Below are 124810 nucleotides of genomic sequence, written 5' to 3'. Positions count from 1 at the left end.
AAATATAAACAAAAATAAATTTAGAGACAATATTTGATTTGTTTTTTTTTTTTAAATTCTAATCTAATATTATTCAATGGGATAAATGTTTTGTGGACCAGCGATTGAAGAATAGTGCGTTATATAACGAGGGGTAATCAAATGATCACACTAAAGATTCTCTTCAGGTTTATTTAAATCTTCTCAGACAAGACTTTATATTCTGCTATATTTCTTGTCATAAAAATTTAACTTTGAAACATAAAAACAACGAAATAGAAATTTCTGAAGGTTGATAATAATGCTTTAAAACTATGGTGTAAACTTGCCATTAGATAGCATTGCTCAAAAAAACTGAGCAAAGCGGAAATTTGCAGCTAATAATTTTTCAGCTCATCGTAACCAAGAACCCTGCAACTTTTTTGAAATGAATCATAGATGGCAGCACTATTATTATTTGAACTGCATCATAAGGTTATGAGATTGTAAAACTGAGAAAGGAGGACACCCGCGCGCGCACCGGTAGAGACGTCACTTATCTGAATTTCTACAATAGATGGCGCCACTATTCCACCCAATACATAAATCCTGCCAAAACAATAATTTTTCCCAACTCTAAAACAGAACCGCTAAAAAAAAAGCAGAAACAAAAAAAATTCTGGAAATTTGGATGACTGTTTGTGAAGGCGCGTGGGAAAAAAACACAAAAACACACTCATATCAATAGAGAAATATATGTTTCAAACTGAGGGAAAAAATGTTTCCGCAGGAAAAAAAGAAAAATGATTCCGGAAACTTGAAAAAAGGGTGAATTTTCCGAAACGCAAAAGGAGGATGCTTGAAATGACGTCAAAAAGGAGGACGGTTGGTAACGATATTTTGATCGCATTTCGAACTTAGATCACCATTCCCAACATTATTTTTCTTTCAAAATTTGAAATTTTTCCTCCGCGATTGTTCCTAATTTCGTCGGCAAGAAACTCTTAAAGCAAACAGAAGAATTTCAAATCATTCCGTTGATTTTTTTAAAACTATGTTTAACTCAAATTACCGAGCGCTCACTTTGACAGAAGTTGGAACTTTGGATACTTAACTAGGGTTCCTAGACGTCCTCATTTATGAGAGTCGTCATTTTTTTAATGTGGTTTTAAGTGTCCTCATACGTTTTTTATTTATTTATTTTTTCAGAAGTTTTTCCTTTTGTCCTCATTTTCGGGGTTCCGGAATTTTTCTTCTCTGCAGAAAAATTTGCAACAAATTTGCTTAGCAGAACAAAAAATCTCTTCATGAGTGTGTATTTATTTGGTTTGTTTTCACACATATTTACTTTCTTAGAGGAAACCCGGGTTGCCAGCTTTATTCCCCAAAAAATACAATATGCACACATCAAATGGGGTTTTTTTTTTTGAAAAACAATTATTGCTATCTGTTAGCACAGAGGCACATCTGTTGTGAAAATATGCGCGTATAAAGTGACATTGTAGGGAGTGCGCATGTGCCCTCATTTGGAATCTGTTAAATTTTGTTCAAAAATTCCTAAAAAAATAGTAATAGTAGTTTTCTGGTTACACTACAGTATTATTATTTTTAAGTACAGTGGAACTTTTCGGTTAACGAGATTAATTCATTCCGCGAACGTGATCGTTAATCCAATCAAACACTTCCATAGGAATAATAATGCAAACACGGATATAATTCGTTCCGCTATAATTCATTCAAATAAAAATGACTAATAAGAACGGCATTTAATCTATAATACAATAAAATACATATATTGGACGAGCCAATGAATTTTCAGAGATATTGACCTTGGCCCGCGCCTATCCTGGGCTAGAAATCAGTGAAATTCCCTCTTGCGGGGAGGGCGTCTCAACATCATGAGTCCCCAGGAAAAGTGCAGGGTCGTCTTAAGAGCCCTGTCGTCTTCTTCCTCCCCCCCCCCAGGATACAGTAATTTTTCTAAGGGCCCGTACTTGGACAGAAATGCTTGTCAAGTATACTATTCACATATTGAAGCTCTCGAAAATTTTGACCAATTATCGTTATCATGAGCACCCCTTTCAAACTTGAGGCCCCCGGGCCGTTCCAAGGTTATCTAACGTATTAAGACGGCACTGGCAAAGTGTTCTGGGGTCACCCGTACTTGGCTGGAGAGAAAAGAAATACAAGATATACGGAAGACTGGATGTTGTGAAGAAAAATTAACATCTCAAATAATAAATATCTTCACAACATCCAGTCTTCCGTATATCTTGTATTAACAAGTGGAGAGCGACATTCATGTCATATAGAAAAGAAATAGCTTACATATTAATTACATCCAGAAATTTTGCAGAACCAGATCTCATCATGTGCCCCCCTATAGATATGAGGGCCCGGGCCCTGTCCATATGAGCCCGCGGATTTAGATGGTCCTGGTTCCATGCTGTGCTGGATTCAGAAAGTATTGATATTTTTTCCCACCATAATTCACTTGAAATCTATCATCTCTCTCTCTGAGGGCCCTCTTCAGCACTTGTCACCCCCCCCCCCCCCAGAATATTCCAGAGATGCTAGACGGCCATATGGCACCATGTTAAGAACCACTGCAATCTAACATGTTAACATAAATCATTGTGTGTGTGATCTGAAATATCTGCTGCCACCTACCGAATGTTGGCGCAGCTTGACCTAGATGGTCCTTGCACCAAAAAATCAAAAAAATGTTACTTACTATACTACTTAATGTTAAACTGCTTCCTCTCGATATAACGATAATTCCCCCTACAGCGATATTTTTTCTTGGTCCGCAGAGTGTCGTTATATCGAGGTTATACTGTACTTATGTTGCTTTTCAATGTATTGTATTTTGTTATTATATGTACGTTAAATGTGCAATTTCAGAGAAAACCGTGCCAATCCAGCTTTTTTATAGTTAAATTCGTGTTCAGTATACCGAATTACGTAAGAAATGACTATATATATTTTGTTTCGTACGCAAAAACTTTGTCAAAATTTGCTGTTCAATGTAATTCGCGAACTTAGTCCATATTCATGAACTGATTTTTATTATAATACAGTCAACATCTTTTATTAGTCGTAGATAATGGTATCATTCGGTTATTGTTATCACTTTTACAAAGAACGGAACGGACGAATATCATAAGGGGGAGAAAAATTCATTTATATAGTTATCGGGACTTCGGATATAACGTTATCATTTCTTTTCTTTCGGAATTTTTTTTCGCGCATTCTGAAGCCAAGTCTTAACCAAACAAATTTTCCTCCTGTTATTATCGTAATCAGCCTACAAGATCATGTTGGGGGCTAGAAAGTATTGTCTCCTCCCACCCGTATTGACAAACTTTTCTGTACTCAACTTCGCAACCGCTCCGTAGTATCCGTACCCATGTACGTGTAAAGCTGCTTTTGCAATGGCCTTCTTATAGTGAAAGCAAATGTATGACCAACAAAACCCTTTCCTTCGGATCTTGATCAGTTTCTTTTAGTGTGACCAGATTAAAATTCTTTTTCCGGGAGACTTTTTCTCATGGGATTTGTGAAACACATTAGAAAAAAGTATCGTAATTTTATGACACACATTGGAAAGTTCCATGCTAACTTTCCTTGCAATCACTGAATCAGAATATGAATTATTCTAGTTTAAAGAGGAAAAAAAGCAGTAACGTTTTGGAATTAAAAACAAAGGATATATATATATATATTGAACATTATGTAACCAATCGTTAGTTAGATTTAGTTATTATTCGACTATTTTTATCAAAAACCCCGAGTCCCGATGTGACCACATTAAGCGGCATGGACCGTAAATATATTTCTTTCTTACTAATACTGATGTACAGTGGAACTTCGGTTAACGAGCAATTCGCATAGCGAGAAAAAATTTGAAACAAATTTTGCCTTGGTTAACGAGCGATGATTCGCATTACGAGCAAAAAATATGCGCTTTGTTACTTATTTTGACGTTATCACAACTGCACTGATAGTGTTTTTTGCTTTTTTTCGCCCACAAACGTGTTATGGAATTTCGGGAAATATTCTCCCCTACAGTCTCCGGTAAGCATGCCTCACTCGGGAAATTAACACATGTGCGAGTGTGAATATTTACGATACGAAACTAGGTATAGCAGCATTGCAGCCATGTGTATGTGCGCTTGAAGTTTTTTTTTCCCTTCAAATTATGCTTGTGAGAAAACTGTGGGCTGATTTGCATTATTGAATGTGACTTTGAAGGGCTATCTCATGAATAGGAGCCACTACTTGTCGAAGAGATTGTGTGCTTGGTGGAATACCATGGACTGGAGGATGACATTCAAGAACTAGTGGTGAAAAGTGTCTAGGAGTAGACGGTAGATGAACTGATGGATCTCTTTCGCACACACCAGCAAGAGTTTATGGACGGTATATCATCTGAGGAAGGGAGAAGTCCCTCACATAAAATGAGATTAGAGAGATGAGTAGAATGTGGGAATCTGTGCGCGCGCGCGAGCGAGACTCTGTAGAAAAGAACCATCCAAATAAAGCTGTAGCAGTGTGCGAGCAATGAATCTGTCCTACGAACACTTCAATTTACCATTTCCCAGAAATCCTGAAAACGAGGCAAAAGCAAGTGTCATTGGCTAATGCTCTGTTTTGAAAGTCACGCAAAAAGAATAATTTTACAGCAAGTATGTAAATCGACCTTAAAAAACGATAGCCCTCCCCCTCTCGTCGTTTAGAGTAAGTTAATTTGCAAATGTTATCGTATCGTATGTTTAGTTATGGCTATTATGTTAATTTATTTTTAGATCATGGCTATTTTATTGTATTATGTATTATTATTATGTTTAGTTATTGATTGAATATCGTTTTTATTAATCATTTTTATGAATGAATGACTGTGGAACGAAATATCCAGGTTACCATTATTTTCTATGGGGAATTTTGATTCGAATAATGAGTACGATTGCGGAACGAATTAAGCTCGTTAACCGAAGTTCCACTGTACATGTTCTAATCGTACGCCATGCAATATGTCACAACTGACAAGAAAAAGGATTGGAATAATTCAAGGTAATAAAATTAAAAAGTTTTTTTTGGTACTAAGCCAAACACACACACAGTTTCACCTCCAATATAAATTATTTATTTAAACAATTACAATTTCCGGCCACATTACATTGGGTATTATTCAACCAATTCCCTCTTTTTCCAGTGAATGTGACCCCCGTAGAAAATTATCCGCATTTTCTTCTTGGGGAAACGGACAGTGGAGAATATTGATGACGGGAGTGCAGCAAAGCACGCAGAATCTTTGATATATTGCATCCAGTAGGAAAGTTACGCAAACGATGTAGGCTTTTTTATCCTGTGCCCTACCCGCGTATCCACAACTACACTTGCCACTCTCCTTCTTTTTATATATATGTATACTTCTGCATGATTTCCGCTCCGGAAAATACAATTAACTGGCCAACATCCCGTTAAATATCGACAAATCCCATGACTGCGGGATTCCTCACCCTTCTCACTTAATACCGAGTCAGCGGGGCAGCACTCCTAAACTCAGTGGGGCGGATGTCTTATGATCTGTTGAGAGCCCCCGACATAAAATTCGGGTATATATTCGTACGTACCTCCCCCCCTCCGTCATACCGAATACTTTTTTTTTCCGCATTTTTTTTTTTTTCACGAATGCCACCTCATGAATACATATGACGATGTTTTCGCGTAGCTCACGCCAAGTATTTTCTATTGCCGACACAGGGGTTGTGTTACGAATACTACTGAGGACCGTTCAAGTTATCATCAGTAGGCGTGCTACACACTCGGTAAGCTAGACTAAGGGAGGTAAAATATAAAGGCAGTGTACTTGCTGGCGTTAGTTCGAAATATGGCTTGTGGATGGGAGGGAATGCGTATATTTAGGCACCGGAACGGATCGATGACGTCACAATGAGGAACACGTGCACGTTGCACGTGCCCGGTACTTTGAGCTGCAGTATGATTTTCGCATTTTATGTGTCAGTTCGGTTACCGGGGGATATCGCTGGAAATTAATTTCAGGTCGATTAACGCTTCTCCTCTTTCACTACTTACTCCCCCCCGGTCTTGTCTTCTTTGGCAATGGATTATCTGTTAATCCAATCTTCTCGATAAGAAGTGTGTATAGGCTACGTGTTTTGAGCTACAGTAATCAATTTGGAATCGTTTTCAATTAATAAATTTTGAGTCAGTCAGAACAGCCGTTCCTCGAAGTTTATCAAGAAATTTAAAGAAATAATATTAAAAATTTAAATTCACATGTGGATTCGCGTCAAGAAATTTCATAAGAAATCAAAATTAGAGTTACTTGAGGAAAAACAAAAGTTTTTTGTCTCACGGCCGTATTCACCAACACAGTTTAAACTGCAATCGTAGGTGAAAGGATTGAAGATAGAAACGATTCGGTTAAATTGAGGATTTTAGCCAATCCTTGTCGATCGCTAATCTGCGATTGTAGTTTAAGCTGTGTTGGTGAATACGGCCGTTAGTCGTTCGACTTTTTAACGGGAAGATCGGCTCACATTCACACCTTGAAATTGGAAATCACAGAAAACCAACTAGTTCTGAACTTTTTACATTTTGAAAATTAATTTAATTGGTGCCTAATGGTTTACACGAAGCTCTGCGTGAAAAGGTGACCTATGTCAGAGAAATTCTTTTGGATATGATACGTCTTACAAATCAGCTATTTGACGGAGCCTCTGCATTTCAGAAAAGTTGGTGTAATGGAATAATGAAACGCTCGTAGTTGAAGAGGTATACGTGGCATAAGAGTTTACGGTGTCTATATACGGATAAATCTCGTTGAGAAAAATCTGATGATGCTCCTCTAAAGTGTTAATACATCATTCAGTCTGGGTACCAGACCTATTAATCCCGCAGTATAGTGCTGTCACGCTTTAGTACTCCTCCTTACACTATCGTGGATGAAAATTCCACCCCACACAACTTTTTTTTTAATCCATTTAATCATTGAAATGAATTTAACTTGAATCATATATTTATTCAGATGATATTTCTATACATGTTCGAATTAGAAATAAAGGATATAGATATTATGTCTCTAAATATTGCCATATGGTAAATCAAACATACATAGAAAAAGGGTGTTTTCATTCAAATAAAAATTTGCAATTATTATAAAACATGAAAACTGAAGACGAAAAATGTTTTTTATTGAAGATATCTCTAGTTAAAATTGCAGTACAGAATTTTTTCATGATCACCGCCCACAAATTCACCTCATTCAATACTTTTGACACAACTTTCTGTTATATATTTTTTTGACGTGGGAGTACGTCTTTTAAATCATCGGATGATACCGGATGCATTTGCAAAAAGTTGCGTAACGAAATAATTCAAAAACGCTCGTATCTCAAGAAATATTCGGAATATATCAGTGTTTTTTTATGTCTGCGAGTAGACTTCGTTAAGGCAAATCCAATGATGCTACTCTGGTTTTCATGCCTCTTTCAGTCTGGGGGCACTAGACTCGCAGCCCGATTTCGCAACGAAATTGTTTACGCTACATCTCGGGAGGTAAAGATTTACGTAATCTCTCAAAAAACTTTCATAACTTCTAACGAACTGGTCCATGTTGGAATGTGCGTGTCTGTATTGTGAACCTACCGTAAAGTTTGTTTCTGTGCAATGCTTGTTATGTGTAGTGCTGCCATCTGCCATCAACTTTTTTAATCATGAGTGAAGTGCAATGATTGAAGATTTCATCGTTGTAGGCCTGTTGCTCTCTGTGGCGAGACCTTTTAACGGCTCGCATTAGCGTCTCAAAGTTGATCTCTAATGATACACTGTACTCTTGCAGGTTTTGTGGGGTGAAATTGCATCCGTTACCCATGATACAAGCATAGTATTGCTGGGTTAAAACAAAAAGCATCTTAACACACAAAAAAGTGATGTACAGTACAGCATCGATTATCCGAAACAATTGGGGACTGGGGCTGTTCGGAAAACGGATTTTTCAGATAACCGATCATTCACGGAAAAAAATTGTACCAGTGTCATAGCAGCAATATGAAACAAAGAAACAGTGATATTCAACACAAAACTGTATACATTTTGTGTCACATGGCTTACAAATAACACAGAGAACTGACTAGCCTAGTTTGACAAGTTCAAAAATGGTCATTAAATTAGGCCTACAGTTTGGGAAAAGAAGACTCGTTTTTTCGCCACTAAACATCGCAAACAATATTACAAACGTTTTAAAGCCAGCAATTGCACATCATCACATTCTTTTTGTTTCAAACACTTCATAGCCGTCTCAAGGCAGTGAATTTGCCGCCTACTAGAACGCTTTCGGTTGATCGGTATTCGGATAATCGATGTCAACTGTATTATGAAGCGAAAACGTGATGATGTGATGATGTATCTGTGAAACATAAATACGCCAAGTTTCGAGATGAGTTTTGTACCTGTCCAAAAATGTTTTCTTATTGTAGTGAAATACGTACCCAAGTAAAATGTCGGGCTCTCCGAAAAAAAAATTTAGAGTTATCGTAAACATGTCCATCCTGAACCTCGATTTCCCGTCCCCAGTGGGTTCAGCTACCACCACCAAAGTGCACCTGCAGAGCTATTGCGTATCATGGTAAAAGAACATGGAGCTTAAGGCGTAAAAAAAGAATATACGAGATCATATGTAATCTGGGCGATTTCGCGGTTAATTGATCAGAGGAAAACGGGGGCGATTTCCCATTCAAAATTGCCCTACGCCATACGCTTTTTTATTTGCCCCCTTGCTATGAATATCGAAGCTTCCCCCTTCTCGCGATTCAGCTCATGATACAATAGAGCCTCCCCCAGGTCTCAACAACCCTCGAAACTTGGGCTTTCATCCGTTTAATTTTGAACTTTGCTTCCCTTTTCACCCTTCGACGTTTGAACGTCCTCCGAAATGATGCATTGCTCTACGTTATTTCACGAATACGCATTCTCCCCCCCCCCCCCATTTTTTTGATTTTTCATCCCTTAAAAATTAGGGCCTACGCCCGGATTTGACTCTTTTCGAAGGAATTATGGTTCTAATCTCGTTTACTGATGAAGATCTCGGAACTTAATCGAAAGAGGATTATTTTTTAAACCCGGAATTTAAGAGATTATTTTATTTTATAAAGGCTTGATTCTCTGTATTAGAACATATCAATGTTATAATCTCTCTCATAAAAAAGTGTGATTTCCGTGCTCCCTTAAATCGCGAATATTAATACTTAAATACTTCGTTCTTACGTAAGAATAAATCACAAAAATTAGATTTTTCTTTTGGTTTGTCCAGTAAAATCCCTCTTAACGGACACCCCTCACATGCGGTCACCTCGCTTTTACGGAAAAATAATATTTCAGTTTTGTATGATAAAATATGCATTTCAAATCCCTGATCAATGTCGCCCCTCTCTTATGGACAAATTTATTTGTCCCACCGGCGCGTCAGCAAAGGAGATGTTTACTGTATTTGGTAGTAGCTAAAGGGATAGAGATACAGTTGTGTATATCTATAGCAGTGGTTCATAATGTTTTTCCCGTGCATGGTCATCTTTTGAATTCAAAGTGTAGTATCTTATCAGTCATCTTATGAACAATCTTCTTCTTGTGGGCCTCCCGCATCTCTATTGGGCCCCATCTTTATTCTAAAGCATCCATACATGCATACATCCATAGCATTAATCCATACATGCATACATCCATAGCATTAATCCATACATGCGTACATCCATAGCATTAATCCATACATGCATACATCCATAGCATTAATCCATACATGCATACATCCATAGCATTAATCCATACATGCTCAACCCTTGGGCCGGGGCCAAATGTGGCTGGCCCGTTTGTGATCTCAAATTTTGAATAACTATAAAAATAATTTCTTTGAATAAAAAATTGGAAAAAAGAAATAATTTCATAATCATTTCTTTGAATAAATTCTTCAAATTATTTCTTTCTAATATTATGAAATCACTTTTTTTATTAATTCTGAAATAATTTCTTTCACGAATTCTGAATTTCTTCTTTTCAGAATTCTTAAATTGTCTTTCACGAATTCAAAAATTATTTTTTCTGAAATTATTTTTTTCACGAATTCGAAAATTATTTTTTGCTTTCACTAGTTCTAGAAATTATTTCTCTCAAGAATTCTCAAAATTATTTTTCTCATGAATTTTTGAAATTATTTCTGAAACTAATTTTTTGAAATGACTTCATTCATTCTGCAATTATTTCTTTCATTCTAAAATAATTTTCGACCCGAAATTCTTCAAATTGTTTCTCTCACTCTGAAATTATTTTCGAAATGAAATTTTTGAAATGGTTTCTTTCATTACTGTGTTTTTCAGCAGTAATTACGTTCCTATTTCACGGATGCTGACTTTCCCCCTAAAACAATATACTTTATATTGAATCAGTGTTTGGAACCTGGATTCCTGAACTCGTTAAGGGTTCAGTTATTCCTGGTTACAGTAAAATAAGCATTAATATCAGTAATTCTACAGAACGTACAGGGGGCCTGTCTAGACATTTTTTGTAGGGTCCTCTTTTTGTGAAAAATTTACTTATTTTTGTGAAAATAGCCATTGATTTTGTGTAAAATAAGTTATTTTATTTGAAGCGAAATAATCTAGATAACTAATCTATCACAAAAAAAATGGAATGCCAAATTTATGTGGTGTAGAAAACGGACCCAATTTCAGCTATACAGACCCCCTGACGTATCTCACAGTTCTGGAGGCCTTATCGAGGTCTTCAACCCTCGGGCTATTCATTGAAAGCCCCTGTGCAACAGGTCTCTTAAATTTCTTTTTCTTGGATGATCGCGATTTCGTGATCAGGAAATCATGTTTTAAGAAACTGAGATGTCCTGGAAGGTAAATCAAATTATAATTACATTTTTATAATTTAACTCGTGTCATAAAAATATTATTGTGTGACACTTAGACGAGATAAATCCATCCGATACCAAAAAAGTCTGAGCAGCCTTTTGTCTGTCTCGTCCTTCTCAGAGGGATTCCCGCAAGAAGAACATGAAATAACATACTAAAAGACATTTTTCTGCATGAAATTTGTTTCTACAGTGAAAAAAAAAAATCCGAGAAACAAAGGAGCCATGACCCCCTGCCTGCTAGGTGGGGGGCGTGCTCACGTTAAAAACTTGAAGATATCGTTCTTGACAAGATTTACAGTCTTCGCGTTATTATACTCAAGGGTGGATAGGCCAAAGAAGCGATGATCGTGGTCCCGACCCAGTTGACGGCAAAAAGGGCAAACAAGGGAGATTTGACATTTCAGCTGTTGGGCTCCAAATCTTCCTGTGGTTCCCTCCTCTCTCTCTGCCGGTGCCCGTTTACGGGTGCAAACACGATCAAATTTATGGCCCTGCTTAGCGCGAGATTAGCAATAACTCGACTTTCTAGTCTAACAGCCTAGTATAGCGTTTTCCAGACAGGACGGACGGACGGTAAAAAGAAAAAAAAAATAATAATAAAGTGTTGCCGCTGTACCACCAGAACACACACCCTCCAGTCGGTTGTGGGTCGCTCGAGTGACGTTCTGACGGCAATACCGATTATCATACCTTAACCCAATTTATTCTGATAAGTCGGGTCGTTGAAAGCTTGCTGGGATGGACCTAGAACAACATTTTATACTACGAACGCTCGTGTCCTAAAATCCAGAAGAATAACAGCCTTAGTAAAAACTTCCAAAAGCCCCGGGGACACAGTCCTTCACATTCTGATGTCTCAGTAGCCCTATCGACGTAATTTATGTTTCACTGCTCACCTTAAAGCGACGTCTCCACACATTTTTTTTCTAACAACACACAAGGGCTCCCAAATCTATACACATTTTAACATTAAAAATACAGTAAATATGCGCTTATAACCAGTACTGGTAAAAACTAGAATCTAGCTATAACGAGTAATTGTCAAATAGTTAACGTTGAAGATAATATTAGATAAGAAATATTAGATTTCTAACGAGTTGTAAATTATAAAGCTTTTTCAACAACAAAATTCTCCAAAAAGTTCAGTTTTTTTACTTTTCCTAACTTAAAGGATGGGCTACTGTTACTTTTATCACCGGAGATACTCCTCGTAAACATTGCTCCGAGCCGGGATGGTAGCCAGAAATTTATTTCGGAGGGGATGGGGAGGGGGACCAAAGTAACAAAACTTAAGCATGTTATTCCCCCTATATACGAGTCATTTCCAACATTTCGAGGGGGCGGGGGGGTTGCACCGCCTCTTTTTCCCAGCATGACTTCTTAGCCGCTCATACCTCTTTTGGAGCCAGAGTGGGAGTCATGTTCTGGTTTGGTGGTAGGCGCATTCCCCGGTCCCCCTTCTCGCTATGGTCTTGCTCCGAAATATTTATAACAAAGAATGGCCCTGCAAAAGTCACATTCGTTACCCCCTCTCCCCCCTCCCTATATTTCTAGACTCGGGGTTGTGAATTCTAACGCATCGACACGTTTAAAAAGAAGTCCATAAACGTAGCGGGATAAATCGAGAAGCTATACATACTTAGATAACGTAACCATAATCTTTTTTATGGGCAGTGTATTAATTATTATTATTATTATTTAGTGATATATGCTTATTTATTGTGTTGCGCTGTATTTTGGTTATATTTGACATCATATTTTTTATTGGCATCTTTTTTTTTAGTCACCTGGTTGAGCTTTGCCTGTTGTGACCTTTGTGTTTGTATTTGTATATGTGACGATTTTATATTGGCCTTTAATTTCTCCGAGTGACTAAGAAATCGTACTAAAAAAACTTTCCGATTATCAGAAAAACGTAAACGTGTCGGTATAGCCGAATTGAGAAGTGATATAATTTTTTACACTTTGGGTGTATTTTCCCATGGTCCATGTAAGTGCATTCATGACTTCTAGTATTGTATGTAAATATATAATTATAATTTCAATAATAATTTCAATTCTTCGTTCAGCCAACCAAATCGCTTCGAGAACACGCAATTCTATGCAAAAATATCTTGGGGAATCAACTGCTTTGAGATCAAAATTTAGTTTCCCGACTGGAATCGTATTCATTCGCTAATATAAGAATAAAATTATCTAAAACAGCAATTTCCAATTTGGGGTGCTTGGACCAGGGGAGGGGAGGGGGAGTCCACGACCCAATTGTAGGCTTATAAAAAATTAATCCTGAGTTGAAAAAAAAGAATAGTATATATAAATCACTTTAAAAGAAAAAGTTTTAATTAAATTAACGCTCAAAAGCACGTCTGCAACGTTGGTAGACTGCAGTAGTAATATTGTTATGATTTGACAAAAATTTTGCCATCTCTAGATAGGAGTATTTAACTTTGTTTTACTTGTTTTGCTGTCCAGTATGTTGGCATTGCTATCGCATCACATTTGCTGGTGCTGGATAGAGTGTCGTTGATTGGTCGAGAACATTCTCGCTGATACATGGCTGTAGTTTCTTGCTTTTCGTTTTTTGGTTTGTAGTTTCTACTGCGTAGTTTCTACTGAGTAGATACCAAGATTTCCGGGGGGAAGGAGAGCAAAAGTATTTGGGAACCACTGATGTAAAAGAATATTAAAATGCAGTAGTAAAGCCCTGATACATCTACAATCGTCCACGTAGAATTCCATCCATATTCATTTCGATGGTAATGAGATAGAAAGCCATCTTTTGGGAATAAAAGCTCTCGTCTCTGTAAAGTTCTCGGGCAATAGGTAAAATTTATGTCTAAGCACATAAAGAAGATCTGCATCTTCAAAATAAGCTTCAAACTGTGCCGGCAATCGAACTTAGAAATGGCAAACCAAAAAATACAGTAAAATTCGGTAGATAGATGAATTAAGAGTTATTCCAATTTATTCTAAAGACATTGTCAAACACAAGCATTAAACAAATGGTAGTCTCCCGTACATCATTCTAAAAAAAGAAGAGGCAATTAGCGAAACGTTTTATGTTTGCCAACGTGGTCTTAATTAATTAATTTCTTGTACATGGCAACCTCTCAGGCAGCTATGATCGCTATCATCTCGAAATATACATCTCTGGCGTGTTCGGGGAGTGGTATCTATTTTCAGTAACACGTATCCGAAGTTCACATTCGGAAATCTGTGACGAAAGCTTTCTGATTGGAATTCAAGATAAGTCCTCATGAGGTGGCAGAGAAATTCAAAGCTGAATGAAATAAAAAGGAACAAGAGGAAAAAAAAAACACATTTCTTTCGCCTTTTTTAAAATAATTTGATCCAAAAAGTAAGAAAAATTTCTTCTTTCCTTCTCACTTCTTTTTTCAGAAGTTTGGTTTTGCATTTTGATTTCGAGTTTCTTGCATTTCGTTCAGGAATCTAGACGAATGTTTTTTTTCCCCTTTAGGACACAAAATTACAGTGTAAGTTGGAACCACGTCGTGGAACGTGCCTCTTTGAGGATACGACACGACAGTTCTATTTTTCTGACACGAATTTATTCATGGTCAAGATCAGAATTTAAATGCCCTGACATAAAAAAAAAAACCAAGAATTATGCTCTTCTCTGTAAAAAATAAAAAAAACCACAGAAAAATACTTATTCATAAAATAACGGTATTTTATTCACTTTTTTCTAAAACATTAAATACGCGGAAACGATTAAAAAAATTGTTTTCTCATGCACTGAAAACGACAACTACTGCGATCAACAAGCAAAATTTTCTGTTAAATATCACTTTATCCTTCGCTGTAATTTGCATAGCAAATAATAATAAACACTCTCTTGGCGAAAAAATCGGTCCTTTCGGTAACGAATTTTAAACCAGAGCCACATCTTAGAAAAGATATATTACTTTATTATATTATTGACACGAGTGTGGCCCTCTTCCTCGGGCCACACTCGTGTCAAGGCTAACCCAATAGTCATTTGCAAACATTTGCTTCTAATATTTACCTTTTCCTGATGGAAAGAAGCAGCAGCGGCATAGGCTGGCTCCACACTAGCCTAGTTTGGCCTAATATTCCTTGGTGAATATTTTTGCCAAGAACAATCGGTTTTTCTAGAACACTCTTCATGTTGTGGCTGTTGGCGTTCTCCGACCAATGTGTGGTCAGACGGATTGGAAGATCGGAAGGGAAGGCGGTCCCTTTGACTTGAGTTGGAAGCTGGAAAGTAAACGACCAGCCTTTCAATACCTTTCAGTTTCCAACATCTGACGACCATTGCCAATGGTGGAGTGGCCACACTACTTGTCCATGGAACGTATTGGGTCATGGCCTTATGCGAATCGGTTGATGATGATTGGTGAAACATATGCGTGTATCAAGATATTTCCATCGTGAAAATTTTGGAAAAATACGAGACAGCGGCAATTGCCACCAAAAGAGTTGCCAAACGTGGAGAAAAAATCTGCCAATTATGGCTGAAATTACTGAAAAATTGCCAATGGGTGGGGATAAAGAACTTGCAATCACACTCAGTGAATTAAAATTAATTTTACTGAAAAAAAATTGAAAACATGATAAATATGTAAGCTGAATATTAGTATTTTATAGGATAACATCCTGCAGTAATGTATAAGTAATGAAAATTATCTTCTCATGAGATTTTCTCTCTCTCAGGGCCGTCATTTCAATTTTTTCCGGGGGGGGGGCAAAGAGCATGTACTAAAGGTATGCATATATATATATATATATATTTGTATACATATATGTACCATTTGTAGTGTATTTTCAAAAGCCAGGGGGGGGGACAACGCACCCCCCTGCCCCCCCTAAATGACGGGCCTGGTAACTTTAGTCAAGATTACGAATTCAAGTTTGTTTTGTTTAAAATATGAGAAAAATTGCGGTATTTTCCCATCAAAACGTAAAGGAAATTTTACGGAAAACTACTAGAATACCCCGTAAAATACGGGTCATATGACCACCCTTGTGCATTCTATGGAGCTATATTCTTGTTTCAAGGAAGTTAGTATTTCAGAGTATTCAATAGAAGTCTGCACAAAGCTGTGCCATTTGCATATGACAAAAAAAAAGAAGAATGATTGATCTTGGACATTTAGATTATACAGCGTATATGAAAAACCAATGAACTGAAATTTAATTAATTTTCTGGTGTGTTATATACAGCACTGTAGACAAACGCATTCGTCATCAAAAAGACATGAAAAATTGCGATCTAAAAACAATCCTATCAAACAGAGATCGTCGTTTAATATTGCGTGGTGTGAAAAATCGATCACTTCAGAATCCACCAATAATCACTGCAAATTGCCAATAAAGGACCCCATTCATCAATTTCAGATCCAACATTACGAGAGGAGCATTCAAAGAGCTATTTAGCACCCATTAGGTTTTGCACAGGGTTCTAGTTTTTTTGTTCTCGTGGTAAGTTTATTTGAATTTAATGCAATCAAAATATTGTTCGTAGAATTTTCGGTTCCAACGTTATTTTAATGGAAGTTGTTATGAAGATAAGTTATGATTCTTCCGTTAGATATAATTAATATCTTGATTGTCAGTACGTATATAAAATAGCGCAAGTAAATATTATGATCTGTGTGAGATGATAAATGGAAAGATATTTATTATAAGGATACCACATTCGGAATTCCCATTTGAATCTTTCTCTTTGTAGACGACACCATGAAATTTATGGTCTTGGCTGCACGCACTGGTTATTAAAGGAATCGTCACCGGTCTCACATTTCTGAAATCTCGCGAATCGTTTGTCGATGATTTGGTCCCTGGTACGCGTGCCCCGCTTGAAAGCACCCACCGAAAGTAAACATCGCAGACACCCGATCACATGCCGTAAATACTAACGTATGTGTTCATAAATATGAAAAATGGTTTTCGGAGAAATTCTGTTATTATATGAGTTGAGGATTTGGAAGAAGCCAGTGATCCCCGTTCTACGAATATAACGTGTCAGGAACCTTTCTCTATATTTTCCTCCTACTGATTTTCTGAAAACTGCATTTGGGATTTTATACTCTACAAGGTGATTATAATTAAAGTTCCCGTATCTGAGTAATTTTTCCTCAAAAACTGCCAATCCGAATAGAGCCAGTTTTTTAGGATATCTTAATGAGACCATGGGAGAGAGACATGAAAAAAAAGTTCAATTTTTGACCAGTAGGTAAAAAGTGGCGCTTTTTATTTCACTTTACATTTTCCCATGGTCCATGTAGCGTATATACCAAGTTTCAATGGAATACGTCTACCAGAACGGCTCTACATATTTTTGAGTAGTTTCTGTATACTGACACTACTCAGACCTATGTAGAGCCCGTTCTGTAGGACGTACAGTGTTCCATAAACTTGGTATATACTTTATATAGTCCAGGGGAAAAATGAAATTAAATAAAAAAAGAGCCACTTTTTCACCTTGTGATAAAAAATTGAACAATTTTTTTTATATTTCATAAATCTCTCTCCCATAGTCTCATTTAGATATCCTAAAAATTCGGCTGTATTCGGATAAGCAGTTTTTGAGAAAAACTACTCAGACCATGGGAACTTTAATTACAATCGCCCTCTATTATTGTCATTTATTTTTAATTCTCTTTTTTTTCGGTATCCTCACATTAATCGATTGTTCGTTCCTTTAAAGCAATCAATACCCTCAGAAAACTATAAATGTGATGGGGCTTTCGTTTTGTTAAACGTTACGAGCTGATAAAACGTTTCTTTGAAATGTTTTTTTTTTGCAAGATATACGGTACTTCTCATTGTTTACAGTTTCTCACATTCCACACACTTCCGTATACCCATTTTATGATCTGTCATTATATTAGTTGACTTTAAAGTTATTTGTGTGTGTGTATATAGTTTACCAAATTAAATTCTGAGGAACATAAATTTGTTTCTCTCCATTTTATACCGGGGTTTTTTTTCTAACCCAGGTTCTTGGAGAGATTTCAGTGGGTCTTTGAACTTGAATGAGAAAACAAACTCATGTTCTTCGTAGTCCTTAAAAATTCTTGAAAATCCTTGAGGGTGAAAATGTTCATTTCCATATCTTTGAAAATCTGAAAAATCATTGCGGTCTATGAAAAAAATAATAATCATTCCCAAATGCTAATAAGTGCTTGAATATATTTTTTTTTTCTTGTGAATTTCTTCCATAAATTTTTTAACTGTAAAAGCAAAACAGAGCACACTCTGCGATCATTGGTAGATTAGCTTTTGAAAAATCTTGGTGTTCCACTAAAAACAAATCTTCTAATCCAGTATCAAGTTGGAAGAAGTGAAATATTTTCGGCAAATATCGCCGAAAAAATTCTCTTATTCAGATTCAGGCTATCAAGTTATGACACCTCCTGGGGAAACGATGTGAAAAATTAACTCATATTGACATCTTTTTTGTCCAGAGAATTTCTCTTCTTAATCAGCCCATTGTTTTTACATCGCTAATATACTGAATATTATTTTGTAAAGGTGGGGGGTCCGTGGAATACAGCTTATTGGCACAAAGAGTCCAAGGAATACGAAAGGTCAAGAACCTCTGCGTTTTACAGTATAATAAAGACTGTATGATGTGTTTTTCAAGTTCTTATATCTTACTATTATAAATTCTGACTCTTCGGAAGTTTTTTTTCTTTCAGATTCCCTCTGTGTACGACAATTTAAATATATTTACGTAAAAAAAAAACAATTCAATTATTAGATGAATTCTTTTTTGTTGGAGATACTTTTTCAGTTTTCATTTAACCGTAATTAACTATTTTTCGAATAACTATCAATTACTTGATATTAAATTTTCTAATTCAATTCATACAGTTAGGTATTAATTATGGATCGAGAATTGCCAACCGCATTAACCCTTTCAGACTTTGATTCCACAAATGTGTGTGGGTTGCTTTTCTTACTGTAGTTTTTTCTTTTGATCTCAGGAAGTTAAGCCCTGACTTATAGCAATGTGCATGTTTTGAGTTAGAAATATGGTGAATATGAACTTTGGGGGCTTCCATCAGAGGGATCTACTTAAAATTGAACTTTCGGTTTGGGGGGGGGTGTTAAGATTTCTATCAGGAAAAAGTACCTCCGGGAAAAGTGTGATTTATTACATAAAATCTAGTAATAAAATTCTGAAAAAAAAAATCTGTGCGAAGATGAATATATACTCTGAATGAACTTGGCTTGAAAAATTTCATCGAAGCGAATTATTTCTTCATAAAAAAGAAATGAAAATTTGAAAAAAAAATTGAAAAAAATAAAGATTTTCTGGCATTTATGCTTTTATTTCATTTTTTGAGTATTAAATATGCAAAAACATTTTGAAAATTCCAAAAAAAAAATGACTGCTCGTTTCTGAAAGGGTTAAACTCGAAATAAGAACCGTGATAATCACGTCTCAATCACATGTGTCATTATGACATATTTGAGGAAGAGCTGGTAAAACAACGTTTGCTCATTTAACAAAATTTATATCTGACATGAATGTCGCTCTCACTTGTTAATACAAGATATACGGAAGACTGGATGTTGTGAAGATATTTATTATTTGAGATGTTAATTTTTTAAGGAAGGAAAAAACTAATCTCTGCCTCTACCGGGAGTCGAACCCGGGTCCCTGAATTGCCGGACGAGCGCTGTGACCACTAAGCTACAGAGGAGATAGAGATTATCCTTCGCTAGAGCGTATATGTGCCGAACGGAACCGTGCAATGGACGGTGAACCGATCAGCTAATAGCTCATGGACGACGAGCCACCAGATGGCTATATATATGACATGAATGTCGCTCTCATACGCTCTAGCGAAGGAAAATCTCTATCTCCTCTGTAGCTTAGTGGTCAGAGCACTCGTCCGGCAATCGAGGGACCCGGGTTCGACTCCCGGTAGAGGCAGAGATGAGTTTTTTCCTTCCTTAAAAAATTAACATCTCAAATAATAAATATCTTCACAACATCCAGTCTTCCGTATATCTTGTAAAATTTATATCATTTTCATTTCATTGCAATATCTTCCTTATTCAAATCCCAAACAGAAACTACGAAAAACATTTCCATTCAAATCCATGCATCACCAGTAGGCTAAATTGTCTCATCCCGAAATATTAACAGAAAAAAAATTAATTTCAAATAAAAATGCAGAAGAAAGATTTCAAAATGTATAAAATATTTCGTTATCTACAATTTAGGAGAGAAATCGGAAAAAGATCTCGAAAAGAAGAAATCGGAAGCCAAGCTCGGATGCTGATGATGACTAAGGGTGAAGGGAGAAAAAAAAGAAGAAAATGAAGAATAAAGAAAGAAAAAGGATAATGTTTTATCACAGTGTCACATCTTAATTTCTTTAACACACTGCATACTTGGAGTAGTTCTTTTGCTCTTATATACTTCCCGACTACTTCAGAAGCTTCCCTTCTTAAGATTTTGTGTGTAACAGTGCTTAAAGAAAAGTCGAAGAGATAACAGTAGCCTCTAAAAAGGAAAAAGAATTTGTCTTTTTACCTTCTTGTATGCGTGTATGTTATATATATATATTTTTTCTTTTATCTCCATCACAAGTTATCCTTATACAAGGAGATCAGTTTTTAACATCCCTTGTTCACCGATGTTAGTAGAAATACCAACTTTTTTTTTTTTTTTCTCGGTCTCATTTTCACCGTTTTTTTTGGCATTCCACGCAAGTTTAACATCTGCGTTTTCAACATCCGTTTTCCTTTTTGACGCTATTACCGTGTATACGATATCCAAATATCTCTCTCTGTCAGCGATTACCGGGGAAAACTGATGGCTTATCAGTTAGATTTGAGATTATCGTACCAGGAGAGCAAAATAACACGCAAACCGTAACGTTATGCAAAAGAAGGGATGAAGTCAATGAATGATTATCATTATACGATACAGTATCTTCTTCCGTTAAGTCATTTCGCTTATGTTTATTTCCCGAAATTCCGGAAGTTATTTTTCATTCTTGATGGATCTTCGAATGTTTTTGGGATAATGTTTACTGATCGTTATTTTGATGGGTGAATTCACGAACCTGTAAAGTTGAATAGATCTCTTTTTACTTGATTCTCTTCAGTAAGTTACTGATACTCTCACATTCCTCAGTTTCTAAAATTTGAAAAGAAATCACAAAAGTGTGTCTTATGTTAGACATTTAAATTACAGGGTGCCCCATAAATTCGTAACTAATTAAAAAATTCATAACTGCAATCGAATGTACCTAGTTTTATGAGGTTTTAAATTATTTACAAATTTATGGGACACCCCTTATTTTTTCTAATTGCGTGAAGGTAAAAATTTTTTTATACCGTATATTATTAAAATTTATTTTTTCTTTTTTGTTGTGGTATCAAATGACCTGAGCAACGTAGCTTCCGCCGAGAGCACTCCTATGTAAACCAACTGCACAGAGTGACAGAATTCTTAATTGGCTCATTTAACTACAAAGATTACGACTGTGCAACATGTCTTGACATAAGTAAGGCATTCGACAAGACTAAACATGATACACTACTGGTCAAACTTATTGACATGGGCTTCCAGGAGCGTTTTATATTATTCTTCCACAGTTATCTTTCAGGAAGAACTTTCAGAGTCAAAAGTGGAAAAACATTATCAAACGTGTACCCAGTGAGAGCCTCAGTTCCGCAAAGATCCTGTTTAGGCCCTCAACTCTTCTAACTTTATATTCGTACCGCTCCCCCCCCCCCCCCAAGAAGATCAAAAATCACTTTTTTATGCACATTTTTTAAAAGTAATTAAAATATTAAAAATCAAATTTGGGAAATAAATACCTTTATATGTTCGTATAATCAATTTCAATGCTATTAGAAGGCTAAAGACCCGAAATTTCTTTTTTAAGAAATTCATTGCGACCCCAAAAAGTAAAAACAAAAGTTCCCCAAACTTTTTGTTCCACCACCCCCTCCTTCAGAAAATTTCTTCTCTCATCGCCCCCAACTCAAGTAAACCCATAGGATCCTATGTTAAATCCATAGCTTTTATCGGCCCGTTGGACCATTCCATCGCCCACAAGGGTGATATTGCCCACTTTGGGACACACTGCTCCAAGCAATATATGTGGCCCTCGGGGTTATCTGATGTAAACCACCACCTCAAACCTAATTTTGTAAGAATGACCTAAGTGGCACATTTACAGATCTCTCAAGTGACCCGTGGCACAATTCCAGAGCATTTAAGCTGCATTTTTCCTAATTCTCTGATTTGGCCCTTAATAGCTTCTGCAAGGGTCGAACAGGCGCTCAAGGAATTGATGCAAACATCGGTAGACTTCGAGAGGTATTTTATTAGTGGGATGAAAAGATTGTCAAAATCCCATCTCGTGTATCGCAATAAATTCTTCTCGAATATATATAGTCGATGTAAGTCTCGACGTGTCATTATGAGTTAGCATCCACTGCAAAAAAATTTCGTCACAGTGGGCAAGTACATAGAATACCAAATACGCATTCAGATACAAATACAGAGGCCACAACTTTCGCAACGAGAAAATTTTTTTCATGAAAATGTTCATAAGCAATTTCTGCAAATTATTTTCTTCCTTGAAATAATGAATGTCAAGTCTGTCTAGGAAGTCTGCTGTTGGAACCAAAAAAAATCTCAAATAATAATCACAAATTCAATTTAAATCCCAGAATTTTTACCTTGTCGGGGACATCACAAAATCAACTCGCGGGGCCCGGCTGTTGGTCACCCTCGGTATAAGGAAATAAGGATGATGACAATTTAAGAGGTCATCGCATATCATGAAGATGACAAAATTTTTAGAAAAGAAAATGTGGCTCTGGAAATATATTTTAGCCACAGGAGTTGAAAGAAACTGCTCATACAAACGTTACATCATACAATATTGTAGTTAAGGGAGAGAGGCTGCAATGTCTCCACAATCCACGCTTTACGGTAATTGTGCATTATAATATTATAAGCCTTGTATAATACTATGAAAGGGAGGGAGGGAAGGTGGTGCCTCTGGTGTATTGGTTACCGCATTTACCCGGTATGCAGGAGGATCTGGGTTCGATTCCCGCAGGAGACAAACATCTTTTCTTTCTAAAGATCTGTTTCGGCATACATTCTAGAAAAATTATATTCCTTATATTATATTGTCGAAAAACAATATTTCTCTATCTCAATATCTCTATATGTGTATCATACAGTATGAGATGGCATACATTTTCTCATTAGTGTAAAATTTTATCAGTGCGAAGAAAATCCCGATTAAACATGCGTTCGTGTATATATTTTTCCCCCGTCTTCATATCCATCATGACACAGAAATGTCATCGCTCAATGACATTTCTTTTATTACTCACAAAAACACACCACCACAGGGTATTTTTTCGAAATACGAAAAAAAAAATGATTTTCTTCTCATTAACGAGCAAGTTATAAGAGCGTGGGAATCGTATCGAAAAGGATCCATTCCAACCCCTAACTGGTAGGTTGGTTGCCTTGCCATTCTGACCCACGTGCCTAAACATGTGGATCCCAGACTAAGCAAGAAAGAAAGAGAGGAAATAGAACCAAGTCTCTTCACACCCTGTATTTGCGGTGCACTTGAAGAACTTCTCCCCATTTCACTGTTAAAAATCTTCCAAAACTCTCTTGTGGTCCCCTTTTCTCACCACTCCATTGCCTGTATGGGACCGAACCAAAAAAAGCCTATTCTGGAGGAGAAAACTTCTTATATAATAACTTATACTGTACTATAAGTATCACAGTACAGATCTTTTCTCTTAATGATGATATGACACCCTACCCCCCCCCCCCCCGAGAGAAACCTCGGCCTCGGATCCACGACAAGTTTTTATTCAGGGGGGGGGGGGGAAAACAAAAATAAAAAACAGAGGACATCTTTAAGCTTGGTTAATGGGGTAAAGCGGTCGGTATCTCTTTTTCGACGTTTCCTTTTCTGTTTTTCAATGCGCTTCTCGTGGTCAGATTTCGATCTTGATACTTATATCCCTGTTATTTCAGCTTCTTTTTTTCTTCTTCGTCTTACGTTTGAAAAATTCAGAATAAAGATTTTGCTGTCAATATGCATGACAAGCGGTACATGTTATTCAGCATATCAAATTCCTTTTGAAGATATCTTCTCTTTCTCTTGTCTAAATGCAACGACGTTATTGTTCGTCATTCTTCTGATTGTAGGCGTATATTAATCATCATTGCTGGAGTATTTAACAAGTCACTTCTATAGTTATTTTTATTTGAACTTATATAATGACCCATATTTTTTTTTAAGGACTTTAATTACAGCAAGACCTCGATTAAGTAGCCTACTATTTTGCTTTGGTGCACAAGTCTCGTGGAATTTCGGGAATTCAGTGTTGAATATCTGAGGGGGAAAAACGAAACGTATTTGTCAGCGTCTCGTCTCTTTGATGTACGCATTTCAAACGAGAATTCCGGAATGAAAATTATCATTAGTATGATATCAAATACCTTTATTTTTCTATATATTAGCCATATTTTAGTCATTTTGTTTTTATTAAAACGGTTGGATTCACGAAAATATCAACAGAAGTAAAATAAACTGGTTTTTAGGTCACATTATAAATTCATTTAAAAGTTGAAAATCTTTTTGATTGAGTTTCTTATCGAAATGAAAATAAATAATTGTTTTAAGCTTGATTATAATGGCACTTTGGATACATTGCCCAATAAGCGGCGGTCCCAGTTGATTTCCATGGAGAGTAATGTTATTGAATTTCGCTTTCATCGTCTACGAATTGCAATGACCTCGGATGCAACGATACGATCTTCAGCATTTTCTATTGGTGTTTCCCCAAGATATTTTTAGAATTTGAGCTTGATGTACCGATGAAATGTTTATCTGATTTTTCCGTTACTAATTATTTCTATAAAAAACAGGATTCGTTTCATGATTATCAATGAATGATCCTTTTCCCTTCATTGTACACAGAAGAAATGGCAAAATTCCTAGATTCCGTGGATATTCATTTATTTTGCCTGTTATAGTTTCAAATTCAGTTCCGGTAATCAGTTTTTTCGTTCAGTTTGCGGTCGCCAAATGTACCACCCCCCCACCCTTCGGCGACCACGGGAAAACTTTTAAAACCACTTATAAGGTACACGTTGTTTTGAATAAGTGAAGCAAATACTTGAGCATTTACAGAAATTGAAATGTTCACCTAGATTTCATTAGCAGAAGGGTTAGCGAGAAAAGGGTTGTACATAGAATCTTTGGCACGATTCCTGTTGAACGATTTCTTTGGAAGGATCATCTGCTTATGCAACATAAGGAACCAGCTGAATTTTGAAAAAAATTAAATATTCGTATATTTAGATCCATACGTCATCCCATCATAAAATAGAGCAGGGAAAATAGGTCAGATTTTCAATTACTGATTGTTATGGTAAAATATAAGTATTTTTATGTTAGTCACAAATACAGAAATGAATGATATAAAAAAATAGAGTAAGTAATTTTATAATACATAAAAACATGAACAATTTTGCGTTCCAAGTTGGGGAATCTGTTAAGACAAGAAAGAAGAAAAGCACAAAGTGCATAGACGTACGTAAGAAATGACCAAGACTGCGGAAGGTGGCAAGAATAAATAAATCGAGTCACTGATACATCGACGAATTTTTATTTGAAATGTTGCGGAGTAATTTTCTTTTAAAGAAAATTAGTTTTTTTAGTACAGTAATGAGAAAGTTTTTGTTGATGACAGTAAAAACAAGATTATCTGCGAGACTGTGAATCATTGTTCAGTTTTTATCTATTGCACCCGAAACGTTAACACTCACCTAAAGTACCAAAGAATGTTTAGAGGTGTCGCGCGTTCGATACCTGGTTGCCCTTGTGCGAAACTTTCTTTTCACAGGAGTACGAGAGAAACGGTGACATGACCACAGGAAAAAATTGCTACAGCAGAGAGTCCCACGCCGAGCGCCGAGGGGTTAGCGCAGCAACCTCTCTGTGAGTATAAAAAAGGCATCTGTTCGGAATCAACAATAAATTGTAGGTCCCATTCTATATAGATCCTCCCCCCCCCACCCCCACCCCCACAAAAACTCCTACTTGTCGTTTTTATCATCAGTTTAGATTTCAAAGATGTACTATATTCTGCATCTCTTCATAACAAGACCTCATCTGAGAAATCGTTCAAGTTTCGTTTATTTCTGCATTACTTATATTAGGGTAAAATAACTATCTCTCATCATAGCGTGTAATAATGCATTTCAAACCAGTATCTTTACTTTGGTTATAACGACTCAATTTTGTATTTTCTTGAATGCCGTTCTGAGTTTAACTGCAATTTATTTCAGTATAGCACAGCTTGATAAACTCGCAAATCTTTTCCTGATGTGGTACCGAATGCCACCCACATTCACCCAGAGGAAATGCGTGAAAATGAAAGAGTAAAATCTCGGTTCATAACTTCACAGCCAGTCGTACAATTCGAAAAGCCTTATATTTGTTTAATTGCTCGAAAAATGTCACGAAACGTTTATTTTGCCACACACTCGGTCACAGATAGACCAAACTAAAGGTCTGGTTCTTTAAAGATACACGCATATAGTTACACACAGCGGAAGAAAGGATGGAAAGAAAAGGTTCCTGTGCACCGTTTGTTTTAATGCTTCGCTTGTGAAAGTAACGTTTACTCTATAAATTGAGTATAAAGGCTGTAAAAAGAAAGATATACATGTATAGAGAGAGAGAACAAGGCGATTTGTTATCCTGAAGTAACAGCGCGAAGAGTTATGTGCTATAAGCGCAATAACCCTCTTCTCCAGGTTGGTTCCGCCGAGCTAACAGACACATACAGACATTCTGTATAAGCACATACACACACACACAGCTCGGTGAGTCCGAATGAAAGATGCCCCAAGATTCAACTTCCCAAGCGTGGAAGAGCGTGAAAAAGAGAAGACCATCATCACTGAATTCTTCGAAATATCTCTCGGGATCTCGTAGAAGAAGGAGTAAAAAGGAAATATTTCTCGTTTTCGTTGGAATTCTGTTCCTTTTTTGGAATAAGAAGGGCATTAGTCGAGAATGAAAAACATTATTCCATCGAAAACTGGGAGGAGAAGAAACAACAAACTACTTATTTCAGAATATTATGTTTGGCCTGCCGAGTTTATGAATGGAGTAGAAATCTGAGCGGAACAAACAAGAGTTAAAAAGAGTATGTTATTGGGCTGGACAAATTCATTGCCCAACATGTCTGGGCCAAGTAAAAATTTCGGTTGGGCTGCGTATAAAAGTTTAAACAGTTCCGTCTTTTCATTTTTAATTTTTTTCATCGATGATGATGCAAGTGGGTTCCTACACACATGCATGAAATTCCACAGAAACTTTTTGTGGCAGCCACGATGCAAATGTGGTCAACGTATTTTGATCTATGTATTTTCATTGTTCTAAAATTTAGCAGCCAAGTGTAATCATGGGCCTTCATATACTGCAACTGGACTCTTCTTCTTTGCTAGATAATTTCAGAGCAGCGATGTTCGAACGAGAGACGCTTGTTAAAGATTACTGTTTAACATTTTCTTGGCAGAAGTATAAATTATATGATGTCCTGAACATATTGATGAATGAGTTCGAATTCTATTCGCTTTCCCGCACCTTTAGTTTTGTATGGAAGAGAAATGCACATAGATATTGCTTGAACATATATCTGCTGCTACCTACTGAATAAAAACAAAGCTATCTGTTTAAGTCTAAAAATGAAGTAGTTGTTGATTTTAAACCGGTGTGTGGCATCAAGATTAAAAACGTATAGTATAATTTTTTTTCAGCTGCATACCGGTCTAAATTTTATGGTGCCAAAATATCGGTTACTGTGCATTTATGTTTGCTGCAGGAATTAATTTTGAGGCAAACTTATTAGTATAGTAACAATATTATGGCGCATAGAATTTATTATGGTATACAGCATAAAAATAGAAAAATATATACAGGGTGGGCAAGAAATCCGTAGAAACTTTAAAAATGAATAAAAACCGCAAAAATAACCAAAATGAAAAACGGTTTCCAGGGTTAGCATCGCTAGGTCACGGGAATTTTTTAAGACAGGAAGAAAAATAACTAAAAAAAACAGCCGATAGTTACCGCTGACGTACACGTCAAAGAAAAGATAAGCAAATAACGAACAGAATGACTCCAAATCGTTTATTACAGCAGTATGTGTTCCACATGACCACCACAGGGTATAACCCATTGCAGGCGAGTCACGAATTCAGCAACGGCAAAGTGAAGCAGGTCCACATACACGGTTTACAACGGTGAACTGGTTGTGGATTAGGAGCACAAGATATTATAACCGTCTCATTTGCATATTTCCACCAAAAAGTCGCTCGTACCAGCGTCACCTATCGGCTGTTTCTTGTTACTTTTCTCGTCTCTTAAAAAATTCCCTTGACCTAGCGATGCTAACCCTGCAAACGTTTTTTTATTTCGGTTATGTTATTTTTCCCGTTTTAATTCATTTTTAAAGTTTCTACGGACGTTTTACCCACCCTGTAGTTAATACTATATGTTGTTCATTTTCATGCTACACATTGGTTTAAAATCAACAACTATTAAATTTTAAAAATTATAACATATAGTTTCGTTTTTATTCAATAGATGGAAGCAGATATTCTAACTTAACGCGGTTTCTCGTATTCATAACAGCAAATGATAATTATGTAATATAACTGGTCAGAATGTCAGAGAGAGAGAGAGAGAGAGAGAGAATATTTTTCTCCTAATATACGTATCTATATTCTCGCCGGTTTGCACATTATTTTCCCATTCATTTTTTGTCTGTCATAGGAGTAATAATACGAGGTTAAAATCTCATGACACACAGGGTGTTTTGTAAGTGCTAATGTGGCTTTTATTTCACGAACCGTTTGTCTTAGAGGTATGGTTTCAATTTAAAAAAATGCTCAAAATGTGTTCAAAAACTATCCTGTACCAACTTCGAGAGTTGCCACAAAGTAAAAAATATAAATTTTTATATGGTCCCCCTCCCCCTGTATTCTAAATTCCAATTAGAAAGTTATTGCCCTGTCTTTTCTGAGTCTAAAGAAAGAGATTCTATGTTTTTGACGGTAATATTTGCTGAGATATTCGAATTCAACTATCGGAGAAAAGTTTTTGCTGTTCTTTCATAACTTTTCTCTGTTTTTTGAACTAAATATCTCAGTTAAAAACATGGGATTTTTTTTCGTTGGGTTCAGAAAAATACAGGACAACAACTTTTTAATTGGAAGTTAGGGGGCAAGTGAAACGTATAAAAATTTAGATTTTTTGATTTTGTGAAACACTGTACTGTATTCTTGTATTCTCTCACTGATAAGTAATTTTTGAATGAATTTTGAGCATTTTTTAAATTGCAATTATACCTCTACGACGGACTTATGATGAGATAAAGGCTGCATTAGCACTTGCAGGACGCCGTGTATAATCGTCCGGTACTTTACACACTCTGGAACAATGGGAACGGAAACTTTAAACTTTAGAATTTTTTTTCCAAAAATTCCAATTTTTTTAATTCTGGTCTGCACTATAAATTTTTTTTCTGCTGCTTCCGATACTTATTAAGATCATCAAAGAACCACAAGAAATAGCCTCTAGAAGTGATATATTGCAAGTTTAGTAAATATATTTTCAATTATTTATGCTACGCCATACAAACATATATATATATATAAAATCATTTCCATATCTTTAATTCGTATTTATTTATTTTTTGTAAATTTCAAACACCAAGCAAAATCTGTGTTCAATATTACATAAAAACTTTGTGTGCATTATAAAATAACATGACATCAATGTAATTCAATAAAAACTAATTACAAATGAAGAAAACTTTATTTTAGCATATGAATCAAAATATTTAAATTTTGTTCACTCAAACTTATTTAAAAATAAGTTCTTAAAACTGAAATTCTAAAATTTCAAAAAGTCTTTCTTTATGTATTAAATATTTACGAAAATCCGTGTGAAATCTTTTGCTACATTTGATTGAATAGAATAGTTTCATTTATTTTCACTCAATTTTTATTCGCTTGCTATTTTATTATACACGTAAGGAGTTTATTTGTAATATTGAGCAATATAGTTTTGCGTAATGTTTCAAAATTTGCAAAAAAATAAAAAAATAAAAATAAATATTGAAGACACGCAAATACAGTAAACGTTCATTATAACGATATTTCACAATCACGAAAAAACTATCGCTATAACGGACGTCTCGTTATAAGAGAATATAAATTTTTTTAGCTCTTTCGGGTTATGAAATTGTAGAAAACTGCTGCTTTATCTCCATTGAAACGTCGTTCAGATAATTCCATTCTATTATTAGGAATGAGGAGAACTCTACTCATGAAATTTATTTTTGATCTTACATTTCGGATTAGCAAAGGTACAAGTATTTAGTCGGCCAACTGAACAATTAAAATCTAAAATCCTCAATTTTTATATCTCTACTGACTTCTATGGCTTCATGGACTCGTCAATATTTTTCTACTAGTTGGAAAAATTCTTTAATATGGTTTTTACAGTCACTCGGAAACGACTTCAAACTAAGTCCTGGTCCCGTCTTCTCATATTAGTCACTGGGAGAGACTGAAGTCGAATAAAATCATCACTATTCACCATATGGTGGGGAAGCCCAAAACAAAAAGGAGCGGGGTATAAAAATTTGACGTAGCTGTAACTATTCTTGTTTAAAAGTGCCTCAGAGTCAGGAGCATGTGCCATGATGAGTCATTATGCTTAAATCTTGAAGAGAGAGAGGAAAAAACTAATTTTTTTTTTTTTTGATGGCATAGAAATGCTTTTTAATTTCCAACTCGCTATATCCGAATATTTTTTGTATCTTCAACATTAGCTATTTGACAATCGCTTGAAAATTATTTGTTGTAGCGAGGTTCTCGTTATAAGCCGCACTCGTTATACAGTAAAACCTGTCTTCAACGGAATCGCATAGGATCGAGATTTTTTCTCGTTGAACACAGGTTTCGGCTTAATAGAGGTTGGATTGACAAAATGTGTAAAATTACGTAAGGATCTCGTACAAAAATTGAAATAAAATAAAAATAAATTAATTGAAAATAAAGTAAATAAATGAATTGAAAATAATGTAAATAAATGAATTGAAATATATAAAGTAAATAAATAAATTGAAATATATAAAGTAAATAAATAAATTGAAATATATAAAGTAAATAAATAAATTGAAATATATAAAGTAAATAAATTAATTGAAATATATAAAGTAAATAAATTAATTGAAATATATAAAGTAAATAAATTAATTGAAATATATAAAGTAAATAAATTAATTGAAATATATAAAGTAAATAAATTAATTGAAATATATAAAGTAAATAAATTAATTGAAATATATAAAGTAAATAAATTAATTGAAATATATAAAGTAAATAATTTAAAGCAATTATACATTTGAGAATAATGAATAAAATAATGTACATAATTTGCTCTAAAATTTTAAAATATTTATTACTTGATATGATACGCTATTTATTAAGCAAAATTACTGAAGTTTTATACAGCATCTGCATAAAACTTCACCTTACCATGTTTTTCTTCTGAAATGACTACACACACATATTTATCTGATCTCTCTCTCTTCATCCTCTTTTTTTTTACCTCTAAAATTTTCAATGAGAGTAACAATATTTGTAGTGTCAGGTTCAGTTTGTAAATTGTCTCGTCTATGTTTAAGTAATTCTCAGCACTGCGATCACAGAGAGCAGCTTTTTGCATGCGTCTTGCATCATATCTTTGCTAAATTCAACTTTTGAACCGATTTTTCCCGTAGAAAAGCCGGCTTTTCCAAAAAAATTTGTAACAGTTTCTCTATTTTCTAAAATTTGTAACACACACACACACACACACAAACAAACACAAACGAAGCGACTACATCTTTTTGGCTTATTAAAATCACCGCATTGAGTACGGAAACGGTTTTTGCCAATGTAAGGACGGATGATGCACAACTCACATTAGCAAGCACAGATTGCTTAAAAAATTTCGATCGAGCACTTCAACAATTTGTGCGATTCATTCGTTTGGGAAACACTCGTAGTGTTTGTGTGGAACTTTCCGTTGTAAGAGCGTACGATTTTCCTTTCCGTTTCCGCGTTAGACAGGTTCCGTTCGATCCAAGTTTCTTTAATATGCATTTTGGCATTGAACACACAGGACCAAGATTTTTTTCCGTTGAAGATAGGTTTCACTGTACCAGACTTTTACTATACTTGTGCTGGTATAGCATAGCGAAAATATTTGATGAGGGAGCGGGACGTATTTGGATATCCGGCATAATTAGAATTTTTATGCTTGGAAATGAAGTGGCGGAATGTGTTGTGCACTTTGAGGACTGCTACGGTTTCATTGCAAATGAGACACTATGGTTTATTATTTACTACAGTGAAAATGGATAAGTACATTTTAATACCTTTATGCATATTTACTGCATATGCATTCCAATTTTTGCATATGCATTCCAATTTTTGCATATGCAAAAGTTTTTAAATCAATTTCTATTTAATATATTTTGAAAATGTGCTAAAAATAAGAATGAACAACCTCATTGAATGAATTTTTTTAAACCATAAAATTAAAAATCTCTATACTATTATTCTGAAATCTGGGGCAGTTGCCCCCTCCCTCCCCCCTAAGCGGACCACAATTTGTCCATCATAAGCGTAGATAATCAAAAATATGTGTTAGTAGACATTTCAATGGTTAAATAATATTTTTGCTAGTATTTATTTCTACTTGAGCATAATTTCGTGGCTTTTTTTTGACACTGTTGTGTGTGTGTGTGTGAACGGCGTAAGACTTTTTTTTTACTTTGATGTTAACCAATGCACACAGTCAATTCCAATTTGATTCATTAAAGTTTCACATAGTACTAGATTTAGTACAAAATCTCTCGGACTGTGGAGCTGTTTCCGTAATTATCGAAGGAAAGATGCAATTTTTGACGTCGTTGATGGAGGTGAAGGATGGTTAATATCTAAAAAGTTTAGGTGAGGGCTTTTAGAAGTAGTTAGATGATCTCCCGGATCATCATCATCATCATCGTGTTCTGTCTCTTCTGGGTATTATTGCTCGCAAACCACGACCGTATCATCTTGCAGCAGTCGTCTCTCTCCTCCTCCTTATTCAGATCTTATACATATGAACATATTTCTGTCCCTCACCTCCCCAACCTCAACTTTCTTGATTGATGAGGACAAGTTCCTGTCATGGCGATCGGCTGTTTTTGTTCCCGTGACGTCACTTATGATGAGGAAGTTCCGGAAGCTCTTCCACAAGAGAGAGAGAGAGAGAGGACATGGCACATAGTCGGACTAATCAGTCCATATGTGCCGTCGCACTTCTTGTTGCTTGCACAGCTTCTTGAGTGCAGCAGTTACACCATTAATCATGTTGAAGGTGGCTCGGGGTTAGAAGTGGTGCTGTTGTTGCTCTGCTGCTGTTCTTCTCTCTTATAAAGCACACAAGAAAATACGAACGAGAAAAATACAACTTTTTTATTTTTTAAAGTCGAAAAAGTTTCCTCTTGGGAGCATCCAGGCTTGAAAAATGTCGTCGTTAATTAAGTCGGAGGGATTCGGTTGTTTGGTTTGGGTGTTAAGTTCGCGTGAAGATGGAAAAGTAACACATCCATTCGTTTTCACTCTCTGTCTTTCCTCCATCCTCTTTTTCTATTTTTCTTTTTCATCTTTCCTTAATTAGTTGGAACCCTACGATTAATTATTTTCGTGGGAAAACTTAAAATCCGTGAAGGAATCAAATCTCTCAGAATCTTCAAAAAAAAAAAAAAAAAAATTACTCGTAATCTGAAAATCAGAATTTTTGAGAGATTTTAGCAATTGATATATTCACCATGAATGAGATTTAACACTTTATCTGAGCCATAATATTTCGTATATGGTAGCCGACCGTTGTGAAGATATGATGGCTCTCTGTGCTGTGTTGTATTACAATAAATGATTGCATTCTAGATCCCGCGTTTTTAAATATGATTATTGTAAAGGAGTGTTTAGTTGTATGGAAGTTATACTTTTGCTGTTTATTTCGAAATTATCAACGTATTTTCAAAGTTTTGCAACGTTCACAGGACTTCGGATTAGAAGCTTGAATCTCCACCTCACCAGTAACTTTTGAGCAATCTATCGATACATAGAGGCAATTATTGAAATTTTTCAAAACCAGCTAACCAAACTGTACACTGACACCGAGTCTCGCAAACATTTCAGAAAGCCTTCCATTATTATAGAGGAAAAATTACAGGGGGACGACTTATAATAGTAAGTAAATTTCTTTTGTTTGTCTGAAAAAGCAGCAGAATACATTAATCAAAACCAATACAGTAGAGAGTAGAGCATCGATAATTCGAGGCTCGGAACTTCGAGTTGCTTAAATTTTTAAAAATTCCTTTTCAAAACACGAGTTTTGTTTCGTTTTTTCCGATTTATTTCACGAATGTGAGTAATTTCAGTTGAATTGAGGGCTTGGGGGTCTTCGGTGATTCCCAAGCTACTCTGTAGTGATTTTATAATGGAAAAAAATAATAATAATATCGAGGCCTCTCCTGGACCTGGAGGTTCCTGTCAGCCTCCTCTTTAACCAGAGTGTATGGGTTTTTGAATTTGTGTAATGAATTAAGCAGTTAAGGGAAAAATAGGTAGGAAAGCCCCCCTCCCCCCACAGGGCCGCAACTAGTTACTTTTCCAAAATAATTGAATAATTCCGTGGATGGTGGAAAGAGGATAAATGATAAATGACTGGGAGAAATAAGTTTTATAGGACTGGGAAAAAATAAATGGGAGGAATAATTTTCGGATCGATAGCAGTAAGTGGGAGAAATAATCCGAGGACCTGTAAACACACACCCACAATAAATAAATAGGAGAAATACAGTCAAATCTAGAGAAGTCGAATGTGCAGGGGCCGACAAAATATTTCCAGTTATCGTTAGTTCAACTTATCAGAAATTCCGATTTCAGAGAAGTAAAAGATAAGGATTTATTGAAATAACAGCGTTATTTACGAATATCGTATTTGTAAAACGTGACAAACTACTGGAGATGGAGAAATTCGAAAAGGTAAATTATTCATAATTTAATCATATTTAATTATTGAACGAGAATGATTTGAATTGAACTAGAGTTACATACTGTATTATGAAAATGGACGCATACACGATAATCGTATAAATGTCAAAGAAATTATCAATAAAGTGCATACAAGATTATTTATTGTCAAAAAAGCGGTGATTTTTGACTGTCTCTCTCTATATTTCGTCCTTCTTTCGTGAGGAAGTCATTCACTTTTTGCAACAAATGAATCCACTAAATGTATCTTTAAATTATATTGCTAAATTCTAGATTCTGTTGCTAAATTTTATCGTCAACTTCTATCGCTAAATTCTATTGCTAAATGCTGAATTCTGTTGCTAATAAATGCTAAATGCTATAGTATATGTTAAATTTCTTTCATTCCCGAAAACTTCGACTAAAAGGAAGAAAACTTTGAGTTAGGGAAAATTTCAACACCAAAATACGGAAAAAGTTCTTGGGCAGAGTCGAAACTTTGACTTAAACGGACATTCGAGTTATAGGGGTTTGACTTATCGCGAATTGACTGTAAGTTGGATCGAAAAAAAACCAATAAATAGGAGGAATAATTTGCGGACCAGCAAAAACATATATACAGGGTGATTCAGAAAACATGGGAAAAACTTTAAGAGGTGGTAGTACACACACACACACACACATACAAATGCTGCCTCTATGGTACTACCGTTTGCAGCTACGTATATAAAATGTATGTCTGCTTTTTCAGCATTACTAAAGTGCGCCATTATCCCGTACGTTACAACTGTTAGAACGGTTGCATGCTGGAATAACTTCACAGGGCTGGCGTCCGCGCCTTTTATTCACTGTGACGCAGATTTGCATGCTGTTTCTTCTTCTTCCCCAAGTTACATTTGCATGCATGATGTAGCGTGATAAATTTCAACAGGAATGTCGTTTTAACGTTTGCGGAGCGGCCGTTTCAAAACGCGCTAGCGCGTTTGCGTTTCATGTTAGACCATGCATTCTTTGATGTCATTTTTTTTGTATTTGTGTGTACCATCACCTCTTAAAGTTTTTCCCATCTTTTTTGAATCACCCTGTATAGGATAATAATTTTAGGACCGACGGAAAATAAATGAATAAAAATAATCTATGGACTTGTTGAGAGACGGCCAAAAAGACGAATATTATGAAGTGGCTATATGAATAGGGCGAAATGCTTTACAGACCGGCGGGAATATACCCACGGACCAGTGGTTGACGAGCACTGGCCTACAGTATATCCTAATTTCCCGCAAGATGAACACAGTGACCAAAGTCACTTTGTAATAGAAAAAACATTCACGATGCAATTAAATGTTTCGAAACTTTTATGGAAATTCAATTAAAAATAAAAAAAAACCTCTAAAAGAATAAAAAGAAACAAAATGCAAACTGTGAATTAATTTAATACAAATAATTTATTAAATTTCGGACTCGGATAAAATGACTAAATTTTTTTTTGTCATGTAAATTCAAAACTTCTTTTTTCGAGCAAAAAAAAGTCCTACACACGACAAAAGAAAAGACAAGACTCGATCAAGTTCACCGTCATGCATATGTAAATATATATATATGTATAATATATATGTAAACACTGAATGATATTTCTTCATTCAGTAATATGTACTATTTTGGCACCGCGACAGCACTGAAAACAACGCAGTAATCTCGCAATCCTTCTCTTTGGCTTCAACACTTTGAAATACCCACCACTCCAACGCAAAGCTGTTGTGTGTGTGTGTATATGTGTGAAAAATTCATCATGAGATTCAGAACCAGTACAAGTCTTTACTGTCTTGTGGTTGACTTTCAAGACCTACATTGGAAGAAAAATATAAATTTTTAAGTAAACGGATTCTCATCATCATACGCTATCAAGAACTACGTATTAATAAAAAGTGCTCGAAAATTCGAAAATAAAAATCGATGATTAGCACGCGAATGAACATCAGTAATCCAAAAGAAGTGATTGCAGTCAACCCTTGGTTTACGAACGTCATGGTTTGCATACAGTTCGGTTTACGAGAACAACAAAAATTCATTCGTTTACGACCTTGTCTTGGATTACGAACATGCAAGCCGGAAAAAAAAAAAAAGAAGACTAAATCTGAATGAACAATATAGAAATTAGGAAGTCTACGGTCACATAGTATAATATTTTTTTCTAAAATTCTATTAAAGTTCTTATCTCCAAATACAACTCTAATCAAAAAATCCAATGACGTTCGCCAAAAATATACCAAATTGAACGCCAGACAGCTTCGGGGTTACTATAGCCACTTTGTCAGTGGAAAAAATAAAATGAAATTTTAACCTAGCTATAACAGGGGTTATTTCATTTCATTTTTTTTTTCACTGACGAAGGGGCTATAGTAGCCCTGAAACAGCTGACCGGCGTGCAATTTGGTAAATTTTTAGCGAACATTGTTGGATCTTTTGCTTTCTACATCGTGCTAAAAAGTTAATTTCTTTATAAAACTTTTTTATCCAGCTCATGTATCAGCGTGTCATTTGAAACTTTGAGAAGGTTTACATTAGAGAAAGTTTTCAGAGATGTTTCGCAATAATTTCTGACACAGAATCAACATTCACTGACTTTTGGAAACATAATTTTAATGTCCTACGTTGCTCATAGTGCTTACTGATGTTCAGTAAGGGCTATGCAGCAAGTAACTTACAGAACCATCAATTCGGTTTTGAAGGCATTGTAGCCACATTGCTTTGTAGGCAGAAATTCCAAGGAACGCTGAGATTAATAGATTAATTCCTTCGTAAAACTCCAGACGGCAATTCGTAGCTGAGGTAAAACAACTTCACCAATAGTGCTTTTTCCCAAGAATAGTCAACATCACAATGAAAACTTTATAAAAGCACCAGTAACAGGAAAATTCAGAAATGAGCTGTAAATTGTATACCTTGCATTTTATCTGAATCGCACATTGCTTTAGTTTCATGCAGACACCTTATATCTACAAATTTTGAACTAGTTTCTTTTCTGTAACGAAAATGAAATCCCCCTTCGTGAGAACAGCTTTTCGCAAACGGCATTGAAATATACAAATTTCTTCAATTTTTATGAAATTCGAAATTTATTATTAAACACAAACGCATCACAGCTAACACAGATACAAAACATATTACATTCTAATGATTACGCCCAGCGGTATTTTTACACTATTTACGAACATATATGAGACACCCTGTGTATAAGGCTGTAATGATCTTTTATTTTCATTGCAAAGACCAAAATTTAGAAATGAAAGCTTTAAAAATTCCCATTAGGACAAAAAGCTAAACAAGAAATAATGTTAATTTTCCTTGTTTCTCTGAAAATCTCATTAAAGTTTGAAACTACTCAAGCTGAATCGTGAAAAAAAAAAGCGAAAAACGTAGTTGAAATGGGATCCTATTAAATTTCACTCATAGAATTTTTTGTTACCACTATCAAAAGTTTATTAAATCTCATCAAGTTTTAAACTGTTAAACGAGTCCTACCAGAGGGGGAAGAGAAAAGGTTCCAATGAAATTTGTGGCGTTAATCTGTGGGGAAAACAAGAAATAATCATTTCCCAGCCGAAGTAATAAAAGCAGCCGTAGAGACGAATTATTCCTGAGTGAAGTAGAAATAATACGGGAACTAAATTAAGCAGCGTAGGGGGAAATACAGTACATATCATAGATACGGCAGCGAACGGTCCTCGAAAAAGGCAGGGAGAGCGATCGGGGGAGACGTATACCCGGGAGAAATACGGAATTCCAGGAATGTTTTTCCTCTGTCCTGTGCCCATGCATTGAGGGCCAGGGTTCGGCGTTTGTAATAACCATTCTCCCTTACCCTATCACTTCTGAGAAATTCAATAAAAGCCGAACATGGAGGAAAAGGCATGCACTAGTATATACGAGTCTTCTATAAAACATTTCAGCGGAGAACGGGAGTCGCATAGAAAAACTACGTAGAGGGAAAAACTGTCTTTTGCTTCTACAGCTTTTTTTCTTCTCTCCCGATCCTAATCCGGTTCAAGTAAATCCAAATAAAAGAAAAGATTGTGGTGTGGAAAATTTTTTTTAGGGCCGGAATATGTGAAAGTTTTTTTGCTATTATATCTATGATTGATCCGATGAATAAAGATTATATTTTGTCTTATCAACCTTAATTGCCTGAACAACTTGCATCAAGAATAATTTATAATGGTGTTTGTGTTTTTAAAAATACCTCTGATTAATGAAATTTGGTGTTTCATGATGTCCCAAAAAACAATGTTTGACTGACTGTCCCATTTTGGACTGATGTTGTGTTTTCACGCAACGCTTCGTTAAAATTTTTTTTTTTTCAATTAACTTCCATCCAATTTTTGTATGAAATTAACATTTTTGGAAATGAAGAGGTATAATGAGAGAGAAAGAGTGCCACACACACATAGTATTTTTTTAAAATTTTTTTACCAAGAAATTTAATTTTTCATCATGAGTTCAAAAATTAAAAAAAATTTGAAATCATATCCTGATTTTTGATCTGGATTTTTTTTTCCATGACCATAAGCAGCAATAAATTTTATTTTGTCACATGACACACGAGGTCCTTCAAAATCATAATTACTTATTATTATTTCAATTGAATTGAATTAATCAATTCATATTAATTAACCCTTAGATGCATGGCCTTAATTATGTTAAAAGGTATATTCTGGGACAAAAATCACCCAGTTTATGCATCTAATGATTAAAAAGTATATGAATTGGAAATTCACATTAATTACAAAAAAGAAAAACATGCTAAAAATTAGATTGTTTTTTGAAATTTCTAAAACATGTTATTAAGGTACGCAATTATCATATATATATAAAATTTTTTTTTGCAATTTGGTAATGAATTCGAGGAGCAGCCAAAAATTGGTTAACAAATATAGTTTATGTATTTCGTTTGCTGCTATAGTCTAGATTTTCTCTGTGTGTGTGGGCTACTGGTCATTAACGTAGTCACCACAAAAAAATTATATGAAATGTATTGAGATAAGTGAAAAAAAGTTTATTAAGAAAAAGTGCAAAAGGTAAAGTTGCATTTGAGCATACCTCAGCAACCAGATAGTTCGAAAACTTTTTGAATCCAAGGACCAGTAAAATGTTTACTTGCAACGAACCACTAACTTAAAGCCTGAGTTTAGTGGCCGTATTACCCTAATTTTACGGGATACTATCCTATCTTCCTGGAACTTAAACAATTCCAACTGTTTTGTACAATTGTCCTGTTTCTTCAACGAGGCTTATTAGAATTTGTAATCCATATTAAAATCTTTATTGAAATTCTGAATGAAGATCATTTTCAAAACTTATAAATAATGGCTATGAATGTAAATATTAATCTCACATATTTTTTGTGCTTAATGTTTTTTCCGTGAACTGCATTGCAATTCACTACGATTTCCGACAGTCTTTTCATCTTCCGTTTATAATTTGTCCATTGGCAATTTTTCAGCGATCTTAGTAATACTCGATAATTTTCCCGACTCATAACAACGTTTTTTGGTGGAAAATGGTGATGTCCCGAATTTAAGAACCTGATTTCCAGCAAATTTTCTTAATGAAATATTATCATAGCCACAATGAACATTTTTTTTACGTGAAATACATTTTTGTTTTATTGCGAAGTGCAGTAGCTTTCCCACCGCTCCCGCTCTTCAGTAATTTTTGCAATACGCAGGAAATTTATCGTAAATTGTATTTTTTAGGTACAATTAGAAATATCCGATATTTCCCGATGAAATACAGTTACCCTCATAGGCGTATGCAGAATTTTCTTGAGAGGGGAGGGGGGAATTGCAGATTTTTTTCCCTTCTGAGGGGGGGTTTACTTTTTTTCCCTGCAAAATAGCACTATAATTTTGGCTGGGGGGGGGGGGATTAGAACCTCAAAACCCCCCTTTGCGTACGCCAATGGTTACCCGCAAGGATATTACTTTTCAAAATTGCAACAATTGAAAAAAAAAAATTCATCCAATTAAGAATCAAGTTATTAAGTCGGAACTTTCAAATTGTAAACGGATCAAGTTCCATCGTCTTCATATATCCATCGTCTCGATAATTTCAATGCCTAAAGCAGCTATGAAGATAATCGAGCTTAATGCATCACACTCGGATTTCCAGTGCACGGATTTCCAACTGGTGTTCCGTGGAACCCTGAGGTTCCATGACAGCTTTTCAGGGGTTTTACATGATCAAACGCTAGGGAACCTTCAAAAATACGAAAACCTGGACAGCATTTCAAAGAAGAAAACTGTCTTGTTACGGATACTCGCAACAACTGCTGTTCTTTTTTTTTTCGAATTTTAACGAGAAAATGTAGTTTAAAAAAGTCCAAACCACTTGGATGAGTAACACAGAGAATGTGCAATTACGTGGGTGACCAAAAGAATGACTCGTTGAACGAAGGACGAAAACAATAACCTGAAGATTGTGAAAGCATGTGAACGACCGGAAGAGTGACTTCGACACGGAGACACATTTACGGTGTACGGGGGGGGGGGGGGGACGAATAGGTCTTATAGTCCAGGACGGCTAATTTGGAGGAGTGAGTAGTCAACTAGAATAGTTCAAAACTAGACTAGAATAGGTGAATAGGCTATAGACGGCCTTAGGGTCGTTAAAGAATCTTCCTCTTTGATCCAGAAACAAACGAAATGGGTGAAACAACACTCAATGTCTGATAATGAATAAATACCCCCCCGCCCCCCGTTGAAAAGCACCGTTATAAAAATGTATCCACACGAAAAGCGGTTATGTTTTGGTCAAAACAATTGTTCTTCATTGTTGGTATAGTGGCACCATCTGTTGTAAACATGTGTAAGAAACATAGACAAACATGCGTGAGCATGCGTCCTCATGTCCAAGTTAGGAATCTCTGGTAACCCTACTTCAATGTTTCTCTCGCATATTGACTACGTAAATAATCAATAATATCGTTATATTGGAACCCCTGATGTCATCTGTGTGGAATATCAAAAATACTTGACATCAATCTGCTTGAAAAATCCCGCTGAACGGAATAATTTTTTTTTTCTGTGGTACCATGCATCCGTTTTGTTCCAGGTGGGGGGGGGGGGGACATGCTCTTTTATTTCACCTGCACACACAGGCCCATTGTTTCTCTGCGCACAGAATTTCGATATGTGTGAAGAATGACAAAATAACATACTACGTTATAAAGAGATGTTTTTTCCTTTTTGTGCAGCAAAAACCTCTGTGTATACGGCAGCATTCTCCATCACTCTCAGACTCTAAACGTCCATATTTTGTAAACTTATTCCCCATGAAAAAATAGTGCCTTTCTTAGTTACTTTTGTCCCTAACTAATAAACTGGTAAAAATAGAATTTTATCAGCAAAAAATATGCCATTCATAGAAAACATTGAAAATAATTATATAGTACAGTACAGTATTATATTACGCGTGAGAGAAACATCTATGTGAACTGGAACTCATTCTTCCATCTATCACATAAAACTGTTACATCTCTTCGATTGACATTATTGACCGGTTTTTGAATAATGTTCCGAATGAAAAGAAACCATGATATAATATTAGTCAATGTTTATAAAGAAAAATATTCGTTGAATTTTCAAGTTTGCTTTGAAATTCTAACAGTTATCATTTGTGTGTTGTAAAATAACGTTAGTACAACACTCGCAAAGTTTCGTTGTCCCTGGTTTTCTACGATAGTAATCAAAAGAATGAGAACAACTACGCTTTGCGAGTTATACTGATGTTATTTTACTACCTACAAATAACAACTGTTAAAATTTAAAGACAAATATGATGATTAAATTATTATTATAACTCCCAAAATATTTATTAATATCATATCATATTGGTTTTTTTCATACCGGTCTCTAATTTCAACCGAAGAATTATAACAGTTTTATTTGATAAGTGACAGCACGAGTTTCAGTTCAAAGATGTTTCTTATATGATATCATGCAATGTAATACTGTAGTGCAGTGCTTCGAAACCTTTTTTTAGCTCATGGCCCACATCGGAACATATTTTTTTCCCGTGGCCGAGCGAGAGACCCTTTCTGCTTATTGAAATTTAATTTGTAATGAACAAATATTTTATAAATAAGATCGATCTCTGGAACCTTGGGCCAGGCGTGGATCCAGAACGAGGGGGTGGGGGGGGGGGAAGGAATAGATCACCCTTTCCAAGTGCCGAATTATAAGGGAAAAACTGTGAAATAAAATACAAGACGATTCAATGAACCTACATAATACATTGCTCATCCCAACTCATCACCATGTCACCGGAAAAATATTCAAATATTTATTTGAGTTCTTCGTAGAAAAACCTCATTATCTTCAATCGCGGGAAAGCCGTATAACTATCAAGGGTTCTACGAGAAACTTTATGCTGGAAACCCCCTCCCCCCCTTCCTGTTGTGATTCGTCAAATTCACGACTTAAAAAATAATATTATAAAGTAAATTACTGGAATATTTGTGAAAGGTTTCACTCATTTCAATATCAGAAAATAGTATATATATTCTACAGTATAAAATTCTTCTGAATTTCAAGAAGTACTGAAATTGGTTGAAGACATCATCGTAATATAAATAGCTTTTCTAAGAATGAGGGGATAAAAAAGTAGATGAAGCTTGTGATGTCTGAAGCTTGGAAATTGCTAATATAAACTATTAATTAATATAAACATGTATGAATAAAGAACAAAAGATACCGATATCAAGTGAACAGATGTTTGTTCATGACTTGCGTGTGTAGAAAAATAGAGTCTTTCAGAAGTGTGTGGAGGTCACTTGAAAAATGCAGGTCTCGGTCTAACCGCAAATTGATTCTGTGATTTGTTAAGACACACAAAGTTTGGCTTTTCATTCGAGCGTGTCCCATTTTCAAAGACTTCTAACATGTTTTCAGGAGACATTAGCAGTATATTCGACTAATGGAGCTGACAGAAAAGAGTAGGACTGTGACAGGAATTTCACCAACAGCTAATCTTGAACATAGAAATATGTGATACATCTTTTCTTTTTTCTTACCTTAAAACTGAGATATTTTCAAAAGGGATATTTCAGGGCTATTAAGGACTGCCTGCTATGCCATTGCTTTGCAATTTATTGAACACATTTCTTGGAATTTACAGTCGTTTTCCTCTGATGCACCACCAGCAATTCATTCGTGCCATGTGCCCGCGGATACTTTCAAAGACACGAACAAAAACAGTGAAAAAAATGTTTTTTTTTTCTCTTATTCCACCGAACCCATTGTTTCATTTTAGTCTTTGTTTCCGTCATTCTGAGTCTTTGCTATAATTATCGTTTTAAGGCCCGCGAAGAAAGAGACGTCCGACGTAAAACTCGCCAAAAATTTCATCGTGGTGTTACCCATTCTTGAAAGAGATAAAACATCCTCTCACGTCAAAAACATTTCAACAAATTGTTCCCGAGTTCCTTTTAACAGTCACGGGGAGGTAAAGATGGAGGGAAAACAATGGCCGCCATTAAAAGTCCCCCTCCCCGACCCCCAACACATCCAAACCCCTATATCCTCACCGTGGTATGGCGGAATGGTTGACATTAACTTTGACGTTAAGAGAAGATTCTCGCGGTCCTTCGCGGCACATCGGAATTTATGTCTCACGAAACCACAGGACTACGCAACGGAGCACGTCTCGCACACTTTTCTGGAACAGAACGACTTCATCAGAACAAAAAAAAAAAAAAAAAAGACCCAGGCCAAACACTAGTCCCATTGCTATTTCTATTAATACTTGCACATCTACATATAAATAAGCACACGTTCCATACTCGTCTAATGAACTCAGGAATGCTGGGAACTGCTCATCAGAAGAAAAACAAAACAAAACAGGCCATTGACATTATTTAGACGAGAATTTATATTTGTGATGACTGGTCTGGAACTTGATGACTGGCCATAATGGTCGGCTAAGAACGCTAGTGATTTTTTGATCCAAATCATGGAATCGTACCCGCAACGCAAAAGAATTTCAACCTATGCCAAAATTTTACGCTCTGACGTGTAGATGAAATTCTGGGAATCACATTCTCTGAAAAAATTGTCTCTTTTCTCTATTTGCACTCCCCAAAAAATGAACTTATGCACTCAGAACTCCAAGGAGAGTCTCCCTTAGGATTGATATCATTCAATACGTCAATAATTGAGAATCTATAGCAACAAAATAGGAAAGTAAAGGAGATAGACACAGAGAGAAAACCCATCACCACCACCGACATTTTGTAACACCTTTTTTTTTACACATACCCTTTTATATAACCTATCCATGTCCGTCAACGATATGGTCGTGCGAATGGCTTCAGCTTGTAATAATCGTAAACGCTTGCATAACCAGTGTTATTTGAGTCTGAAAGAAATACAATTATGCACAATGTGTTTTACCGGTGCTATGTACAGTCAAAAATGGTGATAAAAAAAAAAATACATACAGTATCGTTTACATATTCGAGTTATCGATTGCGTATTGGAAAGTCTAACGTTTACTGGTTTTTATGGATTGTTATGTGTCTTTTCGATCAATGATCAAAATAGGAAAAATATTAACAGCTGTAATTTGCAATCTTCCGAAAAAAATTGGGGAATCCGTACAAGTGTGTATGTGTTCGATTGTATTTGATACGAGCTTGCGATTTTCAATAGGTTATAAAGATTATTTTGGGTGAGCGAGATCGGTAATAATTTTGGAAAGTCATTCCTGGCAACAATGGTTTCTCCTGTAATTTTTCGATTTGGGTATATTTTACCAAGATATTCTTAGCTCTCTTTCTTTAACAATTATGTTATAAATAGCAGGAAAAAAATATCAACGATATATGTTCCAAACTAAATGCTGATTGGGGAGGGGGGGGGGGGGAGGTATACGTTCAAAACAGCGGTCAGCAATATGTCGATTGGGGGCCCTTTTTCTTGAATTTCAGGCTGACCCGCTTTTTTTCTGTTGAGTTTTCTTCAAAAAAATCCTCCTAATAAAAATTTATTCAAGGCATAAATTGTAAAAATATTTCCATTCGTACGAATGGTTATATTCCTAAAAAGAAAAAAAAAATTATTTTTGGTAATGGTACATTCAAATCTCCGTTATAACGAATTCTTAGGAAAATTGAAAATTTAGTTCACTGTAACCGATCTAATGAAAAACATGCAGTCGTTTTTTTTCGTAAGGAACCAAAAATTTTCGTTCATTATATTCTGAGAATCATTACAAGTCAGGTTCACTGTAGCTGGCTTCGACCGCATATATGGTATTATAGGAAATGCTACCGAAGGATCATGATCACAAGTTCTCCATTATTAATAGCTATATTGTTAAGAGCAAATTAATATTTTTGATAATCCAAGGCAAAGAAAAGAAAGCCAAATGGCAAATAAGATTATCTACCACATTCCTCTCTAATTAGATTAATCCTTTAAGTGGTTTTTAAAATTTTCCTAATCCGGATTATATCTGCCACATTGGAAATAAAAGCGTGTTATGAACCGGAGATATTTCGAGGTGACCGAAATAAAGCAGATCAAGTTTGATGAGATGTTACGGGATTGCCGTTGTAAGGGTTAATAAGATTTAATTTTTAAAATTATTTTATTATTTCTGATATCAATTTTAGTATCAAAAGTCGATTGCATGTATGAAGATGAGATAACAGAGGGGCCAACATCATACGTCATTGATCTTTGGTAAATGCCCTCAAATAGCTCGCCTGTTGGATTTTGTTGCCGACCCAAGGAAAATTTTGGATTTTTTTTTTGAATGTTCTAAAAAAACACACCCTTAAAACTGTTATTAACTATTAAATTTAGTTAAATATTTCGTGAATTTCAGGATTTGGGCATTGGCCGTAGAGTACATGTTAGGAATTTTTTTTGAATTAGTAGACGAAAATTATTCACACACACACACGTTCATTTCCATGATATGTAATAGTCGCGATAGCCACATATGGTTCTCGAAATATTGGTATTTGAATGGTTATGAATGCATTAGGTCCCATAAGCTCCATGTGCAATGTAGTTTGGTGTTAAGTTTCGAATGTGATGCTGAATTATTGGTAAAGGTAAAATATTTCATTTTAAAAGGCGTACCGAACTGATTACGGTCTCCTGGACAGAAATACACACGGTTGTTTGAAAAAATTGGAACGTCTCAGAAATTTACGGTGGCAAAAATAAAATTGTATAAAGCAGATTGAGTGCGTTCTAAAATGTCAGATTACTTTTTCTACTTTGCTAAAAAAATTAGGAAATCTTACTTGAAATGGATTGGAGTCAGATTTCAAAAAACTCATTCGATCGAATGAGTTTTCGAAGTTTTTGCTGGTTTATGTATGAAAACATAGGATAGTTCAATCATTACGGGTAGAAAAACGGGACATTTCTGCAAACGCGAAATTACGTGTGTGTTTGCTTGGACAGTATGAGAAAACGTTTGCTGACATCGTACTAATACCTTGTACTGTGGCCATCATCGCCTTTGATCATGGGTTTTATGCATTAAAACATTGAATTCATGTCTCCGGCACAGATATGGGTTGGACTTGAATGAATCCCATTGTTGCTATTGCAGAGCCGAAAGGTAAAATTTCCATTTTCAAACAAGTCTTCAACTTCTGGAATCAAAACGTAGATAGTCAAATGTACACCTTCATCCAGCGAAGTCTTCTGAATCATTAATCTCCATCTTTTGGTTCTAGTAGACAGACAGACATGACCGCTAACCGCCAAAAGAGACCATATTGGGATGGTTTGCGCTCTTTTCCAAAAGATTCGACTGCCTCGGAGAGTCTGATGACATGAGCAGGATGGCAGGATGTCCTACCGGAGAAATCCTTTCAGTGCCTTGATGCATGAAATCTATGATCACATAGCCAAAGATGGCTATGGCTGAGTTGCATTACTGCAGAGAAAGAACACTAAGAGACAATTTACTGACCTCGTACGCTACCTGCAAACGAATCCGCAGATTGTCCATGATAAGACCAGAAACGCAGACCACGTAGAATCCACGTGACAAATGGCCAGAAGATCTACCAGGGTCAAACGACCTAGAATTCACTCTTGATCCGGCGTCCTGGCTGTTCTTGCGTGCTTCTTAGGAGTGCGCACCCATTATGCAGTGCCATATGGGTGCGCACCCATTTGTATATATTGCATAATTTTATTTTTTCTATGATTACTTGGTGCCATCGCATCATCATTGGTATGTTCTACTTGTATATGCTCGCTGTATCTGTGCGTTGTGTTATTTTATTTTCTATTTTATGTATTATTATTATTCTCGTATAAAAATGTCCACCACGGTCCAGCCCCTATTGGGGATATGCTAAAATTGCCCGACGGCGATAGAGCATGGACCGCGTTCAGTTTGAAAGAAGGAAAGAAATAAAACCAAAGATGACTAAAAAAAATGCTCTATGTATTCGTACAATATCAGCGCGTTTCTCATACTGGCAAGCAAATACTACACACGTATTTTTTGGGTTTAAAGAAATGTCCCGTTCTTACACCCGTTGTGTGGAAATTGAACTATTTTATGTTTATGAACGTTATACATACATACATAACCAGCAAAGACGTGCAACACTCATTCGATCAAGTTGACGTTCATTTGCAATAAAATATTCATGTTCATATCCAGTTTTAGCAATAGATGTTCTATTTTTATAAAATTTGTTTCAAGGATTTTATAATTTTTTTAAACAAAGGGAAGGAATTTTAAGAGGCATTCAATCTACTTTATAGAAATTTTTTGCCACCGATATGCTCAACAATAACCTTCCATAGAAGATGGAAATGCAAATTACACTGTAAATTTGGGCTTTCTAAATTATGCATAATAAACGTGAATAATAATTATTCACGTAATTTTATACATACAAAACCAGCTATGGAACTGTAAATTCAAAGAATTAAGAATTTGAACTATCCGTTCTCAGAAATGGTAGTCTTTGTAACTAACCCTGATACTAAGGAAACAGTTATTTTCCGGATATTATGCTGAGGTGAACTAGGAAAGAGAATTCATCACGTCTCCACCGGAACTCGAACCCAGGCCCTCTTGCATACCGGACAAGCATGCTACCATCTGGAGACATGACCCTCCCTTCCTTATTTCACACCCTGTGGCGTGAGGCGCTGAAGTAGAGGCAGTAGCCTCAACTTCAGGAAATGGCCTGTTCACCTCAGCATAATATCCGGAAAATAACTGTTTCCTTGATATCTCGGGCTGAGAAAAAAGCCATCTATCTCACTCTAACCCTGATACAGTTAACTAATTAATTGTTACTCCTTGCTAATCTAAAGACACATTGCGCAGATAGATCTCTGGTATTCGAAGCTTTATTTGATAGAAAAATATTAATTTGACGAAAAGAACTTCAGAATCCTCGAGAGAAATGTAACTGCCCACATTGGCGGGAGCTGAATGTACAAGAAGAGCTGGAGCATTAAAAATAAGCTACTTGCCTGTCATGGAGGTCATCCCTCCGTAATGCGTGCCATAGTTGGATTCTATGTGCCCGATCGGATCGTGGTACCTGGCATTTCCCCAAGTCTCGGACGATTTGTCGAGTCCCGTACAGGTCGCGGCCGACCCAAGTCTCGTCGCTGACCTGACCGAGGGCTGTAGGAGAAGCGAGCTGTACTGGCTGTTGAACCTGGACGTGTGTCCGCTGACCGTTGGCATGCTGGGATGATGGTAGGACGAGAGATCGTGGGCTCTGTGATGGCTGAAGTGTCCAGTCTGACTCGGGAATGAATAATGCCACGGATCGGCGTTCTGGTGATGTAGCAACGCCGCCGTCGAGTGATGGTGGTGGTAAGCGGCGGCTGCGGCGGCGTCACCTCCGTAAGAACTTATGTCCGGGTGACTCGCTGCCACTGCCGCTGAAATGTGACTCAACGAACTTGACCCTAAGCTGGAACTTCCACCTGTGCTGCTGGATTGGTAGTTACTGTTCCAGAATGATGGTGGGAAGTTCCTGTGAGACATCGGTGGTCCATCTATACCAGATGGAAAAAAAGGAAATTAGTTTCATCAAGAAATATATAATTTACTTTTTTTAGTTGAAGTTTAGAGAAAAACAACACAACAGACTAGTATTGATTCAACCAGTACGTCTTCAATAAAGATAAGTGAACAATGGCCATATATATGATCCTGATGTGATCAAAATGGCTTAATTAAAAAAAGGGGATTTATAGGCTTGAATTCAAAACAATAGTTTTTGAAAATTTATTTGGTAACAAAGTTATTGTGAACTTGATTCGACAACAGTGGTTTAATGAAATTCATTTGATAGCAATAACAATGGTTTCAACAACATTCATTTTATTATAATAACAATGGTTTCAACAACATTCATTTTATTATAATAACAATGGTTTCAACAACATTCATTTTATTATAATAACAATGGTTTCAACAACATTCATTTTATTATAATAACAATGGTTTCAACAACATTCATTTTATTATAATAACAATGGTTTTGGTTTTTTATTTTGTTTTGATAACAATGGTTTTTTTTAATTTTTTTTTATAACAATGGTTTTTTTAAATTTTTTTTGATAACAATGGTTTTGGTTTTCGAACTTGATTCAATAACAATTGTTTTGATTTTTGAACTAGATTCGATGACAATAGTTTTGGCTTTTGAACTTGATTTGTCAATGATGGGTTTGGTTTTCGAATTGGGTTTGCTAACGATGATTTGTGTGTGAACTTGATTCGATAACAATGGTTTTATGAACTTCATTTGGCTACAGTGATTTTAACGAACTTGATTTAAGAAATGGTTTCACAAGCATGATTTACAAAAATGGTTTTTTGAACATGATTTACAGCATTGGTATTTTGACTATAATTTACAACAATGGTATTTTGACCATCATTTAGAAAAATAGTTAAATGAGTCTATTTCATAACAATGGCTTAACGAACCTGATTAGATAATAATGGATTAACGAGCCTGATTAGATAATAAAGGCTTAACGAACCTGATTAGATACCATTGGTTTGAACTCTATTCGCAGCAATGATTTTATGAACTCCATGTACTTCGTAAAAGATAGATCTCTACATAGCAATAATTTTTATGGACTTGATACAGTATAAAAAATGGTGTCACGAACATGTTTTCAAAAATGATTTTATGAACATAAAATTAAGAAATTTCTTTTTACGAATTTTGACAGACAGACAAAATTTTATTGCAAGCCGTGAGCCTATTTTTTTAACGATTTTATTTCATGACAATGATTTCATGAACTTGATTCGGTAATAATATTTTGTGAACTTCATTTCATTACAGTGATTTTTATGAACTTGATTTGAAAAAATGAGTTTACGAGCATGAAAAAATGTTTTTATGAACATGATGTAGAAAAATGATGGAATGAATTTTATTTGATAGAAATGGATTTCTGATTTTAAAATGATGGAACATAGATAAATATGAAGAATGGAATATATATGGAATGGATAATAAATCACAAACAATGGCTTTATGAAAATGATAAAAAATAGGTTTGTCAAACATTAATGTGCGTAAGAAATATTCTTAACAATTATTGATGCAAAAAAAATAAATCCAAATTAAGTGAAATGTTTTCCTTTGAAATAACAATTTAACAATAACGAAACTTCATCTTGAACGAATCTGCCCAGATACATTTTTGAATACATTATAGTGCCCATTTAATTAAGAAAAAACTCCCCTGAGGAGAAGATATTAAATTCTTTTATCACTGGATATTTCGAGAGCTACCATAAGAGTATCAGCGAAAAGAAAATATGCGTGCTACTGGCATTTGGCATTTCTTTGCATGACACTTAATTAAACGCGGAAGTTATGCAAACAGCAGTTTAAGGTAGACAATAGAGATCAGTCTGTGTAATCCTCTCTCTGTCGCTCTTCTCTCTTCGAAACACTAGGATTTTGCCAAGAACTTCTCTTCGGAGAGAAACTTTTCTCCCTCCCTTCTCTCTCTCTCTTCCTATTTTTTTCATTATTTACAACTCAGTTAAGAGTTTAAAAAAATAGAGGGAAAAAATCTCTCTTGGGTGAAAAAAAGAAAAGAAAATGTGAAATGGCTGCCATCAAAATAGAATCAGTCTAAGTGAGACGTCACGGAATAATGCCTAAACGCGATTGTCTTCAAGAAAGGAAGGGGGTAAGAGAAGGATCCTATACTGCAGAGAGAGAGAGTAAGGAGATGAAACGCTGGAATTTATTTGGCGCATACTTATCATTGCTCAGGGAGAGAAAACGTTCTGGAATAGAGCCAGCAGGTCTGCCTGCTGCTGCTGCTTCTCTAAAACAGCATTGTAAATTTTCGATAGTTGGCAGCTTTTTCTTCTTGTTTTTTTTACCCACCAATTTTTTTCTCATCATACAAGAATTTTTTTTTTATCATTCCCTGCTTTGAATATTTGGAAATTTCATTCACAAAATGGTAAATTTATTCATTTTCGTAAAATTGATCTTCTGTGTGTATGTTCTCTACGAAAAATCTAAAATTTTTAGTAAATGTTGACCTACTCTACATGTTGTCCCCCAACCCATACAAGAAACACGAATGTGCTACCTCCTTGGAAAGAAAAGAGTGTGGGAAATGACGTTTCAATGTTTACTTTGTCCATGTTACTCAATGGAAGTTATTTTCGTAAAAGTTTTTGTAACGTGTTTCAATAACGATACACATTAGCGTCAAAATAAAGTATCCAACCAGCTGATAAAAAAAAGGAAAAGGGAGAAATTTGCACATTCGTGCTTTTGGAATCCGGGACACGACGATACATACCAAAGAGGGCTCGACTTGATGGCTTTAATAATTTGCCAGGGTGAATATCCGAAATGGGCAAAAAACAGTCAGTCAATAACGACTTTTGAAATGTTCAATTTTATTACCGTGGTTCGCTAACAATGCCTTTCAGCCATGTTTATCTCTTTTTACAACGGTTTGTCCCTTCTCAAGTGACAGAGTTTTTCTCCAGTATATAGTGAAAAAACCGGGCATATTGCAGGATATTTTCGCAAGTATAGTAACGACTTGTAATTTTCTTTTACTTATGAATTTTAAATCAACTGCTTATGAATCAATTTACCGTTAAAGAAACGATTTAGGGTGAATTCACATATACAGACACTCATCGTGTCGTGTTAGACACGGCAAACATTCTTTAACATAATACCAATGAACGTATTCATATCTATCGTATGGTGCCCGCGCAGGTGTAGGCAGACATTTTAGTGTTAATCTGTAGCACGTTTTTTTATTTTCTGATTTTTCAATGAAATGCATTTTTTCCTCTTCAATTCAAAATTCACCAATAGGGGAAAACTAGCGATCATATTGATGGAAGAGCATTATCTTATCGAAAAAAAAAAACTACAGCATTAGGTATAATATAATTGGCAGAAAACAATATATGATTTCAAATAAATTGCTAGTGAACTATGTAGTGCCGAATTATCGTATGCGTTGACTTGTATCTGGTACATGAACCCGAGCTCACTCAATATTTGCCACGATCTCGATAATACCTGTAAAAAATATTGGGGTTTAGCTCCCCGCCCCCCACAATATTTGTGATCCCGCGCAACAATATTTCCAATAACTTCACGCATTTACATATTGTACATATCATTTCCAATTGAATAACGTACTAGTGAGTTTTAAATCCTCTATCTGTGAAATTTTTCTTAAAAATCCCTCAAGACAGGAATAGAAAAAAAAAAGGGGGGGGGGGGAGAAGAATATTTCGAGTGAGAAAAACGAGTTTTTATCTACTTACACAAAAAATTCTGAGGGATATTCTATTCTTAAATTGGCGCAAATACATGGCAAGCAAAAAATTGTGTATGCATTTCTTCCTTAGAACTTCCGACGTAATATTACGTTAGTAACACTGGACGGGTTAAAGAATGTTTGCCGTGTCTAACTCGACACGATGGGTGTGTCTGTAGATGTGAATCCACCCTTATACAGCTTTACAAGTGAGTTTTTAGCTCTCGCGGGTATTTCAAAGCCGTTTGTCTGTAGAATAACTTTTTTTTTTTCTGATATTCTGATTTCGACAGAATCCCATGAATTTTTATGAAAATTATTCTTTAATGGAATCGAAAAAAATATTAGTTTTTTTTTTCGTTTATGAATGCCGTGCAGCTCATTCAAAGCTGCGGCGTTTCTTCGTAGACTTTATTGCGCTTTAGACTCGCAATTTATATCCCAATAGCCTGATTCTCTGCCGGAAAAAATTACGGTAATTTAAATCGAACAAAAACGACACGAAAAATCTTTTAGAATAATTACATAAACTAATCTTCTCTTTCGTGTATTTAATTAATTTATTGAATGTTTGTTTCGAATTCAGTGGTTTTTGTGCATTTTTTGGGATATGAACAGAAAGATTTTAACGAAATATATAGTTTTATGTAAATACAGTACAACCTGTATTAACGGACACCCTTCTTTTATAACAAAACATTATTTGCCCTTTGTATAATAAAAGTATGCATTTCAAACCCTTGATTATCGGTCACCCCTCTTTTACGGACGAATTTTTTTGTCCCACTGGTGTCCGCAAAAGAGAGGTTTTACTGCACTTTTAAAATACGGACTATATATATATATACATCACTACTACTCATATACATTTTCCTGCGGAATTTCTAACGAATCGGTTCATGCCGGAATGTGTGTTCTGAGTGTATGTGTGGTGCCTAATGTATTTATATGTTGTGACAGTTGTGCTTGTGTGTTTCGTGTTGTTGCTGAAGCATTCTTAAATGGCGTGTGCGTAATTAAGTGTAGAATGTGGCCACTCTCAACTCTACGTACACCTCGTACACATTCCTCCACGAAATTTCTAACGAATCGGTTTCATGTAGGAGCGAGTTGTGTGTGTGTGTGTGTGTATTTGTATATGCGTGGTCTTATCTCGTATTTAGATTGTCAGAGTTGTGGTTGTTTCGTGTTCTTGCTGGTGCACCCATCTGTCTTCCATATTTTGATGATAAATACCTTGCATTTTCAGGTTATGTTTAGCATCATGTCAAATACGTAATGAATTTTGATGCACTTTCTGCCAGGGTTTCAACTACAAAGAAAAATTTAAACTGTAGCCTGGGGCCAGTGTCCATTTCGGCACCTTCCCTCCCCGTAATTTTGGACGGTGAAATAATGAACTTGGGCCCTTCCTAATCCAGAATCGGAGGCACCAGACCCCTCTGCCGTCCCCTAGTTGCGGACTTGATTTACGTCAGCCTTACTCAACCTTTATGAACGCAAGGACCAATACAATGTCTAAAACAATTTGACGGATCACTTGTGTCCCGTATTATGAACATTCCTTTAATTTTGGGTTATTCCATTTTTTTATACAAAATAAATATTTAATTTGTAATATTTACTAAGGTCATGTAAATTACACACCGCTTTCATTATATACAAATAATATTATGATAATTATGACAATAAATGTTCATGTCACATGTTCGTCAGGTTCAACGTTATTTTCGCAATTTTTCACCGATTTTAATAACATTTGGTGATTGTGCCTACTTCTTGCAACGTTTTTTGATGACAATTGGCGATGTCCCATATTTTAAGTTTTTTAAGATCCCAGTTTGAAGTATTTTTCTCAGTGAAATAAGGTCATCTGATGACTAGCATATTTTTCCCCGCGAAATATATTTTTGTTTTCTACGATTTGGAGCAGTCCTTCATTTTTCCCACCCTACAGCAATTTCAGCAAGAATTAGAAAATTGTATTTGAGGCGATAAATTGAATTTTTTAAAATAAATTTAGTGGTACCCCGGTCACATTATCGCATCTCGAAGGATCACAATTCCCGACATTATCCACGATGAAGTATGTTGAACAGTTGTATGAAGGTATAATTTTATTTGAACCCCTATGAAAAAACTAACATAACTACAAAGGTTGAATAATTTTTCATCCAGTTAAGCCGGCATTACACTATAAAAGCTTTAGAAAAGTTCTTTTATAAATCTTTTATAGTGTAATCCCGGTTTAGAATTAAGATTTATTAGAATTAATTTTATCAAGTCTGCTTGTGGACCACCTATACCATCGTGGTCCGCGAACCATAGGTTGAGAAACACTGATTTATGCGATAAGTGTGAGGAAAAAAAGAGCTTTGTTAATATTTTCTTTCTACTTAGAATGGTGAATTTTGCTTCAGAGGGTTTTGCATCAGCTATCTTTTGCATTTCGGGTGTTGATCAAAAAGTTTTTTTTTTTAAATTTTGTTTTCACGGAACTCATTAAATAACACGCTACCTATTAGATCCAAAATGGGAAATATTTAAATAACAAAATGGGAAATTATTTATATATTTAAATTTTATACAAAAATTACCAAATTTTCAAGAATTCACTCGAATGGTTCCATTCGTGTGAATTCTTGAAAACGTGGCAATTTTTATATAAATTAAAACCAGGCAAAGTTTCTCATTTTTGTGATAATAATTTATATAATTTTCCGTCTGTAAGAAATTTCTAAACTTTCAGTTTGTAAAAGTTTCCTTTAATTGTCTGTTCAATTATTTTATCTTATTTTTAATTTTTTAAATATTTATGTTTAATTGTTTTTGTTTTTCTTAAAAGATGTGAAATTTTTTTTCCGTATTTTATTTTACTGTTTTTATGATTGATGTTTTCCGCTGAAGACATGCTCTCATGCGTACTTTTCATCTTTTTTTTTGACGAATACATTTCAATTTCATTGTGTAAAAATTAATAAGTTCACCCATTTCTTCTTTGCAACGGGGCATTTGGCCCAAAACAATAAAATCGATAATTTTTTTAAGAGAGTATTCGATGATTATTCTAGTTTAGTTCATTATTAGAAACAAGTTAAGTCTGACTGTATTTTCGTGGGAAACACATAAAAAGACCTATTCATTTTCATTCCACATTATGACCATAAAATGCAATTAAGCGTTGTTCTACAGGCTCTAAAGGATGTTTTACCTCTTGGCCAACGAGGCGTTAGCGGACTATTTACCAAGAAGATGAGTAGAGACTGGAAAGTAAAAAAAAAAAAAATGCGTTTTGTGTCAGTGTGTTTTACCCTCCTACTTTGACAAGAAGACAAGTAGGGATGAGACCAACATCCGACTGTCACATTGAATCACCATTTCCAGAACTCATTAAGAGTTAGAGCTGCTTGGGAGAGAAATGAAACGACGACGATGATGAGAGCGGGAGAAACGAAACAAGAACCTCTAGGCGGAGTCGCGGGTTACGGGTAATGAGGTGAAGAAAGAAGAGATACAAACCGAAAAAAAAAAACCGAAATATCTCAAGAAAGACGATAATATACACAAGAAGACGTAAATATATATCACAAAGAAAAGATAGAGGACCCCTAGAACTAACCAACCAAACTTTTAAAAATTGTTACATTAGAACACAGAGCTGACTCGCATCAACTGATGGGAAAACTACAAGCAGGACAACAACAGAAACTATATATCCCGATTCCCGATGTTACTTGGTTATATTTCTGGAAATGAGAACATATTGGTTACACTGTTGAACCTTTTTTGAAACTTGCCCTTCTAAGATTCGAATGATGGATTCATTCATCTTTTTTTTTTTAATGGCAGCTCGTATTACCCGAATCAACGAGGGTTTTTCATTCTTAAAAGCTACTTATAGTATGGTTTTGAATTTCAGCAAAAACATCAATATGGAGAAAGTATAAAAATTCTCTTATTATGTCAGAGCTTTTGATACGAAAATTGATTCTAAAGTCCATTGGAAGAGAGAGAGATGAATGAAAGTGAAATAAGAAACTTGAGATGTGGTATATGTAATTGACATGGCCGCAAGATTTAATGTGAATACGTTTTGCACCTCCTTATGGTACAAGACAGGCAGTGTGCTGCTACCTAAATTCGACTTATACCGATGAGAATTCATTAGGTTTATCTTAAAAATGTTTCCGTAGATACTACTAACTTTTACTTCCACAATATTATTTTATATCTTTATCAACTCTTAAACATTATTATTTTAATCTTTAAGAGTTGAAATTTTCAGAAATTTCATGAAGGTATAGTAGACCAATGGATAATACCACGAACTTGAAGTGTGTATAGTTAGATTTATTTGAACTAGATCTGTTTGTTTATAAACTTTTGTTTCTGATTAAATTTTAGCTATACTTGGTTACAGTCTTAGTAAAAATATATATAGTATGTGTAATGCGTTAATTGGCCGTGGGGAGACACTCATTCATGATCAAACTCGCATGAGAATTGTGGCCGAGAAAAGTTCTCACATGGACAGTGATCATCACTTAATACAGTGTTTCAAACCTTCCAGATATTCGGGCAAAAAAAATTCCATGAAGCCTTAGGGCCAACAAATCATACTGCGGTTTTCATACAGTGATGATCACTTAATGCAGTGTTTCCCAAATTGTGCCTCGCGGCTCGTAGGGGCGCCAATCGTTGTCAGGGGCGTCGCGATAAGCCGGAGATATTGATTTGTGTGTCTATTTATGTCTCGAAGTAGTTATTTTACAAATGAAAATATCTACTGAACTAATCTGGGGAGCCGCAGTTGAACCATATTGGGTAAGGGAGCCGCGGTGGCAAAAGTTTGAGAACCACTGTTTTAATGGGGGTCCCAACAGGTTCCAGGGCTCTAAATCCAAAAGGGAGTGGGGCAAACCTATATTATGGTGGAATTTTAATTACTCGGAGATTTTTCTATTAGATATGAATTTCCATAAATTCTGAAGTTCTTTTTTAATTAATTCTGAAATAATTTTTTCCATTAAATGGGACTTTGAATTTAAATTTTCTTTATTCTTAAATTATTTTTATATTAAATATGAATCTTCATTAATTCCGAAAATACTTCTTTCAATAATTCTGGAAATATTTTTCATTCAGTCTGAAATTAGTTCTTTCCATGAGAGAGAGAGAGACAGAGTGAGATCATGAAATTATACTTCTTTTAATAAAATTATGAAATCATTTCTCATTAAATCTGAATTATTTCTCATTGAATCAGAAATTATTTCTCATTTCTGAAATTATTTCTGTCATTCGTTTTGAAATGTTTTCAGAGGCTTTTAGTCAAAATTTTTCTATGAATCCTATAACTATGTAAGAATTTTCGACGACGGGCAAATGCAAAAAGCTTCGAGGGACACATAAGGTTCGCGGGCAATACTTGGGGAAGAATCCCCCCCCCCCCTCCCACATTATTTTATCGCAAAAACTGCTGCAAATCGTTAATAAAGGACCACATTCCAATACTAGATTCATTGCAACGAATGATATTAAAATTCGAAGAATACATTAACTGCCGGATACGGTTAGATTTAGACATAGTACAGTAAGAATAATTTTTCATCTTCATTTTGATACAGGACAACAGGGAAAACAAATTTGAAAGACTTTTGCAACTATATTTTTTTTATGTATAATAATGGCTTTGAAAACATTATTTCCGATTTTGACACTCATATGGCTCGACGATGAATTTGCAATCTCGTATGAAGATACCTTTCTTTTACAATTATTTTAATAGTATTGTAGTTTCACGTTTGACTGATCGATCAGGAATCAAACAGATCATTTATAGATTGAATTAAAACTTTTTGTTATTGATTTTTTTTTCAACTAACAGTTGCTTTTTTTTTCTGCTTCATATAAAGCACATGTCTTGGAATCATGGATAGAGAGATTCTTTGAAGATTGTCTCAGTTGAACTATCCGTAGGAGAAGTAACTTCTCGCGTTTAAGTGCATTGCTTATAAGATTACTTCAACATGATGGATGAGGGTTAAAGGTGTGGTGTGCAATAGAATCAGTGCAGACTTGGTTCAATTTCACAATCCCTTCGTAAGGAAAAAAAAATAAGACGTATACATGTATATGTTGAATCCTTGGTTAATGGACGACCCACCTCATTCGTCATTCTTCTCTGAGGCGCGATCCAATTCTTCCTATGAACTCTGAAGCAAAATTAACCCTTTCTCAGAAGTCATTTGTACTAAAACTGAAATATCTACCATCGAATTCCATTGGAACGGTTGGAGGAATGAAACCATCTCGGCCTGCATCTTCTCAAGCTCATGTACGATCTGGCGTTTCTTTTTTTGTCTCTTGTTTTAAATAGCCTTTTTTCATCCGTTTTGGATGTTATGTGCTGATGAAGGAGCTTGTTTTGCCAGTTTTTTCATCTTTTTTTTGGAGGAATAAATTATTTTGTGACGCCTGGGAAATTTATCCAACTTGATGAGTGAAAAAATACTAATAATTCCCCCATATTATATACATACTAGCTATAATACCCGGCGTTGCCCGGGTTTCCTTCAATGAGGCTTTTTGGATCACGTGATATCTTCCTCTTTCTTCGAGGGACACGCAAACCGTGTCTAAGTTCACCAATACGGCGACTTCCTGCGCGACTCATGAAAGAAACAAATCTAGATTTAAAAAGAAATGTATAAAAATAAATACATATTTTTTTCTTTCTTTAAAGGGTGCTAGGCATGGGCAGAGTTACGGGGGGGGCGTGGGGTAGCATTGCCCCCCTCCCCCAGCAATAATGACCGCGCCCCCCCCCCCCCAGACTTCCAACTCTATCTCCCACTATGGTGCTAGGTATTCCGATTCCCCCCTTTGAACTTCGTTGAAATCAATACCATTGCATCCAACTCGAAAGTAGGTAGGGCTAATTACTTCATATTTAATTTGTTGGGCTTCGTATATCTCTAAGCGAACTCAATATATCAAAAATCGAGAATCCAATGCAATTCCTAAAATTATTGATGTGACAGAAAACCCCAACCAAATTTCCGCATTTCTGCATTAAAATCGGCAATGACTCATTTCTATGAGGATCACTCTTTTCCTGACCATCAACGTGATGCTGGTGACGATTATGACGTCATTCGAAAAACCTCATTACTGGGAGTATTGAAAATTGACAAACCATTATAAAAAGGCATAAACTATTATACATATGGTAACAGGATTAGAGAAGTGACAAACCATTCGTAAGGCAAACCCGTAAAGGCATAAAACACGTCTGAAACGCATTGCTAGGGAACCACTGTAACCAAAGTAAATGTTCGGAAAGTGATTGTTGAGGCCCAAAAAACCATTGTTGCCCGACAGTTTTTTGCCCATTTGGGTCATTTGCCCTGATCTGACGAAATTATAATGTAGCTTATCGTTCAAGTCAGGTCCCATTTGGTATATATGCAAAATTTGGCGACGATCGATCTAAAATTGTGGATTTGTATAGAGAACATACACACACAGACAGAAAATCAATTTTATATATAGATTTTGGAAAAAAAAATTGAAGACAGCAGAGAAATAGTAAAAACCAGTACAGAGTAGAACACTGAAAGTGGAAAAAGTGAACACCGATAATCAAAGAACACGATTAAACTGCCAAGAGTAAAAAAAAATAATAATTATTTAAAATAACAAAATTGGGGAAAAAAATATTTATGTATATTACCTGTTTAAAATGACTATCCACTGTGTGTATATATATATTTATATATATATACCTATACTTTCCGGTACTTTCTATACTCTTAATGATGATAAAAAGATTCAGATTCTGTGAGTGTTGAGAACCTTGATTTATTTATTTATTTATATATTTACATCTCAACAGGCAAGTATTGCCCAATTATAGAGATGGACAAGAGAATAGAAATACAAAACACAAATACAAAAGGAACTATAGATTGAAAGCAATAATCGGTATTAAGTGGAATGCAGTTTCGCTGCACTCCAGCTGAACAATGTTGAAATGGGCATTAAATTACCAAAAAAAAAAGGTATAGACAAACAAAATTTTCAAAGAGGAACAGGGTTCCGCCCCATAAAAGTTATTCACAAAAAAGGGCTCCGATATAGAAATTATAGACCGAAAAGGGCTCCTTGAGTCAAAAAAGATTTAGAACCACTGGTCTAGTTCATAGTTTCCTTAATTTTTTGCTCCAGCGCCCCCTCCTTCGGAGAAATGTTTTCCCTCATCGTCCCCCCCCCCCTCCAACTCAAGCGAACCCATAGGATCTTATGCTATACCCGTAACTTAATTCCGTCGCCCCCCCCCCGGACTATTCTATCGCCCACCTTGGGAAACGCTAGTTTAGTTGATCTTGGGGTGGGAATAAAAAACTATTTAGGGTTACTAGAACACACCATCTTGGTCTATATCAGTTTTTCTCGATAATTCGTTTCAGTTGTGTTCTACTTTCACTGCAAGCCTAAATTTTAGGATGTTAAAATAGCACTGCAGATGGATTAATGAATAACTATATTATCATCATACATTTGAATATAATCAGTTACAGAATGTATATTAGTATTTTACATGTTATATAAATCGTAGATTTTAATTTTTTTTTCCAGAAATAAAATGGCCACTCCCTCAATAACGGCCACCTCCGAATAGCGGCCACATTTTCACAGCCCCGTTAGTGGCTGTTGTTGGGAGGTTTTACTGTATTTTATGGATATTATGCTGAGGTGAAGAGAAAAGCCGTCTACCTCTCTCTACCGTCCCACCCGAGGGCTCTTTCCTGAAGTTAAGTGAAGCTACTAATGCCTCTACTTCAGCTCCTCACGCCACAGTACTTGAAATAAAGGAAGGCAGGGTTGTGTCTCTCCAGTGGTGTAGATGGTAGCATGTTTGCCCAGTTAACAAGAGGGCGTCGGTTTGAGTGACTTTCCATTCCGAGTTCACCTCAACAGATTATCCAGAAAATATGTTTCCTTGATATCTTGGTCTGAGAAAAAAGTCGTCTATATCTCTCTTTACCAAAAGGAATTCATCACATTTACGGTAACATAATGTACATGAACGTAACTTACTATTTTTACATCGATATGCTTCAGATATGCATTTTGATTTCCAAGTTTGAATTGGGTATAGGTTTAGGAAAAACTATTGTGAGTTTCTTGAATTTAAAGAATTATTTTGTCAATAAATATATATAGATCCAGCACATTTAAACTTTTATTGGAACATCAAACGCTCTTCATGAAAATTCTTTCAACGAAAAAACAAAGTAAAGAAAAAAAGAGTGAAACATACGGAATAGTGTTGAGTGTTGGCAACCCTGGCAGTAAAAATGCATAAAGGGTTCAACAGACACGTTATCATTAAGAATTGCCCTATTGTATTGCAAAAATTTTACGACTGTCTCTTTCATCTTTTTATATTTAGCAACCTGTAAGAAAGAAGCACCTTAACGAGCGCAGCAAGTCTACACCAATAAATTCTATATCAAACACGAACAACCGAGCCACCACCATTAATTTTGAGAGAGCAAATCACTCATTCGATAACGGCTGAAAGAAACGCCGAGAGAGAGAGAAATGGAATTACATTCATAACCTAAACCGAATACTAGACATGAATTCTTAAAAATCCTATTTTTTTTTCCATCTCTAATATTCACTGTACATATTTTTTTTTTTTGGCCCCCTGGCACTCGTCACCTTACATTACAAATTCTCGTAATTGTTTTTCAATTTTTTCTTTTAAATGTTCATCTACATGTTTAAAAAGTGGCATGAAAAAAGAAGAAGAAGTGAGACTCCCAAATAATTATCTAACTACGCCATCGTAATTTAAGAGTGAGATCACGCGTTCCATGGAGGAATGAATACACCAATTTGCCTCTTAAATCACTCCGGTGACAGGTGTAGATGGCGGACCGGCGCAAATATGCTTGGCTTCTCTCGAGACTTATACAGAGAGAGAGTTTAAGAGGAGAGAGAGAGGGGAAAAAAATCTATTACAGCACCCAAAAGTAAAAGAGCAGTTGGAATTTTACCCCCTCGGGACTTTGATGGAGTCCCTGACAGGACCGTGAAATTCGCACATGACACGCACACTAAAAAAGCAAATCGACTCGAGCTAACAGCTAAATACATTCTCGCACACACTCACACACTCACTTATGCAAAAGCGTCTTTTGCATAACATATGAAGAATCCACGCACACAGACATAGCAGTTTGCCACGAGTATGGTAGCCAGCCATATCTGCCTATCTAAAGTCAAGTAGGCCCACGGCCTTGTTTCTCTCAGGAACGCGCAGCATTCTATTGTGTTACGAAACTTTTCGTAAATAAATACACTGTTTCTAAATTTGTTTCTTAACGAATTTAATTAGCTTTAAAATGCAGTTCAGTGTTTAGATTGAAACATAAAAGTCACTGGTCGCCCCCACGGACCAGTAAATATGAGAAACTACTGGTCCGCAGACATCATGATTGGTCCGCTAAACGAAATTCTTTTTTGAATAATGGAATGTAATTTATTTTTAGCAAACGTGTTTTCTATAACCGGCAGAAGCGGTTTTCTAAATGTTCTTTACAGCAATATAAACGTTTATTATTCCTCATTTAAATGATTGAGACCACATAAAATGACTGAGGATCGATGATTCTCCCATAGGAGATTCTTCCGCGATGAGTGTATTATCGGTAGGGTGGCGAGTTTCCCGCTTCTGGTTCCGCGAACCACTGCATTTTTTTTCATTGATCCGACTGTTTAGTCAGTGGTCTCAGACCAGTGGAATACCAATGATTTCGAAAGCTGCAGTGTTTTTTGTGACCGTTATCCTATAAATGCGTAGCTTTGCATATGTGTGCAGGGTTCTTCAAACGTTCATTACTGCCATCAGTTTGAAGATAAAATTTCAGAATTGCCTTTGCACATAATGTGGGTCATATTCTTTCCATTTCATATTTTCAATTTGCTAGTAGATATCCCAATTAACGATAACAATTTCCTGTTTGTTGCGGAGCATGTATGGCTGTGATTTCATTAACTCGTTAAAATATTTTGTTTGCATTTTTTTCACCTTGAAGTTTGAGTTTGCAACCCAAATTTTTCTCTCACTAAAGTTTATATTCCAGAGAAGATAGTTATATACAGTCAAACTTAATTAAATCGAAGTCTAGAGTCACTAGAAAAAAGTTTCAAAATTCGAATTATTGAAATAATCAATCTTGGATCTGTAAAATGACTACAAATTGCAACTTAATCCTCGACATTCACATAGGATAGTAATTATCAATTGTTAAAATTTTATCATCAGTGTTATGAAACTTTCCCAAATTTTAATAGTTATAGTTCTAATAACTGATCTTATCTGCTATACATTATTCCCACTGTTCTGGAATCAGCATCACCGCAGAATTTCTTGACCATGTTCAAAGCCTGATTTAAAGTTCACGATCATCCGTTATGAAACCGTTTTCTAAATTTTGCTTATCATTCTTATGCTACGAGTATCAAGGAAATACACCTTCATTAACGTATTACAATTTGTACTTTCGAATACTTTCCATACTCTTAATGACGACAAAAAGATTCAGATTTTCAATGTTACACCTTGATCCTATATGTTGAAAAGTATAATCGAGGTATTCAGTGGTACCCAGTCTCGATGTACTCCAGTTGAACGATGTTGAAATGGGCATCAAATTATCAAAGAAAGAGTAGAGAAAAACAGAATTTTCAAACTTTTATTAGTCTTTAAATATTTGCTGTTTAACAACTTGATCGAGAAAAGCAAAGTCTGGCTTCTTGTAGAATTTTTTTAAACTAAATTTGCTCGTACAAAAATCATGTATTTTTTCCCTCTCTAACGTTGAATTATCCACAAATTTTGAAAAAACAGTTCGCATTAATCAAGAAATTCCAATATTAAGTTAAATAAAAAACTTGAGGGGAGTTCGTATAAAAGTTCGAATTAATCATGTTCTACTGTAATATAATATGGTATGTATAATATTACTTCCGTACATATTTTTTGTGTGATTTTTGAAGCTTGGCATGTCTTCAATGAGGCCCTGTATAAGCAATGTAATTCGAATAGATTTTTTGCTTTTTCTGGATTTAAATGTGTGTCATTAACTATAAAAAAATTTATCAACTCAAAAAAGAAATTGAGCATTTAATTGTTGATGTGAAATTACATTTCTAATCACTTGCTTGATCAACCAAAAGAAAAATGTTTTTTTTAGGAAAGTTTATGTTTTAGTCTTTTCAATTCAATTTTTTGGGAATGAGCCGCATTTGATTACACAAGTAGGCCCTACCAGTTTCGATAGAAATCACCTTTTTGAGCATGCAGCACCTAATCTTCGCTTAGGAAATATACATTTAATTTGAAATTAAATTAATTATTCCACGGGATCTTGAAGGTGTGCTAGTATTGATGAATAATAAACGATTTCATACTTTAACTCATAGTTACCCAAACTTTTTGTTCAATCGCCTCCTTGTTCAAAAAAATTCCCTTCTCTTTGCCCCCCAAATCAATCCAACCCATAGGATCTTATACTAAACCCAAAGCTTCAACCGCCCCCAGGGGACGATATTGCTCACTTTGGGAAACACTGCTTTTACTATTCGTCGTTTACACCACCTGGTAAAAATAACATACAAAAAGAACAACAGAATGCGTTCGTCATAAAATTATTTTTATGTGTGCGCTCAGACAAATACCTCAACATTTATGTCTTTAACATTAAAGTAACTTGTTTCTCCTTATATTAAAGAAACAAAAAATAATAGTAACTTATTTTCTAACAAGCCCTGGCTCACTTTTTGACAATGTTTAGGTAATTAATTTTTTCACACTATTTATGGGTGATGGCGTAGAGGAAAAAATTTACAAATATTCAAAAATTCGAATAAATCCTTTTAATTTTTTCCCATTTATACACTGATTTCTAGAACTCTGTACAATGCAGACCCTTATATATTTACCTGCAGTATTACAGTGCAATAGGAACATAACAACTGCATAGTACCGCCACTTTGTATATACAGGGTGTAACTAAACTGATGGTCAGAACTGCTAGAGGGTGATATAACTCTCCAAAACAAATTAACTGTCACCGTACAATGTGGGGTCGGAAAGCAAGCGGCGACACTGCGTGGTGAAAACAGAGAACACAGTGAAGACAAAGAATCTCTATTATGGAAAACTTTACAAGAATTGCTGAAATGAGCGACCACTAGCTGCAATACAGGTGTCATATCGGCAACGGAGTGAATCACGTCCACGTTTTAGGATTCCTGGCTTTTCACGAACGTCTCTTAATTCGGGCGACAAGGTCCTCTGGCGACTCGATGGACGTCTCGTAAACGACTCTTTTTAGATTTACCCAAAAGATCTAGGCAGGACAGATCGAGAAATCTGAGAGGCCAAACGACTGGCCCAACTCGACCAATCCATCTGTTCGGAAAGGCAATGTCTACTTAGATCAATCGGCAATCTCAGTCCAATATATCGATGGCATGACAATCTCCAAAAAGTTTACCTAATTGACGCAATACTGTCTTTTCATTGCATTGTCATTAAGTCTATTCCATATACACAGACAGTTTCATCTAGACCTAGACCATAAATCAAAAAAAGCAGACCATATATATATTCTGTATATACCAAAAAACATATTCTATTATTTTTAACACCTATATGTATTCAAAAAGGAAAAGGTGTATATATATATATATCGTTCCCAAATCTCTTACGTATAGACACAGAGATGAGTGAGGAAAGACGGTTTTTTAATGAGCTGAACATTAATCACCGAGTTGCACCGATGGAACAGCAGCGTCGACAAGATGCATCGTGGGTGAGCGAACTTGATGTAACGGATGAGCAAGGAGGAGAAATAAGTATACGTTTGTGTGTACGAATACGAAAATCGGAAGAAAAAAAAATGGAAGAAGAAGGGGCAAGAGAGAAAATAATTAGACTACAAATTATAAAAAAAAAAAATGCGTAACGAAACGTAACGTCAGGGAGTCTTAAAACGAAAACAGGATCAAGCGAAATAAAATATATATGAAAAAAAAGAGAATGAAGGACGAGCTTCTTTGGATCCAAAACTCGTAGATCCAGAGCAGGGATGATGAAGAGTAAGAGAAGAATCACGGAGAGGAGGGATATACCTTCATCTTTTAGCTTGTGAAAAAGCACGAGGCAAACCGAGAACAAAAACAGAGGACACACTGTAATACGCACTCTTATGTATGTTTTTTTATTTTATTTTATTTCAGTTTTAGGATACACACACACAACGGCTTTTTGGAAGAATAGTCCCTGTAAAAAAGAAGACTCCTTTTGTTCACGGCGACGTGGGAGTTCAGGCTCATCTACCAAAATTCAGTTACGGGTTTCTCATGTTGAATATACGCGCACGAGCTCGAGCGTGTGTGTGTGTGTGTTCCTCTTTGTGTTTCTTCCTGTACATTTACTCCTGGAATAAAAGATGCTACTATTCTTGATATAACCCTCTGCACCAGAAGGGAAGTTGATCATTAAAACTCAACACTCAAGCCAATTAATTAAACGGCGCTCTGGAAGAGAAAGAGAATGCAGTATTCTGTGTTTTCTCCCACGTATTTATACTCGTATATCTCCAGCGCTTCTTGCACTCTTTCAGCTAAGTTTTCATTTTTTTTCCACGGTGTGAATATGCCATAAGTCTTGTTGACAGTGAATTTATAAATATACCACCGGTATGTTTTCTCTGGTATACGGTGTGTTTCACGAAAAGTGTCCGAGAGGAATATAGATTTTGCGGTTCGTTTTAAAAAGTTCATGTTAATTATGAAAAATTATCAACTTTAATTACCCTTGCAATAGAATAAAATGCAAAATGATGAACTATAATAATATAAGCCTATATATACACCGGAATCGGAAATTTTACTACAGTAATACCCTCAGGGCCGCAACTAGATGCTTGGTCACCCAGGGCAAGCGTGCATTTTGACGCTCCCTTGTAATGTTGAAGGATTGATTGATTGATGACCGCTCACGCCCAGAGCTATTGGATTGATGTTGAAGGAGAGGTTTCAGAATGAAATTTCAGCCTCCCTCGGCACGAGACCCCCCTGTCCCTCCCTAGTTACGGCCCTGAATACCCTGAAGTTACGTGATAGGTGGGACCGGTAACAACGGCTGATTCCAAAGCGCGTAAGAGGAAGTACATTGTAATGAAGCTATTAGTAAATTGGGACCAAATTTCCGAAAGAACACTTGTCTTTTTTCCTTCTTATTATGACTGTAATGCTATGGTACTCTTCTATGGGGCTTCATGAGTTTAACTTGCGTTATAACTGCAACGCAGGCCAATAAAAAAAAAGACTGTATTAAAATCTGTATTTGCTTGCCAAAATCTGTGCAAATGAAAGTAATGTGTTGAATGCTTTGATAACAACTTGGTCCTTCGTAAGAAACAAGCAGTCTGTGTTTATAGGCCATAGGATTGTAACTGGGGTTCCATGACGGCTATTTTTTTGGGGTTCCGCACGATTAAATGCTACGGAACCATCAAAAATCCCGGAACCAGGAGAACTTTCAAAGACGAAAGCTTTCTTGTCACTTATACTATTCGCAAAGCTGTTCTTTATTTTGAATTTCAAGAAGATAGTGATAGTGATAGGGATAATGATAGGAACCGAGAGACACCCAGGCTCTGTCACACTCAGTGATGTAAGCACATTGTCCCTGGGGACTCGGGTGCCTCCGGGGAAACCTAACCATTTATTGATCTTGAGAAAGATATATTACATACATGGGCAGGTGCCATTACGCACCTCGCCAATAAACAAGTATAAAATTTGTAATCGAAAAATGGTGATTCTGTAAATAAATCACAATTGTAAATCACAGGTTATAAATCACATAATAATCGTCATAATCGGGAATAGTTCTTGATAAAATGTGATCTGCTTCTCCTCAGGGATTTTCATTGGATCAGTAACTATCACATCAATGAAAGCTGTCAATCTACTGCTGGGTTGATCTAATCGCTGCACCGTGTGGTTTGATTTGGTCCAAAGACATTCGTCAGTAATTGCTGCCTGTATCCAGCTTTTCGATAAGCCAGCGTGGATCAAACTATTCTCGACTACTCAGGCTCCTCTTCTTCCTCTTCTCTAAACAGATGTACGAGATCGCTGTCTGGGTGTAGTTGACGTCGTAGTCTAGTGGATCTCCTAACTGGCATAGGTGGCTCTCTATCTGGTTCTGGCTCCGGGACTGTAGTTCTGATATCCTCAGGGTGCTGCTCCAGAAAGTGGACCAGTTTACGTATTTTACTTTTCGAATCTTCCCGCTTCAGGATGCACTCAAGCCAATGTTTCTTTGCGTACAGAATTTTTATATCTGTGTCAAATGACAAAATAAAATGCTAGCTTATACAATACACTGAATTTTTCTCTGCTCAGCAAAAACATTTTGCATATCAGGAGCATTCTCAGATTCTAAATGTAAAAACTTTTTAAATTCATTCAAAATGAAAAAAGTGATGCCTGTCTCACTTACCTTTGTCCGTAAGCAATAAACGAATAAAAATAAAATTTCATCAGTAAAAATGTGCCCTCTAGAAAACATTGGAAATAAGTATACAGTACAGTAATAAATTGCATGTGAGAAACGCTTTAATGAACTCTCTCTCTCTCTCTGGAACACGTTTCGCCACCTATAATATAAAACTATTATAATTCTTTGATTGAAGTTGGTGACCGGTTTCGGATAAATACGCCCCACAGAAAAAGTCAGTGTAGTACGATATTAAAAATATTTTATAAGCAATAAAATTACTTAAAATTGTCGAGTTTGCTTCATAATTTTAACAGCTGCTCTTTGAATGAGGTAAGTTAACATTAGTAAGATGCGCAAAGTGAAACGCTCTTAGTTCTCGTAGTTTAAAAGGGATGTAAGCCTAGATTAGTACGATTATTCTCTACGTTTTTCCCGATTATAATGAGCGTTTTACTAATGTTAACTTACCGCATACATGCAACTATTAAAATTTTAAGACAAACTTGACGATTCAATTGATATTATTATTTATAAAGTTGCTAATATTAACTACATTGACTTTTTCTATGCAATACATTTATCAAAAACCGGTCACCAATTTTAAACAAATAATTATAACAGTTTTGATTTATAGGTGGCAGAACGTCTTTTAGTTCATTGATCTGTTTCTCGTATGTAATTTATTACCGTACTCCGTATACTCATTTTCAATGTTTTCTAGAAATCACATATTTACTGATAAAATGTTATTTTTACCCCGTTATTATGGACAAAAGTAACTAAGGCAGGCATCATTTTTTCATGATGAATAAGTTTGAAAAGTATGGACGTTTAGAGTCTGAGAATGAAAGCTTTCAATTACACAGTTTCTTGCTGAGCAAAGAAAAATTTCCTGTATTGTATAACGTGGAATTTTAGTTAGTCATTTAGCATAGATATATAAATTCTGTGCGCAGAGAAAGAACAGGTCAGAGCAAGTGAAATAAAAGAGAATTTGTCCACGATTTTTGGAGAAAAAAAAGTTAGAAGGCACATTTTATGCAGGAATAAAGTTTTTCTTTTCCTTGTGAGCATCTCAGTGCTCGCGGTGGCCCCACAACCGGGACGCAGGTTCCCTAGACTGAGGTCTTGTGGTAGGTCTCCTCTACAGTGAATTTTTTTGTAGTGCAAAATCAAACAAAAATAATACGTCTGTCCCGGGCCACCGTGATAGAACCCTGCCATGCCTACCCATGTAGGGGATGGGGGTGCTCACTTAAACCACTGAGGAAGGATACTTGTTTCGTACTTAGGAGATATTTACCGACAGCTCAGATGAACACCCTGTGATTCAATGATTTGCGCCATGATTATTTCAGTTTCAGTCACAGTTCTTGTATCGTGCTTTTCTTCTGGTGATGGTTACAATCAAATCTCTTTATTCGTGAATATGCCTCCCAATAGGCTTGAAAATCATATTACCGGGTGCCAAGTAATCATGAAACCCTCCCTATGCATCTGATTCCCCCTGCACCGGTAAGCTCCATGCATTAAAAAAAGTGCCGAGAGTCCTCGCTCAGCATACGAAACATTGAAAGTTCCCATTTTCAAAGCGGGGATGGGCATCAAATGTGATGGAGCAAATGTTTCCGAGTAAATGATTCAAAAAAAATTTTGAATTGCCATTTTTTTATTGATGACCAATAATATTTATTAGCGGGTATAAACATCACAGAACATTTCTGTTCTCTTTGCCGATCGTTTTTCATATTTTTATTGTTCATTTTAAAACAGTATAATTTATATTTCCTCTGAACATCTTCTGAAGAAAAACCCTGTGTATTGTAGTAGATGACGCACTGATAGACTTAGCATTGCTTCTTAATTGGGTATGAAAATATGATTAGTTAGATACGATTTGAGGGTCCTAAAGATGTTGCGCAACACTGCTAATTTGAGAATTGTGAGTAAAATTATGATTTTGCATTAAGCTATAACACAACGGAAGCTATCCAAAATATTTGTTTTCTTAAAATTAACGGTGAGGTTCATTTTAGCATGGCAACTACATGGTTTAAAATTTTTTACTCGGGTTGCAAAAAAAAATCGTTCATCAATTTAAGCCAGGTAAGCCAAAATTATGGATTCCTAGCCGTTCAGTTCCGCAATAAAGAGAAGAATAAAGAAAGCGGTAAAAAAAAAATATTGAAAAGAGTTTGAATAATCGTGATGATGATGATAATTACCAAATGTGAATATAAATATTTTCTTATGTAAAAGTGTGTTTTAAGCAACTCCAGATAATTTTAGCAGAATTTTTTTTTCATTTATGTAGGACGATGATATATATAGGTGAATTAAGTTCTCAAGGTGTGCGTGTAGGTTCTTAGAAACACCGCTAACGTTTGGTAGGGGTTATCACGGCGGCTGACGATACTAATGTACAAGTATTTCTTTCAATCTGGGAAGCCGCTGATATACGAAGATCAGTGCAGAACGGCCGTGGGTGAAAAATTTTGACATTAACTGCTGTATAGGATGCCTCATGTGGAGCGTATGAAATTTCTATGCTATGAATTATAAAATTTAAATAAAGTGTGAAAAACGATAAGGCGAAAAAAAGGAAATCACAAATGTGATAGTAGCATCTCCGTAAGATAGTATGATTACGAGTATATGTAAAGATTAAACATGCGATAAACATGTTGGGCAAATCGAAAAGCTATCCATACTTAGGATAAGACAAACGATAAGTTCTTTATGGGCATTGTATAATATATTATCATGTATATATATTGTTTGTAATTGCATTTTTAATTTGGTTGCTGTATTTTTGAAATGTATGATATCCATATTTGTTACGGGCATCTTTTTCGCAGCCACCTCATTGGGCATTTTGCCTGCTGTGGCGTTGTATTTGTATCTGTATTAAAATTTTTATACTTGTATATAAAATTTTTATTTAAATTTAAAATATTTTATTTTAGAACTGGCTATAAAATTTCTTTGGGATACTTTTCGTGAAATATACTGCTTATTATGTTAAGGGGTTAGAGAAAGTTTGAAATCTGACGTTTATATAGGAAATACAGTTGAATCCCGTTTTAACGAATACCGTTATAACAAAAATAATCTCATTTTAACGAACACTCTTCTAATTTCCCAGATCAATTTACATAGGAACAATGCAAAAACCCTGAATACTTTTACAACGAAATTTCGTTATAGCGAAATACTTTCTCTGGTCGCTTGGAGATTGTTATAACAGGATTTTACTGTATAAAGCCTTTTCGATTTTTATGTAAAGCTTTTATTTCTTTATCTTTCTTTTCTTCTAGTTGCCCTAATGTTCTAATCGTCATCAATATGAGTGGCAAGCAAAGAAATCAAGAGCTACAGAACATGTTCGTTCATCACCCCGAAAAATCAGTGAACTTCACGAATCAATCATATATGATCATTAACCAAATATTTTATGGAATCGCATATCATCGAAATGATTGCGGTAAATTGTAGTATTGTGATGGATTCACGACCTTACCTTTCGACGTCTTCGTTTGACTTGAATCTTCGGTCGAGCTGTAACTGTTTCCAGTGGTTGCTTGTCCCAAAGCACGTGAGAAATGTTCATCTACAACGGAAGAGATGTCCCCATTGTAGTAGGTGAAGACGACACAGTTCGCAGAGAGATACTGCGCCTCGGCTTTCTCCTTGTCCCGGCAGTCTGCTGATTCGGCTCCCCGAGTCGAGCTGCACCTCAGCCGACATTCCGCCGGAACCGATCCTATTGAAGAGTGATTGAAGTCAGTGTCGGTGGACGATTTCGCGAAACAATATTTCTGTGGAGAAAAAACGAAAAAACAAATATTTCTTTGAAGGAAAATACAAACAAAAAGAAAACTTGAGGAACAACGTAGTATTTTCTATAAATTTTCAAGCATTCAAAAAAGTTATCTGATTCATCCTCATTTCATAATACATTTAAGGCGTAAATAAAATGTAAATTAAAAAATATTTACTAATTATTTTTTTTTGTATTCATTAATGGCTACGGCCATTGTCTATTACTGATATTAAGTCCTATTTATATAAAACCTTTATTCCTTTTATTTTAAACCATGTTGAAACCATATATAACTTGCGACTACTATAAAGATTATAACTGTATTCCAAACTCAACAAACTTCTCACATCAAACACCTAACCCTGTATGGCCCGTCTATAATGAATATTCGTGGTAAAAAAAAAAGTCATTATACCAATTTCTTTCCTCAACTGTTTGGGTATTTTATAAAGTATATCTTTTAGTGTCATTTGATGCAAAATACGGCTACATAATTACAATACTTTTTTTGTCCGGAAAGAGTTGGTTCTTTGTTGGTGTCATTTTTTGAGCTGCTGATCATTGATCATTTTTGTCGCACCACGGTCATTTTCTACACACGAGGGCTACTTAGACCGGGACCTACAATTTATAGCCGATTCCGAAAGGCAGCTTGTTTTTTTGTACTCACCGAGAGTTTGGTGCGCTAACCCCATCGATGTGGGGCTCCCTACGGTAGCAATCTTTTTGTAACCATATATGTCACCGTTTCTGCTGTACCCTTTCGTCAGGAAAGTTTCTGACAAGGATGATTCATGTATCGAACTCGCGACACTTCCAAACATCCTTTGGCACTTTAGGCGAGTATCTTATCGACCTGGGCTACCGCGTCCTAGAGCTGCTGAAATTTTGTGTTCAGAAATTCCTAAAATTGCACCAAATTGAGTGAAAAAAATCTCGAGGTGAAAACTATATTCAGTTTTACTAAGAAAAATTTTATCTGTTTATGAATAATATTAATATCAAAGCAAACTGTATATTTTATACTCAACCAACTTTTTTAGCTAATTAAAAATTCACTCTAGTTAGTTAGATTGCTCTGTGTTGATGTAGAGATTCAATTAAAAATATGGTAATACCATTAATTTACATCCGTTTTTGTAATTTTTTTTTTCAACTCGTTTTTATGGGGGGTGAACCATAGAAGGTTAATTCTTTGTTTTTTACGCAATGAATGGCGTAATTTTAATTTACAATTTAAAGTTTTTCACGAATTTTTTTTCAACGGAGATCCAGTTTATCCTTTTTGAGCGACAGTTGCAAAATTACTTTGTACTATAAATCCGATGTGACCTGTACACTTTGTAATTCTGTACTCAATGGTGGATATTGTACATATTATATTTCATTGTTTTTCTCATGTTTACCGTAACGAAACATATTTTGCTACTTTGTGAGTTCCTCAATTACATCGAAGATCAAAGCAGCAACTAGGGGAGGGTAGGGACCAAGCGGAGGCCTTTCAGCCCAAGGGCTTAAATAGGAAGGGCACAGGGTTTACTCTTTTTTCCATTCAAAACTACGGATAAGGGAGCACCAAGATAGATACTGGCCCCAAGGAATAAATTGACAAATAAATTTTTGTTTCTAGTTGCGGCCCTGCTGATTGTTAAATTGTTAAATACTAACTCCTGAGTGAATAGAAATTTTATATTAGTCATTCACAATTTTTTTCAAAAATGTTTGTTCATTTTTCTTTTTTTTGAGTAATTGTTACGTTAGGTATAGCTAATCTTTGAAACGGGTTAATGGTTTGAAGAGATGGTATTTTTTTCGGCCTTAAATATACTGAGAAATTGAATTTTCTGGATGTTATGCCGAAACTGATATTTGGAAAGAAAAGTGATTTGTCTCTTCCGGGAATCTAACTAGGGTCCCCTTGCATACCGGGCAAGTGCGTTAACCAATAGACCAGAGACACACTTTTCAATTCCTCATAACACGCATTAGTAGCGTGAAGCACTGAGTGAAGTCATAGCAGAGCCTCCCTTAACTACAGCAATTTTCGCACCAGTTGGCATTTCTCAGTAGGGTCAATGGTTTATTTCCGAATAAATAAAATAAACTATTTAAAAAAAATAATAAAAATAAGCTTGTTAATAAATTTAATGTGATTATTTGCTGCGATCACGGTTTACTTATTCACGCTGCGTGCGAAATGAAAAGATATTTTGTATTTCCCCCTCCCCCCCCTAAATTTTAGATTAATATCCCCAAGTTTCAACTAACTATTTCGAACGGATATTTGAGTTCTTTTTGTAAGTTGCATCGTATTTGGATTCCTGTGGCTACTTCACTAAACACCATCTGTGGCTATATCGCTATATTGCAATTTACTGCCATTAATGAGATGGGTTGGAAGTGAAAGCGCTGTCTATCTGTGGTTGCTTCAAGCTCGTTAGGGAAGATACCTTATCTGTATCCTCCCTCGGGTTTGAACCTGGGACCGTGACAGTAACCTTCATGAATTCTTGTGACTGGTCACGAGAGATTGAGTCCCTAAATCCTGGACAGGACCCATAGGAAAGATCTTTCATGAGCGTCTTTCTAATATAATTTTATAATGAAAAATAATAGGATTCATTTCCGGCCTTAAGGCTAGAGCTCTGTCAGCATTCCCCACTGCAGGGCTATAAAAATAGATGTAGTTACGGTATTTAGATCAAATTTTCTTAGGATTAAAAAAAAACGTGTTTGCATCACTGACTTATCATGTAGAAAAGAAAAAAAATGGACCCAAATGCAAATTATAAGAAAAATTAAATCTTATTCTTTTTCATGAATATCCTAGAGTCTGCGTAAAAGACATTATAGCATTTCTCACTGGTTCGATAAGGAAGTTCTGAAATTTATAAAAGTTTGGAAAACCTAATTATACCCAAAATACAGGGGGGAACATTCAAGTTCATGACTCTGGTGTAATCGAAATTTAAATAATAACAAATCATTATGATGTTACACCATTTTCCAGTTGAAGATGAGAACAAGAACATCTAAACCCCAACCGATTTAGTTCCGAGGATATACCGATTCATTGACGAAAGAAACCTCATTTTCCTTAAAAAACAGACATAGCAGATAGATTTACTAAGATAGTTTGAAATTTGAAATTTCAGTTTTTATTAATATTTGCAGCTGCATCCATCGAAACTATAATATTAATTTTTCCTGAGTATTACATAAGTCAGACGCTGAAAATTATAAAATGGATTACAGTGATCCTCCAATTTTGGACCTTAAATGCCTCACGTAACCAGTTCATTTCAAGATGAAGTTTGTTGATAAGGGCAATAAAATCGTTTTGTATGAAATTCAGCGGTCCAGGTTATTGAGATCAAGATGTTGTTTTCTTTGCAATGCAATTCGTGATGCTGAAAGCACACTTTACAGGAGATGGCTATGAAACTGACCAAGAACAAATACTACTGGAATCAAAATCGTTATTAAAGTATTTAGTTTCTATTCGATGGTGATTTTTTTAGTACTTAGTTCTTACGCAAATCTCTACACAATTAACTCTTATGCATGGTGCTTGTCCTATTCATCTTTTGTGATTTTGAACTGCAATGTGTTCTGATTTTCCGCAGTTGTTTTTGCTTCTTCTGCAGTGTGCGTGTATTTAGGTTTGTGCCTCTGACATCTTTCATCATGTTAATCTTGGAATGCGATGCGCTCTGCTTCCCTCAGGTATACTCGAGTTATTATTATATTACTATCTGTATGTAACGTCTGTTAATTGTCATAATTTTTATTGATTGACCCAGAAGTCATTGGTTCCCAGTTCTAGTTGATGCTAAATCCTTCTCTTCCAATTGTATATGTCAGGTACGGCGATCAATCCATATTGATTGTCATACATGATGTATCGTGGGAATTGTATATGATCGTACAAGTGCTGATTCATTTCATATATGTATGATTGTATTCATTATTTCTCGTATGGAAAAATTAATTTTGAAGGTGGTTCGACGGTTGCCGCGATGAGGGTCCACGGTGGGAAGGTGATGCTGGATGAACTTGGGCATGGTTTTCGTGCCTGGTCCAGGGCTTCTGCTGGAGGCTCGGATAGTTTTGAATCACCACTCCACGGTGGTGATCTTTAGATTCGAAATCCCTCGGGAAAAGGACCTGATTAAAAAAATTTGCCCTAATATAATAATAGTTCGTAGTACCGATAGTATCATATGCATTTCAATATATAGTTCTACCGTTTTGAAAACACATTTATCGACGTTTGACATATTTATTGTTACATGATCACACAACTAATTAATCAATAAAAATATTTCTCAATCGTCTTTTCTTTTCCAAGAAATTCAAAAAATCGACCAGGAATGAAAGCTTAAAGTCAATTTCACACATTATCATCATGTTGCAGCCCGTTACCAAGTCTAACACACGTAGAACAGACGTGAAAAGCTTATGATTAGAAAAACTATCTGGAAATTTTTTGCTTGATAGATTACGTGTGAATGATTTTTAGAATGGTTGAGATGATTCAATTTTTTTTTTAAAACTTAAAATTGATATAATTCTATGTTAATCGCAGAATAAAAAAACATGGATTTCTCATTTTAATATCAACACGATTATCAAATTATTATTATATTTTATTTCTATGATGTTTTTTTGGCCGTAACCTATACAAGGGAATGCGTTGGTTCGTATAAGAATCAAAAAATCATGGGGGGAATCGACAATAAGGGATCGGAAATTTTTCTGTTTGAGGGAAAAAATTACTTTTAAAACAGTCGGTAGATTCAAATATAGAGGGCTGAATTTTTGATAATAATAGTGTCATCTTATTTTAAAAAATAAGGTGATTTAGGTCAATATTCTTCAACTTTTAACACTTTCGGACCAGAGAAAATAGTTGAACAATTTACGGGCTGGTGAGCATCGGGCAAATAATTTGCGAACGTGCTGACGGTTAAAGCAAAAAAAAAATCAATATAGATGCAGTATTTCATTAACTAAATATAATTATCACAAAAATGAGAAACTTTGTCTGGTTTTAATTTATACAAAAATTGCCACGTTTTTAAGACAAACTTGTCTTACAAATTTGTGGCAGTTTTTGTATAAACTAAATATAAATTATGTATCGGCTTCATGAATTGGATAAAATGCTTTGCTGGCTGTCAGGATACCCCTGCCCCAGTTTCTATTTAAGAACACCAGTGTAGATAAAGTATCAAAAGTATGGCGCTGTTAAGATTTCTCTGAAAAATCTTGAATATATTTAATCAAGAAATTTGATTGAAAATTCATGAATTGGATGAGTAGTGAGAGTGGTTGATATTAAGTGTAACGTGACTGATAAAAAAGACGATCAGCAAATTTATGTAGATTTTAAATTTTAGACAGCAAGTTCTATTCAATTTTTACCAGATGTACTCATTGCTTACCGTCGTAGTTTTCTTCTTGGATAATTAAAAACAATATAGCATACACAAAAGCCATTACAATGTAATTGTAAAAAATATGCATTCTTTGCTGAAAGTAAGTAAACATTGCTTTTGAGACAATTTCTTGGTGAGTTTTGACATTTTCCACGTATTTTTCTAGTCGGTTTTTGTTTTGTATGTAAAATTTGACTGGATCGGTCAAAGAATATGTATATTTGCATCAAGAAAATACATACATACAATGCAGATAAAACACCAGTTAAATATTTACTGTATAACCCTCGTATTGAACATTTTGCATATTTACTCGGCAGTAATTATTTGCTAATATTAATTTTAAATTTATATTTATTGACTGAAGTTTTTAGGCATAATATATTATGATTTCTGAATAAAAATTTTTTAATGGCTTGTCAAAAATTGAATCATGCATCAATGAAATTGATTCGGGAATTCAATTTAGCTTCTATAAAGTTCATTCAAAGTGTTAGTATCTAAAACAAACATAACAAGTGTTGATGCACATAAGTTAATAGTAATTATAATAATTGATAAATTACATAATATAAAAACTATATTATTGATTCGAATAACTCGTAAAAGAAAAGAAAAGAGAAGCAATGTGAATTACGAATGGGCGAGTACATTAGTTTACATTGGTTTTAATATGAACATAATTTCTTAATTTTCTTCTCTACTACTGTGCCCTCTTGCGGAATTTTCGGAATTATTATTTTTTTGAGATTCGCCTTCATCAGGATTGGATTAGTTATTCAAAAATCATAACTGGTATTATACATAATGCACATAATTTAACGACAAAAAATGATAAATTAAATAAAGAACAAATTATATAATTAATCCACAAAATCCAACAAGTAGGAACAATATAAAGATTTCACTGGTGTGATTTCTAAAATTATACACGGGCTATCAGCTCAATTGCTTATTTGCGCATAGCAAGCTAGTTTCATTTTATTTTTTCACTAATGCTAACTGATTTTAACTTATATATTTATTGTATTCTCTGCACAATTGTACAGGTTTTGCAGTTTTCATCGCATATTCCAATAGATAAATAAAAAAATAAATAAAATATACGTAAAAAGAAAATAAAGGTATGTTCCGGTATCTTTGTTACGAAATGCGCGGCGGAGTGATTTATAAGACACGGATCTCAAAGACCGAATCTGACAAGACGTGAACCGAATAAAAGAAATAAGAGGTAGACAAGCGAAAAGTGGTTTTTGAGTGTGTTCTTTCTTTTAGTTTAAAAATGAAAAAAGAAGAAGAAGAAAACAAACTCTCACCAGACGGTCTTTGTCTTTGACCCCCTGCCTTAAAGAGCAGAAAGAAAGAAGAGAAACATTATCTGTGTTCTCAGTCACTGCCACTGTTTCTAATCTGGACCCGGGCAAAACAGATCAAAGACTACCGATCCGACCCAGCGATAGCACCGCTTAACTTGACTGAGGCAGTCATTTGACGAACGAACAAGCGAGACGTTCAGGAGTTGCCCCCGAACTACCTTTCAGAAATTAAGTGAAGAAACGAGCCTCGAGTCGATTCTTGTCGAGAATCACGTTTCGGTCGTGGTGAAAGATTCGGTGCATTTAATACAGTTCGGCACGGTTCAAGGATGGGAAAAGAGCTGTCGTTGATGCTCCTTTGAGGGAGGACGTGGGATTTCTAACGGGCTTCTTCTCTGAACGTCTACAGCATCCATCGACAATAGCAGGGCAGTGGGAAAAATACCCGCTCGAGTTCCAACTCCCGTTCTTCGAATTGATGGCTCATTGCGTTTACGGTACAGAAAAGATACTGTCTCACACCGTGAGATAACGTAAAAATCTCTGTCACGTTATTTACATTATTTGAATATTTCACTTATGATCACTTGACTGAAAACCGCCATTTTCTTGAACAGAATCTGTCATCGCACCGGAAGGAAAATATTTACTCAGAGAGTGATTTTCTCATTTAAAATATGGTTAAAGGTTATACATATATAAGTACTTTTAACTCCTTTTGTGTGTTCCCCTTCTGAATATTTCAACTCATTCTTTGAATAAACTATCATAATACTTGTACACCATAAACACCATAACTATCTAATAATGGAATGAGGGAAAAAAATCCATAGAGTTGATGTTAGTTGCTTTGGAAATTTCTAGTAGTTTGAAACGGGGATACTAAATGTGCTTAATAATTATATCAAATACACTCGGCCCCACTTTTAACGGATAACCAGCTTAAAACCAGGGGATGAAATCCTCCAGCACCAAAATTTCTCCCATGGAGACAATGTAAAAGTTCCCCGATTAATATAATAATCTCAATGACTTTTTCCCCGCTTAATCGAATGCAGTGAAACATCGCTACAACGATACTCGATGTAACAACAAATCTCTCTGCGATGATATTTTTTTTTTTTCAGATCTTGTTTGGAAATGTCTATATTCTAATACAGCGGTTCTCAACCGGGGCTCCTTGTACACTCTCCAGGGGCTACGTGGCCACTCGAGGAAAATAAAAAAAACCCAGTAAAATTAAACAAAAATTATTATAAATATTTTTAAAAGTAAAAATAAATCAGTAACTTTGATGAATAATTAAAAAAATGGGTTATATATACGGTGCTCCGCCATAGAATGTTTTTACTAAAAAGGGCTCTGCGAATCAAAAAAGGTTGAGAACCGCTGCTCTAACATATTATACGCTGTCTCTGGATATAACGGTAATCTCTCTGCAAGGATATTTTTACTTAGTCGGCAGGGTGTCGTTATATCGAGGTTTCATTTTATTACGCTTCATACGTCAACTTTAATACACATCAACCACTATACAAATAGTGTTTTTATTGAAAAGTATGTTTTTAATTTAAAACATTTGGAATTGATAGGAAATATGTTACTAGGTCAAGGTTAATACATTTGAGAGCAGGTACTGGCCACCAAGTATACAAATTGTATTCAAAACGTACATTTTTTTTTAATTATTTTATTTTTGTTTTCTGTAGAGACAATAGAGGACGATAACTTCCTTAATGAGAAAAAATCGTAGGCATTTTTATCATTGTAAACTAATTAAATATGGTTTTCATTTCAGTTTTGATGTCTAATTTGTTCGAGACACAACACTATTTACATTGATCCTTCACAAGCTTTTAATTTACAAACTATACTAACGTTTTAAAATGACAATAGATCTGTTCCTCCCGCACATTTGGGTACCCCGCTTAATAGGATATAGTGATACGCGGAATCGTTGATATCCGATTAAGTGGGGCCGACTGTATCTTTGAATATTCACCATTAACTAATTTTTAATCGGATTTCGGGATACAGCAATACCCTGAAGACAGGACCGCAAGTAGATGCTTGGTCAGCCGGGACAAGCACGCATTTTGGCGCCCCCTCGTAATGTTGAAGGAGAGGTTAAAAGGTGAAATTTGCGTCCGCTCTGGTCCAGCACCGGGTCCACCTGCAACACGCTGATTGCACCTCTGCCTGAATTTACGCGACAGGCGGGACCGATGATAGCCGCGTATAAGTCAGGGTACAATTGTATTGGAGTAATGTGAAGATTACTTGATACAGTGCTGTACTTTGTTTTTGTACTTTTATTCTGATTTACCATCAATAAAATGGCAATGACATACACAAGAAAATCTTTTATTTTCTACATTATGTTAAAAATTTCCGTAGAAATAAATACTGATGATATTTGTGTACGATTAAATCCAGCGGGAGGAATTATCAGCTGTAATACAGTATTTGAGAAAATATACTTTATTTTAGAGACAATATATCTGAGTAATTTACACACAAACCTCTACTTAGCCATACATTCACGCACCTCATACACATTATTCTGCGAAATATTGCATACACCTCCATAGTCAGAGCTGGGGCTAGGCACGAGGTGACGAGGCGACCGCTTTGGGCAGCATGATTACAGGGGCGGCGTTTTGTTATGACATATTTATTATGACGGTGTTTCCACTCTCGGAAATTTTTACACATTGAAATAATTTCGAAGGGAAAGCGCAAGTGGAAAAAACAGTTCTCATTGTTGAAATGCTATTTAACTCTTTGCTATTCAATGCTTGATTCATATCATAAATTCACCTCCTTTCTCGCATTTCTGAAAAGTGTCACCTATCTCTAGAGAAGCTGGTTTACGAGGGAAAAAAAATTAGGTTCTTTCTCTCTTTTTCTGTTAAGGATCTTTTCACTCTTTTCATCAACATATTTCCAATTGACTTTCCTTTCTTTAGTCGAATCCCCAGCACAAATTTAGATTCTTTGTTCATCTCCCGACAAATGCTTCTCTCTCAGCAAACACCATACTAGAAGAATCTCTAGTGCTGCACTGCTTGGCTCCGGAATGTTCTGACTGACCATTTCTGTACATGTGTACAGGGTCATTCAGAAAAGATGGGAAAAACTTCAAGAGGTGACAATACACACCAATACAAACAATTGTCATCAAAGAGCGCATGGTCAACACGAAATGCAAACGCGCTAGCACGTTTCGAAACGGCTGCTCCGCAAACGTTAAAACTGCATTCCTGTTGAAATTTATCGGGAGAAAAACAACTCCATGCATGCAAATGTAACCTGGGGAAGATAATGGAACCACATGCTAATCTGCGTCACAGTGAATAAAAGGCGCGGACGCCAGCCCTCTGAAGTTGTGCAACCGTTCTAACAGTTCTAACGCACTGGATAAGGGCGCATTTTGGTAACACTGAGTCCGCGCCTTTTATTCACTGTGACGCAGATTTGTATACGGTTTCTTTTTCTTCTCCAGGTTACATTTGCATGCATGGTGTTTTTTTTCCTACCGATAAATTTCAACAGGAATGCCGATTTAACGTTTGCGATTGCGGAGCGGTCATTTCGAAACGCGCTGGCGCTGTTTGCGTATCATGTTAGACCATGCATACTTTGATGACAATGGTTTGTATTGGTGTGTACTCTCACCTCTTAAAGTTTTTCCCATCTTTTCTGAATCATCTCTATATATCAGGGTAAAGTTTCGCGAGTAAATCCTTGATAATTATAAGGATTGTCCGTAGAACCCTGGTAATGAGACTATTCTACAGAACTTAAACAAATTTTTGTATATTTAAGGGCAAAATATATATTCGGGCAAAATGAAAGAGGGCCTAGGCAGCACCTCTTAATTTACGTATTTATTGTCATAAATCATTGTTCTCCATCTTATCGTGGAAGATCCTATTTAGCTGAGGTCCCTGCATGGCCCCCGCAAAGGGAGTGGGTCTGGCCAGGCACCTGCCCGGGGACCGAGATAATTCTCATCAGATGAGATTCTATTTTTGTTTTTCACATTACAATTTCATATTATAAGGGGGCGGGGGCGTAAAAAGTCTGGCCTGGGGGCCCAAAAAGATCTTAGCCTAGAAGCCCTACTACGGGGTGTTGGGCCATAGGGTCTCCGTGCCGTGCCCGGTTGAACTCATGGTTGGGATTCACGATGTTGGGGCCCCTGTCAGCCCATTAGGAGGCATATTCACGAATCAAGAGCTTTGATTATAACCATCACCAGAAGAAAAGCATGAACTTTGACATGTGGCTTTAACTGAAATAATTATGATGCTAATCATTAAATTGTTCGGTGTCCATCTGAGTTTTGGGTGAATAACTCCTGAGTGTGAAACCAAGCATCTATCCTCAATGGTTTAAGTGAGCACTACGACCCTTACAAGGGTAAGGATAACAGAGCTCTAGCACGGGGCCCGGGACAAAAATAACGTTTTTTTTACACTATAAATTCACTATAGAGGAGCCTCATATATAGGCTTGGGTAGAAAAGCCAGACACGTCCCCACGTTAATATTCACAACGAACCTCTAACTTATAGGGGACGTATTGAATATAGTCTTGGGTAGGAGCTACAGCTACAGAATATTTTAATATTTGTCAAGAATGATGAAATAGCATGCTGCTTTATACAATATAGAAATTTTTTTTTCTGCGCAAGAAAAAAACTCTATGTACACGGAAGCATTTTCAGCCCCTAACGTTCATATTTTGCAAACTTATACACCTTGAAAATATGGTGCCTTTTGTCCATAACCAATCAACGGGTAAAAATGAAATTTCATCAGCAAAAAACATGCCTTCTAGAAAATATTGAACACATTTATACAGTACACAGTATTTAAATTACATGTGAGGACATCAATGAAGTAGAACCCGTTCCGCCACCTATCAAATAAAACTGTCACAATTCTCCCATTGAAATTATCAACTGAATATTGATTAATGTGCCGCATGAAAAAACTAATACGACATGATATTTATCAATATTTAATAAGTAATAATATCAGTTAAATTATATTTTTTGCTTCGAAATTTTAACAACTGATTTTTACATGTCGTGTAAATGAACATAATAAAATCTCGCAACAATTCTTATTTCATACGTCTTCCACGGCCCAAAAAATTTATGTTTACAATTTGTGTTGAATCCTTAAAAATGAAGTCCATATGATGAAGTGCTTCTAATACAGATTATTATCGACTTATTGGTGGTGTCTGAAACTAAATGCCTACTACTAATAAAGTAGAAAAAACTTCTACTAATAAAGTAGAAGCAAACACATCGGGGAAAGGCACTTCCCCCATTTCTCCATAGTATATATAAAATGGATTCCATACTCGAAACTGATTACCTTGTGAAATTTTTTGTAAATATGTCATCGAAGTTCGGTCAAGAAACTTCTTTTTCTATTTCATCGCATATAATCACGAAGTGTATAATCTTTGTAATACTTTGTTGTCTTCCTCCCAGACCGAAACTTTGTACATTATTGTGAAAGCGCTTTCTACGAAAGCGCAAGGGACTGTATATCAACTGACTACTGACCTGAAATTCAGGAGTGCGCCATTTTACCTAAATTTTTCTCTTACATTCCTTCTACACACACACACTTTCACTACTCTTGCCTTCATATGCCCGTACGGGGCCGCTGAAATTGTTGGGGAAGAGGGAGTCCTTGAGATTTGGCCTTCCCTGGAAAAAGCCGACTTAGTCAATTAACCTTCCTTAATTTGCATATTATTAATGGTTAAGAATTGTTTTAATTATACTATTTTACCATTCAAAAATATTAACTAATACAGTAACGTATTGTTTTCTTTCATGCAGAGAATTTGATCAAAATCAGTTACTGGATTTTTATTAAGGAATTGTAACAGTTTTATTTGATAGGTGGCAGAAGGGGTTCTACTTCATTGATGTTTCTCATATGTAATGAAGGGTGATTCTAAATTCATGGGACAAACTTTAAGAGGTGACATAAAACACCTAAAGAAGAACTTTCGGTCGTAGAATGTGTGGTCTTATCGCAATAGCAAAGGTGGTAGAGAGTGTTTTTGGAGAGTGCACAGCACTTCAATAAAAACATATTTTAATCCGGATTAGCGACGATATGTGCTATCATTCATTCGAGGGTGCGCATATGCACCTTCGTTTTGGACTGGAGTTTGTTTTTAATTGGTGCACGTACCATCAAAGTAATGCTGAGTCAAACAATGATCAAGCGGTAAAATGGCGTGCGGTAGAATTTGCGTTACCCAAGATGCACCATGAGAAGACCTACCACATTACAATACCATGGTCACGAGCATTGGAACGGAAAGGAATTTAAAATTTTAATGCCGGGCACGAGTTCAAAGCCTCTTTCAACGGTTTCTGAGAGGGCCTTTTGGGTAGGCGGTAAATGAGCATTGGTGTACACAAGATCGACCTTTAGAGGGCACATTGGGTTTGGGGAGCGCAAGGGATCTCTCTCAGAGAAATTTTTAGCTGATAACTTTCAAAAGCATTGTAAATTAGCAGAAATCGATAAATATAATAAACGGTATATAAAAAGGTATTTTCTTTCGATACCTCAATATTTTTTTTTGTTACGTAAATATCTTCTGATACTTTTGATAATTTTTGATCGTCTTGGGGCGAGCAAGGCCATGTTCTCTCCTACGCATGCCTCTGGTCACAAACGTATGAACTCGGGGCTTTACTTCACTAGAATATTTCGCTGCAACATATATATCAAAGGTCTTCAACCTTTTTCTAGTCGCGAGCACTGCTTAACTGAATGAACGCCAGAACTTTGCCACTAGACTTATCCCGTTTCCGAGATCTCTTCCAGCCCAGCTTCGTGGCAGAGTCTGGAACACTTTATTTTGTGTCAAAAAAAAAGAAAAAGAAGAAAAAAAAACATACAAAATTTTTACAACATATTTTCCCCGGACAATCGGGTACTGTCGCGATTAACAACTTTTGTGGCGATTACAGACGAGATGGGGTTGGGAGCACTGCCTGTGTACCTATCATCAAAAGAAGAGCGCCCTTACGGCACGTTTGGCATACGAATGCATGAAATCAGGACCATTTCAATCCTTTAAAGCAATTTGTACAAGGTGTTTAATTAGAACGTTGATCAAGTGCTAGCGAGCACCAAATCGAACGCAAGCATCGAGCACTCTGGGTGCTTCAGGAAGCACCATGGTGCTCGCGAGCAACGGGTTGAAGATGCCTGATATAAATAAGAAGGTAGGAAACACTTATCTTTATGCTAGGCAACAGCATAACATATAAGCAACATAACCCCGGAATAATTGATCCATATATATATACATGAACATGAAAAGAAGAAAATTTAAATATTCATCCTGACAGGCCATTAAAATAGAATTATGTTTACGAAAAAGAAAACAAAAACTAAAAGGAAAAAAAAAACAGATCTAAAAATTTTTTGTTTTCTCTTAAAGTAACATTTATACTGATTGCATGCCAATTAATAAAATAAATAAATAAATAAATAAAATTGTTCCATAAATTTTTCAATTAAATTATTAGTTTTTTGTTTCTCCTGAAAAAATATGTCAAAAATGATCTACAAGTATCTGGTTTTGAAATTGATAATTTGACGGCTCAACCAATGTACCTACTGCACAAATGAACTAATAACGATTCTATTTATTCTAATTGGATATCTGTTATTTACACAGACACCAGAGAGAAAACCTGTAATTCGATAGTTGCCCTATTTCGATTCACCGGCTGAATCTGATGGCTTTGAGTCGGCTGAGCAAATGGAATCAGGAAAAATAAAAATTCTCTAAAATGTTTGAGATGTGTGGTCGTTACTTCAAGCTTCATGATTCTGAAAGTTGTTCAGAATGAGGAAGAAATTCGTGCAGAATACTTTAATTTCAATTCTACATCCATAAAATATCATCGAATAAAATTTACATTTGGTAAAGATAACAGGGATTTCTATTGATATTTTTCGAAAGTATTAAGCATTTGTTATTAAACTCGGCAATGGTATATTATTTTGGATAGAATTTTATAGTTATGATTCGGGATGAAGTGAATATTTGTGCTTCTCGGCTGCACATTTGAAGAAAAAGTAATAGTTCTTGTTCACTAACACATTCAAGTCATTGTTATCAAATAATGCTTATAAATGTTTTGTTACAAAATATATAATTTAATTATGGATATTTTGTAACTTATCTATGTGATAAAAATGTGCTGTTATTATACACAATATCCTGTTATTATGCATAATCGCCGAGCATTTGATAAATTTCCCTAAATTAATCACTTTTATTTGCGATTATACATAGTAAGCCTACCGAAGCGTCGTTGGTAAATTTGGGAGGTGCTAAAAAAAATTATCATTTTTACTGGCTATTATCCAAGCGTCGCGTCGTTGGTAAACATGATAAATCGTACTATACATGCATTGTATCATTATATCGGGGTTAGATCGCGAAACTTGTTATCATTGTATCAGGGTACGACTATATTCATCACACACATACGAAACTCATTTGGAATGTTTCTCATATTTATCAAATTCACAAATTATACTAAGGTATTATGCATAATCACAGATAAAGGCTATAAATTTCAAGTATTTATATCAAATTTACCAACGACGCTTGTTATAAAGTATATTCGCCGATAAAAGTGTTAAATTTATCAATGTTAACAAGACGGTTGATAAGCATGCATAATAATCGGTTATTATGTATATTTATCGATTAATCACATTTTTACCGTATAACATACATAATATCTAAACTCACCGAAACGCATTTTATTTATACATAATTTTATAAAATATAATTTATTATAAAATTGGTTTTTATGGTGGTTATCGTCACAAAAAATATTTACAATCCTCGTACCATTAAGAAAATTTTAATTTTTTGTTTCCTGTTGCAGCTTCAAAATTTGTATTTTTCTCTTGCTTATCCACTTATGAAAATCACGACAAATCTCCAAAAAAAAAAACAAATTACGGTACACAATTTTATCACACAGTAAAATTATAATATCAAAGACATTCATGAAATCATACACGTATTCACCGGCGAATTTGTTCAGCTGCACAAGCAGAAATTCAACGAAAAAAAAACAAAACAAACAGAATAACACACATACCCTGTAATCAGCTGATGCCTGCACTGGTGCCGCCGGTGCCAGAGCCGCCGCAGCCGAAACACCTGTAGCCGCCGAAGACGAAACTTGGTGATGCGATCGCTGGTACACGGGAAAATAGGGCGAATAAGGTTGGTACATGACATCAGCGCAGCTCATACTGTTTTTATTTTACGACCTGCACCACTGTCGCGTCGATTGCCGACGTTTTGTTCAAAAATGTTTGTATTAACAACGCCTCGATGATGATGATGATGATGATCACGACGGCGACGATGATGCAATGTATTTATTTTTGCGTTTATTTGCTTGCTTGTTTGATAGATGCGCGTCACTCACATTTCCTCCTACGTAACGTTTATTGAAAAACATTCGGGCGCGAAATACGACGGCGTCTCCCACGTGGGAATTCAATACTTAAAATGCTACTCTTCAACTTGTTGTTTGTGATCAAATCCCCCTCTGGAGTATTTCTCGTCTCTTTTTCACGCCCCCCCACTTGAATACGTACGGCCTTTGCCTGTGTCTATTGCTCTCTTTCTCCTTTCTCTCTCTCCCAGCCCCTCTTTACAAGTCTCTCCCTCAATCTCCCTCTTCATACTCTATTACAAGTCCTTGTCGTCGCTTGAGGTTGCTGCTCGTCTAAAACTGCCCTCGCTTCTCGCCAGCATTGGCGACGAATACATTGTGCCGTGTGAATAGAAATCACAATACCCTATTATGTATAACACGAATCATTAAACAAATTTACACTGATTTCTAATTGAAACGTATATTTTTAGAATTGTATTAAAAAAATTCGTGATATATCTTCTTAAAATACGTTTTATTTACGTTTTCCCCAGCTGGTCTCGATATAAACTGAGTTTCAGTATTTCTTAATTTCTTTTTTCTTTTTCTTTTAACTTTTTTTAAATTAAAAGCAATATTTTGGCTTTTTGTTAATATTTTATGTGAAAACTGACTTACCCTTAAATGTCCATTTTTTCCGAGCTGATATTTTTTCCATAGTGAATATCAATGATTCGTATTGAAATTCGTATTGAAAATCATTAAAAAAAAACCTCTGCTTCGAATTGTTTTGCTTATGCATAGCCTTAAGGAGGACGTAGAGAGCCTAAAAAATTGCCCATAAAATAAATGTATTAAAATAATATTATTTTCCAAATATATATACAAAAAAGGGTGGTTTATAATTAAAATCCCGACACTCAGAGTAGTTCTTCCTCAAAAACTGCTTATCCAAATACAGCCAAATTTTCAGGATATCTTAACGAGACCATGGAAGAGATAGATTTATGAAACAAAAAAAAAGCTCATTTTTTTTTTCGATCACAAGGTGAAAAAGTGGCGCTTTTTTGATGAATTTTCCTTCTTCCTCATGGACCATATAACGTACTACCAAGTTTCAATGGAAGACGTCCTCCAGAATGGGCTCTACATAAGTCGGAGTAGTGTCAGTAACTGCTGAGACATATATAAAGCCCGTACACGTATTACATTGAAACTTCATATATACGCTATATGACTGGGAAAATGTAAAAGGCACGAAAAATCGCCACTTTTTCACCTGGTGGTCGAAAAATGACCTTTTTTTAAATTTTATAATATGGTCTATTAAGATATGATCTCATTAACATATCCTAAAAAATTTGCTCTATTCGGATAAGAAATTTTGAGGAAAAACTATTCTGAGTACAGGAACTTTAATTACAATCATTCTGTATGACTACCTTCTTAGTATTTCAAAACCATAGTAAGAAAAAAAAATTGGATTGATAACTTCAAGGTAAAAACAAAAAAATGCAAACAAAATATTTCAAAAATTTAGCAAAGTCACGGAAACACATGGTCTGCAATAAATAAAGAGTTGTTCTCGTTAAATAGGGACATCTACCAGGAAATTCAAAACATTTAATGGAAAGCATATGACCTCATCTTTTGTGAAAAAGTCATTCCGAATTTTTATCTTCATGGTTGCAGTAATGAATGTTTAAACGTTTTAAAAAAATACGCATTTAAGGATTACTATCAAAAATTAGGAATTTACACGGTGGAAAACTAAATTAATTTTCATAATATCTCTTGAATTTTTCTTGATTTTGAAATACTAATATGCCACTTCTGGTATTTTTGTAACAAATTCAATCGATTTTTCTTTCTTATGCGGGAAAACTAACTCGCGAACCTTGAATGATTAGAATAATGGTATTAGGCTATTAAAAAGCTTTCTTGTAGCTGCATATTTTAGATGCTGATTTATCGTTTTATGATATTACAATTTTGTGGCAAGTGTAGGGAATATGACCCACTTGAATGCTCAGCGTCACTTTTATGTTAATACAGGTTGACATTCAAAAATCCGACAATCACCGGATCTAATGTGCCAGCTTTTATAGGGTAATACACATGTATGATTATTGTATTTAACATAAATTCATTACCCATGCTTTTTAAAGAAAGAAATTTAAACACTAAATGTGAAGCAAATGAAATTTTGATGTTCGCCAATTAAATTAAACAGAAATTTAGTTCAAATGAACAAAATAATTCTACTGAACTTTAAGCCGTAAAGTCAAAAATGCGCTACGAAATCCCCACCGGAAATCTGAGGAACTGGATAATCAATGACCGGGTTTTTGAATGTAAACCTGTAGTTAGAGTTGGACTATTTCTTACAGGATGGCCATTATTTCTGTTCAAAAGATCAGGTTAAGGCGTGATGGTATTGCTATTTATTTATGCAGAATGAAGTTCAAATTGCGCAAACTGGTATAAATATAGGAGACGAGGGCTTTTTGTCCCACGGGTAGTTTTTGCCACACGCATTATTTTTCAGAGCATGGATCAGTTTCCCAAACTTTTTGTTCCATCGCCCCCTCTGCAAAATTTGTTTTCTCTCATCGCCCCCTAACTCAAGCCATCCTAGAGGATCATACTTGGTCCAATAGTTATAGATCCAACCGGTAGCTTCCCACTTTCGAAAACACTGACATTGATGGTACCCACTGTCCATAATGATATAGTTTGTTCATCTAGTTAGGGGCGGGGGGAGGGAGTTCTTCTTTGTAGTACTCATCTGCTTCGGTGCTTTCGTAAATTTTTACAAAGATCTTTCTGAATTTTAACTGTATTTGTAATTTTCCATTGTCTCGGTCTTTGTTTTATTTCAATGCCATGGCTTTATTATTCTCTATAAAAAATATATGGAGGTCATACTTTATGCTGAAAGAAATTCCAATGGTTTCGAAAAGTATCAAATCTGAGAATTTCAATGTAGAGCATTAGGATAGAAGTGGAGATGATGACGATATTATAAAAGCGCGAATCGAAGGATTCGTCACCACTCGAAACCTGGTAAACATTCTGGAAATTCCGAAAAAATTTCATTTGATAAAACTGTTTGTAGAGAAACTGTAGGTATCTATTAAATTTATGCTTCTGAAATGCGCAAAATATATCTTTGGCCTCTTAAAAATGATTCCATGAGATAGACTAGAATGTTTTATCTCATCCACAATACTGATCAAACATCGGACCATCTTGAATTTGTATCGCTTCTTTCAAAATGCTTTGCATGGTAAATCATTCACTGATTTAGGTCCAGTCAAAAGCCACATCGATGACTTTTTCGCTTCTAGACCAACTAATTTATACAAAGACGGAATTTGGAATGTCCTTAAATATTAGCTTAATGTTGAGGTGAAAATAGTAGAGTGCACTTGGAAAAATAAAGTTTAGTCTAAATGAATACGAGTCCAATGAGTAAAGTCTTAAAAACTTCTCTCTGCTCAAAAAACGAGGCAGAGGAAAAAGCTCGAATGAATGTTTAATAGAAAAATAAATCTTATCGAAGCAAATACAAGTTTAATATTTAATATTAAAGCAAATATTATGCTAAATTTTCTTGTATTTGCAGTATTTAAATTCGCTGTGCGGTCGTGAGGTCGTAACTTTCGTGAGGTAGTGACTTTCATCGTTAAGACTAAGTAGCATTGAGTAGCGTTGAGGTTCGAGCATACTGGCTCGAACCTCACTGGCAGCACATTTGGTAGTCGGCTGCGTTTGTTTCTGCTCACACTTCGTATTGTTTTGTTTCTTAACCTTGTAATCTTTCTTTTATTTTAATTTTTTCTTCTCCGAAGCAACGGTATTATGATATAAATGTGTCCCTGTATATTATGATATAAATGTGATGTATCATATTGATGTATCTTGCAGAGGTTAAATATCATATTAGAGGCACTTATTGTTCAGAGTTATACCACCCGTATGAAAAAGACATAATATATCTTAATAAAAAGATATTTAATGGTTTCCTGTGCGAGGAATTCCCACGTTCGAGGCAAAACTTACGTTTATCGTCAAAGGCGATTTACTGCCGAATGAGTTGTACCGAAAGTGTGCATTTTTGCTCGGTTTGGGAGAAAATGTAAGTACAGTCAAACCTCGTTAGTACGTCACCCGGTTAACGCGTCACTCCGCTTACCGGATCACTTTTTGGAAATACCAATTATCCTCAACCAGGAATTGGCACAGCTATGGCTCACTCCGTTTAACGAGTCACTCCGCTTATTAAGTCATACTTTTGTTCTCCAAAGAGTGACTCATTAACGAGATTTGACTGTATTTATAAATCAGATAAATTATGATATTCCCAATAATATTTTTTAAGGTTGTGATAAATAATGATTGTATGTACCTTGGATGGTGAGGGAAAAAATAACAGGTAAGGAAAAATTGCATGAACGTAAACATTTTTTTTTGTTCCGTTTTTCAGTTATCTGGAATTTAGAAATGGATTTAAAAAAGTAATTTTATGTAAGTAGATTTAAAACAAATTTTATATTTATATTGTTTTACGTCGACGCGTGGTAAGTTGAGCCAATCGGGCGATAATTTCGCAAGGGAATAAACCTAGAATTGAAGAATGGAGGAAGGGAGAGATGATCGATTTATAGCAGGTTCCCAAACGGGAGAGGAAAAAAGGGGGCGTTCCTGCGGTCGTTGGAGGTACCTCCCACATTTTTATGGGATCTATTGTCAAAGCCAATAGCGAGAGATTGCTCCTCAGCATCTTCCGTTACGTCATGTGAGCATGCGCGGCTTCAGAGGGAGAAATTAAGCGAGGATGAGTTAAGGGTTGCGTGAATGAGATGAAGTGCCTCTTACATCTCCCCGATCTCTTATTGTCTCTGACAGCTATTTCAAGCTACTTCACTACGTTGTTTTCTGGGCCTTCACCATACACTAAACACAATTGTTTCTAACGGATGAAAAAGAAAATTGAGTTGATTTGGGCTCCTTCTGTGGATAGCTTTTTTTGTACCTTCTTTCCTCCTTAAAAAATTCATAATGAATTCACCCTTCAGAATAATTTACATGCAATAATGATAAGGTTAATGGGTAGTAGGCCTACAGGAAAAGGAAAACATCATCGACTCTTTATTTTGGGATTGCATGTATTGTACCAGCATTTATATGTGTTGTAGTTGTACTTTTGAGACAGATTCAAATGCCTAATTTTCGATTTTACATCAAAAATCATGATTGAATTGCTACTTGTGACTGTGTTTATGTGAATTATATGAGCATGATATTATATAAGGCACCTAATTAGCAAAAATATCATAAGTTTCTTTGCCATCATCTTCTCTTCGTATTTGTCATATTTCTTTTGCGCTTAAACTTTTGAGACCGACTATATTTGAAGAAATTATTCACAAAACCGTAACTTTCATTCATGAATAGTTTTTCTTAATCTTGCAAAAACGACGGAACAACAATGGAAAGACATCTAAAACAAAATTTTTCCGAATTATGTAGAAGCAAAGCTATGGTGGGTAAACTTTTGCTCCTCCTTAATACCAAAATAAAAATCTACATCGTCTATTGGCATGAATAATTTTAATAATGTTTTTTTGAAAGCCATGTAAGTGGTCACGTTCTCTATTTCCAGTGGTAATGAATTATACAATTTCGCGGTGTCAAATAATAAAAGTGTCTACGAAAAATTTCTCTCCCAAGAGTAGGAATATAAAAAAATAAGATGCGAGATATATAAATTATACGAGGTCTTCTCTCTTATATAGGGGAAAGGATGGTAAGAGTAGCTTTTTCGCTGTTCGCAACAGGGCAAGTAAAAGCGACTATTAAGGTTTGTTGCGCAGCGTGACCCGAACGCCGACAGAAATGAGTTACATAATCACGCTACGCGTTTGTGTTTTCCTAGCGAGGCGCGTCAGATCAAGGTGGCTATGTAAAGTGTATGGCTTTGGCATCAGCTACTCTGTTGTCTGCATGCTCCGGTTTGAAGGGAAGGAAAAGAAAACACACAAGAGTGAAGACAATATCGGCAAAACCGCTGCGCACGACGCATTTGACTCCTCCAGAAGCAGTCGGCCAATCACGCCCAACGTAATGCGCTGTCGTCAGGCGTATTGCGCTCTGTAGGAAAACAGTCATGCTGCTTTTTCTTACTGGTGAGTGGACGGCGTGTCGCGCTGGGTGAATCACGTTGCGCGCGGCACAAGAAACCTGCTCCTAGGAAAACCCGGCTTTACCAAGTTGACACGTTTGTTTCGAAGTGTCTTAAGGACCCGTCATTATTGATAACGTCCATGATATCCCCAAACTATCACGTAAAGTGTGATTTTGTCATACTAGTATTTTTCTGCGAAGGAATCTTAATTTTTTTTTGTGGATGGAGGACTAATGATAAAAAAAAAACTCTCAAAGTTTAATAAAGTACAGTACTTAAATTCTCTTCTGAACAGTATGGTGACTTCGGAGGCGTCGGAAGTGTTTTAGACATGGGGGTGCTGCACTTGATTTTTACGTAGGAGATTTTTATTTCTGAATCGATTGTGAAGCGGTGCTCAGACCAGTTGCCGCAGGCCTACAACAATACAATTATTCAATCCTTAGACTTCACTCATAGTCAGAAAAATTGATGGCGGATGAATGCACTACACACAACAAGCATTAAACAGCAATAAACTTCACGTCAGGTTCGCTGCACATACCACACATTCCAACATGTACCAATTCGTTAGAAGTTCCGCAAAGGAATGTGAATGAGGTGCATGTCTGGTTCAGTAGTAGTAGACAGGTTGTCGGTGTGGTGGTCGAGTGGTGGTAGTGACGGACGCGGATCACGAGGATCAGGGTTTGAACTCCACCCTCGCCACAGTGGTGGTCGGCTGAAATTTGTTTTCTGCGGTTCCTAACTTCAAGGGTCAAATGCGAGCCGATCTCCCCATTAAAAAGTCTCGCCACAGAGAGCAACAGCCCTGCAACGATAAAATTATTCAATCATTACACTTCAGTCATAGTGAGAAAAGTTGGCGGCAGATGGCGACACTACATATAATAAGCATTACACAGAAACAAAACTTCACGTCATGTTCATAACACATACACACATTCCAACATGTACCAATTCGTTAAAAGTTCTGCAGAGGAGTATGGACGAGGTGTATGTGTGGTTTAGTAGCAGTAGTAGACCGGCGCTACAAAATAATGAGGGCGCTCGAGCACCCACTGCATCCCCCGCTCCGACACCGGGGACGCTAGAATTCAACTGTTATATTAGGGTGTTGCTATCTATCCACGATCGATTTAGAGAAGCACAACATGGACGGCATTTGGCCTATCCACATAACGGTCATGCGAGTTTTCTCTGTTATAATGAAGTGAAATCAGAGATTGAAAACAGCAAAGGCCGGTCGAACTCTTAAAAGGAAGAAAACGGGGATTACATTGAAACACTCAGATATCACTGAAAAAAAAATTCAACTGCATTCAAAAACGATTCTCTCAACAAGTTTGGCCTTACAATGAGAAGTACATTTGTCCCACCTGTCAATAATCCTACGATAACGACTGAGTTTGATGTAAAATATGGAGAATGGTGGCATGAAGAATGCTCTGATTACATAAATTAATGAATTAAAAGGGCATTCGTTTGCGGCTACGGTGACATCTTTGAGTGCGTACACTTTTACACGGCAGGGCAGTAAAGTACGCATTTTTCATTAAAAAAAGTAAAATTTATAACTTATTTGTTTTACATTCATAAAGCTCCTGTTTCAAATTCTTGCAAGAGTTTCTCTTGATTTAAAAAAACTTTGTTTCATAAAATTTTTGGGACATTATCTCATCAAGTTTCATTTTTATTGTCAAAAATCATTAATTGCGTACTCCCTACTATCTTTTCCTCCTGTTATCTCTGAAATTGCATACGCCTTTATTACGGTTCAAGAAAAATATAATACAGAAAAGAGTATTATGTGACTCAAAAGAAGTGGGTTAAGCTTTTTGAAAATTGCAGAATTGTGCGATATCGTTGCCGTTCAGGCAAAATGCCATGTGTCAAAATTATCAATTTTTTATATGCCAGAGTAAAACTTTGTTCTCGACTTCCCTAAAAATTTCATAACACATTTATTTTCACAGCTGTCTATTGGTCTTTTTATTGGCCAGAAACATATGACATTCTGCTGACAGTAGCAGCAATGGATTTAGTATAGGATCCTATGAGTGAACTCTTGATTTGTGGGGGGCGATGACAAATAAATTTGTTTTCAGGGACAAAAAGTTTGAAAACTATCTTCAGAGGTTTCAATCTTTTTCCTGTCACGAGCACTCCCTGTACCAATCATGAAAAGAAGAGCATCCTTATGGCAAGGCAAGTTGGCATGCGAATGCATGAAATCAGGATGATTTCAATCCTTGAATGCAATTCGTACGATGTGTCTAATTGGAACGTTGATCAAGTGTTTGCGAGCACGAAATCAGACACCTGCATCAAGCACTTTAAGGTAGCCAACTTCAGTGAGCACAATGATACTCGCGAGTAACGGGTAGAAATCTTTTTTCAGAAGATGCCTGTTCTAGATGAACAAGTTTTTTCACAAAGTAAAGCAAGTAGATAGATTTTGTCTGGCATTCCTAATGAAGATACTGTAACAAATTCGAGTTACAATGATAGGCCCGGGGTCGTTGTTTGTACAATAGCATAGTTTATCTTTTCACGTTGTTGTTCTACCGTACGGCTTTTCCACCCAACTTGTTTCCTAAGCCAAAGCATGGATAATTTTCTTTTTATTCTTGAGCAAAAAAAGAGCGAAAGAAAAAATTGGGTAAAATTACTCCGGCACACACGGAGAGCAGCAGCAGCAGTAGCTGTCGCCCCGAAAGCCGTGAAATGTTTGCTTTGGCTTTGTTTCGCAAAGACCTGTCCTGCAAGGAATTTATCACCCTGTGGTAGATGCGTCGGCAGCAAACTTGTTAACATTCTCGAAGTCGCGAATTACCGGCACTCTCTGATTATTCAGTCTAGACGAGCCTTTCTTCCTTCCCGTCTCATTAGCTTATTTTTTTAGTGCTCTCACATGGAAAACAATTTTACGGGAAAAAAAAAGCCTAATAATTTTAAATATCTTAGCCATATTCAAATTGAAAATTCTCGATGAGCAATCATATCTAGTTTCAAACTGGTGTTCCGCGTAACCCTAGGGTTTTGTGAAAGCTTTTTTTGGTGTCCCGCGCAATCAAACGTTTTATGGAACCCTTAAAAATTCTGGAGCCGGAAATCTTTCAAAGAAAAAATAAACCGTTCTCGATAGGGTTAGTCGTATTGGTTGGAGTGCTTTTACATGGCTTTTTGCATTTAATTTTTAAACCAGAAGTCATTCAGCTCCGTGCGTCTGGTATATAAGACAGTATAAATGCTATTTTACGTTTTATCGGGGTTCTATTGTCATTTGCAATAAATAGTGGCAATAATATAAATATATATATATATATATATATATATATATATATATATATATATATATATTTTTTTTTTTTTTTTTTTTCGAATGTTTGTATCCTCTAAAGCAGTGTTTCTCAGCCGTCGGGCCCTAACACGTCACACCGGGCCGTGAATGATTCGCAGTTTCATTTTTCTTATTAATTTCTCGTTATAGTGTGTATGACCAGGCCTTTGAGTTACACGAAAGCGATTTACCGGGCTGCAGTCTTCCAAAGTTTGAGAACCACTGCTCTAAAGGTTACGTGAACTTCAAGAGACACTCATGTTCGCCTCAAAACATCAGCCCACCTGAGAACCACCCGGAGGTCTCAGCTGCGCAGGGGTCTGGTCTGATTTATGAAATAAAGTATATAAATTAGGAGGTGATACCCAGCATATAGTTTTGTCCGGGTGCCAATGATGCGATTGAGACTATCATGAGAACAACGTGTGAGTTAGATATATACTCAAAATTTAATTAGGTACCATTCTGCAGCCATGTAGCCGCAGGGTTTCGCGGAACAGCCACATAACCATTTGAAGTTCTGCAGAAGTTTTCAAGTTGGAAACAGATAATCTATATGTTTCTCATGAAAGAAGATGATTTTTGTTTCTACATGATATTTTAATATTCAAAAATAGATTGGAAAATACAGTAAATAAAAACAAATAGAAAATATTGAAATTAAAGAAAAAACAATCGATTCCGGTTAATTACTGGAACTTTAACTGATGTAAAACATATTTATTTTCATAAATCATTGTGCCAGATCTTATCGTTTACGACCCTACGCAACTGAGGTCTCCATATGTCCCTCGCAAAGAGTATTGAGGCTGACAGGGTCCGAGCACGGAGGCCTGAGATGATTCTTACCATTTTTTGCTTTTCACACTACAAATCCATAGTATATAGCGGCCCATGAACAGTCTGACCTAGATGCCCGCTCGAAAGATCCCAGCTAAAGGTCCCCTAGGTACTGCAGAATTTGGAGTCCATGGGTGCCCGTGAAGTGCCCTGATTGGACTCGTGCCCTTTTAGATGGCCCTTTGTGGCCTGTAAAATACACGTAAATTCTGCAATCAGAGAATCCTCACTTCTAGTGGGTAAAAATCTTTCAAAAAAAAGTGCGTTACAATTTATTGTAACTGACGAATCGGAAAATGAGGCATTCATGAACTAACTTCTGATTCAAAAATTCGAAACTTCATAAAGAAACGAAATGCTCGTGTGTTTGTGTTGTTTTGAATTGGACGTTTCCGCATTTAAAAAATTACAAATTTTGTAGTGTTCTGTCGTTTGCAAGAATTCTGATTGACTAACGAACGCTTCGATATTTCCTTCAGATGGGAAGCGGGGCGTATCCGGTCCTTCAATGTTCAATGACTATTCTAAGATGTTTTCCCTTAATCTTTGAAAACAGGGATTTTCACAATTTTTCAGAAAGATAAGCGAGGACTCTCTCGGTGATTATTTTAAAGTACAGGCTTCACCTGGAGGCATCGGATGCATAGGAGGATTTCGCGATTATTTGAGATCCGGCAGTATGACTCTCCAGAGAAAGTATGAAAACTTGTAGGCAGTGATTTTCAATCAGAGTGGGCGCATGAACATCACTTGCCCGGGATGCTCTTAAGACAGTCCTAAAGTCATGCGTTGGCACTAGGTTGGAACTATGTCAGCTAATATAGAGGCATATTCAGAATCAAGAGCTTCGATTATGATCAGCACCAGAAGAAAAGCTCCCGTACAAGATGGTGGGGTGCCTTGCACCCAAAGGCCCATCTTCGGGAGAGAGTGGTCTTGGGTGTCCCCTCTCGGCTTTCGTCGAGCCCCAAACTCTGGCATATTCTTCAACTGAAATAATCATGAATCTAATCACATTGATTAATATGGTGTTCATCCGAGTTGTTAGTGAATATCTTCTGAGTAAAAAATCCAAGCATACATTCTCAATGGTTTAAGTGAGCAGGACTCTAGTACTGGCACCCGAAACAAATCTTATTTTTGTTTTGTATTTTTACACTATAAATTCGTTATAGAGGAAGCCTACGAAATATCTCAAAATGGCCTACAAAATGCTTATACTTTGCGGGGGGGGGGGGGAAGCAGGTGCTCACTCATTAAAAAGGAAGGAAAGAAAAAAATTTATTCCTACATGAAATGTGCCCTCTAACTTTTTTTCCTTCAGAAAATCTTTGCATTCCCTTTTACTTCACTTGCACAAACCTGTTGTGTCTCTGAGCACAAAATTTTGATATCTGCGAGATATGACTAGATAAAATACTACCTTATACAATATAGGGAATTTTTCTCCTCTCAGCAAAATACTCTGTGTACAGGAAACATTCTTAGTCATTCTCAGACTATAAACGTACGTACTTTGCAAACGTATTCACCATGAAAAAAATGATGCCTTTCTTTGTTACATTTGTCCATAACCAGTAAACGGGTAGAAGTAAACCTTAGCGAAAATGTGTTAATAAATTAGTAAATATGTGCCTTCTAGAAAATATAGGAAATAAGTGTGTTCAGTACACCATTTTTTGCTGTACATATATTATATTACATGTCAGAAACATCATTGAACTAGAACTACTGCTGTCACCTATCAAATAAAAAATACAAATGTTGTGATTCTTCCATTGAAATTGATGGCCGGTTTTTTTCTATGCGGCACATTTATCAAAAACCGGCCATCAATTTCAATCGAAGAATCACATTCAAGAATTTTTCTATGCTGTTTTTCTATTCATAAGTATTTTTAGAGTATTAATATTAGTTGAATTGACAAGTCTGCTTCAAAATTTTAACAGTTGTTTGTGTGTGGCAAATGAACATTAGTAAAAAGTGTGGAAATAAAAGAAGGCAAGATTCGGTTTCTGTTCAAGTTATATACATTTTTTTTTCGATTACAAAAATGCGAGTTTGTGACCGTGACCGTTTTACAGAGCAACGAGCTCAAAAGAGCCCTATTCTCCTTCAACTTGGAGTAACACAATATTACATTGGTATAAAATACGGCATAAAGTGATAATAATAACTATAAAATTATAATATTAAGTTTTATTTATTTTTAATTTATCTTTTTTAAATTTTTAATTTATCTTTTTTAAATTTTTAATTTATCTTTTTTAAATTTTTAATTTATCTTTTTTAAATTTTTAATTTATCTTTTTTTAATTTTTAATTTCTCTTTAAAAGAGAAAAAAAATAACATTTGTTAAGGAAAATTGTCTAATCCATCATCTCGTCAAACATTTGATGTCTTCGTTCATGAAACTGTCTTAAACATCGCCTTAAAAGATGAACTATTGAATGTTTGAATACGTATTTACAAATATATATATATACATACATGTTTACACAAGCGCACGCACATTTTTCAAAATTCGGATGCATATTTTGTATGGCCGATGTTTTTACGCCTTAGATGTTTCAGAATCTCGCGAGCATAGGCGTACGCAGAATTTTCTCAAGGAGTGGGGGGGGGGGGGTAATAATTTTTTTTTCTTCTCAGAGTGGGAGTTTACTTTTTTTCCTGCAAAATAACACTATAAAACACTATAATCTCGGCTGGATGGGGGGGGGGGGTGCCCTTTGCGTATGCCAATGCTCGCGTGCATCATAATTAGAGATCTCTCTCAGATGTTGGTGACACGAACTTTCTTGATTTCCGAAGAATTTTCGAGCTAGTTCTTTGATGTGGGAATACATAGACGACGCCTTCAAATCTTTGTGCAAATCGGTGAAGATGAAAAATTTGGTGCTCCAGTGAAGCTCCTTCGGACGCGACTCTGGAATCGTCGTAATTTATACATGTTGCTCTCAGATGCGAAAGCCCAAGATGGGGCACTATATGTTAACACTGGGTGAATGATTTGTTCATACATCAAAACTTTGTTCCTCAAACTGAGTTTGGACTTCGGATAGCAGAATCTCAATAGATTCTCTGAGGATCTGAGGAGGATCTGAGCCTTTTTGGTTTTGTTCTTGGTATTGGCCCTGAAATTGTGTCTTTCATCCAGGGTGACACACAGGTGCTTAGTTTGAGTCGATGGCACGATATCTGGTCGCTCTATGTTTTTCGTGTTTGATGGGATATCTTGGTTTGTGAGCCATATCATCACGCATTTGTTCATATTCAACTTGGCATTGTTGTGTGCATTCCATCTTTCGACATTTGTGGTCAGCTCCTGGAGGTTACTTAGTGGTTTCAAGGGCTTCCTGTCGGTTGAAATTAATATAACATCCCCAGGATGCCCTTTGGCACCATAGGATAATCATCCATTAAAATATTGTGTATCATCGGGCTCAAGTTAGAGCTTCGGTTAATTCATGCGGTTATAAGTCTTTTTTGTGTTAATGAGTAGTTTATATTGACCTAAAAGGTCCGGAAAGATACATATGAACTAAAAACTTAATTATGATTCAGGGGTAGCCCCTACTCTTCATTTCGAAAAAAGAAAGCCCCGGACACACTTGACAACTCAGCTAATATATTATTGTTCAAAAAATATTTATCAACATCATTTTATATTGAATTTTTCTATGCCGCACATTAATCGAAAAGCGGTCATAAAAAGAATCACAACTGTCGTCGTACTTCCCATTTGATAGGACACAGCAGTAGTTCCAATTCAGTGTGTGTGTGTGTGTTTCAATAGGTTATATAGTTATCGAAATAAGAAAAATTAAGAATAATTAATAAAAGAAAACTTTATATACGGGCACCCTGTCCTCAAAAACCCAATTAGGAAGTTGTTGCTTTGTCTCTTCCGAGGCTAAAATTCAAATATCTCTGCGAATATTCACTTGGAAACGTGGAATTTGGACTACTAATTTTTCCAAATCAGCCGCCCTGGGTTATTGCTAGCCCCCCCCCCTCCACACCGTAAATGTGCCCCTGTTTATAAGTCACTATTTTCGTCGCTCACATGCTTTTACACTGTCTAGGTAACTATTTTTGGCCCTAATCAAATATTATTCACTCGGTAGGTCATTCTTTTGGTTTAAAAAAAAGTGGGGGGGGGGAAGAGGGCTTATATATAGGTACCACCTCTTAGTTTACTTATTTACTGTCATAAATCATTGTGCCAGATCTTATTGTGGCAGCCCCTATGCAAATGAGGTCTCCGTGTCACGTCCGGGTAGGGCTCATGCATTAAGATGGCTCGGGGTAAAGCACACGTAAATTCTGCAGTTCAAGTATTCCTCACTATCAAGAATATCGCTAGCGGATAAAAAGTTTCCAAAAAAAAAAAACATACGTTTTACAACTTATATAATTTCCTGATAAAACAGAAAATTACATTCATGAAATTGTATTTCGAAAATTCGATGTGAAAAGAAATGTTATGTTACTGTTTCTAAGTTGTTTAGTGTCCTTAGAATCTGGTGCTGCCATCTGCCTTCCATATTATGAAGTGGAGATGGTGGATACTTAAATTTTCATGTCATGTAAGTATCGCGTGCTGAAGGACCACCTCTCTTTATAGAGAGACTTTGTCAAAATGAAATTTGAAAAATAGCATTGATGAATTAGCGCGATTTCCCTCACTTAACGCAAGGCTTGCTGGATGGGGAAAAATCGACGACATTGTAGTTCGAGTCAAATCACAGGCGCAGTCCTTTGAGAATACTTTCTTGGTTGCAAGACAGTACTTTCTCCAATGGCAGAGAGATGACCACTGCACATTGGTCGTTTGGTATTACTACTACTACTACTTAACTGTACATGCACCTCGTACACACATTCCTCTGCAAGCATTCTAACGAGCAGGTACACGTCGGAACACGGTGTGTTCTTTGAGTCTGTGGCCTCTAACATACATGTTAACATACATGTTAACGTACATGTTGTGCTTGCTTGCACTACCATCTGTCTCCCACGCATATGGCTACAGAAAAATACCGTAATCACACCGACCTTTCGGTAAACATGGGGGGTAAAAGGCCGTTGAGAATCAATCAGAAACGGTAGGTCTTGATCTAGTTAGCCGCAGTTTGCATAAAATTAGTTTAATACGGGGAAAAAAAATTAAAAATAAAACATATTCAATAATAAAATTTACATTTCTTCTCAATTATATGCGTTTTATACTTTAAGCCAGCGTTTCTCAACCTTTTTTTCACTCGCGGAGGCCTTTTCAGTATATAATTTCTATGGCGGCTGTTTGACTCGAGGAGTCCTTTTTTGTACGTAATTTTTATGGCAGAAACTTGTAGGCCTCTCTTATTTACTTATTTCAAATTTACTGATTCATTTTATTTTCCTCGAGTCACCGCGGAGCCCCTAAGAGGTGCACACAGAGCACTTGGGGCTCCGCGGAGCACCGGTTGAGCTATATTTGGCAAGGAAAAATTTCCAAGACCCATTTGGAGTTTTTGACCGACAAATAAATAGTCAACCTAACACATTTAGAGAATTGTATGTAATCATAAGTTTTGTTTTCAATGTACAAAAACAAACATGCAGAATCACATATGAGACAGAAAGAACTTTTTTAGGGAGGAAAAAACAAAGAAATGACATGTACGTAGGTACAAAACGCTATAACAAAAACCTAAAACAAGAAAGTCAGGTCTCTTATCTTTTCAAACAACGTGAGAACTTGGTGTTATTTTTTTACTTTATTTTATTTTGGATAGCAGAGGGCGAAGATGTAGACTTGTTCTTCCCTCACCCGTAGGCACTGGCAAAGGAAATTCACTTGAGTATACTATAAGACCAGGGCAATATAGGCGCCAGGTAGGCCCTAACTTCGATGTCAACATAAATCTTCTAATCATTTCAACAATGTGCGCGGCGACTCTTGGGTCAGTAGAGATGTCGGCTTCAGATAGAATACGCGCACAACGGGATAGAGAAATCGAGAACTTTCTCTGAAGCTTAACACCGAACTAACTATTCCCTGCGACCAAATTGCATCTATTCATTCTTTTCGTTTACGGGGTACACTTCATTAAGGAGAGAAAAAAAGCGGTTTCTATTATATCTTTTCTAATATTGATGAACAAAAATTATCACGCGATTATTGATCGTTTATATGATGAGAGTTTTGGTTTCATGGCACTTATCGAATCAATTCTCGAGTTTTATTTTTTGTTATTTGAAAAGTATGAAAAAATAAGTATTGTTACCGATTTAACAATCTCATACAGTGCAAAAATTCAAGATTTCCAGAATATTGGTTTCATACAAAATGAAACCTCATTATAACTAACGGAGAGTTTAAAAAAATTTTCAATAAAGGGTGCTTATTTTTATCTGAAGAGTTGAACATTTTCCAGGCGGGTGATCAAACATCGATCGTTGTGTTGTTTTGCGTAAACGTGAATGCACTGCATGACTCGTACCGCTCTCCAGCCAGAAAAATCAAGATTAATGCAATGTGTACGCACGCATCTATTTTCAATTCAACCTATGTTGAAGACTTTCTTTCATTTGACAGATACCTAATTAACACTTTTTATAGCTAGCTTTTATAGGCCTATTCTTCCTTCGTGTTACATTACACACCTATAAGAATTATTTGTTATAAACCGGACTTTAAATGAAACGGAAAAACTTTAGCCCCTAATTAGTTCGTTATAATGAGGTTCTACTGTACTCGAGGAATTCATCCTACTGAAACATCCTTAACAGTATCATTCTTTTTATCAATCCCTAACAACTTCTTTATTTTCATTATACACTGCTGGCCACCCAAATTGCAACACCAAGAAAGACAAGAGATATCGCAACAATATTTATTTTGTAGATAACATGTTGGCCAAGCATCAAATGATTAAATTTATAGACTTCTGTGAAGTGTGGTTCCTGCCAAAATCAGTAGCCAGAGTAGCCGCCATTGTTGGAGATCACCGCTGCCACACGCCTCGGCATTGATTCAAAGAGACTTTGGATGTGTTCTTGGGGTACAACAGACCAAGCAGCTTCCACGCGTTGCCAAAGTTGATCTGGTGTGGCAGCTGGGGATGTAATCTGGGTCAATCGTTGAGCAACTATGGACCACATGTTTTCTATCGGCGAAAGATCCGGAGAGCGAGCTGGCCAGGGAAGCAATTCAATCTGGCGATTGACGAAGAACATTTGGACAATGCGTGCCACGTGTGGTCGCGCATTATCCTGTTGAAATATGGCTGTGGGCAAGCCCTGAAGGTAAGGAAGGACAACTGGCTCCAACACCTCGGAGATGTAGCGCTGGCTTTTTAAAGTACCGGCAATGCGTACTAGAGGAGTGCGAGAGTGATATCCAATACCGCCCCATACCATAATACCCGGTGCAGGACCAGTGTGGCGGTGCATAACGCAGCTGTTCAGCATCCTCTCTCCACGGTGTCTCCAGACTCGAATCCGACCATCGTGGTGTTGCAGACAGAAGCGTGACTCGTCAGTAAAAACAATTTCATTCCATTGTGCCGTCCACATCCTTCTTTCATCGCACCATTGGCGGCGGAGACGTCTGTGGTTCTGCGTCAAGGGTAGACGAAGCAATGGACGTCTTGCGGACAGACCACTCTGCTGTAAACGGCGTCGAATGGTACGCGCAGACACTGGGTGATGCGGTACAGACTGAATATGCTGTGCTATGGTTCGTGATGTGGCTGAGCGATCCGTCACTGTCATACGCACAATACGCCTGTTATCACGTGAAGTGGTGCACTGAGGTGGATGCGATCGAAGACGTCGGTCCGTCGTACCCCTCTTGCATCCAACGATCACATATCCGCATTACAGTTGTTTGGTTTCGTCCAACACGACTATCGATTTTCCTGAAAGATAATCCACAATCTCGGTAGGCCACTATCCTTCCTCTGTCGAACTCGGATACTTGATCAAAAGATGGTCGCTGTTTTCTACGAGGCATAATTGATCGTTTTTTTGAAAAAAACCACAAGAAAAACACAATTGCCGTACTTCAAATCGTCGAAATCTCCAAGCCTTAAATAGCGCTTTGAAGTGGCGCCACAGGCGCGCGTGATGTGCGTCTGCGCTGAAATTCTAATCATTTGCATATCTCACCTCCGCTAATGCATGTTGTAAATTTCATATTATTTGCATGCTTCCTTCAGGGTGTTGCATTTACGGTGGCCAGCAGTGTACATTCAGTTTTGATCAAATTTTTGTACAGTTCTATTTTTATGCATCAAAGATGTTTCTTTTCATAAGTAATATATAGTAAGAATATCTTTAGTCTATGGTTATACCCGTGGCTTCCACCGCACCCCTGGAACTTCCAATCGCCCCCAAGGGGGCGTTAACGCCCACGCTGGGAATCAATGCTATAGACATTAGAGTACACTTACAACATGCTCCGGGCACGACACACAATTTAGTAATCAGTGAATTTCCACCTCAGCTATTGCATAACCGGCTTAGAGAGCACACAAGAGAAAACAATGAAGGTGTAAAATTTTTATAATCCGAGAATTATTCGAATATAACATACTGTAAACAAAAAAGCAGCCTGGAAAATTTAATCAAAAAAACCGTTATTTGTGAAACATGCATTGTATGCGAGTGATATTTTGCATTTTTTCAAATTAACTTAAATTTTTTCGAAGACAAGAAATTATATTGCAAAATAGTTACATCTGTTACTTACAGATGACAATGAAAACATTAGTTTAGCTTTACTGTCACCTATTGACAATAAATGTAACTATTCTGAAAATGAACATTTTTTTTTGCTAATAAATAAAATCATGTCTTTCCTGAGCGAACGGTGTTGTTTACGCTTCTCAAATCATTCAAGGTTTACTTTTTGTTACTTTTTGATCACTTCATAGATGGAACTGATAAAGAAATACTTTTTTTTTTTTTTTTTCCATGATCTTAGCAATGCATTTTGTACACATACACTATTGCTACTTGAGCAAATTTCAAGACCTCGCTTATAAGCTATACGTCTGTTACATCATGCACTTGTCGATTCACCAACTGGGTATGTTATAACCGAAATGACAGTACCAGACTGTGCATGGGGGGAATGTTTGTGTCTAATTTTTTTAAACGACTTACGACATTATATATAATACAGCCTACAATTTTTTTTTTTAATATCATATTCATACATAAATGTAACATGCATGTATCCTACTCCCGACAAGGAACGTGTCGTCGGAGTTGTATATCACCAAAACTTATAAGGTTTAAACACTCAAGCATTCTATTAATGGAACGACGTACGTCCTATTCGCTAAATTTCTAAATCATAGGACATACGCTGTGTACGTCGTGGGAATTGACAGGTTAAAGTCAATGGTTAAAAAACCATGCTCACGTATGCATTTTCACACCTAGTAAATAATTAGGGCAGGTCCGGTTAAAAATTTTAGTTGAGTTAATCGACTCGATCAATCCGATCAAAATTCTATTAAAATTTTTATTAAAAGTTTATAATTTAACTTGAATAGTTTGACCAAACCGATTAAATATCCTAAATTGTGTTCTTATACAAAACATTTCAGATAAGTGACCATATTTAAATATATTTGAATGAATATTTTGATCAAATTTTTCGACATGAGGAAACACAAGGGGATTCAAAAAAAAAAAAAACAAGTGATGATTTTTATAATTTCTAATAAAGAAAAACGATCCAAGTTAAGAAATTCCAGGATATGACCATGTTCAGCATATATATCGTCCTTTTTATACCAGAGACATGAATGTGCTAATTTTCACTTTTGAGTTTATCACCTGGTGTTGGACCACTTATTTTGCTATCTACTAATTTTGTATCCCTCTATTGAAAAATTTTTTTAGGAGAACAACGTTCGTTATGGAACCGTTCAAGTATTACGTCATCATCGATGGGGGAGGAGGGGGCTTCCGATTTGCTGACTTTTGATGATAAGGGGGAGGGGGGTTTTGGATAATGCTTACGTCATTTTCCAACCACCCTTTATGAAAATATGAGTTGGATTCAGAGGGGCAGAGCTGATGACGAAATTTTGCTGACAGGGGGAGGGGGGAGGGGGCAGTGTTTTGCTGATTTTTTCTGACAAGGGGTGAGAGGGGGTCAAAAATGGATAAAAATTTGCTTACGTAATACTTGAACGGCCCCTATATAGAGTGACATAGGTAGAGTAAACATTCAAAAGAGTCGTTTTCCAAGTTCTAGAATCTTGCACATTCATGTTTCTGGCAAAGGGAGGGGGGCGATATTAAATATCTTCAATTGGGCTACCTTTATTTCTTAATATACTTCTGTAATTCTCTCTCTCTCTCTACTCTATTATCTTTAATCTATTTCTATTATTCAGTGTATCGATGCGTGAACTGAACAGGATATACTTTTATAGTATCAATTTATATTACATTGTTTACCAACACTACGTTTGCTATGGATAAATAGCATTTAAAAATATTAAATTAAAGTTCGATTAATCAATTAAATTTTTTTGATTAGCCAGTTATCAATTTTTATTGATTCCCAGCCCTATAAATAATCAACGAAAATTTCAAGGAGTTGTCTCTCTCTGAAATAGTTTTAACATGAAACAATCACGGGAAACGAAAACTTTTCCTTTCCAAAAGCTTTGGGATATGTCATGGAAAATGTAACTTTTATTATTATTTGCCAGCTATTTAAAAACTCAATGAATTCGATAGTTGTATTAATTTATTAAGTTGTAATAATTTATAAATTTATCATCGAAAATGAAGAATGTTTAGTAAAAAATATGAAAAAATAGAACACATCCAATAGATATAAAAATATTTATCAAGTGCCGAAGTTTTGTTCATTCAAAAAAGTTTTTGTTACATCGCTCCAAAAATAATGAGCTACATTCTACACTAATAATCACACAAAGAGTAATAGAAATACAGATTACAATGTCTTTAATATGATCAAGAAAAATATTAAATATATGTATGCATTATCAGATATTAACCCAGTGGTTTGAAATAAATTATTGTACTAATGCATATTAACAATGTAACCAAAGGACCTGCTGTAAGGACCTCACAGTCCTTTGGGACTACACAGTACGTGTAATAAATATATGTATGCATGTATTTTGTGTCGCTGTCTGTGCGTAATTTATGTTTGTGTATTTGTATATTATATATTTGCATTTTGTAACCGCAAGAAGAAAAAGAAAAGTCGCAATCCTGTACACCAGACAGCTCTACACCTTAGAGGAGGTAAAGGAGATGTATCTCCTCTAAGCTCTACACTCGTAATCAATGAAAATTTTCAGAGAATGTGACAAAAGAAAAACAATTATGATAAATTTGCATACATTTGGTGTGTCATTGCGCCATCTAGTAAACATAATATGATCAAGAAAGTTCAATATTCCTTATATCGCCTTAAATGACATCAAATGCAGTATAAAAAGATTGAAGGGGAGGAGCTCCAGAAGTATTGATGGTATACCTCCATATTTTGTCAAGGCGTGTGCTGAGCATTTACTGTATCCACTTTTATTAATTTTTAATATGTCTGTTAAAAATGGGATCTTTCCGGATGAATGGAAGACGGCAAGAATCGTTCCAATTCTAAAAAAAAGGTGATAGACATAAAATTGAAAATTATAGAGGTGTGGCTATTCTGTCACCTTTTGCTAAAATATTTGAGTCCATTTCATATGATAAAATCTATACTCAAATTAAGACCTGTATCTCCCCAAATCAGCATGGTTTCGTTAGAAATAGATCTACGGTTACCAATCTTCCTTCCCTCAATATCCATATTGTTGAAGCCATAGCTAATAAAAGCCAGTTCGATATAATTTACACAGATTTCGCTAAAGCATTTGATTGTGTTAGCCACTCTATATTAACGTACAAATTAAAAGAAAATTGGTTTCGGCGATGATACTTGTAAATTATTTGCTTCGTATCTAAAAGACAGATTAATATTTGTATCTTTTGGCTCATCTCTTAGTGAAGGATTTTGTGCAACATCTGCAGTCCCTCAGGGGTCTGTCCTTGGAGCACTATTGTTTCTCAGTTTTATTAATGACCTTGCAACTGCTGTTCATAATTGCTTATTATTTGCTGATGATTTTAAAATATTTGACTTTTTTGTAAATTTTGAATCTTGTTCAATTGTTCAAGATAAATTAACCCACATTTATCACTGGTGTATCAAGAATCATCTACACTTGAATATTAAGAAATGCTTTGTTATGTCTTACACCCGTAGGAAAAATCCTATCACATACTCTTATTATATTGGAACTGATGTTTTACAGAGAAGATATTCTGCTACGGACTTGGGTTGAATTTACACCCTCTGATTTTACCTTTCGTGATCATATTAACGGCATTTGTAGTAATTCATATCGCAAACTCGGTTGGCTTAAAAGAATAACTAAACATTTCACCAATTTGGATACAATGATTGTTCTTTCCAATTCTATAATACGATCAAAACTTGAATATGCATCTGTTGTTTGGAATCCTCATTACAATAATGCTATTGATGGTATTGAAATTATATAAAACTCATTTATGCGATATTTGTATTTTAAGAAATTTAGAGCGTATGACATTACAATTTCAACAACTTTTTCTCCGACAAATTTTTTTAATTACCAGTCTCCAAATGAGAAGAAATTTCATTCTTTTGAAATCTTTCTGGAGGTTAGCTAATGGTAATATATCGATTGTTATTTTCTGTTATCTAAAATAGGATTCTTGGTCACACGGTGCAACGCAAGGTCAAATAAATTATTTCATATAGCTCACTTTAGGACATCGATTGGTCTGTCTTGTGCTATGAACAGATCTTGTATTTTGGATAATAGTTTACCTGATGAATTTGATATATTTGCGACACCTATTGGTAAATTCAAAGAGCTTCTCTCCGATTGATCAGCGATTTTTTTCTTCTTTAAATGGTGATTTCTTGTATTTGACTGTTAAAATATTTCGTTTTTCTTTGTTTATTTATTTTTCATTTTATTTTAAATCGTCGTTGTGGGTTTTTATTTATTTATTATCATTTTTAATTGATCCGGTGATTTTATACAAGCCTTTATTTTACTTATTTGGTATTGACTAGTGTTTGTTTCTATTTTATGTATTTTATATCTGCGTATTGCATTCTATTCTGTTTGATTTTATTATATTTACAATGGTTAGGTCATACCTTGCTGTAGCATGGTATTAAATAAATAAATAACTTTAACTATTTTTTGATTTCAGACAGCGAGGTCCTTACGAACAAAGGCAGTGGCATTTTTCCAAAAGCAGTTTATTTTTTTTTTCAGTTTTAATTTCTTTTAATTATGCCATCACTAAACATATTGAACATTATTTATTTTCATAAATAAGAAAAATTAAGCACTGTCAACATTATATATTATGTAACCCATGCATTCCATAGCGACTTTGTGAATGAGACGTGTGTTCGCGGATGGCAATAACTCAGTTTGTTTCTGTTTGTATCTTATTTCAGTTTACTTTTGTGTTTTTTTTTGTTTTTTTTTTTGGTTGTTTTGATGTGTGAAGTGTTGATAAGTATACAAATTTAACTTTTTTTACGCGATGCTTGTCTTATCTCTGTCATTTGTTACGGACAGCAACACTCGCACGGCTTATCATTTCCAGAGTCGTTTCTACGTGGACTTTACGGTTTCACATCGACGACATTTACTTAATTTCCGAAAAATAAAAATAATTTTTTTTTTGGAGATTCTAAAACGATCTTTTCGTGCACGAACGAAAAAACAAAAACAAACAAAGACGAAAAGAGATGATCTTGAAATCATTCCGTTCACGTATCGCTTGTTTTTCCTGGAATATTTCACTTGATACCGCATGCCAAGACTGCTTGGCATTTAATATCTGAGCATTGGCTCTTTTTTTCTGGTTGATTACGATCTTATAAACAGGTTAATGCCGCAACGTAATAGTGATTTACACTATTTCAAGTTACAGACGTCTGTCTCGAATTGTCTGTCTTTGGCAGAAAGTAAGATAAAATAAACTTGCCTTAAAACTCACCAGAGGTATGTATGTATCTAGCAGGTCTATAGCTAACGACGTCGTCTCTGGGAGTGTTATCAGATGTTAATTTCAATTCGTATAACACGATACAAGGTGGAATTGTGAAACGATATCAAGTAATTGATGTTTGATAACACATACTATTCTTTTCTTGAAATCTTCCCGCATAGGAATTTCTTTTCATTTATGATATAGTGATGTTGCATTTTCTTTTAAACTGCATACATCAACGATTATCGCTAAATAAAGCTATTTAATTAAAGGATACCTGAGATTTAATGTAGTCGACGCTCATTACTATAACCATGTGTTATTGCAACCGTTACGTTATAACGATTATATTTCTCCTGTATTTATTCCATTATTCTTCATCCAATATTACGACCTAAAAAGACTATTCAATCCAATGCGTACAATGTCCGAACTGGACTCTGCCCCGACCCTTTTTTCTGAAGAATATACAGATATCATGTTTTTCGTTTGCCAAAGTTGTGCTTGATCTTGGTCCTCAGTATTAGACACTGCGGTACATTGGTGTGTGCGTGCGTGAAAAAGTAATTATTAGCATTTTAATATTATTTTCTAACCTGATGTCATTTTCATTGCAATCGCTTACATTATAACAAAATGCTTTTCACATACCATCCAAAATAAGAATTATCTTGAGCAGATTTTGCTTTCAAACATTCGATGTAATGGCCTTCGATATAACGTCCGTTACTTGTAGAATAAGAAGGGTCATTATAAAGAACGTCGACTGTATTCGTACTTTATACTTCACAGCTTTTCAATTTCAAGTCAAATTTGGTAGTTTTAGAACCCAGTACACAAAAAAGTAAAATTTATTCTATAGCAAATTTTAGATGATTCTTCCAAAGGCAGGTGCGTCGAAAGTGTTTGGAACCTGTAGATGCTCGTCTTTTGTTCTATATAGGAAAGTTTGCTTTCTGAATCAATTCTGCGGGGTGCTCGGAGCAATGCCACGATTCACCGTGAGCACTCCTAGTACCCCTTCCTCCAGCTCTTAAGTTACTGTCCAAAGATGGTGTTGAAGGCAAAGTTTATTTTATACATCGTATTTTAGTATTTTCCTACCCGAGGATTCTTCCAAAGGCAGGAAAAAATCTCAGAATTACTTATTGTAGGTAAGGAAAAAGTACTTACTGTGGATTAAAATGCACACTGCGTATTATCTGTAGTTTTATGTTCTGGGAGCTTAGAAAATGAAATAAATATTTAAAAGTATTAATTTGTAAAAAAATAATTTTTGAAACATTCATAGAGAAGGTTTAGCCTAATATTAGCCGAGTAGAAAAATCGAAATTTCCTCTACATAAAACGGGACTAACTACCCAACCCATTCGTTGAGATTCTATTACTGGTGAATATAATTTATATATGTAAGTGGATTATATATACCTATATATACAATAACATTTTTCAAAGTAGTGAAATTCGCATCTACCGCAGGAGATTACGGTACATAAATTTGACGCCCTATCAATGTATAAGCTCAAATCACTCTACTATGTACTCGGAGGATATGTCATACTCGGATGTAACGGGATTCAGAGGACCACAACATGGGTTATTCGAAGGTTTTTTAACAACAAAACAAAGCGAAGCGAAGATGGATTTTTGGAAAGAGAGAAAATTCAACTGCCTTTGCGGGGAATCAAACTCACGTCCTTTCACTTTCCAGATGAACGCCCTAGACCACTAAACTTCAAAAGCCACGAATCTCTCAATCTTTCCTTGCAGTTCGAGCGCACTAAACGGGACCACACACGGACAGCCGGACCTGACTCAGGTCAAGCTCCTGCCACCAGATGGCAATTTATACAAGAATGACGTCACTCTCCGCTACCATCGGACGGCCATAAGTCGCCATCTGGTGGCAGCGTCAGCAGTTGTGAGCTTGGCCCGAGTCAGGTCCGGCCGTCCATGTACGGTCCCGTTCAATTTCACACGAGCTCCAACGACAGATTGAGAGTTTCGTTGCCTTTGTAGTCTACTGGTGTAGGGCGTTCACCCGGAAAGTGAAAGGACGTGGGTTCGATTTCCCGACAGTTGAATCTTCTCTGTTGCCAAAAATTCATCTTCGCAACAGCCAGTTATTAAAAAACCTTCGTATGGTAGCGGAGAGTGACGTCATCCTTGTATAATGGGTTATTGCACCCGAATATAAATGACACAAAAAGTAATAAAAACTTACACAATCGCCATGTGAAATTTTCGTACGAAGAAGTACAAACCCCGACACTCTTTCAAATCTAAATCAAGGGTGAAATCGCGAATTAGAATTAATTTTTTTTTCCCTTATGTATTCCTTGGAGTTAGTTGTGAAGTAAGTTCCAGAAGCTTTTCAAATAAGAGCCAAAGCTCTAAGAAGTTGCTTGAAATCGCGCTTCCCCTTGAGAGACTCTGTAGCTCGTAACGATACTAAAAAAAGAAAAGAATACTCCTTTAAGAAATCTGTGGCTCTTAGGAATTCCGTTCAATTTCCATTCATTATTCATAGAAACATCGGCTGTGCTCAACAATCATGCAATGGATCCTGTGTTTATCATCGTAGTTTTTGATTAAAAAAAACCACAAAAATTTCGTCAATGTGTTGAGCAAAAATTCTTAGAATATCTTGGATAGGCACCACAAAAGCAAAAGCAAACATGTTGTTATATCTGAGGTCTTTGCGTCTAAATGATATTAACAGTGAGGTTCATTAGGATTATTCCCTATGGAGATTCGGCCCATTGCCAACCATTGACGTCATAACAGAGACCATTCTACTTGTATATGGATGTCCATTAATAAGCTTTAAAGCAAAATTTTTCAATCGAAAAGTTACTTAAAACTAAAAGAAAGAGAGAGAGAGAGAGAGAATCACACAAAGAGCTGAACAAATACCAGTTTCTTCTCTTGAATTCATGACAAAGGTATACGTCTACTTGTATTGTCTTTTAGAAGACCATTTACTTTACAATGGAATTCTTGAAAATGATTTGTAGAGATCACGGCTGTTTATGTTTTAATCTCTTTAATCTATTTAATGCCTCCAGCAGTGCCGTGTTTGTTCGTTGCTTGTGAAATTTCTCTCACGACGCGTCTCGTACAGTTCCTGTAAAGAAAGAGAAACAATTTTAGGAATTCATCATTGGGGGTATGGCACAGACAGAAAGGATGAAACAAACAAAAGCACAAAAAGAACAATGGATCTTCTCGAGAGCTGTACAAGAATTCCGTCGCTTGCTTGCGACGTGCCATCTCAGTACTCGTAGAATGAGCTTATAGTTTATTGCAACTGCAAAATAGAGTAATCATTGCCAGTTTCGTCCAGGTGCCGCAGCCAAATTTCATCATCTGGAGCCGAATCGTACGTCAGAGTGTTGACGCTGATTTTTAGTAGAAAACAATTTCTGTTAAATTGATTGGCGTAAAGATTTTGAGGAACGAAAGAGTGAAAAATGAAAACATGCACAAAATATACAAAAAAAAAAAAAAAAAGCCAGTGAATTTGATCATTTTGTAAAAATTTTTTCTTTTAAATTTTTGGATAATTTTATAACAAGCATTTCATGAACACGGTATTCAAACCGTTACTTACAATTTAATGTGGATTCCAAACGACTTAGCTTTTACTTGCTTGCCAGTTAGTTATAAGCAGATTTCGACTTATTCATAAATTATAAATACTTTTTTTCAGTATCTACTTTTAGTATTTCTCCTGACAAACATCTTTGATACAGCCCGATGTCTGCAGCTTACCCTGGGGAAAGAATGGAGGTTAACTTTGCAATATGTAGACTCGATTAATTAGAACAATAATCTTGGGCACTATTTTTCAAGCACCGTTTGTGCTTGGGTTGCACCATGGGTTTATGACCATCGTCACAGCAATATCACCAATATTGACGCTCTGGTACATGATCGCACTCACCATAGAGCTAGTTCAAAAATTAAATATTCCTTCAATAACAATTAAAAAAAAAATTGATGCTTTAAGTGATAAAAATAATCCTTGAGTGCGTGCAACTTAAATTAGTACGTGACCATATGATCACTTTTGTCGCACCACGGTCATTTTCTGTACACGAGGGCTGATTAGGCCGAGACCTACAATTCATTGCCGATTCCGAACGGCGGGCTTGTTTCTTATACTCATCGAGAGGTTAGTGCGCTAACCCCTCGATGGGGGAACTCCCTGCCTGGACTCCCTTTTCCTGTACCCCTGTGTCAGGAAAGTTTTCTGACAAGGACGAACCGGGTATCGAACTCGCGACACCTCTAAACATCCTTTGGTATTTTAGGCGAGTACCTGGGCAACCGCGCCCTACGTGATCATAGTAAGGGTCAAATATAGTTGTAAAAATAAGGGCTGGTTCGATTAATCGATCAATTGTTAATCGCAGTTAAACATTTTAATTGAGTTAATCGACTCGATCAATCCGATCAAAATTAGATTAAAATTTTTATTAAAAGTTTATAATTTAACTAGATTTATTTGACGAAACAAATTTTCGATGTCTTAAATTATGTTCCTATACATATTATTTTCCCCACACACAACACGTCACTTACACTAATACACTTTTTCACCTCACATCAAACTCAAATTTCCCTTAGCTAAAATTCCAAATTTCCAATTGAAGATTTCAGCTCGTACGGAGCCGTACCCTTTACAGAGCGAACAAGGGTGCATTTATGAGACGTCCGTTACCTCCTACAAAGTCCCATTTCAGTCAGTCAGTCATACATAACATTTTAGTTGAATGACGATATTTAAAAATATTTGAATCAATGCATTGATCAAGCTTTTCGGCATTGGGGAATACAAATATATTTAATGAAAATTGATAATACAGAAATTTTGTTTCTCTCTCTCAAATTGAGTTTGATAGGTGCTTCAGAAGGCAAGACCAAAGTTTATTTTCCCCACCGTGAAAACAACAGTTTTCTGGGCACTCTGGTTAACTTTCTCTCTCTTGATAAAAGATAAGATTGCGTGACGCGACTGTCACCCCGTTCATATGGGAAATAGATAAAAGCGGGTTTAAAACCCGCTTCAAGAATTTTAACCTATGACTGCTCTCCATTTCTTTCCTTAAGAAGGAAAAAAAATCGTCAAGCGGGTGCTAGCACTTCCAATGCTACCGTAATATTTGCACATGTGAACGGGGTTTGTGTCCCACACGCAACCGAGCAAGGAAGACCCTACTTTCAGTTAGTCCTGCAGTTCGAATGCCAATGGCAATACGTATATATTTTTGACATCCATATTTTTTCAGACTTTTTTTTCAGCTACTTCGTTGGGCAGTTTGCCTGCTGTGGCCTTTGTATTTGGGAAGAATCAGCTCCTCTTCCAATTAGTACTATCCGGCAAAAGTTACAACGCTGAAGATTGAAACAAACAAGTATGAAGATTGGAAGTAGTTTCGAAATCAGTGATTAACCTAAAATAACTGATTTAAATGACAAGTTCCAAGTGAAGAAACTCCAAGATTTGACAAATATTCAGCAATTGCTTCATGCGGGCAGCCTTTTGATTCCTTTTAATTTATCCTTATATTTGTTTAAAATTAACGAAACGTTGCATTTGAAATGAATACAAATTATTTTTATATAGCATCAGTTAATATTACATGGTTACGAAAAATATTCGATTAAAATTCGATTAATCGATCAAAAATTTTTGATTAACCAGTTGAAAAATGTAATCGATTCCCAACCCTAGTGAAAATAGAACCCGGGAGGTCCGTCAAAGCTCTAGTCATACCCTTCTGAAAATTTTTTCACATATATTATTACCACGTTACAGGAATGACGTGCAAAAAAAAACCAATTAATTAGATGAATATTGTAATCTCAAATTTTTGAATATTTTTTTACTCGTCTGCGCGAGACCAACATGAAGAACAACTGTCTTTGTTGTCATAAATAACGCGCCATATACCATGTTTCTAAATTTATAATTAATTACTACGCAACTGGTGCTGGAACATTTTTGTGCTTACAAAGCACCGTTTTGAAGTATTCTTTCTTTATAAGTTCCGAAAAAAATACCCTGAAAACCAGGTGCGTAATATTTTTTTTTTAAATTTTAGTGGTTAAAAAAAGATTTCACGAAGAGGTTTTTTATGAATGGTTTTATACATTTTTTTGTTTTTGTTTTATATTCCACATCAAAGACCTGTGTTAAGAAATGTATGTTCAATTTGACCTCAAAGTCGAAACTTTTCCAAATTCCAGAGTAACATTCCGGAATTTTGCCGCAATAACTTTCTATCCCGAGCGGGAAAGTTGTATCCGAAAACAGATGTTCTCTTCGCTAGTCTAAGTTAGTCATGTACTCTCCCTATGTGTATGTGACCACCCAGTTCTACAAGACGACCATTGTGCTGAAAATTAACACGTTTCTGAATTTGGGAGGACTCGGTGCTCGGGGGACGGAGTGCCCAAACAATCTCACTTTTGTGAGAAATAACGACTTTGAGAGAAGTTACTCCCTCTCCCCCTCCTCTGGATTATGGAACCCCACCCTTGGATAAAGCTGAAGGGGAGAACAAGGGGGAGTAGTCGGTGAAGACTCACGTAATGAGAAAAATTCCTGGAATATTTTTGTGACTCTGTCTTGGCATATCACAACAGAAAGTCTTGCTTGTCACACACAAGAGAAGAGAGATTTCACTTGTATATACATATCTGCGTGTGTGCACACGTGACGTGCAAATGTTACGAAAATTCGTGTCACATATGATGGTTGCAAGATGATCACTACTAAACTTAATTTCACTGATGGACTCTCTCTTAGAGAGGGAAGTTTTCTTCATGGTGTGTTTTATTCTTGAACGAAATTAAACCTGAATTTTTTATTGTTAAAGCTTATATTTATATCATAAATTTCATTCATTTATGAATCTCATATAAATGATCCGTCTTGAGACATATCGTTAATTCTCGCTAAGATTGCATCTAATGCATTTGGGTCTCCATTCGGATGATTAATGCGTAACAAAACAATTCTTTCAACTATTACTGCCTTTTTTTTCTCGTCAAAATTTTCCCATATAGGGAAAATTCTTTAAGATTAAAATAACTCCTCCCGCTTGTTATTTCAACACTATTAAGGGGTTGCCTGGCTGAATGATTCCTGAGCGACTTCTAACATGGGATATTGTGCAAATAACCTGAAATTCATGTTTTTTTTTTACCAATCAGCGTTTTCACGCTGCACACGGCTCAAAAGTTTTACTCCTAGGAAAATCCGGCTTTACTGGGAGGACCGAAAAAAAAGTGACAAATCATTATAAAGGAATAAACCATAATACTGGCAGCGTTAAAGAAGTGGAAAATCATTGTAAAGGCATATGCATGTAGCGACCTCTACTTGAACTTTCACCGATTGCGGAAAAATAATGACGTCGCACTTCGCAATTTTCTGATGCGAATATTCGTTACCTAGCAACGCAAGTTGCGATAAAAAATCGAATGTTTTTCTTCGCAGTCGGCAAGCAACCATTGTCATGTGATGTCTTTCATTTTTATGTGTCCGTACCAAATTAAACATGTATTATATAAAACCTTCTGATTGTTATTATATTTAATAATGGAGCTCAACAACCGGTCCTACAGATAGGCGCCTACACACCGGTGCCCTGCATCGGTCCCTAAACTGGGTGCCTAAATGCATGTCTCAAACACATTGCTAGGGAACCACAGTAACCGAAGTAAACATTTCAAAAGTCATTGTTGAGACCCAGGAACCATTGTTTCCCCACAGTTTTTTTTGCCCGTTTCAGACATTTGCCCAGCTCTCACGAACTTTCAAAGTAGCCTGTCGTTCAAGTCGGGTCCCGTTTGGTATACATGCAGAATTTGGGGACGATAGATCTAAAATTGTAGATTTGTATAAAGAACATATACAGAAAATCAATTATATATGTAGATTTTGTACAAAAATGTCACTAAAAAATGCACTTTCCAAATTACCAAAAAATCCGGAAAAGAAATTATAATAATGGGTTTTATGACCGCGTGCTTGCCATGCATATTCAAATCTACACGGGACCGTAGAGGATTAGAAGACCCATCACATTGAAATAATTCGACCGCAAAATGATTTTGCTTGGAACTCCGACGCTTTTGAGCCATCAAGCACCAGAATATGGTACCACATTGGAAAATGCTGTTATACCACAGCTAGAGATATCATTCAGCGAACTTGACTGCACCAAATGGGAAAAGGAGAGTCATTAATTTGAGGGCTGTCTTAAATCGCGTCGTATCTCGGAAAGGAATATCGTTCAAAAAGTAACAAACCGTATGGCGTTAGCAGAAGGACACGCACCATGATCATTCTCTTTCTTTCTGGAGAGGGGGGAAACCATGATTATTATTATTTTTTTTTTTTGTCTCATGGCCCTTGTTTCGTTGCAACAAGCAAAATCTGAGAGCACTAAAAATAATATCGTAGTAGGAGTTTGTTGCATGAAAGAAAAAAAAAAGTGACAACAACTTCCAGTAAGCATTTGTCAAGCTTTTCTCATTCCATGAACGCTCTTGAACTGAACTGAAGATAGTACTGGAAAAAGAATACGTCACTGAGAGAATACTCTGTAGAGAGAGAAAGAGAGAAAAAGCACCTTTTTTTTTTCATATGCTCCTTTTTCATGGAATTCGCTAGTTAACCGCGTTATTCAACTTCGAAAACAGCGTAACTTTCCATTTTTTTTTGTACGTGTGTGACAGAAACACAGCATTGAAGGATATGGATGAGGACTACATCTAGTCTGTTCGCCGTCGTCAAGTCCTTCAGCCGGTGTCACCCACGGCTCTTAATTGCTTTTTAGGGTTCATGTAGGGGGTTTCAAGAATAGCGAATCTCACGCACGAGGACTGCTTTTCATACATAATCCGAGCAAAATAATGCTCCGTATAACTAGCATGCAGTTTTGTGTATTTGAGGATATTTTCGGGATAAGTATACAACGACAATAGTTTACAACCTGGAGCCATATGGTTAGAGCCTGTTTCTCGTATGGGCAACCGAACACGTGCCCAGGGCCCGTAAATTTCCAGGGTCCCAAAATTGTTTGCCTTTTATACATTTTAGGCACAGCCCACTAGAGAGAGGGAGCCAATAAAACCTTTTCATTATGATTCTGTAAAACCTCGGTAAGTCGTCACACACTCCGTTATCGAAAAATTATGACTGCTTGAGTGAAGGGCCGTCAGTTTTAATGTGCAATGGTGGGGAAAATCGTATAAATTTCCGGTAATATAACATTGATTAAAAAAAGTAATTAAAATTACAAAATAGCAAAATTTATAGATTAAAAAAATAGAAAATGTAACGAAATCATTACCTTTTTGATCTTTTAGTATTCAATTAATTATAGTAAAATACTCTGGTAGACATTGGCGTACGCAAAGGGTTTCTTTTGGATTCTAACCCCTCTCAAGCCGAGATTATAGTGTTTATTCTGCAGGGAAAAAACGTAAATCCCCTCTCCCTTGAGAAGAAGAAAAAATGAACCCCCAACTTGAGAAAATTCTGCGTACGCCTATGCTGGTAGACTTATTATTTATTACTTTATAATTCAAACTAATCTCAGCACACACAACTCTGTTAGAATAGTTAGATTTTCCTCTACTATAAACTATTGCACATTATTTTTACACACACATGACATTATACTTTCGTGCTTTTAATTCATTAGTAGTTCATTATACATCTATAACGTAATCTTGAATATAGAACCAACTTTTTACTCGGG

General features: G+C 35.8%; 1 protein-coding gene across 2 annotated transcripts; it reads right to left on the bottom strand.

The window, feature by feature from the left end:
- Positions 1-36471: 36471 nt before the first annotated feature.
- Positions 36472-90885, bottom strand: LOC149083046 (transcription cofactor vestigial-like protein 2). 2 transcript variants are annotated; one of them, XM_089236155.1, is made up of 5 exons: positions 90270-90885; positions 74026-74323; positions 49583-50119; positions 45371-45470; positions 36472-36900 (listed from the first exon to the last, which is right to left on the bottom strand). In XM_089236155.1, the coding sequence occupies exons 1-4, from the start codon at positions 90423-90425 to the stop codon at positions 45397-45399; spliced, it is 1065 nt and encodes a 354-aa protein (XP_089092281.1). In that variant the 5' UTR covers positions 90426-90885; the 3' UTR covers positions 36472-36900; positions 45371-45396. The 2 variants fall into 2 exon arrangements, with proteins under 2 accessions (XP_089092281.1, XP_089092282.1); XM_089236156.1 differs by lacking the exon at positions 45371-45470 and having other exon boundaries at positions 90270-90860.
- Positions 90886-124810: the final 33925 nt, after the last annotated feature.

This window comes from Pholcus phalangioides, unplaced genomic scaffold (assembly GCF_987345545.1).
Source record: "Pholcus phalangioides strain wild (caught in Gottingen) unplaced genomic scaffold, Ppha-v1.0 ptg000009l_1, whole genome shotgun sequence".
Taxonomy (NCBI): domain Eukaryota; kingdom Metazoa; phylum Arthropoda; class Arachnida; order Araneae; family Pholcidae; genus Pholcus; species Pholcus phalangioides.
Note: the sequence above shows the minus strand (reverse complement) of the source record. Positions and strands in the feature narration are given on the sequence as shown.

Bases quoted from the DNA above. Each gene is read 5' to 3' on its own strand.
- LOC149083046 (XM_089236155.1), bottom strand. From the start codon at position 90,425: ATGAGCTGCGCTGATGTCATGTACCAACCTTATTCGCCCTATTTTCCC. The intron at 74,324-90,269 runs GTATGTGTGTTA...TTTTCTCCACAG, and splicing joins AGGCATCAGCTGATTACAGG to AAATATTGTTTCGCGAAATC. The intron at 50,120-74,025 runs GTAAGGTCGTGA...CATCTGGTATAG, and splicing joins TCAAACGAAGACGTCGAAAG to ATGGACCACCGATGTCTCAC.